The sequence below is a fragment of the Brachyistius frenatus genome, unplaced genomic scaffold (assembly GCF_029030835.1).
Source record: "Brachyistius frenatus isolate BFR_SWC_R1_liver_20210118 unplaced genomic scaffold, ASM2903083v1 Contig_12, whole genome shotgun sequence".
In the NCBI taxonomy this organism is placed as follows: Eukaryota; Metazoa; Chordata; class Actinopteri; family Embiotocidae; genus Brachyistius; species Brachyistius frenatus.
The window spans coordinates 6,403,412-6,517,043 of NW_027210611.1; the positions used below are offsets into that span (position 1 = coordinate 6,403,412).

Sequence of the window (113,632 nt, forward strand, 5' to 3'; positions counted from 1 at the left end):
AATTGGCCTTGAGAACTGTTTTTATGGCATTACTTGTCCAGGAGATGGCAGCGTGGAGCAGGCAACACTGGCAGCCACACATTATCAGCAAAAAGTCAACAGCAGTGAAGACTTCACTCTGTTTATACACTTCACCTTTAACCTCTACTTGTGTGCTCATAATCAGTCATGTCAGCACCGTTATTCCCCAAAAGTTGCATTTTATGAAAATGGGAAATAAATCAATTGTTTGATTTGTGAAATGAGCCGAAGAAAGACGTGATGTTTACACTGTGTCACTAATGATTCAGCCCTTCTACGTGTCAACAATAGATTGATATGTGGATGTAATTGGTGTGTAGGATTACATTTGCCCGTTTCTCCACCCCGCGTATGCATCATGATAGAATATTTTTTCAAATGATTTTTCTCGGTCTCCTCTGCGCTGATGTAACAATGTAATGAATAACACAATGAATAATTAAACGCTCTGCAATTGCCGATAAAAGATTAAGTGGTGTGCTTTTTCATGATCAGGATGACTCGCTGAATTGCAGGCAAACAACCCTCCAGCGAGTCCACATGCATCCGGGCAGTCTCACACACACACACACACACACACACACACACACACACACACACACACACACACACACACACACACACACGTGACACGAGTGCAGATTCACACACAGGTCAAAGGGTAGCTGAAGCAACTGGAGCACAACAGCCTGTTTCCATCTCCAGGGACTGGATTATTCTCTCTTCTCCCCGCCTTTATCTCTTTATCACCCACTCTCCCTCCTCTGCTCTTCCGCCAGAAACAAATGCACAAACTGGAAAGTAAATTTCTGGGAGAGCAGAGGTGGACAACCTCCTCAATTGCCCTCTTTTGACTTTCCATGTTTTAAGTGGCTGCAACAGAGAGGCCTGCAGGTGACACACACACACACACACACACACACACACACACACACACACACACACACACACACACACACACACACACACACACACACACACACACACACACACACACACACACACACACACACACACACACACACACACACACACACACACACACACACACACACACACACACACACACACACACACACACACACACACACACACACACAAAATGTAAATTAGCCCGGGCGTGATCTGAATTTGGCCCATTCTCAAAATAAGTCATGCTCAGCCAGGGATTTCTCAAATTTAAAAGCTTGTAATCATCCCGTCGTCCCCGTGACTTTATTTATTTTTTTTTTTTTGGAGAATGATGTAGCAGCTGACTTCCAATAATTCCGCGTATTTGCTTTCGGTCCCGGCTCCTGCACATCGAGCGTTTTCCAAGGGGGAGCGAGCGATCAATCAGTGGACCGGCTCAACATACAAAAAGCACCCCTGTCGAGCTCTCACGTCTGAGCCAAATCCATACCTCATATTCCCTCCATTTTCATGCAGATGGAGGGGGGGGACACAGGAGAGAGTAAGATGTCTCTGCTCTCCCGACATTGTTTCTATTCCCCTGACAGTTTGATGTGATTGCATTGTCAGCCCTCCGAGTCTGCTGGTGTATGTGGTATTCTCGGTTAGAGGCTGGATGTGCGAAGGCTGGAGGAACGATGTTCCCGGGCACAGACGTGGCATACATATTTCAGTAGTTTGAGGCTACATATTTTAGAAGTTGCAAGCTTAGTGTCAACCCACAAGTGGATAGCCTAGTTTGGTGTATGGCTGGCTCATTGCGTCAATTTTTTTTGTGACGTTTTCTTGTGGGTCCAACAAGCAAAATGTATGCACAGACACACACACACACACACACACACACACACATACATGCTGACGTTGGAACATCAGTCTCCATCATGTCAAAAATCTTCAAGATGCAAACCAATATTGGGCAGTCTGCCCGAGGTCAAGTCCTCATCAAAGTCAATCTAATTTCCTGCAACTCAGAGGGAAACTGACGACTTGGCCCCCATGTTGCCGTGGCAGCCAACAGCCCCCCCTTCTGCATATGATCAGTCTGTTGCCATAGCAGCCCCGTGGAGCTTTCCTGCCAGTCAGCCTAGCAGGGAAGACGAGTGAACCGCCGGTGCCCCCGTCCAGAGCGGCCTGCATGTCTTCATCTGTTGCCATGGCACCGTAATAGCGTTCTGGATAGATTTGGCATGGCAGGGAGTCAGTTCCTTTATCTTCCAACACATTATATTGAGCCGAGCTAGCCCGCGTTCACTGCTCGCAACATGGTGAACAGACAAAAGGAAGCCGAGGGGGAAAGAAGGTAGATCTCAAGATAGTTTATCTATATTGAGATCTGGAGCGGCGCTGCGCTTAGATGTGCCGTGTGCTCATCGCGTGCTAATGAGGAGGTACATAGAGGTGGTGGATGTTCAAGAGACAAGCCTGACAAGGTAACCTGGAGTGGACTCTCCAGCTGACTCGCTTTGTATTAAAATGAGTCGATGTGTGGAGTCAAATCTGATGCAGTCACAGTGAGGATGTAGAGTGCAGCGAGGGAGCCGGGCATTTTTTAAAAAAAAAATCCACTTTAAAGCTGCTGTAATGAATGTTTCAATGAAAACATTGTATGAAATGACAATGTGAAAACAGTCTTGACAGTGTGGAGCGGGTTGTTTGTGGTAATGAACGTACATCACAAATGAATGATAATGCTGCTCCATGACTGCTGGATGTGTAATTAAGCAACTGCTTCCTAACAAACTCAACATATCAGCTTAAAAAAAAAAAAATGGGGATGATATGTCAATGTCAGATTCACAGTTTGTTTCTGCTGCTGCCAAGTGGCCAAAATTCAGGTATTGCAGGTTTAAAACAGAAAAACAAAAAAAGATATTAAAGTCTCTCTCCTGGCATCCTTAATACCCCTAAAAACTCATCTTTGTTTCCAATTTAAAAATCCCCTAATGTCTTAAAGTGGCTTATATATAACTCTATACCTTTGCCTTCGTGTATGTGCAGATCTATGAATATGGAAATAGCCCCCACCTCTTTCTCCACCCACCCCTCCGCTGCTCACCTGCCGGTCCGATGGTATGGAAAGCACAACCCTCCATATTGACAGAATTGGTTCCTTAGATATGCGATGTATAAAATTGGTCACCCTTGTATCATATTAAAAAGTGTAACTCACGGGAGTCCACTTCAGCTTATCAATGCCTCGCCAAGGCGTGAAAAACGACGTGGTTAGGTTAAGATTTCTTTAAAGAAATCAAATGTCCTCCTTGTGGACTTGAATCCTGGTCTCTCCCCTTATGGACGATACCAATTTTTTTACTTTGTCAAATGACCTCCTTCTTCGACCCTCATCATACGAGCTGCACTTCTTTCATTTTTTTTTTTATACCGATCTGCATTGATACACTACAGCTGCAAAGTGGAAATGCCATGACAACGACGGCTTATTTTGTCACGATACGTCTTGTCGCATATAAAAGAAACACCGCATGGACATGTTAACAACGGTAAACACAGTATTCTCATTAGTAAGGGTCTTTAAAATTTCAGTTCACCCTAAAAAAAATATGAAAAGTTTTCATTTGGGATACTTTTTACTGAAACAGAAATGATGACATGCTGATGACATTATCCAGAGTAACTAGAGCACTGTTTTTGGAAAGAATTGTAGGTGTTTCATTTTTCATGTCATTTTTCATAGCTTTGAGCACTACAAAGAAAAGTCTAAACTGATTAATTGTACTGGACTGGATGCAGAAATCCAAGAGAGAAATATCTCAAAGCCCTGGATGAATAGAACCAAAACTACCAGCATGGAAATCTCTTATAAGTAAGAAGAAAAAGTGCAGAGTCGAGCCAGTTTATTTATATGGCACATTTAAACACAATCAAAGTGCTTCTAGACATCAAATACAACTAACAAATTAGATGGACTTCAACAATTAAGCTTCAAAAAGCAAATTAAAATCAAAGTAATGGTTGATACCCAAATCAAGAAAAAACCAAAAGGTGAAAATAAAACAAAAAATAAGCCACAAAACCAAAATACAGCATCTTCCCCACCATTTTTCTCTCTGTGGTTGCGGACAGACACTTTAAGGATTTTTTGTTGTTGTTGTTGTTTTAATGAGTGATGTCCAAAGTGTTCAAGGTACATGACATAACTCTTCACCTTCAGATGGACGGTGTTGTGTTTCGTAAGCCTTGTTATTTACGTCCTCATCCCCTCGCACTCAAAGCAGGTGCTCAGCCAACCTCACCGAGACCGTTCCCGTAGAAAACGGTCGCGGTAACACTATCGCGTCGGTCACCTTTCTTCAGCTGGTACTACACGGCCGAGAATGACTGTCGGCTGCCCGTTCTGGTTGTTCTGTGGTCGGGATCCTCGCTGGTCCTGCCTCATGTCGCCACCAGGCTTTTTCTTGTGGTAAGAAGATACCAGTGGTGGGACAACATCCATCGTCGTCCCCCCCACCGCCACCCCGCTGTGCGGTAACCTAATGAGCATGGTGACTCTTGTTTGGCACCCGGTGCTGCTGCTGGTGCTTGACTTGTCCATTCATCAGAGGAAGGTGAGCCAAGGAAGCGTGTTGCTGAGCACAACTGGGCGGCGTGGAGGTGTCGTGTTGTCGAAGGACGGCTTAATGCCTCGTTGTTGTGATTGTGTGCCAATCCTCTGACGGATATCTAGTTGTGGAAATCTAGGAAATGTTCATCATCTTGAGATTCACCAGTGTGGAGAGTGTGAAGTGTCGTGTCGGGGTTCCTGTCTGCAGCCTTAGCCGGCATGGAGTGGGACGCCTTACACTTTCACTGAGGCATTCCTCCACTCGGGGCCTGTTTCTGCTCAGACCAAGGCTCAGGAATAGTTTGACTTATTGAGAAAGACGCTTTCTTGCCAAGAGTAAAATCAAAAAATGAATACCTTTCTCATGTGGGTTCTTTAAATAATAAGACTTGAAATGGGGAAACAACAAGCGTGGCTCTGATCAAAGGTCATCAAATCTGCCTTCCTACACCTCTCTGATGCACTAATGTGTGTGTAAATGTAAAAATGTGCTGCTACGGGGGATTATGTACTGATCTTTGTGGAGCCCAGAATCTGTTTTAATGAAAAAAAAAAAACCTTTCTCCCAACCGAAGAGTTTCTCCTGTTACATGCACGAAGCAACGCACTGTGTCAGGTCTTTCCACAGTTGACGTCTGACATGGAAATCAAAACTCAGCAAGATACAGCCCCTGAACAGATTCTCCAGAGAAGAAAAAATGGCCGACAATGCATGTTTCAGCATATATGCATGTCTTGGGGTTTAATTTTTTTCGACATGCTCTCCATGTGATCTCCTCGTGCTCATCCATCCATCTTTAGGACCTGCAGGGCTGAAACGGACACATTCTGCCATCACATACATGTGTCAGTAATCTATTCTTCTTCATGTCACGCTTGGCAGGGAGGTTGGTTCTTAGGCCACGATGTCTTGAAGCATTTCTGTCCAGATGTTGGGGGGTGGGGGGGATCTACATCTGGTGTCACAGTCCTTTGCACCGTAGTGGGAATTGTCTTGAGGAACTCCTCCTTATTAGAGAAGTCATTGAAGCGCTTCAGGCAGCTCTGTAACCAGTGGACGGACTGCAGCAGCTGGACTCAGCGTCTCCTTCAGCTGGAAACAAGCACTGGGTTCACTGACCGGCAACGATGAACAGCTCAGTGGAAACTGTTTGACCGGTTTGATGAATTGCAATTCAAGTCACAAAATGCTGATGTCAGAGTCACAATTTGCTGTTGCCAGTATGAGCCGATTAATCTGTACCGCCTTGTGTCAAAGGTGACTGTCAAACGATGCTGCTGTGAAGCTTTTTCACCCTCTGGGTTCCTTTCTATGTGTGCAGCTTTTCAAAACCTGCTTGTTGACTGAGTGTGCTCCTTCATTAATGGACCGAGGAACATGACGGTGACTAAATTTCTGTCTCGCCTCAGCTCAGAGCATCCTTGATATTAGGTGTAATAGCGAACGCGCTCAGTGCATAAATTTGCAGCTGAAAAAGCTACAGGAGGCGAATGATGCAGCCGCGTCAAGCTGGACTAAGATCCCAGAGGGACATTTCTATCAGCATATCTGAAACAGTTCCAGCTGTTTTGAATGATTGAGTGTCTGAAGTTCCCCATGAAACCTTGAGCGCTGTTGTGACAGTGCTGCGGGAACAATAATACTTTATATAGTTAGGATATATACTTTATGTATTTTGTATATAAAGTATGTTAGTATTATAGTTTATATATAGGCTATATGGCCAAATAAATATGAAGGCAATACAGTTCATATTGTAGAGCCTATGCAGGGACTGAACCTTCGTCGTCATGGCAACAAAACACGTTGTTAACATCATAGGCACCAGGAATACTCAAGTTAGAAAAGGTCGTGTTTTGTGTTCAAGTACAATAGTGACATTGCACACGTGACGTAACATAAATAGGCTACGTGACGTGTTACGAACGTGATGTAAAATTAAAACTGCAAGCAGTGATTTGCGGGCCCTCGCACGCTGCACGTCGGGGATCCAGCGGGTCGGGGCCGCTGGCTCCCCGACGTGTAGCACGTCAAGGTCCGCATAGTCCCGCTGGCGTTCCTTGTTCTTCTTTAAAAAAAAAAAAAAAAAAAAAAAAAAGGCTTTTTTGGTGGCTTTAACACCTTCAAAATCTCCTGAAATTTGGTGCCTGACCCAAGTTTCATGAGGTTTGGAGCATCGTTTGACCTTAAACATCAACTTCCTGTGTCACGGCGAAACATCAAACTTAGCCGCATTGCCCTGGCTGTACTATATACTATGTACTCTATACTCTATACTATATACTATATACTTTATACAAAAATGAATTTTGGGTCACTTTTTGGATGACATGACAAGTGTGACTTTTTTTGGAATATTTCAGACAACAAAGTATGACTTTTTTTTTTGTCATATTTTGGACAACATACTTTGGATATTTTGGATGACTTTTTTTTTTTGTATCACAGTATGACCTTTTTCTGAACTGACAAGTTGCTTCTCACTGCGAGGAATAAAAAAAAAAAAAAAGGTCACTTTTGGACTTTATTTTTTGTTTGAGTTTTATATTGCTGTTGACCTTTGGTTTGACACAATTTTTGGGGCTTACCCTTAGAGGGACTCCTTAGTAGGTCTCGCGCCGCGTGAACCACGTGGCTTACCCTTACAGGTAACTCTGTGAGTCTATGAACTGTGTGGCTTATGAAGAGGGCTCGCTCTCCATAAACCATGTGTGATACCTGACCGGGGCTCGAACCCGTGTCTTCGAAGATTCTACTTCACCAAGGTTGCTATTAATGGTTCAGATTCCACCTTGGCCTGTTGATGATGATTCAACTTTTAGTGAAGTTGAAATGTTTGGAGAAATTGAAAAAGTTTTGCATACACTACACATTAAAGGGACACATTTAATATCACTGCAGACCCCCTTGAAAACATGTATAGCTACCATCCAAAGAATGTCTGCGGCAATTTTGGTCGCATTTGAAAGAATATTTGGGGAAGGTGAAGTTATAGCTTGCAGTGAGACAAAGATTTGTCACAATGCAAACCTTTCCTAAGGCGATAGTTGGTGCGGTGGTTACCAAGGTTATCCTTCAGCAACGAGGTTCGACTCGACCCTGTGTCATGACTTTAAAAAAGATCATACCATTTTTTTGCCGGGAAGAGACGTGTGTACCAACTTTCATGAGTTTTTGAATATGATAAAGCCGCCAAAAATGCAACTGTTTACGGAGAATAATAATAATAATAATCGCTTGAACAACAATAAGTCTATATGCAGTCAATGTTTCCGGACACTGTATTCCTATTATAAATGATGTTGTTGGATTAATACAATAGTCCAAGTCCAGTGTTGACACTCTTCTAGCTCCTCTTGGTCTGACTGCTATTTCTCTTCTAAAGGCTCCTTCATCTTCACCAGCTAGTTGCTTACTGTTGTTTGGTGCTGAGTGCAGCATGTTTGTTAAAGGTTGAAAATGATGCTATAAGAATGTCCTGAGTTGCAGATGAGCTGAAACTTGCTCCACAGCTGCAGAGCGGAGTATTGGGTGATAATTCTTTAAGGCTTTATCAGTGTTCTCTTCCATGACGTCGCAGACATTTTTTTTTTTACATTGTCATTTAACACACCGCTATTGTAAAATTATTATTATGATTGCTTTCATTTAAAAGCAATCTTTCTATAGATCCTAATCATTGATTTTTCTAAACAGAAGATCCATTGTTATGATGAGCGCTGACGGTGCGCAAACCTAAAGCAAATGTCAGATTATATCAGTAACTGTTAAGCTCTGCCCTGCCTGTGTCGATGAGGCAGTTAAAACAAAAGAGGCGATCCGTCTTTATCCTGCCTCACTCCACTGCTCCAAGTGTGTTTCAGAGACAGAGGAAAGTGATGAATCGGCGCTCTCACTGGCCCGATTGGTCTTGAGCCAATGTACAGGCTGCTTTGTTGTGCTGTGTTTGCCTCCCTTTTTTCTGCTTTCCCATCTCCCACTCCCCCCCGGCAGCAAAAGGTGATAATGGCAGAGTGAACAGTATGTCTGAGTGGCTTAACACAAAATGTTCTGCTGCCTGGGCTCATAATGTTAGGAGTCTTTTTGGCAGAGGGGATTGTTTATCATAATGACCAGTGCTGTGACAAAATGTTCTTTCCCACTCGGTTGTTGGTTTTTTTCAGGCTGTATTTTCAGGAAGGCTAATAACAAGGTTTACCGCAGAGGTCAGACACCTGGGTGTTATTGTTAACGGTGACCAACAAAATTAAAACCGACTTTTATCGTCGAAAACAAGAGCGCGATGGCGCGCTGTACGTTCTGTGAGGCCGAACTGAGACACGGTGGTGCTTTGAATGAGTGTTATAATGCTGACAATGATCACGCTAGCATGCTGATGTGTAGCATATAAAGGCCTTTACACATCAGAGGTGTAATAAATAAGTGACACAAAAATGCTAAATACTCGCCGGCAAATATTTTGCATCAAAACTATTCACATCGGCAGTGAAGCTGATTAAAGACAGTTAATACAGTTGTTCAAAATATGGTTTGAATAGATTAGCAACAGCCCATTCTTCAGAAAATACAATGCATTCAAAAAGGCCAAAATATTGTCATAAACATGTGCATAAACAACGGTTTAAAAAAATATAGTGACGTGCGACGTGACGTTACGTTACTTTTCTGTAATGTGAGTTTTTTCCTTTAAAGGAGGAGATGGATAGAATGACTGGATACAACAGTGGGACAGGTTTTTTTTTTTGTTTTTTTTTAAACCACGTTTACTGTTGCCATGATGACAAAAGTATAATCACTTTAATTAAATAGTAACTTCAGCGCACAACATGATGCAATCACCCAAACCATTATCTTTCCCTCACCTTAACCAAGCGATTTCTGCCTGAATCTAACTAAATCAGATGTAAAATTTTGACTTGGATGATTGTGCAAAATGAAAGATCAAAGGATCACCCAACATTACAGTCCATCCTGAATCTACACGATGGACAGACAGATGGGGAGAGAGATGGATGGAAGGATGGAGGGATACTGGAGATGGGAAACATTGATAGATATTTCAGTCAGAACCAAAGTGGTGGACAATCGACAGGCTGACATCCATTGAGTCATGCTGCTGGTATGGCTAAAAATATATTTGAAGTTAAAAGCTTCTTGCTTCTTGTTGGTGGTGCTACTAAAACACACTCTTTACTCATCTGCCTGCTGTAACAATAGAGAGGTGGGCTAAGTACAGTTAATTCCAAATTCAGCTGCCAGAGTCGCCTAACATAAAATTAAAAAAAAAAAAAAAGAAGCAATTTTCATCTCCTCACACCTGTTCTCAGATCTCTGCTCAGACTCCTGGTTAATATTAAAATGTAACTCCTTCTTTATAATGCCCTGTATGGCTCCATAGTACCTCTCCATTTCTACTCAAATGACTGTGTGTGTGTGTGTGTGTGTGTGTGTGTGTGTGTGTGTGTGTGTGTGTGTGTGTGTGTGTGTGTGTGTGTGTGTGTGTGTGTGTGTGTGTGTGTGTGTGTGTGTGTGTGTGTGTGTGTGTGTGTGTGTGTGAGAGAGAGAGAGAGAGAGAGAAACGGGTAGTTCGTAGTAACACAAAGCTCTGATAAATGTGGTTTTCTCTCAACCAGACAACAAGGATGAAGATGGTTCACCTTTAAGCAGCTAAAGAAACACTTATTTCCCTCAGGAGTCGGTTCACTGCAAACCAATAAGTGCGGACAGTGACTATCGGACTTACCGTCATCAGGCAGCCAGAAACACAACTCCAAATAGAAGCTAATGGTGCTCGATGTCTGCTGGCTATGAAAAGAGGGAACAGTTTGCTAAACCAGTCACCATATCAACTTTATGAAGCGGATTGTATGTGTTGCGTCGACAGCTTATTGTGTTGTCCTAATTGGCCATAAAATCAATTCACGTGGGCTCAACATTGTTCACAAGCAGATAGTAACATTCCTACAATGTTTCTATTGTGTCTCTACTGGAATGAAATCTCCTTGAGAAGTCGCCTTCCTCTTTCCTTTTTGCTTCTTGTCTTTCTACATTTTTATCTTTTCATGTCACGTTTTCATAAGAAAAATCAATGGCAGTACAGCTTGTGCTTTTCTAAACCTCGCAGATAAGAGGATAATACATAATCAGTATTTATTAGGACTACATGGAGCCGCCAGTGTGTCAAAATAAGGTCTGAATCCCCTTTATGATCATTTTGTTTCATTATTTTGCCCATTTTTATGGTCTACGATGAAAGCTGCAGGTCAGTCAGGTCGGTCTATTTCATAGTTGTGGCTGAAAAATGAATAGCTCGTCCAAAGGCACCCCTAATAATATAACGTTACTCAAGTCATTCATGCGGTCGGCAGATGGAAAATTGACATCTTCTGAGTACACTTGGGGGTTTTTCAACTGTCTTTGCAGCAGTAAAGGTTAATTTGCCTGATAACACAAATGAGCCTGAGCCCTGCGACGGCTTAATTCAGGAGGAAATGTTGATTAAAGGCATTAGCATATGAAAAGATGAATGACCTCAAAGATGCTCGGGATAAAAGCAGTCAAAAGTGGTTGTGTTAGGTCGACCACCGAGATGAAACCCTTTTGATTGGAAATACAGTTTCAGCCAGTTGCTACACAACTGGCAATGTTGTGATGGAGATAGGTGATGAATGTGCTAAACATGTGCATTGAAAAATACTGTAGTGGAGCTTCAACAAGGAAAATCCGTTTTGGAGGCAGTGCATGTTGTCAAATTTACAGCACATTTGACTCTCCAAATTAAAAAATAACACAATGGGGTCCTTTATCCCAGCAGTCACATCTATCTATCATCTACTGTTGTTTGTGTCACTCACCCTGGTGACTCACTGGAGCCTTTTAAAGTGATTAAAGAGCTTATTTAAAGAATAAAACACTTGGGAGTTTGCGTGTTGGTCTCCCACTGCACCACCGAGTCTCCAAAATCACCTGACACAAGTTGAAGCAACACCGTATGTGTCACATAATAGAAAATATAAATAGAGAGCGGAGCTGTGAAAAAGACAAACCGGCCACATTAGCCTGAAATCCATTTATAGGATTGTGTTGAAGTGATGAACGGTTTATTTTGCTTATAGCCGACATGTTTTTAAGACACTGTGTTCTTGTTTGTTTTTTCAAGACACACTGTTCTTGTTTTCTACCCAGCTCGTTTTGAGGGAACAATGGCAATTATTCTGTTTTGTTTCCCTCCGTGAACCAAACTGTTTGCTATTTAACGTCCAGAAAAATGCAAAATGTCAGTCTGTCTGCAGCTTCTGAATGTTGTGAGGGGCGGTGACGTAACCGAAGGTCACAGCGCCTCGTGCAGCCGGTGCCACGACCACCGCATTCCTTTCACTCGGTTTACCTGCTCAGGTAATACCGTGTGACGGCTGCCGTATCCATAGCAATGAACCCCTGCAGATGCCCTCGACCCGGCCTCCTCCGACGGCCTGATTAACATGCATGGATTGAGGCCGGAGCTCTTCCCTGATTGGTCCTGTCAGCTCCTGGCATGGGTTCTGGCTTCACCCCTGCAGAAGACCCAGCTGGCTGTGTGCTCCCCTCCCATCAAGCTCACGCCTGCTGTATTCCACATGACCGGATTCGTCCTCCAGAACCCGGAGAACATGCTCCCGTACAGTGAATGTCAGCGCCAGCATGTCTGACTGAATCACACGAAACCACGTTTTGCCTTTCTATGTATTTGACGTACAGTAAATCTGTCATGTTCTTATGGCGTCATATATTTTTCTGGTGTCTCTCTGTGCGAGCTCTTTGCACTATTTCCCCCTCTATCCATTTCCTTTTTGCAAGTCACCCCTTTTGAGGGGCGACTTTCAAAGATGTCAGCTGAAAAAAAAATAACACAGCCGGTGTACAGCCCATCAGATGTCACTTTTGCCCTCTCATTTGATTCCGCGCTGCCTCTGTCCCAGCACTCCAGCCCAGATAAAAAGGAACCTCTTCTAAGGTGTTTCGCGAGGCATTATAAAACGGTTGCCATGGATACCGAGTCTGAACAGGCTCCACATACAGGCTGCAGAATAGGAAATGACAGATGCAATATTTCACATTTCAGAAATTCCTTTTAATCTCGTCAGCACTGAGGCTGATGGACCGTTGTGTTAAAAATGCCAAAGATCAAGACCCTAAAAATAGGTCTGCGAGGCTATTTGTTTCAGTCCGCGTTTGAGGGGCTATTTGCTTCTTGCTCCACAGAGGTGGGTTGAATGGTATTTTCCGCCTCATTTGGTCTTTGTTGTTTCTCCCAGAAGAGATGACCTATATTATCTAGGATGGGAGATCAAAGAAGACTCTTTCACTGATCTCATGAAGCTCGCATCTTACAAGCCCCAAGAATTAGTCCTGATTGCGCAACCGCCTCGCTGCACTGCAAAATGTGACCGTGAAGCTAAACAGTGGAAAGAACTGCTTCTTTTGTAGCTGCTCAGCCTACGGGATTCATGATCCTGCAGTTTAGGAGGTGATGCACACTCTGCTCCTTGCTGTTTTATCATCCGTCTCATATGCATATTCAGAGAACGTGGTGAAAAACTAAGACTCCGTTTTTACATTTTCTTTTGGCACAACTTTAACTTAAAAGAGTTGTCCGAGTTTGTTCTCTGGGGCTACTTTCCCTTACCTGAACATATTGCCTCCATATTTTACCCATGAATTCCCATTAGTGTTACAAGCTGATAATATGTGGGCTACTGCTGGCCTCTATTTGTGTTCTGGTCCTCGGCCACCTATTTATCAGCCATTTATACTGTGGCGATGAAACAAGGTCACCATTGGGAACCGGCTACCTGCTGGGAGCAAGTGTCCACCTGCTGCTCTCTGCTCATCCTCCACGCGCCTGCCCCCTCCTGATCCTCTCTCCTTGGTAATCTAACCAACTCTTCCTTTCTGCAACCGGGTGTTTCGTTCCATTTTCAGCGCTGTGTTCAATGTCAGAGACGCACGGCCGCCCGACATAGAAACGGACGGGCCACAAAAGCCCATATGTCTCCATGACCTGTATCAGTCGCAGTGCCGTCGCGCATCTCATTAAGCCACAAGCTGCAGATGAACCCTGATGTTCATTCATCACAAGAAGGTGTTCTCCCTGCAGTACCTGAGCAGACAATGGTGCAGGAGATGGTTACTGTGGTGAAGCCGCGGTGTGATTTATGAGGATTCCAATTTGTGAGATACCATTGTGCAAGATAATAAACAGAAGTGTAGCCTCGATCTGGGTCGACAGATTAATGTGTTTGGATTCAATAGACATTAATTGCGCTGTGGTTTGGCGAGGAAGAATATTTTGCCTTTTAAATCCTATTATTTGTTTTTGACCCCGTTTGTGTGCTTTTAGCATCTGTTTTGATTTACACGTCAGGATTTGATGAATTCATTGAGTTCCAACAGTTAAAGAGTAAATCTGGTGAGCCATATTCTTTTCTTACCGTCAAAAATCACCATGAAAAGATGAAAAGCAGCCAATAGGTTAGGTTAGGTTAACCTGATGCTACTAACAAACATTGTCCATATAGCCTTGGTCTAGTCAAGCTTATTCATCTGTGACAAAGAGCTCCATTATTGTACAAAAACCCTTACAGAAAAACCACAGCAATTTTACATGTGCAAATTCTCGTGACCACATATGAAACATGTATTCAGCCCATGGGAAATGTGGTTTTTGAACATTTTCATGGTGTAATGTAGCCCATGTAGGTTCCCATGTGAAAACTTTTCCCCATATTTTCCCCATGTTATCATATGTTGCAACATGTACTAAACATGTGTCTTACATGTGTCATACATGTAGAAACCATGGGAAACTGTTGTGTTTTGTTCTGTAGGGGAAGGCACGCAGTTACTCTGGGTGTCCCTTTGTTATAATGAATATGGGCACTCTAGTTTATTTTCCACCACACATGCCATTCTGCTGCCGTAAATACCACAGAGAATCAATTGCGTCCCAAACAAACACGCAGTTTATTTCTGTTTGAGTAACATTTGAAAATCCAGAGTCCGGCTGTTTTATGAAAATAATTAGCCCGTTTTATAAAATTTAACTCCATATCTTTTTAAAAAGACTTAACATTTGAAGCTGCAGTGGGCTTGAATAGGGAAGAGAGATCAACATATTGGTCTTTTTTGTCTTTATTTTTGTTTTGTAGTTAGAAAAATATCAGTCTAACAGATTGAATAATGTCAGCCTTCTCCTTCAAGCACTGGTTGTACATGTCAGCAAACATCAGGCCGATTCTTCACTCCGCAACAACTCAGACCAGAGCGGTTTTCAGCTTAATTAATGACCCATCATGTCCTTTAGCTGTTTCTGTGTCCTCAGATCACAGAGGGGGGAGTGTGGCTTTTATCTTTCCAACTGTGAAGACCTCTGACTTCTGCAGAAACAACTTGGGCATTAATGATGACAACGCCTCCCGGAGGAAGTTGATCTCTCGCTGAGTCCGTATTCCAAGTTTCCGCATTCCCAATTAGTTGGTAGAGTCCAAAGCTCAAGAAACTAAATGAACCCCCGCAGATCCTGAAGTTTAATTGGAGGGATCTTTCAGCTGCTAACCAGCATACTGCACAGCAGAAAGAGTGTCGGACGAGGAAAGGAAGCTCGAGGACGAAGTGAATGTCTGTGCAGATACAGTAACAAAGCCGGTTAGATTTCAGCGGGAGAGTCACTGGAATTATTTTTGACACTACAGTATATGTGAGCCTCACTGTGGTACACTGTCTCCCGAGATGCCCGCGTGTCTGAGGGACGATCTATTTTTTGATAAGCACCAGAAAATGGTATAGGAGCAGATCCGATGGGGCTCGACAAAAACTGCGTATAGGAGACACATTTTTCACAGCGGACAGGACGGCAGAGTGGTGTCTTAAATAACCGTGACAGACATGATATGATCACTAAGGAATAAATTGAATTATTGAATTGTTGCTGCAATGTGGTTGGGAATGTCCCTCCCAAGGATGAAAGACCCAGTATTGGAAGACTGTGGCATAAGGAAAAATCTGTCTTTGATTCCATTTATTTGACCTTTTTCTTCCTTGATGACAGTGAAAACCTACTAATTCATCACTCTGCTCTAGAGAGTATAATTACCAGGGGATGTCTTGATAATAAATGATTAAGTATGTGAGAGTAAAGTCATTAGAGAAAGTTAGAAAGTCTGCAGAAATAATGTTGGTTTTTGGGGTTTTTTTTGGTGCAGTTTCTGCAGGTGCCTGCAGTCTACTCCGTCACCAGTAGGTCATGCACACTTTGCTTCACATAACTGTCGGATAGCCGATAACCTGAATATTTCCCCAAAGCCCTACATTGTGTGAAGACTAATGCATTTAAGATATTGAATTAATTAAACAGAACATGTGCTGCCAAGTCTTTGGAGCTGAGCACATTAGCCACTGTCAACAAGGACCCATTTGAGGGAGCTTATGTTGAGTACCAGACCTTGTTTTGTGGGAAGCAAGGTAAAAACCAAACTTTGGTCCAATCCCAGTTCCTCCCCTTGGCCCTACCCCTCTGTTTTGCGTGTGCCCGTCTTAGGGATCGAGGGGTAGTGTTCATCTAGCCCTCCAAATGGAGTGCTTTAAGATGCAGACTCCAGATGGATGGGCAGAAGATAAACTGAAGCAGCATAACATGAAAAATGGTCCATTAAATTAAAAAAATATTTTTTTTTTTTCAAGGATATTTTTGTATTTTGAAAGTGCAGTTTTGGGATAACAAAGTTTTCCATGTTTCAACAGATTTAATGAAGTCTTGTTTGTGAGCATTAATAGCGGATTCCCTGAGATACACTGTTTTGTCATCATCCTGTATATTTCCATAAATTTGACAATCAAATTCTTGAGACTTACCAATTTACTAATAAAATAATTTAGGAGAATTTGGGATACTGTGGATGCAACGAGTGGTGTCTAATTTCCTTAGTTTAAGATTTTAAGCCCTCTATCTGAAGAACCACTACCCAGTAGTATACTAGGGGTAGGGCCACGGGATGGGAAATGAGATTGGGCCTTGGCTTCGCCAGACATTTGCTGCATATCTTCCCCTACATTCCTGTCTATTTCCACTGCACTTTCAAATAATAAAAGGCAAAAAGTTCCCCAAAGAATAATATAAACAGTGACAGGAAGAAATGCACCAGGATAAACTTGTAAATCTACAAGTGTGTTCTTAAACTGATTGCTGATTGGAATCAAGAGTTGTCGAGGGGAAAAAGTAATCACTTGAACATGAGATGGGACTGACGAGCAGATAATGATGTGAGTAAAAGTGTTGGCTGCTGCATTCTGCAGCTAAAAATCATACATATATAAACAGTATGCTACTCGAAGTGAGCGAGAGAGGGCGTAAAGAGAGTTGGAGAGGCTGATGAGGCCTCCACCTGCACTTATAGATCGCGGTAATTCACCAACCACTGGGCCTGTGTTCAGTTAAGTATCTACCATGGATTTACTTGTATCACTAAATTCTGTTAAGACACAGTTCATGTCCAAAAATATAATTTGTTGAGGGACCTCGGTCACGTGATCCCGCGTCACGTGACATTTACGGTCTTGTAAGTTTCACGCTTTCGAAACGTGTAACTGTTACGCCTAGACAGGCCAAAGCGTGGCTATTTCATGCTTTGCTGTCGTGGACCGGCGCGTCTATTACACGCTTCTCTGTGATACTGGGTTGATTTTGGAACATTTATTAAGAAGTTGTACGTCTCTGTCAGGAGCTCGGAAACATCTGTTGTGTGTCACTGTATCTTCCTATATTACACAAGCTCAGAGCCATACTGAAAGCTGCTCCAGACCTCCAGACCTACACTGCACCACGGATTAAAGACAGCTCTTTAACCTCCCCCCTCCCCCCCGGATTATTTCCCATGTCCGTGTATACGTTGACTCTGACTGCGGCATGCACACTGGAGTTTTCTCTGTTCCTTCCACTAATTTATGCTGTAAACAAAACACATTTCTGGGTCATAAATTCACAGTCAACTCTCTTGAGCATCAGCACTGAGTTTTGTTATATGCATGCTTGCTCTGCCCAGTGTATAAAATGCTGCCTGTGTCTCCAGTCTCGCATCAGCGAAACACATCTGGACTCTGTCATATTTAATTTTGTTAAACACGAGGACGCAACATACAAGCAATTACAGCAATGTAATCCAAGGGGGAGAAGCGAGGGGGAGGAAGACACGACGTAAGAGATGATGAATTGGATGTAGTAGAATTTGCCTTTCTCTGACTTCGGTGGGCAATTTGAAACCCATCACACAGTAATTTAATCATGCATTGTGCTTTTCCCCTATTTATTTGAGATGTGCCCATGCAAATAGTGGCCTGATTTTGTCATAAAAATTCCCAAACGATTGTGCAGAGTGGCAAAACGCAACTGGCATAGTCCATAATGTTTCTGTAAATGGGTAAGAAATCTTGGGGGAAAAAAAAACAAAAAACTGGAAGTGTTTGGAGGAGAACATGCAGTATGATAAATGTGCTGAGCAGACCTCGTTTTTCACGTTGCCCAATAATCACCACCAATGGAAATGCGGTTGGCCCGCCCCTGCCGGTCGATTGTGAATCCGCGTTCAACTGGAAGCCACTCTTCCAGCCTTGGCACCAAAGTGGCGCACCACGACAGGCACCGCTGAACGAGGAGTGCGCCTTTGAAGATGTTTGATCGTCAAGCCACTATTTCTGGTAAGAGACACGCTGTTTTATGATCTTTATTATTATTACTATTTTTTTTAATAACCAACAGTTATTTGCTGCGCCTTTTCCTCCAGCTGAACACTCCGTGCTTCTCTCGTGTTTTATTGTCGAATCTGGTTCCATTGTATCGATGTAGAACGAGGTTTGGGAAGTCTTTGACACACGGGTTTAGTTTGAGAGTATTTTTGGTCCTGAATAAATCGACGGGGAAGAGTTTTGATGTCAGGAAGGCGTTGGACTTGGAGCACTGCGCACTTCTGTCCGTTTACTTTTATTCGAGATTGAAATGGTGATTTTTGTCGTGTTTTGATGAAGATATTTCGATTTTTTTTTTTTTTTTTTTTTTTGGTACATATAGGATGCCTCATTTTTCAAATGTGGGATAGACACAGAGAAAAATATAGAGAATAGCAATATTTTAAAGGCTAATGTCTTTATTTGGTTAAACTTTTTTTTTACGGTCGTGATGTGATCCATTTCTCATAAGTTGGTAAACCAAAGCAGTGGAGACATTAATGGTTTACTCAGGGGTGTAATTATTACCACACGGCTCTGAGTTGTAGTGTTGGTAATGAAAGCATGGGCTTCGTCAGGCCGTGGAAGAGGTATGGATGTTTGTCATCTTGCCAGCACCTTGCGAGACCCAAAAATACCGTGTTTGGCTTTGTGCTGGCGCGAGACGCGTCGCCGTGGCTCTGGACATTTTCAGGGCACCTCCAGCTCCACAGCAGCTCGTATTATCTTCACGGGATTTTTCCAACAGAAGGGAAACAGATGCGCCGTAATGTCAACAGTCGATTACTCATGCAACATTGCGCGAAAATATGCGCCCCCGCAGCCCGGACGGACTAAGCGTTCAGACCACCCTCCTCTCTCTCCGTGCCGCCAGACGAGCAGCTTTTTTTTGGGAGACAACCCGAAGGAGTTGGCAGCTTCCTGTTCAGCACCGCAGACAGAGACACAATCGGACTTGTCCACACCCACTTCTGGTCCACGTTACCGCTGCCCTTCTCTCCCCAAACATGGAGAGAGGTCCGCCTACGCTTTATCTGTTTTAGTGCAGGTTGACTTGCTCTCGCCCAGGAGGCATTTGAGTGGTTATTGGATGTGATATCCAGAGAAAGTCGCTATAAACAGCAGCTGAGTACCGGCGTGGTGTTTGCTGAAACTCAGGTGCAGAGCTCCGTGTTCCACTTTCCGTGGGAACTGCCTGTAATAACTTGAATTATAAAAGGATGTCGAGGGCCTTGATTATATCATTATTTTGCCCGCGTGTTTTAGTCAGAGCAACACCCGGAGTAACGTTTGAAAACGTCTTATTAATTGCTGCTCTGAAATGAATTTGTTGTGTAAGTTATTCATGAACCTGAGCACTAAAACATACACAATTAGGCGTCATTAGTCAAATTGAATATCAGTCTAATTAATCATCCTCCGATTTTTAGTCACCATATGTGGCTGAAACTCATCAGATGTCTGATGGCTTCTTTGCCCCCTTTGGGACACAGTTTCTACTATTATATGTACTGCATAATCATAAAAAAAACAACCAAAAAAACGAAACCCAAAATGCAAACATCCCACATGGCAGAGATTGTGTTGGTGTATAAACAAGGAGCTAATAGCTGGTGTCTGCCTTTGTGATGAGCTGCATGTGAAGGACGCTGTCATCTTGACGCACAGCTGCATTGGTTGATGGTGAGATGGATTTGGGTGGAAAGCAGGAAGGAGCTGTTGGTAGGAGAGAGGAGAAGCCGAGTGAGGTGGAGAAAACATGCCTGCTGGCCTGCTGTCTGGACACATTACATTTTCACGGGCTGATATCGCACCAGTACAGCTGAATGGGGACAAATAGCTCTTCTTGTTCTCCGCTGTCGACTTGGCTAGTTGTCTCTGTTTTGCTTACATCATCGTATTTTCAGATTCAGCAGCAGCTGATGGATGTTCGCTATCGCTTGGTTCAGTCTCCACCTAATGGCCAATATTGCATTTGCTTTTTGCTGGATTAGTGCAGTGTACCTGTTGGATAATCTCTAATGCAGGGCTGGATTAAACCTCTGGGAGATCTGTGGGCCGATATGAGCAATGGGCCCCATTAACCCCCGTTCTCCCTTTTCTTGTACCAATTTTTTCCCCCAAAATCGAACTAGTATTTCTACAATCAAATATAAGAGATTTTAAAATAACATTTTTACACCTTTAAAGGATTTTTTTGCAGAGAGTTTTGTAACAAAATGCCATTCTTGTGTCTGAATAGTATATATATACCTGGAGCTGAATGGCTTAGCTAAGCACAATTACTGGAAAGGGAGAAGCAGGTAACCTTCCCGTATTCAAAGGTAACAAAATGAAACTACTTGAACCTCTAAAACTCAATAAATAGCATGTTATGCCTCGTGTTTTTTGTAAAAATCACAAGTGTCAAAACGAGAATTCATTGTTTTTGGGGGTGTTATGGACCAGACGAGTTGCCAGGCAACCGGAGGATGTTACTGGCCCCGGCCAAGAAACAGCCGAGCACACAACCCTCTGTAAAATAGTAAATTATTGCTCCTAAACTTTACTTTCTTTGGATTTTGGATTATAGAAATGAGACATTCTGGTTTCATTTGTAAGCTTTAGAGTTACTGGTCGGCAGAGTTTCTTATCTCTGGACGAAGGCACGCTACCTTTTCCCTTGTTTCCGGTCTTTCTGGTAAACTAAGATAACTTTTTTTTACATTGTGTTTTAGGGTGCATGAGGCCTATTATTAGTCAGATATCCAACTAAATCAATGACAACATGTTTGCTGTGTGGCATCTGGTTGTTTGTACATAGTGAACATCTTTCTGTCTCTGTTTTGTGTTCTCGCAGACTGAGTGACAAGCCTGCTGTCCAGTTGCCACCATGATAGCCACAGGTGGCCTGCTGCGCATGAACAGGCGCCAGGATTCGCTCCGATCCAAAAACCGAGCGGAGAACAAACGGAAGCGGAAATCGAAGAAAAAGAAGAAGAACGACGTGGTGGTGGTGAAGGGCAAGCTCAACCTCTGCTCCCCGGCCGGTTTGGTGGCCGGTGTTGGAGTTATAGTTCTCATGGTTGGGATTTCCATGGCTGTACTGGGCTACTGGCCCAGCCAGAACCAGCAGCAGTACCAGGAGCGCCGCAGAACTGGAGCGTACCACGCCAACAGGATAAGCTTTTCCAAAAGTCCGCCTGTTTCCTCTAACTTGACCCGAGACAAGCCTCCCTCTGGCCAAAAAAATCGATTCAACCAGAGCCATTCGAACAGCAGCGTCCCCGACCCCTCCCCTAACTGTGGCTTCCTCTGTGACTTCCTGGATAATTACCTGTACTCAGACAATCTCAAAGTCTTCGGACCGCTGGTGATGGGAATCGGCATTTTTCTCTTCATCTGTGCCAACGCAGTCCTCCATGAGAACCGAGACAAGAAAACTAAAATCATTAACCTGAGAGATATCTACTCCACAGTGATAGATCTGCACAGCATCCGGTCGAAAGAGTACTCGCCTCTGAACGGCCTGGTGAACTACACTCAGGCGAGGAGCGCCGAGGGCCCGTCGGGTTCGTTCCCTGCGAGCGGGATGCTCACTCGCAGCTCCTGGCCCTCCACCGGGATCCACAGTTTCCAGGGCGAGTTGGATGGCGATGAGGTATTCCGACGCTCCTCGTTGGCCAGCAGGCCGCGCAGCTGGTCCAGAGATGTCCAGACCTTCACGGACACTGTCTACAGCATCTACAAAGACTACAGCAATAGCAGCGAGCAGGCGCCACAGCCCCGACAGTGGGAGACCACCTCCATCGTCACGTCCTCTGTGAACGCTTTCACCCTCCCTGTGATCAAACTGAACAACTGTGAGGTGGAGGAGTCGGAGAGAGCGGAGGCAGAGGGGCGCACGGAGGAAGAGGTGGTTATCGAGGCCGTGGCCGAAAACATTAGTGAGGAAGGACAGGCCGGCAGCAGCCAGACCGACGAGACGGACGGCAAGCCGAAGGAGGCGTCGGTGATGGACTCCCCGCCGCCCCATCAGAGCCACGAGAACATATCCGCAGACACGGCTAAGGAACAGGGGGCGCCGCAGGCCCTGCCGCAACCACAGTGGACCCAGCTGTCCCCTCCTTCCCCTGTTGCCAGGGCAATGGGGTCACGGATGTCGCTCAACTCCCTCACGGATCAGCCTAGGTCCGCGCGCCGCTGCAGCCTGTCTGTGTCTGCGTGTCGTCAAGGCGACAGAGCCAGGCGCTTCAGCTGCCCCCGTCTGGAGCGCTCCAACAGCAAGGGCTACATCAAACTGACTGACCTGGTGGGCGAATCCTTCGAAGCCCCCGACACAGACACTTCTTTAGTGGCCACCGAACAGGAAGTAGCAACGGACGCAGCAGCAGCAGCGTCGGCAGCGGAGGGAGAAGCTCAGGGAGAGGACAATCTGGTGACACCCAGCACCTCGGCAGAGTCCTAGATTTTTCTTCTTTTTCTTTTTTTTTTTTGCTGATGAGCCTCTTAAAAAAAGACTCTTTGATGTCTTGTTCTTTGCTTCATACCTTCTTCTGCTGATGTGAAGCCGGCCGTCACAGAGGAACGGAAACATGGAGAGTGAGCAGCTAAGGACTATTGAAACATAGCCATGAACACTCAAGAGCAAGGCTCTTTATAAATAAACCACACCCACAGCTCAACGGCTCAATATTCAGATGTAATTTTTCTATTTTTTCAATGTAGCAAGAGCAATACTAAAGACTTGTAAGGAGTTTTAGTAAAGATTTGTAAAAAAAAAAAAAAAAAAAAAAACGACATAAAAAAGAAAGAAAAGTAAATCTAATCTGATGAGTTTGAACTTTTCTTTTTGTATAAGAGTAGGGCAAACATTGTAGCTTGTAGAATTGCCAAAACTGTCACTGAGATCTGCCGTCCAACATGTTGTACTGTAGCATCAACATATGCCACAGAAACCTAAATAGTCTAGATTTGTTCCTCTGCATTGTTCTGTGAATACCACGTGAATAGGTGAACTGAATTGAATCTCAGGTAGACGTTTGGTTTAGGATCGGGACCTTAAGGACGAGGTCTTCCCCTACGTGCACACTTGTTTATATGACGCATACATGGTTGAATAAATTTGACTGTAACACCTCCGTCGTCGGGTCTAATAGGTGTCCTCGTGTGATGTTAAATAAAATGCAGCGAATGCTCAATAGTTTGTTTGCTCCGAATAGTTTTACTTGCATCAAGAAAAATTAAAAAGATTAAAAAGTGAAAGAAGTTTGGAGTGCGAGTGATTTAGTGTGTGGCGAACCTACAGATTGTATGGATTTTGTTGTCCTGTACTTCTCATTACTGGGAAGCACTGCAACGGTATTGATGTTGCATTATCTGTGCTTACTGAAGTGGGACCGGTGAGCTACACGTGCCCTTCACAACAGTCTTCCTAATAACTGTCTTCAGTACTAAAAGGGGAAGTTAGCAGAGTCTTGATTTAAATGGGAAACAAATTAAATGGGGAAAAAAAGTGCCTCGGTAAATCATTTGGCCAACAAAGGTACAGAAGGGCAGTGTCGAACACAAACTACAATTTTGCTGTTTAGCTTGGTTGTGTGAAAATCATTTTCATACTCCGCAAAACCTCCAGCGACACCTTGTATAGAAGTATCTGTATTTATTTTTTTCCATGTTTCTTCACCCACTTTTTGTGCAGATCTTCCCACAAATTTGTCACCCGTCTTTGTGTGTTTTAACCACATATGAAGCTACTTTGGTACATCCTGTAGTGGAAATACATCCCACATAGTCGTCTACCTTAAAAAGTGTTTATCTAAATCTACAAGGATCATTGAGAAGCTTTTAGTTTGAAAAAGCTGAAGTAGTAGATTTATTCAAGCACTGTAGCAGATACTTCAGTACTTTTGTTTTGTGCTACTTCATACATCTCATTTATTTTAACATTTACATCCATTTTTATCATACTGTTTTGCATTTAAGAGGAAAATATTGCACTTTTTACTCCACTACATGTATTTGACAGTTATAGTTACTCTTTTACATGAAAAATATATGATAGTTTTACAAAATTAAATTAATAGAAGGAACAATATTTAAAATGAGCTCCACGTAGACCAACTGCAACACTAAAATGCTTTTTAAATATAAATAAAAACAATCCAACAATATAATACAGTATAGTATGTAAAGATATAACAGAAAAAGGGCCCTTCTGCTTCACCACTTTTCATTCATTTAAGTTTATTTTACTCATAATTCTTTCATTTTACCGAACATGAATGCAGACCTTGTACTTGTATTGGTGTGAATGCAAATTGAAATATTGTATAAAAGGATATAAATACTCGTCCCACCGCTGATTATGAATACAGAATACAGTGCATGCTGTTCGACACTACCTCCAACTTATCTTTCCTGAACATTGACCTTGGTTTGCAGACTCATCACAGGAGGATCCAGTGCAGCTCACCACAACGTGGCCATCTAGTGGTCATGTGACATCATGTGATCAGTCACATCCCCTCTTACTGCAAGCTGCCAACAGGGGGAGCTGGCTCTATGCTGCAAGGAGTCGTTGTCGTGGGCGGGCCTCGTTTTAGTAGTACCGTGGGGGCCGGAGTTGTTTTTTTTTTAGGCAGGAGGGGCGGGGCTACCTCGGTCCGTCTCTGGGAAGGTTTGGCAAAGCAGGCGCTTACAGGTGTCTGGTCCTTTGCACCCGGACGAGCCCCAAAGTCGGGATTTCTGGTCTCCGTACACGCACCCACGTCACAGCTGCTGTTTTGGGGGAGTTTGTGTCTCCTCTCTAAAGACTCAGGTAAAGTGCTCACATGTATTTAATGTGTTATTTCAGTTTGTGAGGCGTTCAGAGCCGAGAAATTTACAAGCAAGAGATAGTGAATTAAGACGCTTTGCATACTTTGCGCAGCATTAAACTGCTGTTTGGCGTTTCTAACATCTGGAAAGCGTAATTCCCAGCGTATGATCAAAGATTTATCGTCACACTATTGTTCTGTTTCATGTTTTTGTGTTCGTGTTTCTGTTGCAACCACCGGGCTTTTCCACCACGACGTCAACCTGCTGCTTTCCCGGTGACACGGACTGTGAAATGGTGAGTACAAGTGTTCATTCACAAAAGCGGGAAGCGTGACACACAAAAAGAGAAAGTCCACATACGGTAGTTAAGGACACGATAAGTACAGTCAAAACTTTGGTGTCTGAACGGAAAATATCTAAAGGAGCTGCCACATTTGCTTTTCTAAGGGGTCAAACACGAAGCACATTCATTTTAAGTGTTAATAAGATGAATTATTACTTTGCTCTGCTTTATTTTGAAAATCTTAACATTACTGAGAACGGCAAATGTTGAATTAGCAGCTGTTGAAAATGAAACCACGTCAAAACTTCTTTTACTTCCCTGAATTTAAAAATACAACAACAAAACCAGTTGAATTTGCATAGGACACTTTGATTGACGAATCTTTAAATGTCCTTATTGTGTTCTGTCATGTTGACTTGTCTATAAACTATCAGCATTTTTTCTGAAAAGGTTCCTGAGCTCATTCCTTCTCACAACTGCTGAGAAAGCATAAACTTGTTTTTCTTGACACACACACACACACACACACACACACACACACACACACACACACACACACACACACACACACACACACACACACACACACACCTGATCAAACGTTTGCTGGGCACAGGCACTCAGTTCGGAAATGGGAAGTTGTCACAGCATGTGTTTCCGTTCAGATTCTCCCTAAAATAGAAATGGGAATGAATCAAAGAAGGAAGAGCTCTTTGTTCTAATCTTCTCTTTTATCGACTTTGAATGGCACATTCATCTCCTGATATCCTAGAGGTCTATATGGCTGGAATGAATTCTTATTTAATCTCTTAGATATATAAATTTAATGGGCTGGTGCATTTTATAGTGGCCGTTTTTACGGTTCAGTAGTTTTATCAGCTTTATGAATGATGAAGGTGAATGTGCAGGACCAGGGAGATAAGGCCGGGCAAAGTCCGTGGGATGCATCATGTTCGTTGGATGGTGACGGCGTGTAGAGCCCGACACGTTTCTATGGATGATCGGTTGAATTTGCTGAGGTCAGAGATTTATTGTCATCGTGACCTGTCTTTAAGAAGACCCAGTGTGCAAAATATATTTCTTATATGTCATAACACAAGCATAGAGAAGGTAGTGTTGTGTCATTATTCCATTTGTGTCTTGGATAAATTACAATTGTTTGTGCGGAGAGCTGAAGCCAAAGGATTCCCAGAAAGAAAAATGTTTGATGGCTCTTCAAAATTGTTCTCCAGAGTAGTCGAAACTCTCTCACTAAGCCATGAACTAAAACTCATACTGCGTTGTAAAAAAAATATATCAAATTCAAAAATGTTTAACTTCCCCAACTATGTAACTGAAAAGCCCCTGAAACCTTAAAATAAAAAAAATTATAAAACTGCGATAACCGTTTTTTTTTGGCCATTTGGGGACCTACTAGATATAACAAGGACATAGTAATCACCTTTTCAACTATTTACATATCCAACAGTTATAGTGGCTCATTTGGAGTCATACGTCAGACCACCCAGCCAATAAGCCCAATATCCTCTCTCTTTTTGCTCTGTTTTTGGTCTCTACCAGCTCCTGAAGGAAACGTCTGGCTCTGTGTTCATCAGCTAGTCGCTAAATTTGTCTGTTTACTTTTTAGTGCTGAGCAGGTAGTTTCTAGTGGGTATTTTACAGCTTTTTTCTACTGAGAAAAGCTGCCTATTGCAGTATATAATGATGTTATACAAGCCTTGAGAGTGAATACGCCTGACAGCTAGACATTTAACCGACTATAAAGCTCCATAAAGCCACAGGGAGCTTCAGGGGATAATTATCTCGAGGTTCTTCACTACAAGCATCACTTTCACATTGTCACATTGTCTTCATATGGTCACTTGATACATTGTTGCTATAACAACATCAACGAGAGGTAATTTAAATGCTAAAATCAGGTAAAGAGGGCTGTTAATTAGCAAATGTTAACCCTCAAAATCTCATCTAATTTGTCTCTTCATCAGGACTGTGTATATTTGTTTTGAGCAGATTTGATTGATAGTCAGCAAACAATCCTTTTAATGTCATCAGACTTTGATTTAAACCTGATTAGCACATAGTTTAGTGGCGACATCTTTTTTCGAACTGAAAGAAATCCTGACAACTCCCATTTTAAACAACCAATCTGTTCTAACTTTGGCAGAAAAAAAGAAGTTTTCATGCAGAACCATGCCAGAGTAAGAAAACTATTGAAATGCAAAGTTTTCAGGGCCTTTATGGTGGAAATGCATTATTTCCACACAAGAGCTTTCCAAGATCCTCTTTTCTTACACCATGTGGTTTGGCAGCAAAAATTCCAACTGGGAAAGCTGCACTTAAAGACTATCCTGTAAACATTGTCATAAATACTGTAAAAATGATGAGACACCAGCTGTAGCATGGAAAGGAGTATTTACATTTTGTGGATGACCATGTTTCTGGCCTGGTTTTTCCAAGCTGGACTGCGGAAACACACGAAGGTTGTAATTACGGGCAAGCAGCCGGGAATTTCCACATTTTGACTTGAACTGGAATGCAGCATATGTCCCAAAACTGTATGTCATCAGGTATTAAGTCTGACAATGTCGTTAAGATGTTATGATTGAATGTTCCCATCAGAGATCATCATGTGACCTCAATGTCCTTCAATCAGAATCAGGAGAGGTGATTGCCTTTAAATGTTATGCAATTTCTTACTTTCTCTTCGGCACTTCTGCACCTCACACAGGATGACATAACAAGATTAAATTGAATTTCCGCAGCTCAAAGAATGAGTCATTCATGTCATACAGGAGAGATTTCCTGCAGTTGTTTTGATGTAATGTTGCTGGTGATGAAGACTATCTCTGACTATTCATCTTGGGAATTTAAATCAATCCTTCTGTCAGTTCGGTTCATGATCAATAGCGCTTGCATTGTGCTGCAGGAGCAGACGTTGTTTTACCTGCTGCTCTTTGATGCTGTGACTCATTACGCCGTGTGTGACGAAATAAAGGCCAGGGGGGCCATGTGTGTGACTCAGGAAAAAAGGGTTAAAGGTTAAAAGTAACAGTGCGTAAATCTCCGCCATTATCATGATTTAGCGATAAGAATCGTAAAGGTTGGTATAAAGTAATATGTGCGCACTTTCTTTGTATTAAATGTGCTGAGCCAAGCAATTTGTGACGTTACACCCACGACTTCTCCGGATGCACATACAGCCCTGCATGAGAGAGATGGGCGAGCCTTTATTAATCAAAATAGAATTGAAATTGAATTATAAATGTAGGTCATTTTACAATCTTACCTCTTAAAAGCATTTGTAAACATTACATTTTTTGACAACGTAAATAAAATGTTCTAACCAGAATCACATTACATTCACTTATTAGAAAGCAATGTACTATTTTGATTACTGTTGTACTATTATACTATTAGGAAAACAAAAATTTTCCAAATAAAACCACCTATATGAATAAATTTGACAATTTAAAAAAAAAGAATTTCATTAATTGTATCATTAGAAAAAGTGACATTAGCATATTCAAAAGTGTTGTTTTTATCTGAACAAAAGATCAGACCCCCCCCCCCGCCTCCCTCCTCCTCCTCCCCAAATCACCATGTTTGCATCCAAATTTCATCATCTGCTTTTCTTTGCCATACATCACTATAAATGGGATATCTTTGTTTTTTGGTCTGTCGATCAAACAAAACAAGCAATTTGAAGACATCACCTTTAGCCCTAAAAAAACAACGTAATTACATTTTTTTTTTGCCATTTTGTTTCCTATTTCCTTGAAACTACTTTAAGTAAAATCTATATGTGCAGTCCAACAAAGTCTTTTTCAAATTTCATTTGACCAATTTATAGTAGAAAACAACTGTTTTATTGCGAGTCTAAATGTGGTGAAAAGTCGTCGTAGATTAGACCATCATGTGTTTGAAAGCTCACTGTTTAAATTACATCAACAAATTCGCTGACTTGACTATCAGACTGAAGAGTAAGATGAAAAATGAGGCCGTTCAACACAGATTTCTTGCTCTCAGGTGTTCCTTTAATTCACATTCAATGGAAGTGAGCCGACAACGACACGTGTTGTTATCTCCCAGCGCTGTTGTTTCGGTGGACCGGAAAAGATAACATTTATGATTCAATCTTGTTGAGTTGAGCGATAAGCTTGTTTGGGAGTATTGTTATCTCCCAGCGCTGCCTGATCAGTGGAGAGCAGTACCGGACCGTCTTTGCCTCTTAAAGCTGCGGCCTCCAGGACAGCACCTTGACTGTCACAGCTTATTTATAGTGGAGCAAAGAGGTTAGTCTTTCAACTCCTCCTCAAATGGGATATCGAGCAGGAACTTTAGTTTCTGACCAAAAAAATCTAGAGTTTTTCTAAGAACAAGCATGAGCGTTGTTTGAAATATAGCTTGACCACATTTTACCCATTGTCAGTTTTTCATCAACGAAACACAGAAAACACTTTACATTCAGTACATTTAAAATCATAGTCCAACATTTTTGGTAAATTGTCTTATTCATGTTCTTGCAGTGATAGACAAGACCATAAAGTTTTGCCCCCATCTGCTTAGCGTAGCTTAGCACAAAGACTGGAAGCAGTGGGGAACAGCTAGCCTGGCTTTGTCCGAAGGTAAACTGTTACTACCAGCAGCCCTGAAAACAAATGTCTCGTCCTTAAGAATCCACTTCTTTCTTGGCCATCTCAACAATAAAAATTTGAGGAAATAGTCGAGCACAAACCAAATGGTTTTTGAACCATTTACACAAGATACAGTATAATGTCTTAATTTGGGTGCTTTAGAGATGTTGGTCAAAGTATTTTTTACTTTTGGTCTTTTGGTCAAGCTAGCTGTTTTACCCTCTTTCCCATCTTTGTGCTATATTAAACTAAGCTACCCGGCTGCTGGCAGCTTCTTTATAAATTAACCTACATGGGAGTAACATTAATCTTCTCATCTAACTCTCAGAAAACAGGCAAATACACTTGTTTCCCAAAGTTTTACAATATTCCTTTAAGGAATCTGGAAGTGATATTTAATTTTTTTTTTTATATATATATATATATATATATATATATATATACTTATGTTTGTGAATTTGGGTTTACAGCTAAATATTTTCATGGATATAGATTAAAAAACTGCACATAGTGATAGCAAGAATTAGAAAAAACGCACGATTAATGAGCACATCATGTACTGTTGGTTTGGACTATGTTGTCAAGATAAAAATTGTTCCATCTTATCACTACCTGTTCTGCACAGGACACTTTGCTATTCAGATCGTTCTCCTCTGATACTGATCTGAAGAAAGCTCTAAAAGGGAACTGTGATTTTAAATACTGCTGCAGTTTTCTTTTTCTTTTTTTTCCTGCCATCACATGCGACACGCTGTCTCATCCACAATCACTCAAATCATTAGCCTGCAGCTTTCCAAAGGTTAGAAGTGCACACCACTTTTATGATTTCTCAAGATAAGATGTGCTTCCTACAAGCAGGAAACAAGGAGGGAGTGCTCCTCACCATCTTAGTAATAACTTGTTTTCATATTAATCCACAGTGTGGCCCCTTGGCTTTACATGAAATAGTGTCAGACTTGAAACGTTTTCTAATCGGAGGTGTGATGTGATGAGGTGTAGTATGCTCAAGGTAGGGGGTTGTTCTGGGAGCTTTGGCCCAGGTTTGGGGTGTCAAAATCCAACTGTAATTTGGCATGTAAGCTCGCTGACCTGCAGCCCTCTGGGAGTGAAGGCATTTACAGCTGAGTAGAGCCGGACAACGGGGGGAGAGTGGCTTTGGCTGGCTGGAGGTGAAGTTCAAAGCTGAGTTGGCGCTAATTCACGTTGAGTTCATTCAGTTCAGAGTGTAATTTCCTGCGGCAATCAACACAGTAGGCATAAAGTCTCAGTTGTTGATAATTCATCCATAAATCAAACAACGGAATGTATTCAGACTGAAACAACGGCCTGTGGATGCTCAAATTGGCAATGACTTTATATAAGGAGGACATAAATGCAGTGTACATAATCTGATGTGAATCTCTGATCAGTGTGTGAAAACCCAAAGGACAAAATCAAAGTGTGATTCTGTGTTTGGGCAGATATCCTTTTAGAGTAGCAATTATCCCCCCCCCCACCCCCCCCCCACCCCCACCCACCGAGACCCCGGGGATGGCCGGGAATGCTAGCCTGGACTTCTTTTTTTTTTTGTCTTTTAATTGGATCAAATGGCGGATTTGCCATGTATAGTGAAGGGATCTGCTTCAATATGATTATGTATTGATGAAGTGCCAACTTGCTTGTTCTGACTGCAGCACTGGAAATTAAATTGCTGTAATGAGGTTCATAAGGTTACTGATTTTAGAGACTGAGCATATACACATATTCATACACACCAGGATTTGCTGGTTAAAATTTGAGGAGAATGCTTGTAGAGTTGTAGAATTACCTTTAAATGAACACTGATTTGAAATTAACAAATTTTATATACTGATGCTGAATTAAACTTGAATCAGTGCCAAACTGCTGTGTAAGCATATAAAGTTTCAAATTAAGTGAAATAAAAGAGTCAGTGGCAGAATTGCTTGTTACTTTTGTATGATAGTAAAACACTTATTGTTTAAATGTGCTAATGCTCGTAAGGATTCTGAGAAAAGAGCAGGTTTGGAGGTTAACTGAGTACAAGGTTACGGTTCGCAGCAGATGGTCTGCACAGGAACTTCATGTCTGTACGCAGCAGAAAAAAAGTGAAGAGTTAAGCAGCCATACAAGCTAAGTAGAGTCCAGAGATCACATGTTGTCTGACTTATGTGGTATTAATCATTCTGCTGACCAAGGGCTGTTGTGGTAGCTCAGAGGAGTCATAGCTGTACACTTCTCTCTGAGACACTATACATACAGAGAGGAGAACCACAGCTACAGAAATCTGTGTAGAAGTTTAGAGGCGGATACTTTAGGACTGCAAATATTTGAAAGCCAACAGTTTAATCTACTATTAGCTAATTTCTTTGTACTTAGGACATAAAAAAAAACCACCCAAGAAATGCCACCAAGCGAAAGAAATTGTAGTTTTCTGACTTTTAGGACTTTTGGTACTTTTATAGGACTTTAGGGAGATTTATGAGGTGGACAATAACAGCTCCAAGGGGAGACCCATGTTGGTCTTTGTAAGCAGCTGTTTTGCTAACACAATAGCCTTAGAAACCCAAAGGGGTAAAAGCTCATAATGCTTTTTCAATTTACGACTTTAATAATGGCCACCATTATGAGTGATTTCATTTTTTTTTAATCTGCTGTAAAAAATAGTCTTATCTCCTGAAAGTTTATATCTAGATCTTGCTGCCCCCCTAGTGGCCAAAAAAATACTTTGTTCACCTTTAAAGGAACACTGTTTAGGATTTAGTGGCCTCTAGCGGTGACGTTGTAGATTGCAACCAACTGACCACCCTCCTCTTCCAAGCATGTAAGGGAATCTATGCTGGCCATGAAACTCGTGAAAGGCTCTCTGGAGAACCAGCGTTTGGTTTGTCTCTTCTGAACTACTGTAAAAACAGCTCAGTGGAAGAGGACCTGCTCCCAACGTAGATATTAAGGACTCATTGTAAGGGACCCAAAACACAACAATTCTTAATTTCAGGAGACTATACACTAGTGAAAATGTATTATGTATATTATATTCCACTCCTGTACATAGATTTCTCTGAATCCTACATGCTGAACCTTTAAGGGGAAAAGCCACCAATAGCATTTTGATCAAGTTATTGTAGAACATAACATCCACTTCTTCACAGAACTGTCCAAAATATATCTCGAGAGTTTCCTCTTGTAAGAAGGAGAGAAGAGGAAGAACAGTGATTGTGTAAATTCTGCTGAACTCAGTTACCCTATTATTAGTAATATTTCTTCCTACTACATGTGGCCTTGAGTGTCGTACCTTTTATTTTATTTTCTGTGATACATCATCATATCTGGCTTTCATTCCTGGGAATCAGGTGCAGTCTGTCTTTGTACCTTGAAACATGCTTTTAAGATTAAACTGTCCTGACTTGATATTTGCAGAGGTCATAGAAATAGATTGCCAAACTTGCCTGCATTGCATTTTTTAACAATACCAAAGCGAGAACTGATGTTTCCCGCTGAGACGAGCCAGTACACATCCCTTCATTTCCATTTTAAGATTGTTTACTACATCGCAGTCACCACCCACGGGCCAGACAGGCTCTGATGAGCAATGTCTGCTACGATCGGTCGGGTCATGACAATGCTGTGCCAGTGCTCTCATTGTAGATAAGTATTATTTGGCTGGACAGAAAAAAAAAAAAAAAAAAGAAAGACATTGTCGTGTCTGATGTACAGCATGTCTTCTCAGAGAGGCTCTTTGTGATCGCGTACGTGACAGTTTGTTCTGGGACTGCAAGCGGTGTTTATCATTCAAATAATGTCTGTGGAGGGGGGAAGTGAAAGAATCCCACTGTGGAGAAATGAAAGAAATACCATTTTCGAAAAAAAAAATAGCTTCAATGACTGGAATAAGGATGTGTGCAAACGATATCCTTAGACCTTTTACGGTTATTGATGTATCACATTAAGGCTCAGTCATTTATTTTATGGTCTGAGATCATTTTGACAAACTTCCCTCAGTTAGAAACCCAGGGGTATTTTGTTACATCTCTGTTACATCCTGCAGCTCGAAACGTCACCCTTCTTATTGGTACTTGCCCTTTAAGTTGTTATTTCAGGAATTTAAAAATTGCATGTACTGTAGCTAAATCACTGTATGTGTAACAATTATTGTTGTTGTCGTCATCGAGCTTGTTTTACAAACTGTTCCGCAATTAGCCAGAGATTGAATGAGGAGCCAGCTGTTTGGCCGCTGCACGTAGGAGTTGCAGTGTGTGTGTGTGTGTTATGGCATTTAACCTCTTACTGTCTGCAAAGCACGCCTCCTGTGTTGCTCTGTTGAATTCATGTTCGACTGCAGCAGAAAAATTCTCTTAAGCCTTTATGTTCATGACCGTGTGTTTATGTTTGCATAGTGTACTTGCCAGTACGTGTATGCCGTATGCTACTTAAACATGAAAGCAATTAGATGAAATAAAAGTGAAACGGGTGACAGAGTTGGGTCAAGTTCCCACTGGAAGGCGGGAGGCTAAAAAGCCACAAATCCCTGGGGGGAATAACCCAGACTCTAATTAAAAAGCTGCTTTTATGTCTGCGTTTGTGAACGCACACAAACCGACATATGGGCCGAGGGGAGGGCAGCAGATGTGTGTCTGATGTTGTGCTCATGCGCTCACGATTGGCTGGTATTAATATGTCTTGGATTATGTTTTTTAGTTAAGAGATCAAGTGCACCAGACTGCATAGAAGTCTGCATCGGATTCAGTAGCAACTGTTCCGAGTGTTTTGTGCTTTTCCATGATTGAAGTAGTACTCAGATCCTGTGCTTATACCACAAAGTAAATGTCCTACACCGTTCGGAAGTATTTATAGCAAAACGTGCTATAAATATCAAAAATCAAAATGCTCATCGTGCAGCATCGTAGTTCCCGTTAGTGTTACAATATTATATATTAATGGATCATTGGTACTGATGCAGTAACTTGCAAAAAGCTTTTGTGTGTTGCTGGCGGGTCATTTTCAATACTTTATATGGGGCCGAGTCTATAGCAGCTACAGATGAGTCCCATTTTCCTTTGTGTTTTATACGTTTAAGGACAAAGACGAGACAAAAGCGTACACACAGATGTTGACTTAAAACTATGTTAAAAATGTGGAAATGATCTGTCAGGAAAGATTGACTATTTGTTTTGTATTTATTCTAATATTTCCAGATTTATGAATTGTGTTGCCGACAGGGACTCTCAGATAAACTGATTAATTATTTTGACAATCTTTTCTTTTTTGGGGGGGGGCTTTTATTGACATAGTATTGCCAGGCTTATATGACTTTGTGCTGTTCATGAGGTTGCCACGACTGATCCACTGTCTGAAGTTTCGGCTATAAAATGGGAGAAAACACAGATGTCACTTGCATGTTTTGAGCATCCAGCGGTCGGAAACGTATGCAGTTACGGTCACGTTAGGCAAAAATTCTTACAACCGAGTTGTTGGAATTGGAGAATACTTGTCTTTTTTTTGCTTGAAAAAAAATAACTTTAAGAATGAATGGATCATTAAAAAAAAAAAAAAATAGTTGCCAATTAGTTATGGTCTGTCACCTAACGTGTTCAATAGACTCGGGGTGAGGATTTGTTAAGCGGGCTGGACATTTAGCGGCTGCTCGGATGACACAGCAATTAGCCCCCCCCCCCCCCCCCCTCGAACAAAAAAAAACCAAAACAAACCTCGTGCCATGAATTGCCCTGCTCTGCGCGTGCACGCACGCACGCGGACATGTGTGTGTGTGTGTGTGTGTGTGTGTGTGTGTGTGTGTGTGTGTGTGTGTGTGTGTGTATTCGTGGGGTGGGGTGGGTGTGTGTGTGTGTGTGGGGTGGGGTGTGCTTCTAAAATAATACCCCGGCTGTCCTGGTATCCCACAATACTCAGCTTTGCACAGTGGAGTTTGATAGGCCGGTGGAGAAGGGAACTGCAGCAGAGCAGCAACCGCTGTCAGGAAACAGAAGCCCACCAGTACGAATGCAACTCGCATAACCAGCTCAACGAGGACGGTCTTGTCTGGTAATAAAAAACCCTTTTTTTTTTTTTCTTCTTCTTCTTCCCCCCCCCTCCCACCACACCCCCACACCCCTCGCTGTTCTTCTCTAAATCCCACACCGAGGCTTTCTTAGGAGACGCGCACGCTTCCCGGTTTGTACAATTCTTTGTATTATTCCTCCTCTTTGCCTTATTTTGGGTCGCGTGACCACAACAGACCGCGGACAGATAATTACCATTAAAATACACTTTTGACTGTATTGACTCAGGCGGAAAAAAAAAAAAGAAAAAAAAAAAAAAAAGAAGAAGAAAAAAAAAAAAAAAAAAAGAAGAAGTCGTCGTGGCGAAGAAACACGGGTTTTTATTATATGATTCCGCTGTTGTTGTTGTTGTGTTGTTGTTGTTGTTGTTTTTTTAGCACCGTAGCCCCTCGGCGCGTAACGTTGTGGCCGTTTCTTGTTTTGCTGCTGAATGGGGGGAGGAGGATGGTGGGGGGGGGGGTGGCTTCTTACAGCGGTGCTTGTTTCGTAGCTCCAAGCCGAGGAGGCTTTGGACGGAGCATTTCAAAGAAACGCACCGCTGAAGGTGAAGCGGTCGAACCGACGTGCTCCAGTTTGGAGGCAGAAAGCGGGGGGGGGGAGAGAGAAAATGGGTGAAAACAACGCGATACAGATGCGTTTCCGACCTTTAATCCTCCTCTTCCCCCTCCCCACCACCACCCCCTTTCTCTCCACGTTTTTGTGTGTGTGTGTGTGTGTTTTTTTTTGTTTTTTTTTCTACATCCGTGAAGGACAGCGCTGAGTCACCGGCAGACACGGTTTTCATTCGTAGATCACGAATGGATTAAAAGTGTGAAAACGTTATCGGAGGTTTTGGGACGACATAGTTTGGGGTGTTTTTGATCTGCAGTGCGGTAGGCGTGGTTAGGGGCAGGATGACACAGTCCCGGATCCTCTTCTTTTTTTTTTTTTTTTTTTTTTTTTAAGCATCCTTACATCCTCGTAGGCACGGCGGGCGATGGCCGGAGTCTTGACTTGACCATTTAATTAAGATGCACAGTAAGCTGCTGTTGCAGTAGCGTGGAGGCGCAGAAACACGGTGGGCCTCGTCAGCTGGCTTTCATAGTCCATTCTCTGAGAGTACACCTCTGGTTTTTTTTTTTAGCTTTGGTTTGCGTTGTGCTGGTTTATAGAGTTTGTTGTCTTTTATTTAATCCCACATTACTTAAAAAAAAAAAACAACAACAACCAATAATAATAATAACCTGCTGACATGCATTTATATTTGCTAGGAAGACTGAGATATATGGTAGCACATAAAATCTGGAGAAATGCCGTAGGTTTACACGGTTAAATCGAGAAGTCGGGTCAGGTTTTATACCCCCCCCCCCCCCAAATCATAAAAATGTCTCCTACAATATTCACAGTATGCTGCTCCCGTGATTCAGATGAGGAAACACCCCGGTTACGTGTAACTGAAAATTTGATGTTGAGCGCGGTTGATTGTTTTCTAGATTCATTGATTAGCTGGTTGGTCTTTAAAGGTGCCCCCTAACGTGTCTTATTTTGTCCCCAGCCATCAGTCCAATACTCAATTTATTGTCATGGAAGACTAAAGGAACCAGAAAATATTCACGTTTAAAAAGCTGGAATCAGAGAAATTTAGCATTTTGTTCATATACAACAATTACTCAAAATGATTATTGGTTATTAAAACAGTCGGCATTACATTTTCTGTCAATCAACTAATGGATTAATGGAATTGGTTGATTCATGTTTTGTGGATTTCCTTATTAACTGTGATGTATATATTTAATATATACAATATGAATATGTCCGGACACACGGGCAACTTAATTTGAGATTTAGGATATTGTAACATGGATGTTTGACTTGCATAATTTACACACCATACAATTATTTGAAGAAATATTAAACGCATTATTTAATAACGTGTTATAATAAGTATTTTAGGGATTGATTGATTTGAATCATCAATTGTAAACGCAGCCCTGTTTTGGTAGTATAAATACTTTTAAGGTAAGAGTCCGGGTGAAGGCCGGAGCATTTCCCGGTGAGCATGAAAATAATCTAAAAGAATACAATAACGAGGAGGTTGCTGTGTACTAGCCCCAGATGAGGTAAACAAGCCGAAAGGTTCATTTTAACAGTTCATTATTCTCGCCTGCAGACATTATTGGTAATCAAATCACATCTGAATTACTGATTACCTGTAGCTAATCTCGTCAAATGCTTAATCCCTTTTTGGCCGGTTTTAGCCGCTGTATAAGAAGTTATTATCAATATACAAAGATTTAGTGACTGATCTTTTATCAACAGGGGATTTTTGCCCTTTTTGTCAAAGGAGCAGTACGACTCAATTGACGGCCGTTAACTCTAACAAGCTAATCCTGTCGGGCACATGGGTAATGTTTGTGGGATGCCTTTACGGCAACCAACCACGGCGTGGAGTAACCGCGCGTCAACAGCCGCGCGTTCATCGTGTCCCATAACAAAGTGCGCAGTGAAGTTGCGGTAACAATAAGTTAGCCGAGCTCTCTGTTGAGTCCCTGAATGCATCGCTGCTACAGACAGTAATGCTAAGAATGTAAACGCAGCAAGCCGACAGGATTTATGGCCTCCTCAGCAAAAAAAAAAAAAAAAAAAAAAAAAAGCTCTCTGCGCCGGAGTCACCTTCATGTGACCAGACTACCTTCTCCAAATTCGGCCGCGGCGCTATCGAGTCTGTTCAGTCTGTGAGACTTCAACCAAAAGGTCTTCGTAACATTGACGCGAGGGTTGATGTCAAGCATCTGAACCCGCAGCTGAAATTCATAATTACACGTGCAAATGCCTTTTCGTGTCGAGCTGTCAGGAGACTGTCTTCGTGGAAGTGCATAGTGCATTTCTTACAAATTTACGAGAGACTCATGAAGCATCAGTCGTAAGATGTTTTGCTGAGTCACTGATGTCACAATTTCACACAGTTTTACTTTGGTATGGTTCTTTTGCAGATGCTTATTTTAAAGATCTTTTTTTTTTTTTTTTACTGGCTCTAAATGAAAAGGGAGGGTCTGTTTTGACAGAACTGACTTTATGCTTAGTTTTTTTTTTTTTTGCCCCCAGAGCAGAAGCCTGTTTTGTCTCAACCCACCGTGGCAGAAAACAGATCTGAGTTATGTAAACTTCTTGAGTTGTTACAGGCAGCAGTAAAGCTGCGAGATGTGAAATGTGATGAAGGGACGTGTTACGCCTGCTCTTTGTCCAACATTTGTAAAAAAAAAGAAGCCTTTTATTAGTTCGTCGCTTGTTAGCAAAGTTGGTCACATGTCATTATTATCTACTGAAAAAGGAAAGTTGAGCGATATAGCCCTGAAATAGTATCAACGTGCTTAAGGTTTTCTGCGATAATGATATTCTGTACAAAGTTTAATGCTATTTAACAAAACAAGAACATTGATTGCAACAAAATAAGTGTTACAGTTTTATATGTCGTCATAAGCGAACCAGTTTGCCTGCAGATATTCAGTAAAACTGAAACAAAAGTCATCTGTAAATTCTTAAGTTTGGATACAACTCAGGGTGAGATTCAGATTCTGTATAAAACATAGCTGCTTTCAGCCATTGTTTGTTCTACAGACACGTAATTTATGCACGTGTCGTACTTATAGCTTCATAATGTTTTAATTTTATTACGTCATCTCAATTACATCAGTATAATTGTTTGTTTTTTATCATATTAAACTGATATTATCGTGAACAATACACATTACATTGCATTTAGCTGACGTTTCTATCCAAAGCGACTTACAACACGCCGATGGTACACCCATCGGGAGCAAAAACAATTTTTTTTTTTAGGGTTCAGTGTCTCGCTCAAGGACACTTAGGCATGTGGACAGGAGGAGTTGGGGATTGAACCGCCGACCATCCGATTAGTGTGCAAAACACTCGACCGACTGAGCCGCGTTGTTGTTACCTCTTCTGATGTCCTACACAGCTGCATTTAGCTCCGCCCATTTCTTCTTTTAGCTGGTAGACTCTTCGGGATGCTGCTGCCGAGCTTATTTGGCAAAATTGTTACAGGTTCAGAAAATTCTTGATTCATCTGGTGATTATTTTCTTTATTGTTTACGTTAGAATCAGCTATTTGCCTCAACATTTCTCCTTCAGATGTCTTGTTTTGTTCGACCGAGACGTGGAAAAGCAGCAAATCCTCACAAAGATGGAACCCTGAAAATGACCTTTTTAAAAGGACGAGCAGTAATTCACCGATCAAAACTGCTGATTACTCGATTGTCGCAGATCTAAAAAAAAAAAAAAAAATGCATTTCCTTTAACAAAGTATAGAATGGTGTCTCGTCAAAGTCTTCCATATGCCAGAATATCACATTAATGACAAAACATATCAATAATTTGGCTGTTTGGGAGTCGGGACGGTTAAAAACCCTTCGGGGACCTGTGACCCCCTCGGCGGAGGTGTCTCCTTTGCGTGGCCGGACCAGCTACGTGGTATCCCGTTACAGTAGACGTGTTTGTGTGTGACAGCTGTCAGCCCCTGCAGCCATGCAGAGGGGTCGCAATCATGTACGGCAGGCCTGCTCGGGATGGGCCTTAACGTGTCAAAAAACGCCAGCTATCCCGTCCACGTAACCCCCATAATTCCCCCCCCGGAGGGGGTGGGGGGGGTTAGGTTATGGGTGCAAGGGGCAGGGGGCGGAAGGGATGGGCCCAGCTGTGGTGTACTCCGGCTAATAGCACTCAGCACAGATGGCCGTCCCTCATCCTCCCAGTGTGTGTGTGCGTGTGTGTGTGTGTGTGTGTGTGTGTGTGTGTGTGTGTGTGTGTGTGTGCGTGGGTGCGCGCCTGCACGGAAAGAGCAGCGTGCATTACAAATCACAAATGGACCTTAAAATGGAGGTTTGCATGCATGGACAGCACACAGTATTTAGTGTCAGTAATCAATTACGTAATGTCGCCACACGATAAGCGTGTGCGCGGACATAAACATCCACTGCGATGTGTTGACTCGCCAGTACGTCTACATAGGAGACGATCGGTTTGTTGAGTGGCAAGACGGCAGGAGTGACGAACCGTGGGCCACTTTAGAGCCACAGAAGGATACAAAAACGTTTTGTTTTTGTTTTTAAAAAGAAGAGGGAAGTTGTAATAGCACAGATTTGCCCTGCTCAGGAGAGGTTGTACCTGCAAAGGGGTGGATGGTTTCCGCTCGTCCGTCTTCGGAAGTCAGGGAACATCAGCTTTTGTCTTCAGGTGTGACCGAGGAGAATATATACCTGCTTCCCATCAGGTGACATTTGAGTGAAAAGCTGTTAATCCGAGAGATAAATTTGATGACACCTTTGACATCTGAGGAGCTCATTGTTGTGTTTTGCTGCCGAGCGCCACTGACGCGACAAACACGTGTAAAACTTCCTGTCCTGTCCGGGATAACAATAGCCGGTTCTTTTTTAGACCTTTGTTAAGCTATGAAGCTGACAAATCTCCTATCGAACCATTTCTGCTGACTCATTTCTATCAGCTAAGAGCAGTGATAAAGCAAGAGCAGCTTCTCACTTGGTTGGAGGCCCTTGTGTTTGAGTTGTTTAAATCTGATCAAATGCCGTTTTAGCGGCATCTCTTTCTGTCTGTGAGCTCGAGGTTTGTCCCGGTAAAAAAAACAACAACAACAACAAAAAAAAACAACTTGCCAAACACATATGATTAGATGTAAAGTTCTTTTGTCTTTAGCCAAATCTCAATATGATACGGCCGCGTTGGCACGATCGTCAGCTACTGGCAGTAAAATGAGTTGTGAATACAGCTTTCTGAATGCATAATGTATGTGGCGGTCCACGGCGAGGGCCACACACAAGGCCACTGTGTGTGCCGTTGTGTGGCCCTGTGAAGCGTGCCTGTCACCAGTGACTGAACGTATTCTTCCTCCATTTCTATGGTGCTAAGATGTCCCTTTCCTCCCCTCCTACCATAGTTCCTGTTTCATAAGGGGCGGGAAGGGGGGGCGGGGGGGAGGGGTTACGGGATGCAAAGGTTAGCAACGCAGCCATCTTCTGTCAGCTGATCACCGAGCCGCTCCCCAACTCCTCCACACGACAGAATAAAAAAAAAATTAAAATTAAAATTTAAAAAAACAGCACAGAGGTTTTGACTGGATTTCTGCTTGAATTCATCTTAATGGTCTTCTTTCTTTTTTTCTTTTTTTTTGATTACTTCACGTGGAAAACATTATTTATTTTATTTTTTTAAAGGGTTGGAATTTGGATCCTGTGACTTCTTCCTTGTTTCATTTAAATCTCTGCTGGTTGGGATTGTAATCTCGATTTATTAATCTTTATAGTCTTTTTTTTTTTTTATCACACCTGAAGTCACTAAAGTTGAAAAGAGTTTGATCAGCATGTTGCATTCAGTGACCCTTGGAGCTTCAAACCTATGCAATCGACTTGTTGGAGAGAAAGTTTCTGAGTCCAGATTTACTGCGGCTTTGAGTCAACATCACTCTGATCCATTTAAAAACCAACAACTTGCTTTTCTGAAGCTTTTTTGTGATTTGGCAAAGCTTGATTCTGCATTATAATGTAATCCGATTTCCAGTAATTCCATCAGGATACAGACCCACTGCTCATTAGCAAAGACTAATTATCCTTTGGTGTTCAAAGGATAAAAATCGCATCATTGGGCATTAGAATAAGTGGTAATACCTGATTATACCGAATCTAGAGGTTCTTTTTGTTTGCAGAGTTTACATAAAAACAATCACACCTTTGGGGTTTTATCTGAGACAAAAAAAAAACAACAACCAATCAGCTCTTTTCAGCTCCAAGTATTTGGAAGTTATCTGTCACAGTGTAAGATGAACAAAACAACACGGAGGCATGATGAGGTCATGTACTCCATCTGTTAATAATCCAGCAATGTGCCCGCCAGTCCTGTTCACAGCAGGACACACGGAGTTCGACATGTGGGCCAAATTTAGCCTTTGAGAAAGCCTTTGTGAATTTTTTAAAAAGTTTTCTAAGACGGGTTTCGTATTACTTGTGAAATATCTTGACCCCCAAAAAAGCCTGAAGCACTTTAATATAGCCGATCATACCCCGTGAGGTTTTTCTTGTTTTGCTGTGGTTCTTGGAGCCGCGACTCTCCCTCGTAAATGTAGCCGGGTTTTTTTTTTTTTTTTTAAGTCGGCATGTCAGCACTTTCGGGGATCACCTCAGCCCCGCAGGGTTGGCCGTGTTGATCCGGAGGCTGCTGTCCCCGTTCGGCCACGGCTGGGAGTCGGAGATCCTCCCCCGAATCCTCCCACCTCGCAGTAAACACCGCCCTATAAATAGAGCGCGGGCCAGCAGCAGAATGACAGGCATCCGTACTACAAACCCCAGACTTTCTGCCGCAGAGTGTTACTCTCTCTCTCACACACACACACACACACACACACACACACACACACACACACACACACACACACACACACACACACACACACTCCAAAACACCACATCCCAGTGTCGAGGCGTGTGGTGGGTACAGCCAGCACAGGGGCCCCGAGCGCGATTCGTCCTATATGTCATGTTTGTTTGTCAAAACTGGCCATGAAATGTTTCCCTTCATTACCCAGTTTTTGGCCCTCGAGACGGTGTCTGTCGCTGGTATGCTGCTATTCAGGGACGGAGAAGGTCACGGTGTGAAAGACGTGTGCCGGTGCTGCTCAGATACTTTAGATTCCTGCGTGTAAATACTCTGCAGAGGAATGGAGGGAGCACGAGAGAAAGTGCAACACTGGCTGATGATCTTTTTTTTTTTTTTTTTTTTTTTTAATTGATGAGGTGATTGTAAAGATGCTGAATGCTCTCTGGTTGCTTCTTCAATGGGAGGATTTGCTGCCTTTCAAGTTTGTCTCCCTCGTAAACTGAATATGAATTAGTTTGGCGCCATCACACAAAGCAAGACTCTTCTTATAATATCTAATAATCATTCAATAATTAAAATGACTAGTTGCAGAACTAAATTATTTAGTCTATAAAATGTAGAGGAATATATACCTTCAACAACAGGTCAAAAACAAAGTAATGGTGTTTTAACTGTGGGGAAATCTGCAGAGCTTCGCATTGGATGTTTGGCATCTTCATTTGATTAATTACTTAAAATCAATAATCAATTAGTACATTTTGTCAGTTAATTTTCTCCTAATGTGCAAATTAGTCTTAACCAATGAGTAAATTAATGAGCTAATTGCCTCAGCGGTGGTATAAAAAAAAAAAAAAAAAATTCCCGTATGTAGATGATATACAGACACTTTTTCAAGAAGGTGAGAGTACAATTGCAACCAATGAGTTAATTATCAGAAAAATAAGTAGCAGATATTTTCGTAATTGATCAGCTGTTCCGGTCGTTTTCCAAGCAAAAACATTCGCTACTTCCACCCTCTGTAGTGTGATTCACAGATTTTGTTTCTTCTATGTTTATGTACGTGTAAAATAAATATATTTCATTCACATTTTTGAAAAACCAAAACATCTCCTTGGACTTGCACTCATTTTCACTATTTACTGACAGTTTAGAAACAAAATGATTAATCTGTGAGAATAATTTGTTGCAGCCGTAGATGTTCAGATTCATTTTAACCTTCCCAGAGTACGTGAAAACACATATATTTAGAGTTTGTGGATGTCATAGCAACAGCAGCCTAAGCACTCACCATTATCAGCTGCTGACGCCACTGACAATACTCAAAAGGGGACCTGAGTGCACCGAAAGCCGCTTGCATCAATTTTTATTCTGCTGTCAAACAATATCCACATCTCTGCATTTCCATCAGAGGGGAGACTCTCACTCCACAGGCCTGAAAAAGCAGCAGTGCATCAATTGAAGTCAGCTGACTCACCTAGTTTTCCCTCTTTACCCTCCTTTTTTTTTTTTTTTTTTTTTTTTTTCCCTCCACTCCAGTGTGATTTACCATGACAACTGAATCAGGCGCCGACTCGGAGGCCAAGCAGCCGCAGGACAACAAGGAGACGGAGAAGGGGAAAGCCAAAGCTGCGTCCCAACCCAGCCAGGCGGCAGACGAACCCACCTCACCTCAGAACCAGCTGGAGCAGCTTCCAGCCGCCGTCGGACACAGCACCCCGGCCAGGAAAGAGCAGGTCAGCCTCTAAAAGACCACACGCACCCACTGCTGTCCCTTCTGAGAGACATGGACACATGAACGGAAGATCCATGAAATCTCATCCATCATATTTGGACGTTTAGCATGCTGTCAAGAAACGGTTTGTCTCGCCGTGTAAACACTACAGATCCCTTTGAATGGGAGAAAACATTACACACCATTCATCTCTCTCCTGACTGAATTGTGTCTTTGTGTGAAAAATGGGAATGAAAAAAAAAAAAAAAAAAAAGGTGACGACATGACCCTAGTGTCCTCCACGGTGGTTACAACCCTGCGTCAGATGCATTCATCTGCTACTAAACTTGGCTTTCATTCACCGCTCCGTGCTTTTATTTTGAAAACGGGGAAGAATGGCGATTGGAAAAAAAAAAACGTTCAACAAAGTGCGCATGCTATTATTTCCAGCATTACGTCAGCTGATCGCACTGATGAACGCGGCTGCACACGGCTGCGGGAGTGATGAGTAAACCGAGTTAGTGAAGTCGTTGGTTGGAAAGTAAAACCTCGTGGCTTTTAGTGGTTGATGGTTTAATTGGTCTGGTAATGCTTGGGAAGGCTGACTGAACTGCGATGAAGACTTTCTGTTTAATGTGTTTAAAAGAAAAGGTTTTGCCGAAGGTTACGACTGCTTTGCCACATAAAAAGCCGTGATTTCATGATTATTTTCACGTTATTAGCACGTTGAGAGGATCATCCAGACTTTTGAGATTTGACAAACCTGCTGGAATTGTGGGAAACCAAAATTAGTTAGTGATCTGTCATGAAGAATAGTGTAACCCTGCAGCTCGTCCATTTCTCTGTCTCAGGAAGCCCAAGTATCCACTGATGTTATCTGAACACTTAAGTGCTGGTCTGCAGATTTTTCGCCCAAACAGCCTGCTGGACTCACAATCTAATCGATCTGCAGATTGAATTTCCAGAGCTTCCAAACTACAGAGTGACCGTCTCAGGCAGATTCCTTCTTGCTCCCTTATTCACCACTTGAAAGGAAAACATTTTCACCAGCTGTTACGGATTTGGTCTCCAGTATGTGCGACATTGGCAGCTCCAAAAGATTGTTACTGATTCACTTCGAGGCACAGTTTCATCCCAAACAAACACTTTGACTTCAGACAGCCGCATCTTTCTGTGCACAAGTTGGTCGTCACGGCAGTTTAGTTGCTGGATGTGTTCACTCATTCTGCAAGGTAGAAAAAAAAAAATATCCATTAACATATTTTCTCTCTTCCTTGTCAGGCCAAAATTGGTCTGTTGATGGATGTAACGTTGTGAGTGGAAAATGATTTAACAATCTGAATGAAAAATAAAAGGCTGTGAAAGGGTTGACTGATGTTTGATGTATGAGGACTCTCAGAGCGCATTAGAGAGGGTTTTTGGCTCTGAGCTGTCCCGTCTCATTATTTGGGCTTAGCAGGATTGTCGCCGATGGTCCTGCAACACTGAATTATGCCTAAAGTTGTGGATTTCGGTCGTTCACGACACACCGATATGAAGTCAGAAGGTCAAAGTCACTGCAGCCAAATGTGGAAAAAGCAGAAACAGTTTTGCCTTCTGATGACGTGTCTTGTGTTTGAGCGTGTGACTGTAGTTTGACGACCCGGCTGGCTGTTTATCACGGCGTGGAAAAATGAAGTTTCGAAACGGAGTGGTCGATGAAGAGAAGAAATAAGAGCACGAGCTCACACGTGTGTCGTTGTGGGCCGTAATGAGAGAGCAGCAGAAGCAGGGCGACGTGATGGATAGATCCATTATGTCTTCGGCGGCAATGTGGCAAAATAGTCGTTAAAAAAAAATAAAAAAAATAGAGTGTTTTAATGTTAATTAACAAAGCGGTACTTGTATGAGATTTTGGCCACGCTGAGGTAACTATACAGGCACAACTACGACAGTATGTGATTTACAGGATTGTTGTTTTGTTTTTTTGCATGAATGTGAGATCAAACTCACTTCGTCTGTCCATTGATTATTGATCAGCGGCTGCATCGTCTGCTCGGTGCTTCAGTCTAATGACAGAGCTGTGTTGGACTCGCGCGCTCGCTCTACCTGCACCTCGTCTTCATTTATGTTTTGAAGGAGTTCCACGCGCGACTTTCTGACGGCCGTCGTCGTCGTCTTTGCATGTTTCTGCCGTTTGCTCCGTGTCGTCTAATCTCACGGCGCCACGCAGTTTTACCTGGAAGCGACGTCTTCTTCTTCTCCTCCTTACGTTGTTTAATGGCGGCTGGCTTGACAGCTTTCAGATGCGTTACCGCCACCCGCTGACGGGAGTAACGTATTACAGCCATGGCGCCGGGGAAAAACAGGGGAAATAAGGAAGAACGATAGTCGCATATTAATAGATTTAAAAAATATATATATATTTGAATGACTATTTGAAAATCATGTCCCATCCCTAACCTTCATATGTCAGATATTTAGCCAAAAATCGACATCCATGTCTTTTTTGTTTGTTTTTACATTCACATTACATATCATTTATCACTGCCTACTCTCATGCATGACTGTAGTTCGGTAGCCAAAGTAGTCTGATTAAGCTGATCCACACCAGCGTTCCTTAAGGTGCACTTATTTACATGAACCAGCCCGTCTAGTGCCACAAATGAGGATGATGGATGATGCACCCGTCATTGTCGGAGCCGTGCGAACTGGCAGCAACAAGAGTGAGAAAAATCACAGCAGTCTGACACAACACTGTCAGTGTGTCCGGTGAGACGCATGCTCCAGCAGAGGGAACATACGAACCAAGGCTGTCCGCTGTGATTTCATACGTGTCTGACCCTTGTTCTCGTCAGTCATAAATCAACTGTAAATCCTCGAAATACATCAACCGGTGTTTCTTGGAAATTCCAACTTAATCAAATCTAGATGATAGAGTCACTGGAATTCCTGTGTTCTCTCAAAGTAATTTTCTTCTGTGTTTGAACTCTTCGTCTGAATGAGTCCACAGGGGAGAATTGGTCACATAGGTTACAGTAGATATTGTAGGAACAATGTGATGGATGTAGCCCCGAAGAGCGAGATAAGAAATGTTCTTCAGCTGAATGAAAGGAGGAGGGGGACATTAAATCCACTTTGTGAGTAAGAAGGGGAAAATGTCTCAGAGCCAAAAGCTTCTTTTTTAGTATAAAGTCAGTCAGGAAAGGCTTTGTTTTCAGCCAAGTGGAAAATTGGATTTTCTCTCTTCAAGACAAAATGGCGGCATACCTCCAGCTCCTCTCAGTGGGACCTGATTACATTCAGTCAGGGTGCTGGCTCTATTTTTAGGTTTCGCAAATGTGACAAATCTGGAGGCTTTGTCAAAGATAACTACATTAAGCATCTGACATTTTGGGGCAGTTGGAGGCTTTTAGGGAAGGAAATGTGTGTAGAAGGTATTTTTCATCTCTGGTCTGTGGACACTTTCAATCTAACAGCATTAACTTCTCAATAAAGGAGCCATTCAGGGGGATAAAGGCAGAGACGTCTCACTGGTTTACTGTCCCACTTTATAACAAAGAAGTCCAGCTCTAAAAATACATCATACTTGTGGAAAACTGTAATTATTCTGGATGTAAATACATTTTTGGTGTTCCAAGTTCGTTACTGTTCAGTGACACTTGTTCCCTTTTTTTGTTGTTGTCAGGAGCAGCAGGAAGAGGATCAGTCGTCCCACAGATCATCCACCAGTCGTCTGTCCAGGTCTCCTTTGAGAGGAGTCAAGAAGGTGAAGATCATGCAGTGTAAGATCACCCTGCTGGACGGCTCCGACTACACGCTCAACGTGGAGGTGAGTCTCTGGAGGTGGCGCTGATTGTTTTTGTTTCAGTTTGACACAGAGGAGTTGTGTTATTTAAATTTTCGGCATCTTCATCTGCACTTCCATCAGCTTCCTCACAACTTCAGTCTGAAGGAGATGGGACCCACGTGGTAACAGTTCAGGACCAGAAAAGAAAAGACCTTAACTTTGAGATCGTTAGGAAAAAAAAAAAATATTCTTATTTAATATTATTATTGTTATTTCAATTAATATATATGTACTTTATCTCTTTTCAAAAGGCTTAGTGTGTGCAATGCAGTAGCAGTTATATTTGAATAAGTCTACAGTATAAAACAATTATATCAAAGCTGAAATATATTTCAAACAAATTTTATTATATGACAAAGAAATTAAGACATCTTTTGGCTTTCTGGGACAACACTGGACCTATATGTTTTTATTTGCGGGATGCTGTGAAGGATAAATGCAGCATATTTGATGCATGGTTATATGTAGTTGTTTAACTGCAGTCCCTGTCCTTGGTTATGCTTTAAAATTTCAAGCTAAAACTGTTTTTATGCTTACATGTAGCACACAACTTAATTAAATTAAGCTCCATACAGAAAAAAACAACAGTTTTTCTCATTTCAGATGCACTTTATTTTACTTAATCTGAAATCTGAAGTCATATTTATGTTTCCACAACATTAAAATGATGGTTGATTGATATATTCATGAATATATGAAAACTGAGATGTGCCCGTCAGGATATAATCATAAGGAGTGGAATGACTGGATGGTTTGTGAAATTATCCTTCTGCTGCACCCATAATGTCTGTGCGAGTTAGAATTATGATACTTGGCCTGTTCTGTTAATGAAGAATTAATCTGCGCTACTTTGACAACCCGTTTTAGAAACAGGGATTTCATGGATTCACTGCAGTTTCACAGTTGAATTATCAAAACTACTTAATGGGATTTTGTTCCTCTTCGAAAGCTTCTTTCGAGAGAGAAAAAATATGAATGCGACGCTTCTTAAATGTTTAGTTCTGACTTCAAGGCTCATCTGCTCTCCAGAAATAAACTCTACGAGGAAAGAAGAGCCAACAATTAGTGGAAAACATGTGTCTTTGTGTTGTAAATGTGACGCTCGCACAGCAGCGTGGCTTTTATCATAATGTGGAGACATTAAATGTGGACATGGGATGTTTTTGGAAGAGAAGAAATGGAGCATGAGTCGGTTGTTAATCATAATGGGCAGAAATGAGAGAGGAGGGTGAGGTTTTAGATGGATTTATTACTTTCTGGGTCAAAAAATGTATCAAAGAAATTAAATGCTTGTTTGATATATTGCTGTGCAATTAATTTTTTTTATTAGTCTGTGCCATATGTCTTGTAAGGTTTTGGTGCATTTCTCTGCTCTCGTACTTTTGTATTGTGTCAAACCGCTTTGTAAAGATAGTTTGTCCTCCAAGCAGCACTGTTTACTTTCTGATTAGAACACTTACCATGGTAATCTATAGTTGTTCAGGAGCCAGCGTTCAGAAATAACCCCCAGTGATTCAAGCAGAGCCCACAAAGAAAATGCCTTTTCGTTGTAACTGACTGTTCCACAACATAATAGCTGCTTTCTGCCTTCAAACAGTCTCTCTTTCTGTTCAAGCGTCATTAATTCAGGAATAAATCTGACTCGTGAACTTATTTGACATTTCTCTCTCTCTCATATTTCCTCCCTAAGAAAACAACGTTTTTTGCAAGATTCCCCAAATGTGTTCAGGCTGAACCGGAGAAGCAGACCTTCCTCTGCAAATCTCCTTTAAGCAGATTCCTCCCCACCAGGGGTTTGGGTAGAGGGATTAGCCGACTGTTTGCGGTGATGGTGAAGTGATGGGTTCTGACCGTGAAATGGGACCATTTGTTGGAGGGAATCAGTGTCATTGACTCAGTGTGTTGGCATGACTACTTGATGTCCCACTGCGGCACTGGAAGGGGTTAGGGTCGGTCTGGACTTCTTTCCCCTGAGATAGGCTCAGAGAAGGTTCTGCATTGTTGCCATTTTATAGGCCTGTCTGAAATATTAGCACACTTAGATTTGAACAAAATATCGTCAATGTTCACTTAAATGAAGTAAAATGTCCTCAAAGCTGTTATGATTCATTGGAATGTAAAATAAACATATTGTCTAACACCCCCCCAAAAAAAATTCAAACCTGAAAATGCCATGTAATAATTATTCAAGCGTGGCTTTCTATTAAGATATGAGATCTTCAAGCCAAAGCTTGGATAACCTTTCTCAACAGGGGTTGTTTTTGTTGCTTTACTAAGCTCCCTCAGATCCACAGAAGACATTGTTGATGTTTTAACAAGCTGAGGAGTTTTCCTTATGTCAAGTAAACTGATCTCTCCGTGTCTAATTGGTGGACTGCCCCTTTAATAGATGGGATAACACCGGACAGCAGCTAAATCTGACTTCATGGTGTTCTCACAGGTCTGTATTGTCAAGTCTGCTCAGTTTAAAAGCACACAAAAAAATGCTTATTTATCGCGTAAAATTTTTTTTTTATTATTATTATCTAAATGGATATACTGCAAATTGGTATGAACAGAAAATCAATAATTGGCCTTTTGAATGGAGCATAAATTCCCCAGGAAAGAAAAGTCGATGAATTATCCTGCAGATATGGAGGGTAAACAAGATTATGTTGTAATACATTACGCATGACAAACTTGTGCTTTTATTCACAACAAACTTCCTAAATATTAGTTCATGTTTAGGGTCCTCCTTAAAAACATGTCAAGGATTTTATTTGACAATAAATTAGACTAATCTGGGGATTTGACTTCTTACTTAAACACCCTAAAAGAAATGTAAACCTCATTCTTTGTGTGTAATTGCAGTTATTAGCCAATGTAGCACTGAACCATCTGTTTACGCTGCTGTAATCTGCCCGTCCTGCCCTCCTGCTAGGACAGCCTGACTCGAGGCTTCTCTTGGCACGAGTCTCACCCCACTGCACTGTGTCACAACACTGACACCTCCTCTAAGAGGAATACTCAGAGCTGACCTTGGATTAAAGTGCATTAGAAGGGACGTGAGCAGAAGGAACCTGTAGACTGAGAAAGAAAGGAAATGCAGGAAAAACTGGAACGATTGTGTTGTCTGTCCTGAAAACCTGAAAAGTCTGAAACGGTTTGCTCTAAAAAACAACAACAACAACAACTTGGAGCTGCACATGAGCCTCCGAACTGTTCATAAAGCATCTCCATTTATTTGACCTACTAAGCTATTGTGTGCAGCTCATTGTCCTTTTGGTACCAAAACATGAAGCTAATCATCAGAAAATCAGTTGAAAAAAAAACAAAAAACATTTTGAGTCACTAATCAAGCAAAAATTCAAAATATTGTCTTATGGATATCAAGACTGCAAATAAGACACCTGAAAAGTGTCAAATATGGGACCTTTAAAGAGTTATGCTGTGCTAACTGATGCAGTAGGTATTAGTCGCACCTGGCGCTGCTTGCAGCCTGACAACACCTGTAATCACATTAACAGCGTCGCCATGGTAATAGTTTTTATAATAGCGCCCTGATGAAAAGGTGTCATTATACAAACATTGCGATCACGACAATAAAAACCAAGAGATAAAAAAAAAAAAAAAAAAAAAAGGGCTGATTAGTTTCCTGCTTACCAAAAGAGTTGTCATAGCAACCAATAAGGCACAATCATAGCTAGGCAGATTTGTTTTTCCTAGAACCGAAAATAAAACCTCTGTTGTATGACGCGGCCTCACAGCTGAGGGTGACACACAGCCGACATAAACTCAGTCATCTTCTGGTGTTTGACAGTAATACAGTTGAGGTCAGTGGACCCTCAGATAATTGCCAGGGAGTCTTCTTCCTCCTCACAGTCCCATTTTAAACCCCTCCAGAATGACAAGATTTGACGTTTTTATCCCGCTGACCTTGTAGTTTTCCAGCTCAACTCAATTTCCTCCTGCGGGAAAAATGTCTGCGCTAATCGTTTCCTATCATTTTCTGTGACACAGAACGGCCGAACCTCCTCCCCCTCACTTCAGAGGGTGTTCGTTCCCAGTGGACGAGGAGGAGGAGGAAAGAAAATCCCCCATTCTCTGGTCTTATCGTTTTCAGTCAGAGGTTGTTGGTTTTCTTTTTAAAGCCCTTTTAAGTTCAGATGTACATCTTTATCCTTCCTCTAAAGCACATGACAGCTACTAGCTTTATCCCTCACTTAATAAAGAGCTGAAACAATTCGTTTTTTTTTATCAGAAAAATGTATTTGCAACTATTTTCATCATCACGTAATTGTAATTTTATAAGAATAATTGGGCTCTTTTTCTCACAAAGTGCTTCACGGAGAGAAAATAACATCGCAATACCAATATGGCATACGTGAGGGGGGGAAAAAATAAAAGATTATCAACAGAAATTAAAACCCGGTAAGATAAACAGGCAGCTCAAATAAAATCAGGATATGCTTTTGGATGTGGTAAGTTTTCAGAGGAGACTTAAAGGAATCCTCTTTTATACGACTGGAAACGGACCAAAATGATGTTTAAGGAAGTCAACAAAGACAGTCAAGAAAATGAAGCTGCAGCTGTTAGTTGCACTCATACTTGTAATCCAGGATTAGTTCCATTTCTTTCATATAATCAATGTGAATCTTCAAACTCAGTGTAGCTGCTGCTGTTATTAACTCTAATTGAACTAAATTCAGACGGTTGTATCCTGAAATTACTCAATATTGATGTTTCTCTTCCAATTTGAGATCAGCTTACGTCTCAAGTTTCCTGCTGTTTTCCTCCTAAACAACCCCGAGTGAAGGTAGAGTTCGTGCCAGATCAGTCAGCTGCTACCGTTACCCTCTGAACCTATTTACTCCGGTTATGACCGTATCTGTTTGACAGCTATTTGACTGATCCTAAACAGGTTTGTATTTCACAACCTTGTTTGTGTGTCTTGTCAGTGAAGCCGGCTTTAAATGCGGCGTTGAGAAGCCACTGCCGCAGCCAGGAAGCAATCGTCTTGACATGACTGTGCTAATTCCCTCTTAGATGTTCTGGTAGGATTAACTCTCTGCCACAGACAGATTTATGGCTTCGTTAAAATCACACACACACACACACACACACACACACTCACTCAAGAGTTTGCCTCATTTAAAGAGTTGGGTGTATTCTCTGTGTGCGCGTGGATGCTCGTACAACTGTAACTTGTGTGTAGAAGACCGTGTTGCTGCGTCATACTGCCAGGTTTGTGTGTTCACATCCTCGAGGGGGCTTCATTCGAGCACCACTCTGCCTGCATGCGACAGATAGACAGGCGCATTGTGACTGCTGCTGGAATAAGCTATGGCAGTTCTCAGGCTATCCAGACGTGCATTAGGAGCTGGCTTTGGCTCGTGGCGACTCGGGGCCTTAAAATATCCCTCGTGAGCTGGCCAAATTGAGTGCACGAAGTCCAGCCCTGCTCGGGTGCGGGGGGGGGGGGACGACAGAGCCGCCGACGGCATCCGGAAACTCGGGACGCGCAATCGATCGGTGGGAAGCGTGCACGTTGCAGATGTTCACCTTGAGCACAGAAATTCTAATGTGTATTCATACTAACATGCTTTATATAGAAGGAATCAATCCAGCGAGGCCCAGCCGGTCGATTGTGGCTCCAATATCTTTGAGGGTGAGCCCGTGCAGAGAAGGCCCTGTCACGCAGCAGTGCAATTTAATGTGCTGCATCGTTGCGCTGGTTTTGTAAATACAAAATTAAGTTAATTTGGTTGTTTTGCAAAAACGAGGTTTGAGTTCATTTTTTATTTGATTATGCCAATTTGAGAAGAGCGGGACAATGAAGGGAATGCAATCTCTTGAAATCTTTAAAGTTGCACAGCAAACGGCAACAGTGATCGCTCATAGTGCTTCCTTGTTTGCTCTGTTTATTTAATTTGGTGTTTTTTAATTGTCAGGAAATCCAAGTTGAAATAATCAGAATGAAATCATCTTTGATCCTGACAAAAAAAAAAACAGATAAAGAAGTGCAGAGAAGATCTGGAAAACGTGGAATAAACCGGACCAATCTAGCTAAATTTTGGTGGAATAATGGTTTTGAATGATAGTTTCTGGATTACAGATGGTCAAATGATGCACATGTACTCGTGTACCTATTAAGTGACTGCATTAAATATATATTTTGTTTTTTCTTCTCACAGAAACGAGCTAAGGGCCAAATGCTCTTTGAGAAAGTGCGTGATCACCTCAACCTACTGGAGAAGGACTACTTCGGCATCACGTACAGAGATGTAGAGAATCAGAAGGTAATCTTAAAAAAATGCATATTATATTAATTGGTATATTATTTTTTTTATGTTGTGGCAAAGTGGTTCACTCACAGCAGGAAATACGTTCAAATGGACTAAAATAAAAGTATTTTTCAAAAGACATTTATTAGATGACTTGGCTAAACATGCTGAACCTCCTTCGAAGATAATGTTTCATTAATTTATTGTCACTTGTGTTTTCAGACATGAAGATTTATAACTTTAAAAACTTTGTTTTTTTTCGTAATTTTCTCACAAATTGCTGATTAATGCTTTTTGTTGTTTTTGTTTGTCCTTTTGCAGAATTGGTTGGACCCGTCGAAGGAGCTGAAGAAGCAGATCAGGAGTAAGTGCAGTAATCCAGTGAACCCACTTACAGTAACTGTTTCGGTCTAACTAGCACAGTGAGGTGTATGCAGCTGTAAAACTATGATTTCAATCATTTCATATTCTCTCTACTTCTCAGCTGGTCCCTGGAACTTCGCTTTCAACGTGAAGTTTTACCCTCCAGACCCCTCCCAGCTGACCGAGGATATCACACGGTGAGTCAGCATTTGTTTGTTCTGTGCTCGTTGGCATGAATAATGTCTTCTCCCGTAAGTGGACGTTAAATTTCATTTTTATCGCCTCGGATGCCTTAAATTGTTGTTTAATTAGAAAAACTTAACAAATCATGTGAATGAAATGTAATTAAACATTTCAGTGGGCTCACAAAATATAAATCCAGACTGATTCGACAACAACAACAACAACAACAACAACAAAAAATGACTCGACTGTTCTGTATTCTCTCTTCTCTTTCTCACAGGTACTACCTGTGCCTGCAGCTGAGAGATGACGTCGTTTCAGGTCGCCTTCCCTGCTCCTTTGCCACCCACACAGTGCTGGGCTCGTACACGGTGCAGTCGGAGCTCGGAGACTACGACCCCGAGGAACAGGGCAGCGACTACATCAGCGAGCTGCGCTTCGCACCCAACCAGACCAAAGAGCTGGAGGAGAAGGTCATGGAGCTGCACAAGACCTACAAGTCAGTGTCCGCACCGTTGCGTCATAGTTTTTTATAAAGTCGTCGACATTATAAACAAGAATTTACAGTTCAGTTATAGCTACAGATGCCTGCAGGAAAAGAATAAGTAATCGAAGATCTGTCAAATTTATCGGTGTCGGGAAGGAGTAACTGAAGGTGTTTTATCGACCCGGAGCTTCTCTCATTTATATTTTGATGTTTGGGCAAAAGGACGACAAAAAAATAATTAAAAAATCCAAATGAAAGTATAAAAGTACGATTTTTGGTTTTCCTGATGCATCTGTGCACGAGACAAAATTGATCAGCCTGATTTCACCACGTCATATGGTGTCTGCAATTTTTTCCAACGCATACAGCTTTTTTACAGAACTGTATTAATGGACTAATTGTAGTTTGGGTTCATATTTTCTAACTTTAAATATAGAATGAATTCCTGAGATTCAACCAAATTGCTGAAAACATCACAATTCTTGCCATTGACGACATTTTTCAAAAAGAAATGTTAACTTGTGCCGCTTTTGTAGTTTTTGTGTCCCAGATGTGCAGTTCTTCCATAAAACCTTGAATACAACAGCTTTAAAAGTCAGTAAATCTACCCGAGTGACGTTTTACAACCTGGAATAATAATCTGTTCTGAAATGCAGCATATCTGCAGACACTGAATTTATGTTTTCCTGTAAACGGATCTTGCTCTCTGTCTTCTGTCTGCGCCCCCATTCTCCCCGTATTGCAATCATTTGTGTGTAATTTGAGGCGGTCCTGTCTAGTCCAGTGGGCTGAGCGAGGCAACGACAGTACCAGGATTAGGGTCTCTCTAAAAATGGATGTACTCATGGCCCTCTGTGGACTTCCACCTACAAGCATCCATAAAAATAACCATTTCCCAAAGTTTTGTTTTTTTCCAATAAACTTTGAATTATCCCTGTATACATGACAATTCTCCCTTTTAAGTTTTGCAATACAAACACCGGTTTGGAAGCATAAAATGTGTCTTTGGTTTCCCTGTTGGTGTCTGATTGTTGTGTCCTGTCCAATCAGGGGGATGACACCAGCTGAAGCAGAGATGCACTTCCTGGAAAATGCCAAGAAGCTGTCCATGTACGGTGTGGACCTCCACCACGCCAAGGTAACAAGTCGGGACAAGTTGTAAACTCATATTTATAGAATTTTTGCCTTTGTTTTATCGCCTCTTACAAGTCAGACATAGTATATAAGTGATTATCAATAATTTATCAGTATCTAACTGGTGAAACTGAATTTGGGTACAACTTTTTAAGTTGGTAATGGTAAATGGTAAATGTCCCAAAGATGCATATGAAATGTTAAATATGATTTTTTTTTTTTTTTTTTTTTTTACTGTCTAAAAAGGAATAGTTTGACAATTTGGGAAAAATATAATTTCCTTTTTTGCTGAGTTGAATAAGAAGATTTATATTATTCTCATATCCTTAATGTAAGTTTAATGCGACAGCCAGAAATCAGTTAGCTTAGCTGAGCGCAAAGGCTAACAACATTTGTCTCGGCACCGTCAGACGTTCACCTAACAGCAACTTAACATCTCACTCATTTGTACAACTATAAAGAGATTAAAATATTTAGTCTACATTTTTGACTGTTGCATGTAAACTTGCCTTTACATAACTTAACACGTGTGCCTGCCCGTGTGCTTGCGCATTACATGTGTTTTCCAGTACTTAAACAAATAGCGCTACACTCCTGGTGCTAAACTAACCAGCTACTGGCTGAAACCTCCTTTTTTTCATGCACACATAAAGACAGGTGAGCATTTTTCCCAAAATGTAGAACTATTCCTTTAATAGTAGTTTTATAAATGATCAGTATATTAAAAAAATATCCTCCAGTAACGATGGATGTCTCCGAGATGAATTAAGAATCATGGAAAGTTATGAAGTGAACATTTACCGTTTCTGTATCTGAGATCTTAAACCAACATACTTCACTCATGCAGTCAGTAGTAACGCTTGCCACCACAACACCGCTGCTTCAAAAACATCATGGCTGCCTCAGTGATGCCGCGGTTTAACATGCCACTGCTGCTCTGCTGATTGACTGACATTATATCAGTGCTGCCTCTCTGGGTTTGGGGGAGGGAGGGAGGGATGGATTGATGTGGGTGTTAGATGAAGGGTTCTGGAGCCCAGCTTGACTCGGGATGATTCTCTTGCCGTTTCATGTCCCACCGGCCAGATGGGATCAAACGCGTCATTAGAACACAGTCGGTAAAGAGAGAGCCGCGGTCCGACGGCCAGACCGCAGTCGTCGTGAAGGAAAATTACAATCATCAGTCTTCTCGATGTTAATCGGTTATCTAAAATGCTTCGAAAGCCCCAAAAGATGCGAGCGACGGGGAGGATATTACCTTCGCACCGATTTCGATCAGAGTGGAAGAGATGACAGACTTGAGGAAGCGGCCGTTATCGGACCGAGCAGACGTCGGGGCTCGGTGTTGCTTCTGTGAGTCGCAGTTTTTGATACACAAGAAAAAAATGTGTACAAATCAGAACAGCACCCCTCTTTTGTCTTCTCTCCTCTCTCATTAAATGCAAAGTTGGTAGGGAGTCTCTATGAATGCTTGGCTCCAGCTGAGGGAGAGGTAAGAGGCTGCTTTCCATGTGCTTAAATGAGTGTGTGTGTGTGTGTGTGTGTGTGTGTGTGCGTGTGCGTGCGCGTGTGTGTGGTTTCCACTTGTGCATGGTTTCATACAGAGATGTCATTTCCAACGTCCCCAATAATCACTTAAGACTGGTTGCTCCTGCTTTGGATCGGCGCTTCCCTCTCAAAAACATCACCATTGGTTTCACCTGCTCATCTCACGCTTTGTGCAGTGAAGAGCATCATTCTGTGCTTCATCCACCATTTTCCTTTCCCAACAGATTTCACTGTTGCTTTTGCCAGTCAGTGCTCCTCCTTCAGCCTTTATTCAACTTCACCGCAGCTGCGTATAGGAGATTAGAGCACCACATGCCTGATTCCACTCTCCACCTGCCTGCTTTTCAGCCCCATTTTTATCACAAACTTCTCTTAAATATCTTCTTTGTCCTGCTGTGCTCTGACGCTTGAACACCTCCTGTAGAGTTTAATGGAAGTTTGTTTTGTTGCAGACCATAAAAAAGAAGAGCGATGTTGTAGTCAGGGACTTCCTCTCCGTGACACAATCACGAAGAAGTTTCTTTAAACTAATTATATTTTTTACTTTCCGTTTTCCGTCATTTCTTTGCGCGTGCGTTGTTTCCCAGGACTCCGAGGGCGTGGAGATCATGCTGGGAGTTTGTGCAAGTGGCCTCCTCATCTACAGAGACAGGTTGCGGATCAACAGATTCGCCTGGCCCAAAATCCTCAAGATCTCCTACAAGAGGAACAACTTTTACATCAAAATCCGGCCCGGCGAGGTAAAGACCAGAACAATTATGTAGATGGAAAAAACATTGATCTATTTATTTGTAGGGATGTCCATTACATTTTTTTTAATAATTGGTGTTATCTGCGAAAGACCTTTTAATTTGTACCCGTGTTGCTCCCATGTGCGCTACGCATGCATGATGCCTAAAAGTGGTTGAAAACTTAATGTGAATTTAAAATTTTTTTTTGTTCAAATTAGGAATTGGAATTGGGAGATTATTAAATGACTCGTATTGAGATCCGTGGCAAAAATGTTGAGGCACTATGTATATATTGGCCAAAGTAAAGCAGTTACTTTAAAACTGATATAAACAACAACTCAACACACATGAATAGAATTAAGGGTTTAAAAAAAAAAAAAAAAAGATGATTAAATATCAACTTTGCCTACATAGTCAATCTGAGCTCGGGATGTTGTCTGTGTTGCAGTTTGAGCAGTTTGAAAGCACAATTGGTTTCAAGCTTCCAAATCACCGCGCTGCCAAAAGGCTGTGGAAGGTCTGCGTGGAGCACCACACCTTCTTCAGGTAAGAAATACCCGAGGCCCTTTTATTTGGACAGGAAACAGCTCGTCATGCAGCGGTAGGTCGGTTTGATCACGAAAGAGTTGTTCAACTTGTCAGAAACTGTCTGGTTCTTTTGTGGACGTTTTCACGTTGCCCCGTTTCCAGAATATAATTGCGGTGCCCCATATGTGATCACTGTACTCACAGCTCTCTGGTATCCTTTGGTTTTGAGTGATAGAAAACATGAGTTTACTGATAGTCACTGTACTTGATTTTTTTTTTTTTTTTTTTTTTCTGTAGTGAAGCAGAGGCAGCGCTCAGACTCTCAGTAGTTGTTGCCATTTGGACAACATGCAAAGCTGGTTTATGCTGCTTTAAGCAGAAACTCGATCTCCTGGGTCGCTTCGAGCAGCGAGCCCAGCCTGAGTACTGTCCGGATGAGCTTGAATGTTTCACAGTGTTTGCCTTAAATCTGTGTTTTTATTTTTGGTTTGATTAACGCGGGCGTTTGTTACCGTGTGACAGGCTCGTGTCCCCCGAGGCGCCGCCGAAGAAGTTCATGAGCCTCGGCTCGAAGTTTCGCTACAGCGGCAGAACGCAGGCTCAGACCCGCAGGGCCAGCTCTCAGATCATGAGACCTGCCCCGTTATTCGAGCGCTCCTCCAGCAAACGCTACAACATGTCCCGCAGCTTAGATGGAGGTGAGGAGCAGTTTGGGGTGTTGGTTAAGCGTATATCGACTATTTATGCAGGTTATTTTCAGCCCTTTTGTGTCACATGCACCAATTTTTCATTGTAGACATTTCTAACTGTAAATGCGTTGGTGAAAAACCTTCTGTCACTAAAAGATGCTGCTGGTGCTGTTTTGTACGAGGAACTTGTGACAACTTCCCTTGTTAAAAGTACAAATTATTCTATTGTTCCTCCTTTTTTTTTTCTTTTTTTTTATTCCCTTTTTAAAAGGAAGAAAAATGCACCTGAAAGCTGACAAAGCAAAAAAAATTCTGGCACAATTTAGCAGCGCTGTGTCAAAACCACAATAGGTACAACAGCGCAGACAAATCAAACCTATTTTTTTTTTCTCTCCAATTCAGAACCATGCGTTGGTGTCCAAAAAAAAAAACTGTCACTGATTCAAGTCCGTCACATCCAACTCTCTGTCCTCTGGCGTTTCAGCTCCCATCATGGAGAACCACGAGACTCTGATGAAGGACAACGCCTCTGACGGGGCAGCCAAAGTCATTGCCAAGGGCGACATTATCACCACGGTAACAACGGAGAAGAAGGCCGAGGAGGAGAAGGCGGAGCAGGAGGACGCTCAGAAAGATGCCACGGAGACACCAGAACCCACTGCCACAACGCCGCTCAGACAAGACGCAAAGGTAAACCGCTGTTCAGGTTCAGTGCAGCCAGAGCTGCATTTAATCTGGACGAAAACAACCTTTCAGACGCTTTTTGTATCGGCTTCATTGAGGTGCCACATAATTGTCCAAAGCAGATGATGTTTCGTAAAAAGACTGGGGTTTTTTTTCAAACCTTTTTTTTGTTTTTTTAATTTAATTTAATTTTGTTTTCTTTCTTAATAGATTTCTTAATGGCTGATGATAATTTCCCAGTTGCTTTGAGCTTAACCCTCTGCACTAGACTTGGCCTAAATGCTTCTCATCTTGTGTGCGCTTGACTAATTAGCTTTTCTTTTCTTGTCCTTCCTTTGACCCCCACACTACACTCGTGTGTGCTCATGCGTATTCGCCCCCCCTTCCCCTTTCGCTTCCCTCCATTTGCACACACGTCATCGCTTCCGTTGACATTTCCCTCCCATCAGTGCTCCCCTCATGTATACACAACCGACCCCCTCCGCTCCGAGCTCTCCCTCCCCTCGTCTCCCGTTTCATCAACTAAAGTGCGGCGGAGGCGCAGGGAGAACGCTCGTAAGCGGGCCTCGTCGGTCAGTCCGGCCAAGAGCGGCAACGGGTGCCGCCGCCGGCAGGCCCGCGCTGACCGCAGAGCCGCCCTGCTGGAGGAGCAGGCGCTGCTGCTGTCGGCTCGCAAGCAGAGGCTGGAGCAGGGCAAGAGCCGCGGCGGCACGCTCTTCTCCTTCTCCCTGCACCTGCCCGACCTGTCCTCCATCCTGGACGAGGACGGCTACATCACCTTCCCCGATCTGACCGAGATGCGCTTCCTCCCCGAGTGCGCGCAGAACTTCCTCCCCATTAAGTCCCCGTCCCTCATCCCCTGCTTCCTCTTCATCTTCTTCTTCCTGCTCTCCACCTCTTTCTCCGTCCCCTACGCCCTCACCCTTTCTTTCCCACTGGCGCTGTGCCTCTGCTACCTGGAGCCCAAGGCAGCCTCCCTGACCGCCTCCATAGCCCAGGGCTACCATGACCATGACAGTTCAGAGGAAGAGGAGGTGTGTGTGCGTACGCCTATATGTTTCAGTACCCGCCTCTGGCTTAGAATGAAAGGTTAACCTCCTTCATCCCGTCCCGTATCTCGCTCTGCTGTTTCGCCAGTTCAGAGCCGACCTGGAGACTGCGCGTGTCCCAGTGTCTTGTCAGTCTCCTACTTTCAGAACCTCATCTCTGCCCGGTCACTCTCATCCTGTAGACCCCAATCCTCATCAGCATCACAAGTACGCAGAGATGAACCTGCAAGTCGCATCACTTCATATCTGATTGGCTCGTATTTTACTTAACGAGAGGGTTAGACACAAACAGTCAGCGCCATCAGGTACGTTTTTTTTCTCATCTGGCCCTGAGATTTAATTTCTTAGCAGCATGACCGGCAAATTACCATGAAACATCACTGAAGTGTGAAACAATTCATCGTGCAAATATTTAGATATCTGACTGAGCATGTTTATGAGAGATTATGAGGATTTGAAGAAGTCACCTATCTTCATTTAGTCACTAATCCTTCACTAAGCCCCATATTTAAAAAAAAAAAAAAACATAGCTTCGTGCCCTCACCCATCTCAATGTTTTCATTTACATTCAGCGCTTTACGGAGTAGCACGTGATCAACACCAGCTGCATGGGAACACTTCCATATTTATCTATGCACTCAGTCCCTCTGCATCGCAAAGCAGCACAATTTAAAATGAATAATTGAAATTGAACTTGTGCTGAAAAGATCTCTTTAGTGTTTCTGGGAAGAGACTTCCAGTGTCGAGTCATCCAAGATGTGACACTTTTCCCTCGAGCAAGATCCTTTTGGAAATCACAAGGGATCAGTGTAGTGTAATACATGCTGCGATGCAGAGAGACTGTGGCAGCTAAATGCATCCGGATCACCCCCAGTGTCAACATGCATGGAGGAGGAGGAGGAGGAGGAAGGGGAGGGGCCTGAAAGTCAGGTTACTATCTGGCAACCAAATCCTCACGTCAAATCTAGATAATCAGATGTTGTTTGTTTGTCCGATGACAACGCGGCAAACGTCATGGATGTATTTCAGTGAATATATGTACATGATACATGATGTAGCTTTTCCACATCCGAAACAGATTTGATAACAGTGCCCTTAAATGTCAACGTGACCGACCGAAGGTTTCAACTTCCTCTGAGCCTGTTGTTGTTTTTTTGTTTTTTTTTGCTTGCTTACTTACTTTTCATTTGCTTTTTATCTTTTGGTTTGTTCTTCTCTTGCAGATCTTGTCTGTAGTGTTGTCCGATAATGTGTGTAGCTTTCAGAACCAACAACCTGTGCATTTCCATTCGTCCCATTTTGTGGTTGTAAAGAATCTCTTGTAGACTTAGATAAGCGCACGTTCGTACATTTTACAAGTTGGGTTCTTCTCGTTTTTCTTGCTCGCCACTCTGGACGGTCTGGGTCTGTTTGTGAAAGCAGACCGACAGCGAACAAACTGACTTTGCCTTTGATGAAGAGATGACTGCCACAGAGGTTTGTACATCGAGGAAAGACGTCAGGCTTAAGGCATGAAAGAACCGTAGAAGGAGAAGGGAACTAAAGTCCGGCATGTTGATGCACGCTCATCATGTTGTTATGCCCATTTTGTACTTGTTTTATCAGGGTTTTTATGTATTTTAAACATATTTAACCATTGTTGAAATTTCCCCTTTGTCAATATGTCTTGCCTCCCATTACTATTGACTGGTGGCTAAGCCCCGCCCCTTACTTAACTGTCGCTACACACCCGTTACATTTTTCCAGGTTTTTTTTTTTGTTTGATTACAACAAGCACTTTACAGGCAATATTAAGTACATGTGCCATGCAGGCAAACAACGTTACATGTATGAAATTGTGTTTTACATATAAACATATTTACCTAACGTAGTTAGCTTAGCAGCTTGGCGTAATTTCAAAGTTAGTTTTTTACTTTAAAAGAGTCAACGTCAAAGAGTTTTAGGAGGTTATTTTCTCCAAGTAACATTACAATAAAGAGGAGAACAGAGCTGCTAAACGTTTGATAGCGTCAGAACCATCTGCAGTAAAGAAACACAGACAGATATTAGTGCTGAGCAGGGCTCTCCTCTTTTAACAAACCCGCTAAACCTGCAAACTAATGTAGTTAATAGTGTTTTCGTTTGCTATAGAAATAAATACTCATTTACTGCTGTATGTACTAAGCTTGGTAGCTTGAGATAGTGACTACTGCAGTTTATTCTGGAGCAGAAAATAACAATTTTGCTTTTGGATAAATCTAAACTTTACAAATGCAGACTCGTACTACGACTATAACCACATGTGCACCACTTAAACATGTAGGAGATGCAAAGCTTTTCACGCCTGCGGTTACTGGTAACAGTTGCTAAGGCTATGATTGGACCAATGCTTTTCAGTTAAGAGGATAAGCAAATGGTCAAGTTTCCGTTCGTTACTTCTTCTTTTTTTTTTTTTTTGTAATGCCACCCTAAAGAGAGGGACTCTTATCTGTCTGCTTGCTGCTACTTGTTGTCCACTTCTTTCCCTTCACCTGATTTTCTGTCTTCTCTTTGATGGTTCCTTGTGGCCTTGTCTCACTGTCTCTGTGCTCTCCTCTTCACCCGCTGTCAGTCGGAAGCCGATGAGGACTCTGAGATGCGAACGCAGGTACACTGGGCTCGCTTCACGGCCCTGCTCAGTGCATCACACCGCCATCAGATGCACTGAGCCGCACAGAAATCAGCCATCAGTCACTTTGTGCCGTCCCTCCGCCTTGGCTTGCCTGCTGCTGCTGCTGCTGCTGCTGTTGTTGACACACTCTCACTATCACACCACACCAGACTGACCATTCACTCTTGCCTGAATTCACTTCACAGAGTGCTTCTTGCAGAGCTGTCGCTGCTTCCAAACACGCCAGTCCACCTCATTTCTCAATTGCTGATGTTTGTGAGGGTGGAGTCGTGGTCATATTTCTTTCCCTGCCGCTACACCTGAGAGTCAGATTTCACAGTTTTTTTTAATTTTTTTTTTACCTCCAACGCTTTTACGGTGACTTTTCAGTGAGTTGAATTTTGCCATCATGTCATCTGCAATTTACAGTTGTACTGTTGAAGATAAAGCTCCCATTTTCTCCTAATAAGAGCTGGAATTTAATATGGCAGAGCACCTAAATACCTTATTTACAATCCCTCTCCCCTTCTGTTTCTTTGCAGTATAGTTTCATAAGACGAGTTAAGGGGGAAACCGTTTTTATCAGGCATAGTAATCTGATGCTAGAGGTTGGTAAGAACACAACGCATGACTGGAATATGCATGCAGTTGTTTTTGATATGAAGAATCCGAACTGATCAAAGGACTGATAACAAATATATATATATAATATTATCGCTACCTGCCAGTATTTGATACGACTTTCTGGATCTCCTGTGTGGATTAATTCTTGCTGTGAGCATCTGACTTTATTATTTATTTATTTATTTAAATAAAACAGCTCAAACTTGAATAAGACAGCATTAACCTCGTATGAGATTTGGGAGTGTTGTGCTTAACTAAACCTATGAAACTAAATCTGTGAAACTGCATGAAACCATTTATTTTCATTGAATTAAGCTGGTCTTAAATGCTCCTTTAGCATTTAAGCATAAGCTGCTACTCTCTGAGATAACAGCTGTCATGTGGGTGGATTATTTTTCTTTTTTGCTGTTATTTGGCAGTTTATGCAAAGATGCTGCACAGGTAGCCTCCTAAACAGGCATGTGAGCGATAAAATGTGAAAAATAAGGAAGCGCATAATGCAACTGATTCAGGTCTGCGGAAGTTTTGGGTCCAGACCTTTTCAGGGCCGCATTCATGCTGTCCAACATGTATGTTTGGCAATTCATTGGACATGCAAGCTACCGCTGCGTACATGAAGCATGGCCATCGTCCCCCTCCGCGCTGCCTCCGCCCTCACCTCCCTGTTATCACGGTTGATCGGCTTACTGTAGGACAGCGAGCCGCCGACGGAGATGGTCAAGCACCAGACCAACATCAGCGAACTGAAGCGCTCCTTCCTGGAGACCGCCGGCGGCACGACGGGTCTGACAGAATGGGAGAAGAGACTCTCCTCGTCCCCTTTGCGCTCGCCCAGGGCGGACGAAGCGCCCATGATAGAGCCGCTGGAGCCGCAGGATGTAAGCCGCAGTCCACAGCTGCCTCAATGCCGGCATGCGTGTGTGTGAAGCATGACATCACCGGGGCGATTTTTTTATTTTTTTATTTTTTTTTATGTGAACAGAGGCATCAGTCTCAGGATTAACAGCGCTACGAGTCAGTGGGCATTAAAGTCAATATTTATAACGGGGCTGGAGCAATATTTATTACATCGAAATGAGTCAGGAGGAGTACATTTTATATTTAAAATGGCTTTCGTGCGTATTAAAGGAGAGGATGGGTACCTGGATAGAGGAAATTGATCTGTAAAGTCTTTCTGAGTTAGTGCGCGAATAAAGTTTAATGCACGTTTTATGCAGTGGGTGTGTTTCTATTCGTCACTCCCATCTCTTCACTATATCTCATCAGCAACTGATTATCATTAATTTGTCTAGATAATGGATTTTGAAGTCATCGTTCATAATTTGTTGTGCTCAGTGTCTTCTTTTCTTGCGATGCGCAGCATAATCTGACGGACGAATGAGCGCCACTAAAGTCTCTGAAGACGAATCACGACTCTGTCTTAAAATGAGGAGAAGCTGATTCTCTGGAGAAACTTTTAAGGATCCAGAACTGCTGTGTTTGAACACGTAGTTTCACCGGACGTGCCCGTGCTCGCGTCTGTCTGAGTGGATGTGACCTTTTTTTTTTTTCTTTATTTACTTTCCTCTGCAGACTAATGACGAGCAGCCGGCAGGAGATGAGACGAAAGAGGCGGCAGAAACTAAAGTCACTGAGGTAAACTCCTTCCTGTTAGTTTGTCATGTTTGAACATGTGTGTTTCGTGGGAATCAGTGGTTGTTTTTGCCCTTTATATATCTTTCCAGCTCCAAAAGTATGTGGACACTGCACGGTGTTTGGCTCTCACTACTTCACATGCACAGTAAAAGCACCAAGTTTCTGACATTTAAATTGTTTTTTCACCACTCTGATATAAAAATATTCTTTGTTTTCCACTGCTTGAAGACTAATTCTAAAAACTGTAGCGTTTTTTGGAATTAGGATCCAATGTTATCAAGTGCGGATCTAAATTCAATCACTACCATTTACTTTCATAATGCTTTAAGAGATAAATCTGCAAGAAACTTAAGATTACCAACAAGACTACATCCAAACAGAGCACCTGGATCCATGTACCTGTGGAGCTCAGCCTGTGTGTGTCATTTCTACCTCAACTGTCTCTTGAACGTTTTTCCGCCGCGTGTCAACTGTGTGATCTGTCTAATAACTTGCATGACCCGTTTCCAATGAGCCAAGTGTCTCCCCAGGCGGCACGCTATCTGGTGAAATACGTGGCGGAAAGTATCATAACAGATGGGGCCACCTCCTCGGGGCCTCACGGCATTAGTCTGTCGACGACCATGGACGACGACGTCTTCATGGACGGCACCCTGAGGGAGGTGGAGGAGAAAACCCCCGACTCCCAGGAGGAGGTGTCGGAGAAGTCGATGCTGAAGGTCAGCCCCGGAGCCGTGAGGCAGGAAGTGTCCCAGGCCATCAGCGACAAGAAAGGCACGCTCATTATCTTGAAGGAGGCGGAGGATCAAGCGGACACCGAGGACAAAGAGACGAGCGCTTCGGTTGAAAATGAGGAGCCTGTCGTCCCCGGAGAGCTTGAAGCTGACGAGAACGAAACGACGTCTGCCTCTAAAGAGAAAGAAACTCTTCAAGAAGACCCTTCTGCTGTTATAGAAGCCCAAACTACACCAGTCAAGACGCTGAGTCCGAAGGTGGAGATAAAAACTGATGACATGACTCAGATTAAAGGTATTGACTCTCCTAAGAAGGCCATGGCGTCATGGATTTCCGAGGAGGTGAAGACGGAGGCGTCGGAGGTCATCAGCGTGTCAGCAAAGGAAGTCGAAGAGACGGAGACTCGTGACGGGCTGAAAGAAGAAATCTTCGCCGTCGAAGAAGTCCAGTCTGAGCAGTCAAAGTCCGGCCTGACTCAGATTACACTTTCTGAATCTTCGACTACATCCTTAGCAGTGGTACCGTATGAAAACTAAAAGCAACAATTCAGTTTTGGCTTCCTCCCTTCATATCTCCACCACCACCACCACCACCACCTGCCGCCTACCCTCCATTGCCTTTCCTCCAGCAGCAATCGAACCAGTCTAACAACAGTGTAATCGAGCCCTCTGCATGGCTAACGATCCCTTAACACCTAGCGTTTTACTCTCACACCTGCCAAACCGCCGGTTTTATGTTGCAATCAAACCTGCTGCTTGTTTTTGAACACACCTGTGTTGGGTTTGTGTTTTTTTTTAATTTTTTTTATTTTGTTGACAGCTCCAACAACTTGCCTTGCCCTCACTCCCGCAGCTGATAAAGGAAAAGAAATGTAGGCTGTGGCTGGCTCCTGTTTGTGTTCCAGCGTTTTCTGCTACGCTCCACCATTCCTTTCTTTGGGCTCCGTTATCAGTTCCCTGAAAGCGGTGACTTCACAGCCCCGTGGCTCAGTGCCAGCGCTGCAGCTTTCCCCGCCTCATCCTCTGAAATCCCCTCTGCCTCAGAAACAAGGCAGGGGGGAGGGGGGAAATTGTATGGATCAACCTGAAAAGATATTTCACTGTTCTTAAGGAACAGTTTTCAAAAGCCGATTAGCGGGAAATTTTGCTCATGGTGGATTCAGCGATCCTAAAACCGGTTTTCCGTTTGAAGTTTGGGGATTTTGTTCAACTTGTCGCAGAAGTTGGCACATTCAATAAGCTGCAGAATGGTGTTCCATACAATCATTACTACATTGTTATCTTTTCAGACCTTTCATTTTTCCCTCCCTCTTTGCTCTTCGTTTGGTGTTCACTGTGACTTTTGACTGTCCTCTCTTTACCGTTCTCTTTGTTCGTGTGCCCATCCATCCTTCTGTCCCATCAGTCTACGCTGGGATGGGTTTCCTCCTCTCAAAAGGTGACCACTGCTCTCTGGTCCTTATAAAACGTCTTCCAATATTATTGTATGTAATTCCCGTCAGGTTGTATACACTCAAATTGTCAAAATGCATAACCAACATCACGGTTTTTCTCTCTGTTGTCAGGTGTGATATTAAACTCCCCTGTACTGGATTTTGTTCTTTCACAGTGATACAAAATCATCACCTAATGGTACAATTATCATTCGCAGGCATCAGCTGATCAGGAGGAGAAGGTTGCCACGGAGACGGAGGCAGCGCCAGCCAAGTCGACAGGGCCAACGGTGAATATCCAGACCACAGAGGCTGCACAGGCCGAACCAGTGCACCCTACAGCGGAGCTCACGGTTACAACAGTGTCAGCAGAGCCAGCACAGGCGCAGCTAGACTGTGTCCTGGTGTCACATTTAGAAATAGGTGGCGACAGTTCAGGAGATCCAGCTGAAAAATCTGTCAACCCTGGCCCCGCGCCACCCGCGCCGTTAGAAGCAGAAACGCAGCCGGTAGCAACAAGTTTGGGGTTCGACGAGAGCGCTTTGCCGAAGTCTGCAGAAGCGAACTTAGCTGCAGAATCTGCGGAAAAAGAGGATGCGGGTGTGGTAGGGGAGGCGTTGGTGTCGAGAGATAGAAACTATGGTTTCAGATTCACTGTTGCTCCCGTTCGCAGCAGAGATTGCACAAAAGATGAACAGCGGCCTTCGGCACAGCCGGAACGCGACGAAGAGGACGCAAAAGTGTCTTTAGAAGAGGAACTGGCAGCTTTAAACGACGCAGGGGAGGGAAAGCAGACCGAAGTCAACGGCAAGAGAGTCCAGTTCTCGGATGAGGTGCAGGTTTTTAAGGAAAAAGAGTTCCCCGCAGAGTTCGAAGAGAGTATCGAGGAAGTGGATGAAGAGGCGGAGGAGTGCTCGCCGTCGGAGGATGAGGACGAGCCAAAGCGCTTTGCAGAGATCTCAAACGGTTCGACCTTTGCTGAAGAGAAATACCACTATGCACAGATGGAGGGCTCGGAAGACGAAATAGACGAGGTGAAGGATGCCAAGGAGGGGGAGGAGGCGGAGCGCGGCAAGGCAGAAGAGGATTTGCGAGGAGAGGAAGACCGTGTTCGGGGAAAGGAGTCAGAAGGGAGAGAAGACGTTACGGCAGCGGAGGAAAAAACAGGAGCTGAAGTAGTGAAAAACGAAGAGGTGGAGCAAGAAGAGCCGGAGTCCGGCCCACGTGAAGCGACTCGGACCGAACCGCTCGCGTCAGACGGCCCTCCCGCCCGTTCACCTGCCGCCGTGCCCCAGTCGGAGGTAACCTGCATCAGCTCCGGCGGCTCTGTAACCTCACCACCACCACCACCACCACCACCACCACCACCCCTCCCTCCTGTTGACACGATCCGCCACCAGTAATCAATGACAAACCTCGACCAAAAGCATGGACGTGCGACTCCACTTCCCAATTTCACAGCTTGTTGCTGCGCAGATCAGGGGACCTTTAATGTGATGTGGTGCACACACTTGATCGAAACCTTGTGATTTACATTCTTCAGTATCTCCTCCTTCACCGGATTAGGGACACTAATGCATGACTGCATGCTCGTTTAGAGATTTAAGCCCTTCAATTACCGTCTTTTGGTTTAGCGTGTTGGCATGCGGTGCTCATTTTTGTCAGTTTGATTTCAATTAAAACAGCGTGGCGTTGTTTTTAAAGAGGTGATTTGGTTTCTTTGAAGTGGGGTTGAAAGACGTACCTTTCCAAAGTCGCGTCCTCAGTTTGGAGAAGCAGGCAGCTGCACCGGCACGGAAACCAACCGATGTGCCGATGTGGACGGAGACAGCAACGCGACATGTTTTAGCCATTTCAGCGAATGCCATATTTATGTTATTTTCACCGCTTTCCCTTGCCGTCAGACATCCCCGTGCAATCTGGAACTGAAGCCGTTCTATCCATCTGCGGTGTCCTCGAAGCCGCCAGACTCGATTGACAGAAACGGCTATTTTGTGAGTTGCTGGTCTGCTGCCGCCTCGGTGCGTTGGCTTGTTTGCGTTATTGTGTGACGGCGGTAGTGCCTTACACGCCAGCTCAAGAGTCGGACTAACACCAAAGTCACACAAGAACACAAACTGACTCGAGGCTGCGGCGGAACAGGAACTCCGGAGTTCTGCGAGGTAAAATTGCTGCTTTTGCCAAAAGAGTCTGGCGGAGAGCGATGTAAGCGCTTCAGTTTCCGAAAAGTTGCTGCCTCCATCCGCAGCTGTCGCGCTGCTGCCTGCTACTCCAAGCCGGAGACGTGATGACCTTTATCCACTGCGGGCGAACTGGCTGTGGATATGCCATGCAACCCTTCATTCATACAAACTTAAACGATATCTTTTAAGTACAAAAACACGGTTAAAAGACATGACATCGAACTAAACCGGAGCGTCGACAGTTTTCAGTTCCGCTCGTCTCCCTCGGCCGTTATTTATTTGCTCCTGTTTTGTCTTTTCGTCCTCCAGAGTCCTGACGCCGTGGAGGTGGCTTCCAAAGACACGCCCGTGGTCCACACGGAGACAAAAACCATCACCTATGAGGCCGCAGAGGTACATGTGTTCATAAAGTAAATACTGTGCTGACAAACAAAACTCAGATAAGTAGTAATGGTGTCTGATGTGTTAATTGGCAACAGTTTGCTCGCGAATTATTTTAGCTTTTGCATTTGATGTTGAAGAATTCCTCTGACCCCTTGTTAAGAATAACAGATCAATCATAGATAAATTAATGAATTGAGCTTCAAGGCTACCACTGATTAATGCTGACTATATTTTAAAAAAAGAGCTTGATAAATCCGTTGTATTGTGTTCATCCGGAGTTTAAATACGGACCGTTTTGCTTTATCAACAGAACGACACTAACGGGGAGGCGGACCCGGGGGTGCTGCTGAGTGCTCAGACCATCACCTCGGAAACCAGCAGCACCACGACAACCACACACATCACAAAGGTCAGAGTGCACCCCATTGTCCTTTTGGCCTCTTTTGACACTTGAAGCCTCAAACATCTCCACAGCTTATGAATGTCTGAGCGTCTGAGGTGTAAACACAAACTTAAATGTGCTTCTCTCACAAATGGCAAACCTCTTTCTGTCCAGCATTTATACATCGTTTTATTTTGCAGTTAACAAGGGCAGACATTTTGACTTAAACAATCAGAAGGGCTGCAAGGTTATTGAATTAAATTATTAAGCTTTTAGTAGTCTGATTACTCTTTTAAATAAACAGCTAAAAAAAAAAGGGGGGGGGGAAGATCAGAGTCCAAATTGGACATGCCTGTTTTTCTAGCACTGTTTGTTGGACTCTTGGGTTTATATTTACATAATCAATTAATCAACACATTGGTTTTTCCCGTTAATCAGTTATTTTGACCAAAAAATGTCAGCAGATTGTGAACAAAGTCCAGAATAAATGAGATCCTGGTGATATCGTGACGAATCGCAAGCACGTTCCGATTTTTATCAAACAGAATTACGAAAAACTAGAAGATATTTTTGTTTAAGAAGCTACAATTTGTGAATATAAGGTAAAAAAAAAAAAAAAATTATGAATTACCTAAAATGGACTAATGGAGTGGATTTCAGATGTATATTCAAGCAGCCCTGGGAAGACTGCTTTTACAATAATATATATATATATGAAAATAGTGCGTTATAAAACCTGAGAAATGTTTCTTTAGCCGTGTGTTCGGATTGGGATGTTGCCGTATGTTTTGCGTGCGCTGTGATTTTAAATGTGTGTTTCCTGTCGTTCAGATGGTGAAAGGAGGCGTATCAGAGACGAGAATCGAGAAGAGGATCGTCATCACAGGAGACGCAGACATCGACCATGACGAGGTCTTTTAGAGTTTTTCATTCTGTTTCTCATTTTGTTCTCTGCTATCTTCATTATTTAATTTCTTGAAGTCAGTAATTTGATTTGCACAGCAACGGTAAATAAGTGGTGACCTCCGTGATCCCCAGAGCTTTAAACTTGCACTTTGTAAAGAGTCACACGACATGGAGCGGCCTAGCATGTGACATTTACAAAACAAAACAAAAACATTACAAAACAATGCTTAACTCATGATGTGGCTTAACAAATACTGGAAGTGTGACAATATGTGACTAAAAGTGACTTCCCTGTTGGCATACTGACTTACAATTCAACATCCCCGCTCCCTCTCCGCCCCTTTCCCCGTTCTCTGTCTCCCCCTGGTGATCCCTCCTGGCACTGCACTCCCTTACATAGGCTCTGGCTCAGGCCATAAAGGAGGCTAAAGAACAGCATCCTGACATGTCAGTGACCAAAGTAGTGGTACATAAAGAGACAGAGATCACGCCAGAGGAGGGTGAGGACTGACCCAGGTAAGACAATGAGAGCCCAGTCCTGGTCCCGGCCCTGTCCGGTTTTAGTCTGGTCTGATGTTTTAATTTGGTCGGACTTGGCTTTTTTTTTTTTTTTTTTTATTTTTTTTAGCTGGTCTCCATTCTCGGGCATGCTGCTTTCCCATCAGCACTTCCTCTCGCTGGTACAGATAGCCCTGCTTCTGTAGCACTTGCAGCTTAATGCATCATGCTGTTGTCATTCCAGCTCCACTTCGCCCTGAAGGGGAACGGACTGCTGGTGCGAGTGTGCACACAGAGCAGATATTATAGCCTCAGCTCGTAATGACAAGGCTTAAAAACCTTTACAGTAATGCTGCCGGCCCTCTCACGCAATGTCTTGTAATCTGGCTGCAACACTCCCCCCTGCTGGAAAGAAACACAGTCCATTTTTATTAGAGAGCTGAAGTGTTTTGCGGCAAATTAAACACAGACTTTGTTCCTTTAAAAAGTTCGCAATACCGATCTTTACAATTTTTCTAAATAAGAAAAGTTTTTTTTTTTTTTTTTTTTTTCTAAACATTTCTTAAGTAAATAAGCAGAAAAAAAGCTTTGAAAGGGTGACCTCATTTGGTGCAGGATTCTGTAAAAAGAAAAAAAAAGTCCTACATTGTTGTGTCCGCTTTGTGGAGCCTCACAGAGGGAGACTTACATTGATGAGCGATTAAATACCGGCTGAACCGGCTTCTGCTTCTCAGCTCTAAGCCTGCGACTGCAAACGCACCCGCGTGGACTGAAATCTGATCTTGATTGCACACAGACGTGCTTCAGCCCGTGTTCAAGTCCGTTCTTACTAGAAAACGTATCCGCATTTACCGAAGAACTCCTTTTGTTTTCACTTATAGCACTTGCAAGCAAAAATACATTTAAAAAAAAAAATCAACTTGTGCTGTTTTGCGTGAATAAAAACCTGATTAAAATAAGTCTGCAGCACTGAGCAATGTGCATAAAAAAATAATACCCGATTGCCCACACATGTGTAAGGAATTGCAAAAGTGTCAAACTTTCCTTCCTAATGTAACACAGCAACAACAACAACAACAACAACAACAAACGTCGAAAGTTGCCGTTCATCCCCGAGACGTAAAAAAAAAAAAAACTGTGTTTCTGGGACACTTGCCACGAGTAGTGACATACTTCTCCTTTCTGAGTGGGGGAGAAAAAAAAAACAAAAAACAACAACAAACAGCTCCTCGTGTTTCCTCAAAACTTCACAAACGCAGCCATTTGTGTCTCAACTTGTGCGCTGTCAGTATCGTGAGGGTTTTGTCAGGTGTGGAGCTGCATGAGGGAACTTCTCATTCCATTCTGTCGCAGCATGTCGTTAGAACTTCTTCCTCTTCAGCCTTTTTTTTTCTTCTTCTTCTTCTTCTTCTTCTTCTTCTTCTTCTTCTTCTTCTCCTTTTCTTTTCTCCCCCCCTCCTTCCCCTCTCTCCCACCGTCTCTGGAAACCGGTGTACTTTACTGTAATTTCACCTTCTGGCTCCGGGGCTTGTTATTTCATTGGCTTCTCGCTGAAACGATCCCAAGGCGCAGGGTTTGGGATGAGCGAGCGTGCATGCGTGTACTTGCGTGACTCACCAGATGGGAATGCTCGGCTTTGTTTCTGCGGCCTTGCCCTCTGTCCCTCTCTCTCTCTCTCTCTCTCTCTGTGTGTGTGTGTGTGTGTGTGTGTGTGTGTGTGCGCGCGCGCCTCTAATATCTGTGTCATAGAGCGGCTGTGTTTGAATAGCACTGTCAACACAATACTAAAGCTTTTTTTTTTTCTCCGGCGTCGCGAGTGCTCGTCTCTCTGCCGCTCGCGGGTGCTCTCGGCGTCCTCGTTGCCAGAAAGCCCGTTTGAAGCGATCCATTCCTTCCTCCGACAACGCACGGGGCGCCGGCCCGTCGGCCGAAGCCTCTTTTTGAAATGAGAATGCGTCTCCCCCTTACGGAGTCGTCTCCCGTTTCGCCGTCCTTTAATTCGACGGACGTTTCCGGCGACTGTGCCGTCGTCCCGCCGGCGTCTCGGGGTCGTTTTCTCAGTTTCCCGATGTGCCGTTTTCAGTCGTGTCGTGAACGATGAGTCTCCGCACCGCCGGCGTTTTTTTCTTAGAAATTCGATTTAGAAATGGCCATTTCTCTTTGTTTTGAAATATAAAAAAAGACATAAATATCTTTTCAGGATATTTTGTGTTAAATACAATCTTTCATTTTAACTTAAGAATCGGGGGACGTTTATATCATTCTTTCAATATTACCACGACAAAATATACAACCAATTCTTTTATCCTCTTTGTATCCTTAAATCATATTGTTCTGACTCAAAACACAGTATAAACAAGTCCTTCCCTTGACTTGAATAGCTTTAGCTAGTTTGTGTTTGACGTTTTACACTTTCATCCATTAACGCAACTTCCAGTTTATTATTTATAATCTTTGAGTGCTGCAGAGTGGCTTTAATTCCTCATTGAGACCCAAAGTACCCCATTTAGAAATCCGTATCGCCATCTTCTCGCAGAGCAGATTTTTTCCAAATCTTCTGCTGTCCGCGAAGGAAATGCCGCCGGAAACTTTTGCTGAATAAAGTTTGACGTGCCGGAGAAGAGTCCTTCGATTCCGTCTCGTTTTGATGGACTAAAATGACCTCCGGGAGTCTCTAGTTGGACTGTAGCTGGGATAGATTCTGGGGACGGCACTATTTGAAAAAAAAAAAAAAAAGTCTTTCGCCCGGCGTGCATCCGCGTTTGCGTTTTCGTAGCTCAGCAGTCCGCCTCGTGTTTTTCTGCGACCTCGCCCGTACTCGGGCTCATTTCCGGTCTTTTGCACTGTGAGCTTCAGGACGTCCTAACTTCTGACCCCTCTGCTCCTCCAGGACTAACACTGAGGGCTGTTTTCTGTTCAACCTCCCAGAATCCAACATCCACAACTCCACACGCGACGTCGGGACTCTCAGAAGACTAGAAAGGCTCCTACTCTCCAAATGCCGCAGCTTTGCCGCTAGTCGCTACCATCACCTGCAAAATTAATAAAAAGCATTTTGCATGAGAAGGACGCAATGTTGCATTGTCCAAACCAATGGCAAGATTATACTGAAAACCGAATGATTTTCACAACTGGTTCTTAATCCATCTGCACGCCGAATCCCCGTGTGCAGCAAGCAAACCTTTTTGCTTTCACTGCCTTATGACATTGATGCATTTTTATGATTATTGAGAATAATTATTGTAGCAACGTTTTATTTATGAAATAAAGCCATCACTCCAGAAACTTAAAATCGCTGTAGGCTGTGTATGTTAGAGAGCATAGACTATTTAACCTTGCAGTAGAAGTGCCGACCTCATTTGCAAGCAAGCGTTGCCTGATTCCCTCAAACAACACAATGATTATGATTATTTTGATTTGTTTTTGCCATCAGGTATGCCACTTCAGAAATCACTGCAGCTCAGTACTGTACATATCGAAAGCTTTCCTAGGAAAATAGCAAATTATCTTTCACGGTTGAATTTTGTCACGTCTACTTGAATTGCATTTTCCTTTTTTTATTCTAATTTCAGTGTGTTTTTTTTTTTTTTTATTGTTTCCCCATCGTTCGATCGCACCTCTGCAACATTTTCGAGGTCTGTTCCGGCAAAAAAGCCCAAGGAATCAAGATTTCTGTGAAAAGAACTCGACTTTTACGTGCCTGCGCAGGCTTTGAATGTTTTCCGGGGTAGAAGATCGGCCGCAGCACAAGTCCCAGGTTTATGTGACTGTGAGGCGAAGGGCTCAGACTGCCGAGCGCTGCCCAAACTAAATGCAAAGCCCTCCCCCCAAAACACACACACACACACACACACACGCACACACACACACACCATCTTGAACATTTCAGCTGTATGTCTCCCATATCCGTTCAAATGTATCTGAATAAGTGAGTATTGTTCGTGTACAGCCATGTTTTCCTCAAAACGGTGAAATAAAAGTGGCGAACGCATTTCCTTTTTAATTTGCTGTTTTCTTCTAAAATAATAAAAAATGACCACAGTACTGAAACTTGAGTCGACAGTGGACCCAGTGATTTTTTTTTTTTTAAATTTTATTTATTTATTTTTTTCTTACTTAAAAACAAAGATTTCCAAATATCAAACAGTGTAATTACTCAATGATAACTGAAGGGTGTGGCTCATTTAGAAAGATACCACGTGAAGCTTTTAAATGGAGATTAGCAGCAAATACCATCAAATTGTTTCACGCGTTACACTCTAAAATTCATTCGGGCTTATGATTTATTTTTATTTTGTTTTTCTAAATGAAATCTGATAGATTTGAGTTTAAAATTTTAAAATTAGAAATACATTTTTATTTTATTTTTATTTATTTATTTAAATCTGTCCATTATTTATGAAAGGAAAAGCTCTAAACAGTTAATTGACCTGTTAAAGGAAAAACCCGCGGTCCAATTCAGACACGGATTTTTATAGCCAGGAGTAATTATGCTGATGAACAGACGGAGGCTTCCGAAGCCCCGCCCCGCTGGATTCGCGCGAAGAGTGACAGAAAAGTGAGAGGTCTCACTCTGTCTCTGTTACTGGACGTCATCCAGCCAACACGGAAAGAGCAGAGTAGTTTGCAAGAAAAACTTCACAAGTCATTTCTGTATTTGTTTATGTCATTACTGCCCAGTTTTTGATCTAAAAAAAAAAAAAAAAAAAGTAAAACTACATTTGTGCAATTTGTGCAATTTTACACTGTGTGCGCCATAAATGTAATTCCAATGATTAAAAAAAAAATAATGACAATATAGAAAACCTATGATCTCGTTCGGCCGCATGTTTAAGTAGTTTTAGCTGAAGCTGAAGGGAAGCAATCATTTCTCATGTAATCCAATTAAAGTGAAAATAATCTTTTCTGAAGAGCCTTAAAAATTCTAAAAAAAATCTGTTCAATTTGATTTATACAATTTTGATCTAAAAGTCTTATTTGTGATTATGTAAATTCCGGGATGATGCTTGTTGGAAAACTTGTATGCGGTACTGACACTTGTGTAGTTAAATGTAACCTCTGTAGTTTTTCAGTAAAAAGTGGAAAAAAAAAAAAAAAAGTTATATGCGGGTTCTTTAAATGCTCAACTCTTTCCACCCTTATTTGTTTTTCCAAGTGTGTTTGATTTATGGAGCTGAAGTTTGTTCGCTTTGACTTGTTGAACTGTTTCAGATTGAATTTTTGGATGTTTTTTTTTCAAGTGAAAAAAAATGTGCAAGCAGTTAACAGGCCATTCCTTATAATCATTGATTTTTTTTAAAAAAATAAAAAAAAATTAAATCTATAATCATATATGTTTCCCTGGACACGCAGTTTAGCTCGGGAAATGCATCTGTATTGATACTGCAAATAATGTGTAACATACAACCGAGCCCTGATTGTGTGAGGTGAAATACGTTGTCTTAATTTCCTTCTTAACTTTGACGACAAAATGTGTCCAGATACCTTGATTTATTTATTTATTTATTTATTTAAAACAAATTCAAGAAAACTCCCAACTTTCTAACCAGAACCTCGAGGAAGAGAAACGGCAGCTCCAAAAAAAAAAAAAAAAAAAAAAAACCCACGGAGTGACTCCTCCCGCTCGTGAACAGACGATCTCGTCCGGAGTACCCGCTCCGGTGCTGTAGGTGGCGGCCGAGCGGTGCCGCATTTCCTGTGGAGCCGCACAGTCACAACAAGAGGAGGAAGAGGAAAAACGACAGCTCTGGATCGTCGTCGACTGCCTTGCGTGACAACACAGGGATCGCGTTCAGGCTTCGGGTATTAACATTTTTCTGTTTTTTTGAATTCTCTCTTCCGTCTCGTCGGACGGCGTCGGGAAGGTCGCGCGGTGTGTGCGTGTTTTTTTGGGGGGGGGGGGGGGGGGGGGAGAGAGAGGGAGTGGGAGTGTGGGGAAGGGGGGTTTCTCTCGCCGCGCGTCTTCGCCTGCTTCCCCGCCGTCTTCCCCCCGCGGTGCGTGAACTGAGTTTTAAGACACCAGAAAACATGCCCGTGGAGGCTTTGCTGACCAAAATGGCTGGGCGCAGTGAAATGTGAAATTTTTCTTCCTGAGGTTATCCTTCCTGCACGCCGCGCGACCGTCACGCGAACGCTGCGGCGAAATCGCGTCGCTGCAGCAAAGAAAAGTGCGTCAGTTAGTTTGTGTTGCTGGTTGTATTTATTTATTTTTTGGTAGTTTTGCTGCTGCTGCTGCTGCTGCTTGCATCGCTTGGTCGGGCCTGTTGGGAGAGGTGGGGGGGGGGGGGTTGCTTTTTTTTTTTTCCCCCTTCAGGATTTCTTTGCATGATTGATTTGGCCACTTGTTTTTCACTCCGACGTGTCGTTTACTTAAGAAACGCGCTTTTTTTTTTTTGGTCGCAACTTTCTCCCGTTAATTGTTTGTAAAAAAAAAAAATAATAATAATAATTTTAAAAGTGTGTTGCATACTCCGCGTGTATTTATTCTTTTGCAAGAAGCGTGCAAATAGAGCTCCACCCCTCAGCTGTGCAGCCGCGTTTTGTTGTGGAAGCTGACAGTTTGCTGTTTGTTTGTTTTTTGTCCCCCCCCCTCCTCCCCACACCCTCCACATCCTCCCTCCTCCTCCTCCCCTCTCTCTCAGGTTGCTCCTATTTGACCTGCAGCATGTCTGATTTACTGAGATATATCGACTATGACCACAAAGCCACCTTTCTGAAGATGCTCAACCAGCAGAGGATGGAAGGTGAGCACTGTGACGTGGTGGTGGTGGTGGAAAACATCGAGTTCAGGGCTCACCGCTGCGTCCTGGCGGCCTGCAGCAACTACTTCAAAAAGCTCTTTAAGAAGCAGAGCGACGAGGACAACTCCATCGTGGAGTTGGACTTCATCCGCTCCGATATCTTTGAGGAGGTGTTGAATTACATGTACACGGCCAGGCTGGCGGTGAGGAAGAAGGACATCAACATGATGATGTCGTCGGGTCAAATCCTGGGCATCAACTTCCTGGATAACCTGTGCACTCAGAAACGCGAGCTGACCAACATGAAGACCCGGGAAAACCAGGCGCCGGGGGACCACGGGATGAGGGCCCAGGACGCCATCTTGAAGGAGCTGGCCATGGAGGAGGTGAGGAAGAACAGCTTCTACGACCAGGGGATGGACAGCATGGGGCCCGGCGGCTCCCACGTCTCCCAGCCGCACAACTACAACACCAACATGAGCAAGGACCCTCACGGCCACAGCTGGGGCTCCTCCTCGTCCAGCGACATGAAGCTGGAGTACCTGCTGTACGGCCACCGCGACCACGGCTCCTGCCAGAGCGCGGGGGCCAAGCCCATGGACCACAACGCCAAAAAGGAGCGGCTGCTCACCGCCAACCGCCCCTACGGCTGCGAGCACTGCCCCAAAGCCTTCACCACCGCCGCCCACCTCAAGGAGCACCTGAAGATCCACTCCGGCTTCAAGCCGCACCGCTGCGTGGTGTGCGGCAAGGCCTTCATCAGGGGCCCCGACCTGAAGCGGCACGAGAGGGTCCACAGCAACGAGAGGCCCTTCGCGTGCCAAATGTGCGAAAAGGCCTTCAAGCACAAGTCCCACCTGAAAGACCACGAGCGGCAGCACCGGGGCGAGCGGCCCTTCAACTGCGGCTCGTGCGACAAAGCCTTCATCAAAGCGTCGGATCTGAAGCGCCACTGGAACACCATGCACAGCGGCAACCCCCGCAGACAGATGTCCCTGTCCCCCGCCGCGTCCCAGCACGGCCAGGCAGAGGCCGCCGACCAGAGAGACTGGAAAATGGAGACCGGGCCACATTCGCACAACTCTGGGGACTGTTGAGCCTACAAACACACACACACACACACACACTCTCAAACACACACACACACACACACGTACGTACTGACACACACACACACACTCTAAAACATGCATACACACTTGACACAACCACAACCCTGTGACAGACATCACACGGACAGAGAGCGGAGTGAGTAACGAGAGATCATAGCATGTTCATAAGACTGTGGGGATGTATTATTATTCTAAAGAGTTATGTCAAAACGATGTTTCCTTTCCACCTGTAAAATCATGTAAATGTTTAGTTCACTCTACTATACATATATTTTTCACAAAAGCATCGTTGCTATCTAGACCGAGGGTTCTCATAACATTATTCTCTTTTACTTTAATGGGATATGTAACATTTAAATGTTTGTTTAACATTTCAGTCCCTCCAGCAATTCACCGAGGTTGTTTTTTTTTCTCCACCTTTTTTTTTTTTTTTTTCTTTTGGTAATTGTAGCGTTTAATAAAACAAACAACAACAAAAAACACGTTATTGTGCTGTAGCGTTCCTCCAAAAGTACGATGGAAATTGCAGACCCGAATAAAAAAAATAAAGTCAGGAATTGGCAAAAATTTCCAAGACGTGCAAAAAAAAAACCAAACAAATTGCCTTTTGTTTTTTTGTTTTTTACTACTAAGTAAAAAAAGAAAGAATCCTATGTAATCCCTCTCTGTGATAATAAGCATACAGCTGGAAAAACTTTAGTTATCATTTTCTTTTCTTTTTTTTTCTCAACCATCACGGGCTTGAAAAGTACAAATATAATTCAAATTGACCAAACAAACTGTCACTGAAATTGTAAAAAAAAAAAAAACATAAGCTCCATCTTCTGTAAAAAAAAAAAAAAAAAAGTCCTTTTTAAGGTTTTTATTAATACAAATTCAACACACGATGTTTATGCCTTCAGCAGACTTTCTACTGAATACTTTTAGTGCAAAAAAAAAAAAAGAAATTGCGTGAATTTAGTAAAGATTTCAAGCTACTGCCCAAATGGCGGGAGATCGGCCGACCTTGCGTAACTATGTTGTGATTTCCTGGAGGGACTGACGTTTTATTACTGGATTTTATGGATATAAAAGAGAGAAGCAGAGTTTGGGGGTGGGGGGGGGGGGGCGAGGGTAGGCGAGGGACGGGAGGAGGTGGGGGCGGGGGGGGGGTGGTGTGGGGCGGGAGGGGGAGAAAAAGATATTTCTGCATAACATTTGTTGAATTGAGTATATTCATGTGGATGTTTTTAATGGATGTGTTTAGTTGTATTGATTGATATTACACTGTAAGAGTAAGAGTCACCATTTTGCATTTGACGCAGATGATACCAAAGTCTTGGACGTTCGACGGATGGTCTGCCGAGGCCGTCCTGCCCAAGCAACCGGCCAACTAGATTTACTGTTATACAGTATAACTGTCATCCAGCTATCAACAGTTAATGATAGATGTCTGTATATACTGTAGCTTAGTTTGTTGCACAATTAGAGTACACAATAATGAATTATGCACATATAACATTGTCCTACTCCTACACTTTGACAATAAACACCATTTGCTGTGTTTTATTTATTTTTCTAAAGTTTGTTTTTTGAGGAACGGGACTGAGCATGCTCAGAATTTTTTTTTTTAATTTTTTAATTTTTTTTTGTTTTTGATCCGTGATGGTTGCCGTGCAAAACTCGGGTCTGAAACATTAGATACGAGCGACGTCCAACGTTTGTAACGGGATGTTATAGGCAGTCAAGAGATGTAAGTACCGGCCTCCGTCGCTGTCCAGTGGTGATGATTTTGGTTTCTTATGGCCGCAGGTTTAAAAAACTGTCCAAACTCCCAATTTTCCACCTTTTAAACTCAAAACTATCCACATGTGACGTTTGTAAGCGCGGTAGTAATATTCTAGAAATACTGAATCGCAAAAGAGGAAAGTTCTAAATACACTGTTTAGCAAAAGATTTTGTCCCATTCAAAGCAAAAAAAAAATAAATAAAATAACTCGTTCCTTCGGCGTTTTAGCGTGTTGAGTCCAAATGTGTTTTCAGAATCTGTGTCCGTGTTGGCCGACTGTTGCTGGACAGAAAGAGGGACGTACCCGAGGACAAATGTCGGTCAAAATCACACGCGAGTACATTCTGGAAGTGAGTTTGTAAGTATTTTTAATGTAACAGCCTCGTGTATGAATAAGTCATTTACACTCTGTCCCTTAAAAAAATGTGCCAGATGGAAAAACAAATTATAAAATACAAAAAAAAAAAAAAAAAAAAAGGATTTGAATTTCACCATTAAAAGTATTTTATTTTGTAAGACCAAAAAAAGGTAAAAAAAAAAAAAAAAAAACTGCTACCAAGAGTCACTGGATGGTAAATATTCAATTGTAAGCTATTGAAAGTCAAAACGATGAGAGAGGGAGGGGTATGGGGGGGGGGGGGGGCAACACGGTGACATTAAAATGTCTGAAAATGTAATTGCAGCTTGCTGTCATATTTTGGTTGTGCTTTTGCTCTTGTTAACGACCAACATCACAACCAAGAACTTACCTGACGAGAAAATGACCTCCGTCACGTTTTGACTCGTCACAGGAGGGAAAGCGGAATTGATGACGTCTCCACGTGTCCCAGCTGACAGCTGGAGTTTCCTGAACGAGGCCAGATACATTTTCAATAAAGCAGATCCACCTCAAGAATTTACCATTTTTATTTTTATTTTTATTTATTTTTTTTTTAAGCATTTTCTAACATTTTATTGGTAAAATAATAAAAAAAAAAAAAATGACTTGCAAAATAAGACATCACATTGTTGGATCATAAAAGCCACCATTGGCTGCAGCTGAAATTAAGAAAAATTAAAAAAATCTTCAGCTGGAGTTGAAAGTTTTGATGACGGAGCAGCGCCTCGGGCATCGGGCCTGTTTTGTAATCCTATGCAAACAATCGCATCTGCTGCTCGGGCCTCCCCGCGCCGGCACCTTTCCGTCCTCCCCCCCCCCCCCCCCATCGGCTCTTGTCTGCAGGCTCTGGCGGGTCGGCCGGAGGGACGTCACCCACACGCGCGGCAGGTCCTCCTTTTTTTTATTTTTTTTTTTTCCTTCAGGAGGGAGAACTTTTTCCAGCTCTCCCATACTCCGCATGCGACACTAGATGGTGCCCTGTTCACAGCGATTGACCTGTTGCTGCCACCGATGTTGACCTGCTGGTCTTCGACCTCCACTCCCCCCTCCCCCTTCCCGGTCTTGCAAGAACCGCTGAAGACACTGAGACTACGTTTGTTTTGTTTTTTTATTTATTTTTTTGTTGTTGTTTGTATTAGAGCAGGCTCGGTTAAGAAAGAAAGAAAGAAAGAAAGAAAGAAAAAGAAAAAGCCCATATGGTGGCTGTGTGAAATGTATGCGCCCTCACACCTCGGTGTTTTCCATATATTTCCATACATTGGGAGTCCGGAGGCCTGAGGGAGGCCTCTGCGGTATCGCTGCTCCGTCCGCGCGGACGAGCAGACGGGAGAGAGTCTGTACCTATTTGTGACGGTCTGTCGGGGAGGGAGGAGGGGGGAGGGAGGGAGGGAGAACATCCTCAGCTGTCGTCCTGTTTGCTGCCTCAGATTGATGTTTTCTCTTGAAGAAGAATAGTTTGATTCGCCTGTAATTTTTTTTTTTTTTTGTGGTGGTTGAAGCAATTTTGTGGAAAACTGACGTCAGCGTCTTATGGAAAAGGCGGGCCTTTGCCTCACTGATGCCCGAGATCTGTTTTCTGCATTTCCTGGCCCAGTTGTACTGTGCTGTGTGTGTGTGTGTGTGTGTGGGGGGGGGGGGGGGGTATTAAAGCCAGTGAATGATGCAGGATATGGGTTTGTATCACATTGTTAGGCTGATTGGGGCTGGGTGTGTTGTGTGTGTGTGTGTGTGTGTGTGTGTGTGTGTGTGTGTGTGTGTGTGTGTGTGTGTGTGTGTGCGTGTGTGTGTGAGCGTGTGTTTGCGCCTTTGTGTCGTGACTGGCTGCATGTCTGAGTGTGTATATTTGTGAGGACGGTTGAAGTATAATGTGTGCGTGCCAGGGGATTTGAGTGATGAGGGCTTGTGTGTGTGTGTGTGTGTGTGTGCGCGCGCGCGCGCGCCTAAGTGCATTCATATGTGTGCGCGCGCGTGTGTGCGTGTGTTTGCATGCGTGATGACTGGGGGAGGAGGGAGGCGTGAACGCGAAGTCATGCGTGTGTGCGTGCCCGCGTCGGGGAGAGGTTATACGTTTGTGTGCACTGTTATGCATCCGTAATGAGCTCTGTGTGTGCGCACGCACATTCCTCCGTGAGTGACAGGCAGTGAGTGAGTGTGCATTCACGCGTGTGCCTCCCTGCCTGTACTCATCCGTGCCTGTGTGTGTGTGTGTGTGTGTGTGTGTGTGTGTGTGTGTGTGTGTGTGTGTGTGTGTGTGTGTGTGTGTGTGTGTGTGTGTGTGTGTCCGTGCTCATTTGTTTTTACGTATGCATGAGCTTGCATGCGTGTGTGTGCATGCAGATGCACACATCATCGCTATTTAGGGAATTCACGTTTCAGCAGACTGACTTCTATAATGCAGGTAGTCACACGAATGAATATATGTATTTCAGTGTGTGTGTGTGTGTGTGTGTGCGTGCGCGTGCGCGCGGCATACATTAGCACTCGTGGGGGCTGTGCGTTCACGTTCATGTCTGTACGACTTTATGTGGCTTTCCTGTATGTGTGGTGCATATTCTCTTTTCAGCTTTTGGTTTATGTGTGCGTGTCCGCGCAACGCGTCTTGAGAGAGAGTGTGTGTGTGTGTGTGTGTGTGTTTGTACGCGTGTGTGTATAATGTGTACAGTGAACACCCGGTTTCCATTACCCCGGCCGGCGTGGTTCCCTCCGCCAGACCTCAAACCTCCTGTCTCCACTCTGGCTCCACCCAGCGCTGCCACAAGGCTTCCCAGAAAAGAACAGCGTCTAATTAAAAAAAAAAAAACTTTAATTACATTCATGTCATCTCTCTCTCTCTCTCTCTCTCTCTCTCTCTCTCTCTCTCTCTCTCTCACACACACACAGACAGACTTGGGGGGAGAATAAAACAACTGTATACAAACAATTCCATGTGATAAATGGGCATGAAAGGCGAAGCCAGCAGTTTTTTGTTTTTTTGTTGTTGTTTTTTTTCTCCCTCTTGAGCGGAACGGCTTTTAATCAGAGCTGCTGTCATTCACGAGCCGTGGAGTCTCCTGTGATGTCCTCCTCCACTTGAGCACCATCTGGAATTTCTTCAGCTTTTTAAGGGACTTCGCGATGGTGGTGGTGGTGGTGGGTGATGATGGTGGTGGTGGTGGTGGTGTTGTCTCCGTCCCCCCGCCGTCTTTTCCTGAGACGTTTCGTTCTCTTGATCTGATCTCGAAGGCGTCTTAAACGTCACGGGGATGCGTATAAATCCACTCACGGACTGCGCGTCGTCTCCAGTCGCTGCACAAAACCGCACACACACACGCGCGCGCGCACGCACACACACACACACACACACACACTCTCGGGCTGTTCAACTGATTTGTGGGGCAGCACTTAAGAGGACGACACGACGGTTAAATAACACTCGATTAACGGCTCATCTTTAGAGTCAATGTCACATTCAATAGGAGGAGGGTCTCTGGAGGAATGTTCCCGAGGGGTGTAAGGGGGAGCGTGGGGGGGGGGGAGGAGGAGGGGTTCACTCATCACCTTGAACACAGGAGCTCCTCTCTGACCCCCTTCCCCCCCTTCCCCCCCTCCCCAAATCAGGCCACATCGAAAGCGGGTTTATTAACTGTGACCCCCGTGCGTCCACACACAAGGTAGGTCTTTGTTGACCCTGCGGAGTCAGACGGTGGGGTTGGGTGGGGTGTGTGTGTGTGTGTGGGGGGGGGGGGTGTTATCGGGCCCATCTTTAAAAAGGAGGACTGGGAGAGCCGGGTTGGGGATCGCCGGGGTCTGCCTGCAGGAGGCATTGTTCGGGGCCCCCGGACCAGATGTTCCGGCTGAGAGATTACCATCATGTCACTCCTCAAGTGGGGAGTCCAGGTGCTCCGTCACTGTCCCTCCATCACTGTCCCTCTCGTCTCCCATCTTCTCCACCTGTCCTGTTTCCACCTGTCCCTTCCTTCTTCTTCGTCTGTCCCCCTTTCATCAGTCCTCTCCTATTCCTCCTCCTCTCAGTCCTTGTCTTCCTTTCCTGTTCTTCCTTCCTTCCTTCCTTCCTTCCTTCCTTCCTTCCTTCCTTCCTTCCTTCCTTCCTTCCTTCCTTCCTTCCTTCCTTCCTTCCTTCCTTCCTTCCTTCTCCTATCTCCTCCTGTACCGTCCTTCTTCCCGCTCCCCACTTGTTTCGCTCCTCTCCCGTTTCTGTTTTCGAACTTCCTTCATCTCTCCGACCTCCACTTCTCTCTCTGTCTCCTCCTCCTTTCCTCACCTCTCCTCTTTCCTAATTTGACCCTACTTTCTCGATTCAACACTCTCCTTTGTTCCTCCTTCTTTCCTCCTCTTTTCCACCCTTTTTTTTTATGTCCTCTCTTTTCCTCTTATTCCTCCTCTCCTCTTCTTAATCCTTTCTTTCTCCCTCTTTTCCTTGTTCTTCCATGGCCTGTACTTTTCCTTCCTTCCATCCTCTCCTCTCCTCTCCTCTCCTCTCCTCTCCTCTCCTCTCCTCTCCTCTCCTCTCCTCTCCTCTCCTCTCCTCTCCTCTCCTCTCCTCTCCTCTCCTCTCCTCTCCTCTCCCCCTTACCTCTCCCCTCATCTCTTCTTGTCTGATCTGACAGAGCTTTCTATCTCCTCTCCTTTCCCCTCCTTGTCATTTTTCTCTCCTCCGCTATTTACCCTCCCCTCTCTCCTCCACCCTCCAGCCGAGATAACAACTGAGGGGCTGACTTTGGTCAAACACAGCACGCGCTGTTCTCCTCCCTCCACCTCCTGTTATCAGTCTCTGCCACGGAGGTCTCACTCTAATGAAATTCCCCTGTTGATCACAGAGACGGATCTAAAGGCAACGTTTGTTTGGAGACCACATCTGGGGAGAGGCTGAGGGCATGAAAAGGAAAAGCAGCTGTAATCTGATTATGAAAAAAAAAAAAAATGTTAACCTGGAATCTGTTACTTGGCAAAAACATTTAAAGGAATAGACAAAGATGTTTTGTGAATTTTAGTACCAGAAAATATTTTCATGACCTTATTATTTCTAAAAAAAATTAAAAATCCTGTTTAGAGCTGTCTGTTTGATCTTATGTTAAAAACTGCTATAAGAGCGTGGCAGTCAATCATTACAGTGGAAGTGGCCTAAATCTAAATATGTCTTTTCTGTCTTGCGGAGAGGACAGTGCAGTCTCATTGTGCTCATTGATTACAGACACTATTCATCCATCTATACTGTATATACACGTATATAGAAAACGTCACGTTCAAGCAGGTATCGACTTAAATCTCAACAACTTTTAATGGATTTCAATTCTAAATGGAAATGAAATGTTTCTTTCGACATTTTTTTTTTGTGTGCATGTTGTCAGCGGCAATCTGAAAAATAGTAATACATCTTTGCTTTAATTTGTGTCATTTTAGCACGAACTGTCTTTGTGACATGATCATCCAATGCAGCCAACGCCAGCCGTAAACTACCCCAGCGTTTGTCTGCACCCTTCCACACGACTGCAGCAGATAATGAGATTGTGCTGTCACATCCTGTGGATTCGTGTTTTAAAACAGGGTTGAACTTTCACGTCAACATTTGTGTCATTTCACATCCAGTTTAATTCAAACGACAAAACTCGATATCTATGTCAATCCATTCTCGAAAGAATGCAGCTTTTCACTGTAAATTAATATGAGTCTAAAAAAAAAAAACACCCTTAAACTTCCAATTCCACCTTAGAATAGAACTACCATAAAAAAAAAATTATGCCAACAAAAAATATTTAAAATACAACTAATAAAGAATCAAAAATCAATCTCCAGCGCAGCATTTAGCCCACACATAAACAGAATTTAATTTATAATAAGACTTGGAACGATTTCCCCGTCGACCTCACACTGTGGTCGGTTGCAATAGATTTGCGTGCTTTGTGTAGACATCCCTGATTTATCTGCATGACGTGATAAATCATACAAATTGCATTTCACTTAAAAGCGTTTTAGAAGAATCAGATCTATTTCCAAATCAGCTGCAATCGTCTCCAGACGTAAAGGCGGCCCACTTTCTCGTCTTCCTCCTGTTTAGCTCGCAGCGAGGGAGCAACAAGCCGATTGGTAGAAGCAGAGCGGGCTGGGATGTAAGGTTGGACCATGTCCTGGATGTCCACTGGACCCGATCTGTTCGTAGCGTGTTTGCGTTACTTTGCGTTACTCGTACCAATGTTTTGTTACTTTGTTGCTACGTTACTTTAAGGAAGTACTTTAAGTAGTAATAGATGTTTCCTCAGCAAACAGATCAAATCAGATGGGAAACAGCTTGTCCTCCATTTTCCAAGGGATTAGTGTGTCACAGAAATATATTTACACAACTGCAACATGAATGAAACAATAAAAGGGGCACATCAGGTACAAACATTGTTTTTCCAAATTAAGAGCACGGGATGTAAAGGAACACAGGAAGTCAGTTAAAATCCCTCCTGTAATGCTGCGGGTAGATTTTCAGGTGGATTATGGGTCATCGACGAGTCAGCACCAGAGGTCACAGTTCAAACTAAGGTGTATAAAACCAGGAGTGTGATGAGCTCTCGGTGTACAAATATAAATCGTGATATTCAGCTTTAAAACACACCTGCGCAGGTAGCACAAGGAAACGTCCGAGCTTTGTTTTTTTTGTTTGTTTTTAAACGCAGGAACTTCTGAGCGCCGTCCTCACGTTACTTCGCGTTACGTCTCGTTACTTTATTACTTTGCGTTACTCGTTACTTCGCGTTACTTTGCGTTACTCGCACCACGGGGCATTCACAAGGCTACGGGGAGTCCCTGAAAATGTTGACTCGTCGCTGGAGCCGCGCTTCTGTGGAACTTGATATGAAAACACGTTTTACGTGCATATGTCTCTGTTTTTTTTTTTTTTTTTAAAGATTTAATTTATAGAATATATAAATGGAGAGAGTTTTAAAGGTGATGGTGGGCGTGCCGTGCTGGTTTAGATGTTTACTGTGTTTTCCTTCTCTAACGTCTACAGAACGATTGAAGGTTGGCGGTGATCAACTCGGACCTGAATCTGCAAAAAGTAAGTATTTCCCAGTTTGTCTAACTGTTTCTTTACCACACTTCCGTCTGTGCTAAATTTAATGTCACGGAAGATGGGCATGTCAACGGCCAAAATATCCCTCAAATGTTCCTTTTGTTAGCACTAATTCTACTACTGTTGTGGCCCCGATACTGCTCACAGCTGTTCAATTTGGATACCTAAACCTAAAAAGCGGCAACCAGCAGTGGCGTCACCCATCGGTTTGTGAACGGACGTTATGAAGCTTCAAGTTCGGGTTTTGATCGGCGCCATCTTGCTGGTTCGGAGCGGTTTGGAGCAGGAAGTGACCATATTTGGGCGATCCGGGGGAGGAGCGATTTTTTTTTTTTTTTTTTTTTTTTGCAGCTAAAAGCTCCACGCTTAATATCTGCTGTTTAATGCATGGTTGCTTGCTTTAGTAATCAGAGTTTTGCATCCTGATCAGAGGTTTGCAGGCAGGGAAAAAAAAACAACATTATTATTTATCCGCTCTCAAACTTTCCTGTTTCACATTTTTTCAATCAGTTTCTTTTGCCACCCTCTTCCTGTATACATCAAAACATGTAACTTTCACAGGAAATGAAGTCACCGACAGATGATCCCCAGTAATTGCGTGGCAAAACAAAACGCCGCAGCAGTGACCGCTTTGCAACACAGATGTCACCAACATCTCAGCAACATGAGTCCGGAGATTACCACTTTAACCCGTCTGCTTTCATCGGCTCACACATGACTCAAATCAGCTCTGAGCCGACGTTATCAGCTGCTGCACCGTCCTCCGTCTGCTCCCTGAACAGTGACGGCCTTGTCTCAAAACCATCACAACTGGTCCACAGCACCGCAAACCGAAAGGTTTTTGAACTCGGTGTCTGGCAACAAGCGGCCGACATCATGTAATGTGGTGGCTGAGCAAAAGAGTTTGAGCGGTCATTCAATTGAAACCAATGTTGTGGCTGACGTTTTCAAAGGAAACCTCTTCATTTTCCAGGTAGTGCCTGCCAGCCCGCTAAGTGATTGAAATAGAACAAAGTGAGTAATGGAAAGATACGAGTAGTTTGTTACGCGCGCTTACTTCCTGGGAAATCTTCTGAGGTTGCGTTTTATCAGCGTCAAACCAGAAGTCCCTTTGAGTCCTCAACACTTAAAAGACTCAAACGGAGATGAAAAGTGGACATTTCTTTTGCCATATTCCCACAAGCTAAGATTTCAAACCAAGGCTTAGCCGTGGACGGGGCTCCGGCCGAGAAATGAAAGGACTGTTTCGAGTGTGGGATCACTCGCGTAGCTCAAGGGCCTAAAAATTCAACCTGTTGCCATAAACACCTCGCAGGGAGAAAGGTCGGCGGGCTGCTGTCGGGGTGGTGAAGGAGTGTGTGGGGGGGTTTCAATCCCCTCCTGCCCAGCAGTTGCCGTTTCAGCTCAAAGAGGGCGCACTGTGCAGGGAACAGGTGGAGGGACGATGACGCCGCCGTTGCAGGAGGCTAAAACGGGGTGTCGCGCACTCAAGAGCCGGCGACCTATTTCCTCCACGGGCTAGAAGAAAAAAACGCTGCTTCGGAGGAACAAAAGCGAGGAGCGAGGGAACAATAGCTCGACTCATTCCCGACTACAAAACCGGTAACAGCTTATGGGAGCGGGGCGTGTGAATGTAAACAGGATACGGCGCTGGCTCCAGTTCTGTACACACTCACTTAGTGCATGCCTTTCCCCGCAGTGTACACACACCTATGACACAGCTCTGTTGGCTGTCGGGCCACCTTTCCTGAAAGGCTAAAGAAACTCGGGTGATTAAACGGCTCCCGAGGTGAATAATTCACCAGCTCCATGAAGTCGATGCGAGTCGAGGCCCTCGAGACTCGGGGCGAGCGGTGAAAGAAAGTAGACAAACTTTGAATGTGCACTTCCTGCTCAGCCGTCACCACCACCACACACACACACACACACGCACACACACACACACAGACACAAATACACACTCGGGGTTAAACATCTGCATAGGCGCTGGGCTACGGATCTGATATCTGAGTCACTTCAAACATCAACATGCGATCTGGTGTTTCCCATCCATCGTGTCAGCGACGCAGATGGATGAAGAGCGTTGGAGGAAGGGATGTGATTAACTGAAAGTCTATTGTTTCTTCCTGAGGTAAAGGCCAATGAAGCGGAGGATACATCTTTTTTTTTTTTTTTTACTTTGACAAATTTCCTGTCTCGAGGAAATGCTAGCCATTTTAACGAAGAAAATCTAACGACGGACAACAGTTTAATTGTTATTTTACAGATTCCTTTATTGAGTCATCTCCTCCATCACAGTCCATTAGCTGTTTTCTGTTATAAGTAGGCCCAGTTGGTTTCAAACAATTTTTTGCCGCTAATAGCAACCGCTAACAGTTTAACTGACATTGTTACAGCCTCCATTTGTCAAATCTTTGACCAAACAAATACACCAAAGTTTGAAAATGACCTGTTAGTAGTTTTTGATTTATGACTTGTGAATGAGGTCTTTCTGTGATCAGTTTATTGCTAACCAAGCTCGGCTTTGTGCTGGCTGTTTGAGGTTAATGTGTAATTTACTGCTGGGTTAACTAATATGTATTTTACTTTTTTTTTTCTGTTATGTATGTTTAATAGACTATAGATTGTATCTAAAGATGGACACATAGCATCTTCCCAAATGTGAAGCCATTTTGATCGCCCCCCTGGTGGCTGTTTGCAGTATAACCTGCCCACAAATATTTTTTTTTACCGGTAAGTTCACCTCAAACTAATTTTTCAGTATTTTATATCACGTTGTGTGTGTGTGTGTGTATTTATTTATTTTTTGATTTGTTTCTGATTAGCTATTAGATGCTATGAAAAGCCTGCATGTACAAAGTAATGCACGATGTCGGAGCGGCGTTCCCGTCCTCGACTGAGATTTATCATTGTCTGTTTCAAAACACAAAAACAGCTGCTCTGCAATAACTGATATTCTGAGGGATTTGAGGAACAGCAAAACTTCGGGAAATTAAGTTTGTGTTTTGAAGGCTAACTTAATTAGTAAGTTCATGCTGGTGTTACAGCTTGCAAAGTAAGAGCTCAACCAATCCGGAGGGGAAATAATCGATACGCAGCTGGCTAGTTAGACAACCAGCAGAAACAATTTTCTATCTAGAAAATGATTTGGTAAAAATGTGAATTCCTCTTAGCACTGGTTGTAACCTCGATACCACGTCTCCTCTGCACCTCCCGGTAAGCAGCCTACCGGACAGAAGTGGTAACGTGTCCTTCCTCAACTGTTTTTTTACTCAACTAATTGCAGTGTTTTTCCTTAAAGTTGGGACTTGGTGATCTTTAATTGGTGATAATTTTCCTTCAGGCGTGGAGCAAGTTATAAATAATTTGATAGCTGCTCGTTGCTTTTGTAGTACCAATTTTGTAGAACTAATTTCTTTGTTTTTATAGTACCGTGAACCTTCCTCTGACCTTTCTTAAATGATCCATCTTGCCTTTTATGTGGTGCATCTTGTTTTCATGTAGGCAAAACTACTTTCGAACAAAAGTGTTCGCAGCGGGTCGTCCAGCGCAGCATCCCAAGGAGTGACGTCCATGTTGGATGCCTCCTCACTTCAGGATTTGTGTCCATTGCCAGTTTTCAGTTTCAGTGCGGAAGGAAATATCCTCCATATGTACTGTAGTTATGCAGGAAGTAAAGGTGACCACCATCGTCTCAAACCTTAGCCAGGGTTTTAGTTGCCTAAACCTGACTATATGTTGGTAATCTACGCATTAAATTAATTGATTTCATTCATGTGAAACTTGCCCTGACTGTACATCAATAAAGTATGTGATTTAAACCCTGCAACATGTCCTGTTACATTCATACTGAACATTCAGACACCGTGTTTGACCCCCCCCCCCCCCCCCCGCCCGCTTAATGTTTCTGCAGCGGCTTCAAACAGCAAACGCCCACTCCAATCTGCATCTGTGGATTCCTGGTTCACATTGAGGCGGTCGTCTAATGAGAAGCATTCCTTCCTGAGAGAGAGGAAAAGATGGCCGTTCTGTAAGTCCTTTAATTTCCCAAGATTTGTACCTTTGATTTTGGCTTCCCCTCAATTGCCCCACTCCAACGACACCATGTTGCCTGTGTGTGTGTGTGTGTGTGTGTGTGTGTCTAAGTGTGTTGCCTCTGAGGGGGTGGGGGATTCACACATGTGGTTTTGGGTAGTCTTCAAGGGCAGCCACATGTTGCTGGAGTTGCTATCTGCTTGGCAAAGGTGGATGAAATGTGATAGGCTGTGTTTTTTTTTCTGCCTCGGTCCCACAGCGAGGAATGCAGACAGTTGGGTCGGGGTCTGTCATTACTCCCAAAGAGACTGAAACCTAACGTTGCCATTATTGATGTCAGTGATGTCTGGCTCCTGTGTGTCACGTGGCAAACATGTCTATCCAGTCGAGCGGATGAACATCTTGTGGCATTAAAATGCCTTTTCTGAGCCTATAAACTTCAGTGGTTGACCGGAGTCAGAAAAAGATCATATAAGGGACCTCTTAGTCAAAATGATTAGAAACTTTTTTTCCTATTTTTTAAGTTTGACCTCCTGATCCTCAATGCTCCCCTTATAACCTCACTTAAGTAGAGCTACAAAAAAAAAAAAAATCAGCCAGTCATCAATCAGTTCTTCATCTGTTTATGACTGCACCAGATTTCTCACACATGGATTTAGAGGAGCTGTTATACACAGCTCCTCTAAATCAGTCTGACATATGTGGTATCTCTGAGAACTGAGGCGTCTCCACTAGTATTTAGGTTTAACTTCTGGGAGGTTGAATAATGCCTGGCCGCATATCATCAAGGGTTCAAGAGGTTACATCTGAAGTTTAAAGGTGCAATATGTGAGAATTTTAGTTGAAAACCTTCAAACAACTAAAACCATCACCAAAATGTGAAGAAATTACTATTTTGACGCTATGTCAAGGACGAATTGTGTTGCACAGATATCTACCAAAAGTTAGCACGCTCTAGAACTTTTGTATGTGACTTGCTTAATCAGCTTCTCATCCAGCTATCTAACGAACTCAGGCGATTTTATGCTTTCTGACCTTGTTTGAACAATTCAAAACAATGTTTAGTGCAGCTAATGACAACGCAAATTACAATAAACCCTCATGCTGAACTGCTTGCTTAAAAAGTGAAAATATCAGGAGTCACAAACTGGCATTGTATATTTATTCAGTTAGTGTACTTTCATCGCAGTACCTATACGAGTCTACCTGCCTCGTAGTATACGGAAACAAGTGGGCTCGCTTGTGTAGCATCTGTCTAAAAAGAGAGCAGTGTCAGGACAGATTTCATCACTCCTGGACGCTGACCCACATCTGGAAGATTTGGCAGCCAAAATGATTATTTGCGGCCTGGCTTCGTGCTGACTTTTCACTCTTTGTCTTGTTTTGTTTACCAAGATTAGGGTGTTAGAAATTTAGCTAGTTCAGTCATGGACTTGTTTCAAACTTTGTGTGGGTTTCCTTGAACAAAGGCACTGGAACTTGTCACCTGCCATTTTGACTTTGTAAAATTAACTTGTGTGGAGATGTGTGTGGAAATACGATATTACAATTCAAATCATTTCAAAATATAATAATGTATGGTATGTGTGTGGTTTTTAAGACATAGAGGTCACTTAAATTCAGTTTGGAGTACGGCCCTGATGAATGGTAGGGTTGATTTACAATGACTTTAATAACTGACTTTATTTGCAAAAAATCCAATGTTCCTCTGGGTTAAAATTAAACTCTCCACTGAGGTCGGGACATTAACTTGATAACAGTGTCATAAAATCAGATTTTTTTTTTGGAGGGAACATCAGCCCTCACAGCCTCTGAATGACAGTTTATCTCACCATGTGGCTTTGTCAACAACATTAACTCCAGCGTCCAAACACCGAGAAGTCATAATTTTAACGGCCTTCGGGTTAGTGTGTGGTGCTCGCTGCGCGGCGAGGCAGCCGGCAGAGCGAGACTCCTGCAGGTCACAAGCCTCAGAGCTGTGCAACAGATGCACACGATTAACTCAGGCTACTTCAGATTAGTCGCCTTTTGAAGTTCAAGTTCCTTTTTTGTGACATTTTCCTTTGGAGACCAGTGATGCCTTGTAACCCGAGACAGAGGGGTGGGTTGGGTGATGTGGGGGTCTTTTTGGGTGGTCTGCCCAGAATGAGGAATGCTGGAAGTTTGCCTTTGAGATTGCTCCGTCACTCAGTATCTTATTTGGCTGTCTAAACCCAGACCTCTCCACCTGTAAACATGCTTGTTGGACCTTTAAGCTGCACAAAAATGCATTGGTGTATCAAACGGTTAATGCCACATGATTTAATGTTAAGCCTATAATGCGGTAGCCTGGATCTGTCAGAATATTCCTCACGGCTTCATTTTCTTTCTCAGTGATTGTAGTCTGGAATACCCCGTTCGTATTAGTGTTTTGTTTTTTTCTAAATGTAGTTGCAGCGGTGGTAGAGTTTTGGCACTTATGGTGGTCAATACCGATTGGTCAGAGGCTGTTACAGTAGTTTCAAAATCAACCTGAGGTCTACGGCGATTAGGATGCAACGACTGCAAACAATACCCGATGAAGGGTCGCCAGACCCGTAGATTCACACAGGATATTTGGGTCTGGGAACACTCGGCTAACAGAATTTTACATTTCAATTAACGTACGTTACCTTCAAGCCCTTCGCCAAATGAGTTCACCCAATGCTGATTAAACCGATCAGATAAATCTCTCTGTATTTCACAATATGAAGAGTTTTTATATCTGCTCTCTGGTAAGACTTTCCCTCTCTGGCTGGATGAATGCTAACTGTCCATGCTCTATGGGGGCAGCATAGCCCCTGTCCATGCTCTATGGGGGCAGCCCCTGATTGAGCCGACTAACCTCCGGTTTCGCCCTGCGGTAATTTGATTGGTAATGAAATAATTCAATCACAAGTCTTTTTTACAATTTCAAATTGTTATCAGATCGAATGGATCAAATTCTGCCTGTGAAACAAGTCAGTTTGCGGGGTTGTGACAGCTTTTATTTAATCTATCCACCGGTTTACACCTGTGACAGAGTGGATGCACACATGGTGTACTGTCTGACTGGCATTATTCTTGTTGTTATTTTGGAATTTTGGCAACTGCCGGTAAATTTCTGGTCTTGTACTTTGGTTTGATTACCTATCACACAACATTTGAGTCAAATAATTTACTCAAATGATATTAACATTTTTGTGGGGAGAAAAAGGTCCATTCTAGATATATTTACTCAGGATTTATGCATAGAAATCCATTTTACTGTTCTGTTTGTAATAAACTTAACCTCTCAAGAGTACTATGTCCTTGGTGGATCCAAAACTCTTTACACTAAATAAATCTTTTATTTGCCACTTCTTTTATTGTACCAGAGAAATTGACATATATTGATGGCAAACACTCCCGAAATACAATATGATGACAGGTTTAGTGCCGGTCCGACTTCTGTTCGGTATGTTAACCCCTGAAGCAGTCAGGCTGAGTTTCCACAGACCTCAGTGGCTGCAGGCAGTACAAGACAGAGAGGCCTTCAGTACATCCTTCCATTTCCTCCCAAGCCTGCAAGAAGTATTTTGTTATTTGACCTTTATTTTTACATCTGAGACTTAAGAAATAATAATTTAATCATTTCTAAGTTTCTAACTTAAAAACGACGTCATGTCAACCTTTCAAAAACAAATTTTCATTTAAACTTCATCTAGTGGTTTGACAAAGTTGTCAGTGTGATAGATAAGAGGAATTCATGTTATTGTCCAAATAGTTTGTACCGAAGCATCAGCTTTTATTTAATGCCCCTTTTCCGCTGCTGGTACTACTCTACTTGACTCTAAACACTTTTTGTAACCGGGTACTTTTCTAGATTTCGTTGTCCACTGCAGATAGTAACCCCTAAATACGGTATCATTACTATTGCGATGCTGCACAAAACTGACATTGCGTCAACGTCAGTGCGAAACACACACTCGCCAAATCCTTTCATCGGCAACCCAACACGGGTATGTCGGCATCTCCTCAACTGACCATGGCCTATTTCTGCGGGAAGCCATTAATCGAATTAGTCCAGTGATTTAAACAAATGGTTTTCATTGTAGTAGCTTTGCGAGTTCCATAACTTTTGCCAAAGAAAACCAACAATAAGCAAGCAGAGTGGAGTCAAGCCATACTAATGCTAGCAGTGGAAAAAGGGCTTTATTTGTGTCCTCAAAATAATGTACCTGTAACCAATATTTTAAACCCTAAAATGTTTTACAAGTGAATTCACAGGAAAATATGCAACATTTGGAACCAATATTACTTTGCAATCTTATTATATGAAGGATGCATGCAACAAAAGCAGCCTGACATGGAAAAACAGTCAGTCGACAAAGCTCAGGGACTCTGTTCTCTTCTAAATTAATCTGATATACATTTGAAAAATGGAAACCAAATGTATTATAAATGCCAAATTACTTGGCCTTGTCTACAAGCACACGTGTCACAGATAAATGCATTCCTTCTCCTGCTTTGAGCGACAAACTGCATGCAACAAAGAGAAAACAGAACGAAGCACTAAACAGTTATGTCTTTATCTGAGAGGTCCTGGATAACATTCATGAATTACAGGCCAAAAAAAGTGAAGGATAATGATGGAAAGCCACATGAAGATAATAACATTTTGCTTTAAAAAAACAGCTCTATAAAAACACGACTGTATCCATCCGAAGCAGCCAAGAGGAATTTTCCGCTGCTGCCCAGTAGTTTTGATGAGTCCTCTTATAAATTTGCTGTAAATAGAAAAATTGAGAGACGATTGTTATTACTTCACGCTAATGAGCGTGTGGGTTTAGAGGACTTAAATAGTATTAATCTGAATTTTCTTATTCATTTTAAATCAGAATACATTTTGTTTTCCTCCCAAGGACTAGATGACATCATTTATAAGAGTGACGCGAAACAACAAAAAGTACTGAGCTGAACATTTAGATTTTTTTGTTGTTGTTGTTGATATATTTGGTAACATTAGTAATTCGAAGTAACAGTTTACTCAAATCTGCAGCTAAACAGTTGATTTCTCTGTAGATTGCACACGGCGGGCACCGTGACAGATTATGAGACAAGTGTTCGAGATAGTTTATGTATCGTCCAGCCTTTTTCCTCAGTCACTCCTCCCATCTGTTTCCAACCTGCTGGTGGGACCAGACAAAATGGCCCCGCCAAGAGAGTCCGTGATGTGTTTGAAAATCCATTCCCTCGCAACTCATCAGTAATGAAGTGTTTGAAACAGTGCAGGCTGGAGAGGAGGGGAGGAATGAGACAGTTTTAGGCTCTGTGACAAATCCTCGGCAGGTTTTTAATGGTTGAAAGAGTCATGCAACACTTTGGCCCGATCATTAATAATCCCAAAGGCCCTAATCAGCTTTTTTAATCAATATCTTTCAAAGTGACAGTTAGCCTTTACTCAGTGTTTCACTCTCGGTGGTGATGGTGAGGGAAACACATCTGGACAATGTTAAGTTCCTCAAATGAAGAAAAACACGATTGTGACATTCGTTTTCGTGTATTAGGGTTCATCTCACAACAACTCTCACTTTTTTTTGAATGACTAAACTGCGTTAACTGAGTTACAATAACCTGTTACTTTGGCACACGACTAGAAAATATCCGCTCCAGTTCTGGCTTCATTTAAGGTGACTGGGCGATAGACTGAACACTCGCAGAAGCATAAAGCGTGATCTCTAAAGCAACATCAACCATTTCTAAAGCCATTACTACCGACTTGTAAATCGTTTATAAAGTATGTGGTGCAGTTCATTATTTATCTACTCGCAGCAAATCAAAAACATCTTGTACCTAAAACAAAACCTCAAACAAGCCATTAAAAACCTGTTTGTGAATAAAGGCTGATCACAAGTGGGGCTTATCTTCGTCATCCACACACACACACACACACACACACACACACACACACACACACACACACACACACACACACACACACACACACACCTGCTTCTGCTTCATATTCAATGTTCAATAATGTGCAAAGCACCAGATACCCTACAGTAACACATAAAAGAATGTGGATTATCTTTTCAATTTACTCAGCCCTTGATGTTATGCAAACAAGATGGAGTGGAGAGGGAAAAAATTTGGTTGGTCAGACACCATGGAATCTATTTCTTTAACCCCGAGGAGCGAGATCTGTCAGGCTTTAAGTCCTAATGTGCTGCAGCTGATCCCCGCAGCTTTCACAGTCTCATTCCATCTTTCAATCATAGGATTATAACAGATTTCTAATAAGACACAGACTCCCCATTCCCAGAGACCGTAAAGGCCTACGGGCATCCAAATCATACTGTTCACGTTCAGCTTGAAACAATCTGAAGATGACAAAAAGTCTGCGACACACACATATACACACACTGTTCTCATCAGGCAGCGGCATGGAGGAGGCTGAGGTGATGATCTGCACTGTGAGCCTTCAGGAACTAAAAGAGTACCCCGAGGAAATTAAGTTCGAATTTTGGGAATGTCGGAGAATGTAACTGGGTTTCTTATCAAGTTTCATTTTGAATTTGTTTTATGTGTGTTGGTTAACAAGCTAAATGTAGTTCCAGAAAAATAGGATCTGTTTTCAATGGGCATTTCCTGCAGTTACAGTCTTTTCAGTGTGAAATTCCTCATTTGTGTTTCACTGGAAATCGCTTCCTTCCAGGCTGTCGTTCTATTTTGCCCGGGACAAAATACCCCCAAAATAAATGCCAGCTACCGGGATACGCAGATACAAAATGAATTGGACTAATCAAGACTTTTAGAGCCTCTAATTAGCTTCTGTTTGCAACCTTTTTACAAAAACGAGAACTGTGTGGCGTTTATCCCCCGTTGTAACCCTTACTGCGAAGTTACAGCGCAAAGGCATTCGCTCTGACGACGACGACAAAAACCGAGGTTTACAGCGGTTGCTAACCATCTCAATATGCGGCATGTGAGTATTGTTTTAAGACACTTTGAACATACTCTTTTAAAGTTCACCTCAAACAAAGTGCTCAAACAAACCCACTCTCCTCACACTTCAAAATTGAGGAATGTGGCTCCGTGGGTGACGTGAATGCAGTATTTGAACTTTGACCTCACGTATTTCAATCATTCGTTGGAGCGTACCACCCGGGACAGCGGGTGTGCGCCCACTGGACCGACACCCGGGTGGACGTGTTGATTCTTGCGCGTGGAAGAAAGTTAGTGTCGTAAAGATGTCGTTTTGTTAAATGGTGTAACTCACGCTTGAAGTTACCGTTGACATTTTCTCTATTTAATCACGACCGCAATTTTCAGTAACTGAGTGCGATAAGCGATAAATGTGGGCATTTAGAAAAAAAACCTTTTTGTCCTTAGGTCTGTTCAGACGATACTTTGCGCAAACTGAGCTTGAAGCGTACTAAGATACTAACTTGAACTAGACCATTTAAACAGGCGCGATTTTTGCTTTACTGATCTATAAGCTCCAATCGCACTCAATACTTATATATATATATATATATATATATAAATGTTGTGTGAAGTTTTGTGCAAGAAGTCCATCAGAGACGTAGCCGGCCCTTTCCAGAAGTACTATGTAAAAATGATGCGGTGACGCTTCGCCCCTTCTCTGCGACAGAGAGAAAAAAAAAGATTAGTCTCGGTTTCTAATCGTGTGTTGGGCAAACAAGGGAGGAGGAGAGGGGGGGGGGGGGGGCCCGCCGGCTCCACGGTGACCCCAGAGCTCGGCGTTTAAAGACGTTTTCTGGGTCACTGAAGCAGAACTCAACACTCTCTCACTCACATCACACGTTCGCACAGACACATAAACACCTGCGGATAGAAAGAACTGCGAGCAGGGATTGTGTTTAGCTCCAGAAACACCGGAGAAAAAAAAAAAAAAAAGGATTTCTCCAAACATGCCCTCGTGCATGTGCACAAACACACGAACACGGACGGATAATGAGAAAGGTTCCCGTGCTTTGTAGTGTCGAATTACGCACGATCGTGCGTGCACATACACTGTGACTTACGGGCGAGTCAGACACCGCTGAGTGGTTGCATTGTTGATGACAAGGGCCCGTGAAGGAAGGACAGGCTTCCTGTCTGTGATCTTGTTGTCGTGGAGACAGCGGGCCCCAGTCAAATAGATTAATCCGGGATCCTTTGATCTTGTAAGAAGGAAAGGAAAGAGGATCCTTAAGCTGCCACCATTTTTCCACATGAAACAAACCGCTGGCATAGTTTTGGAGTTTTTCTGTCAACGGCGTTCCTGGAAAAAGCTCCATTTTAAAACTCTTAAGCCGGCACTTTATAGGTTTAGTAACAACAATTTGTTTGAGGCGGGAGAGGGAGATGTCGGTGGGTGGAGTCAAACAGCCACTCATTATGTGGACATGTTGGTTACCTGGGAAAGGTGAAGAGCCAAGAGAAAGAGTCCAAACACGCACGGGGTTGACTTTTCATGACGTGTCTTTTCTTTGATTCTTGCGGGAAAAAAAAAATTCCCATTTTATTTCAAGCCCACCTCTTGACATTATTTGGGCCAACCAATCAGGTCGCTTGATGCGTAACACCATACGACACATTGCTGATGAAATGGGAGTTTTCTCTCTGAGATAGCCGGCAGCCCACACCAAGCTCAAAAGTGGGGCATTGTGCGGGCTGCCCAGCAGGGCCCCGTGGTTTGGGGCCCACATGTAACCCACATTGCACAACACATGTGCGCCCCATGTGGTCCCAAGCTTTGGGGGCTAACATCCTTCCTTGCTTAGGTCATTGGAGACACTCGTAATTCCAGCTTCAGTCAGGCACTGAGACTGGCACTTTTTTTTTTTTTTTTTACAAATACTCTTCAAATCAAAACCTATGTTACCATCCACTTGTTTTTAAATGATGCGCACACAATAGCCCTCAAAAAAATGTGATTAAAGTAGAGTGTCACTACGCCACAGAGTTAATGTATTTGATGAATTAGGAAACTCTTTCACGGATCTTGCATTTAATAAAGTTATTTCATGGAAACAAGAAGGCTTTAAGTCACATTTTACACAGAGATTCACAGAGATTTCAGAACATGTTTGAATGAAAACTACTATTTAGTCAGAAGTAGAGCTAATCTTAAAAAACAGTTGTTTTAAGAGGTTAAGACACATCATGCAATCACAACTTCCCAAAAGTACCTTTGGCCTTGTGACATGTCATCCCCCCTTTAATTGACAATCGACTGTCAATGAAATGAAAAATCATAAAAAACTAAATCGTTTTTTATTTAGTTTTTTTTTTTTTTTTAGCTTTGCTCAGTTAAATCTCAAACATTAAGATTATACCTTGAAGCTGCTTTGCCTCAAAGTACAACTTCTCTCGCATGACTTACGCTCTGCAGTTGGACTCCGTGTGATGTCATTTTGTCCTTGTAGCAGTCAGTCATTGTGTGTTTCTAAGATGTCAATACGCCTCTGCACCACTGTCAGCGAGACAAACTGTGCAAACTGTTTATTGTCACTGCGATTAAAGTGATTTTGATCCTGTAGCTCATTTAAAATGTCTTGAAAATCCCCCGACAGCGGGCTCAAACACTATCACTCACAAAATTGCTCTCGTGATTTGTCTTCATCTTTAATAAACAAAATCAGCTCGTAGTTGTTGTTTTTTTTCTGTTTATTCTCCGCCGGGTTCGATTGCCTTCCAATCAAAACAGCGGGGGATCGTTCCATTGTACTTAGCATCGAGCATCCATTACCCAGCCTTTGGTTTGCTGCATAAACAGTTATCTGACATGTGAGATAAACACTTTGTGTCATGTCTGCCGCACAGAGAGGAGAAGTGGATGAACAATGATGGAAAGACTGACTTTCCCTCCGCATCTGTTCCTTCTCTCCAAGCAGACAGAGATGAAAAAAATGTCATTTTAGGAGATCAGATTAATCTTGCTGTCTGTAGCTTTCATTTCTCCTCGTGTTTTCTCAGCTACGTTAATGTCCCTGTTGACCAGCCACTCAAGGGAAATTCTTAAAGTACGCCTTTATGTTTTTGTGGTCGTAGCCAAAGACGGAGCTGCGTAAGCTTCCGGCCAGACTCGGCTGTGTCACGAGGGCCATAAATCAAAACTATTATGAGGTTTGTTTAATGGTACAGTACGCGCAGCTATGGAGAGTCGCGGAGGAGACGGATTCGATTCAGCTTGTGTTCTGTCATGCTGTTGATGCTGGTGTGGTTGTTGGTGGCCTGGTGGTCAGACAGACTGTCCTTCAAACACAGGACCGGCATAGAAAACCCGCTGCGTCAGCAAATATTCTGCCCACTGAAGTGTCCTTAAAGGAAACATACACATGGAAAAATACCCGCTGGTGATGTACAATAAACTTCAAAGAGACCATTTTATTGTTTTGTATTGTATTTTTTTTTTCTAATTCTGGTTAAGACCATTAAGGCCACGTCATATTTCCATTGCAGCTAACAATGCTGAAATTATTACTCTTCACCTTCTTTCCAGAAATTTGTGGAAAAAGCAGCACGAATGAATGGTTTTTTTGTTTTTTTTTTCCATGAATTGTATTCTGTGCCAGTAATGGAAATGTTGATACGCCAATATTTCTATATTACTTTAAACTACCAATTTTCCAAATTTCTGTGATAAATATAGACTAACATTTGATATACAAAATACTGTGCGTAGATTAAAGGAGCAGTAAGCGCTAACAACATTTTGGCGAACTTCCTGTCTGTTTTTGTAGTTAGCATCCTTCCTTCCTCGCCCTGACGTCACCACACGAACGTTCACTTTTTGAATATTGGCAAAAATATTTTTATATTATACACTGTAATATACTCTGCCATGATAAAGGGGGCTATTCTGCTTAATAGATCCTTTTACCTCCAATACTTATACATTTGTCTGATATGCTTATAAAAAATGTATATGTTGGTTTCTATTTTGTAACTTTAATTTTACCCTGGAATACTTCTACTTTTACTTTTCACTTTTGGTGTACTTTTTCGAGCACTGATCTCCGTATACCACAACATAACAACAAGTTGTAGAAGTACAGCAGCAACAAATAAGAAACCATGTTGCAATTTGCGAAACAGTCATGACTTTTTTTTTTGTATCTTTTCTGACCAGAATAACTTTTGCTGTCTTTGTTTTTCCTGCAGCCATCACTCCCTCCACCTACACAGAAAAGCCACAGCCAAAAGGAACAAGCTCAGGCTTGTTCCCCGGGGGTGTCGTCACAAGTCCTTCTGGGAAATGTAGGAAGCCGCTATCTGAATTACACGAACGCGAGGCAAGTAAAGAGAAAAAGCAAGACGTATTCAAATTAACTTAAACCAAATCCTTCAAATCTTTAAACGACAGCGTATCATAATATTTTTGTGATTCTCAGATGGCGTTTTGTCACGATCTGGATTTTACCGTCCTCATTAAATCACCATCGAGGATATTGAATAGAACACTTTTCCTCAATAAAAATTCTTCTTCAGTCTGTGAGTCTGTCAAAATCTGCCTCATGACTCGCATTAATCCGATTCATGTGTTTTTTATAGTGAGAGACCCTATCTGCTTTTTATTGTTCACTCTTTAGTTTTATCCAGATAAAAATATCCAGATAAAATATCCAGGCTATTTTGTGAAATTTTCCACCTGAGAAAACATTCCCAGATTTAGTCTGTAACAGCTGCAAAACTGTAAGGCCAAAATGAATAACCCTGGGCTCTATGTAAAAGAGACATTTGGGATAGTTTTGAAATACAGTAAGTCCCTTTATCCTTATGCTGGAGCGAGATTTGAAAGATCCAGCAAAATATTTTATTTTTACTTCAGTCAAATCAAAAGTGTTAATTAGGAACGGTTATCAGCCGTTCTAAGACCCTTTCATGTAGCCCGTTGAGCCCGTTTTCCACAGCCGGTACCGGCTCTTCTCTACTCAACTCTGCTCACTTTTGGCACCAGTTACTTTTCCACTGCATACAGTGTCCCTTCAATGCAGCGTGGTTACATTAGCAATGATGTGTTAAACTACCGTGAAATACACACTCGGTGGATCTTTTAGTCGACGACCAGTCACCACCTCAACTGAGGTGCCATTAATTGACTAGTCCAGTGTTGCAGTGACACAGTGATTGTGACGATTCTCTTTGGCCAACGGTGGTCAGCGTTTCTAACGCTAATAAAAGTAAGAGGTAGCCTACCGGGTAATATCCACAACTTTTTGCACGATGGAAAACCAAAAAAAACGCAAGTGGAGAGTGGAGAGTGGAGCCGAGCCAATCTGGTACCGGTAGTGGAAAAGAGGCTTTATTAGAGCTGGATAGCATGTTACTAATGACGGACCGTTCGTTGCTCACGACGAGAAGGTCCATCAGGTCTCCGTGTCCTTTTTTTATTGATTTTCGATAACACAAGTAATAGTTTTATGTTTGTGATGGACAGCAACCTTTTTTTTTTTTTGCGCTGATAAATTCCTCTCCTGGGAATAAATAAAAAAAACTCAAACTTTGCTTTTTTTTAGCTGACCATCTTTTTCTTTTGCGGCGGTTTCGCATCGGAGGGGACGAGAGTAGCAACTATGCACAAGCCACCGCAAAGGCTGGTGCTGTAGTTGGAGGCTTGGACCTAAAATACAAATCTCCATGTATGCTAATGACTTGATGGGTTGTTTTTTTTTTCTTCTTCTATAAAACTCACAGACGATAGTCGCCGATGGTTGTCGTCTAAATAAGCTGTTACCGAGAGAACATTCTCCGGTCATCCCTCTGCCTTCATTCATCTCTGCTGTTTTCTGGTGACTGGCATGCTGCCAGGACATCCCCTCTCTGTCTGCTTTGGTGTGGTGGCTGTGCAGTAAACTTGGCTGGCATGGAGGCAGTCCCCACCCCCACCCCCCACCCCTCTCTCTCCTCCCTCCTCCCCCCTGCCCCCTCACCCTGCACCCATCTTCTCTCTCTCTTTGTGTATGCCTCTCCACCACAAGCCAGTCCAAAGAGCATCTGGTTCCTCTTGGGCCTGTGGTCACAACACTGAGAGAGTGCCACATCAAAGCTTCCCTCCATCCAGCCCGCAGAGAAGAGAGGAGAGCAAAGAGAGAGGAAGAAGAAGAAGAAGAAGAGAGAAAAATCTGGGACAAATTCCGTTTCACACACACACCGCAAATCTGTCTTTGCTCATGGAAAAAAAAAATCGCAGCGCGCACATCAGTGGTGTTGCGCTGAGAATCCATCAATCTCCGGGCTCTGACCGCTTCACTCGCACAGATAGTCTGAGTTTGGCTCCCACGCTCATCTTTTTTTAAAGCTTCAGAGACTCTGGCAAGAACATTTTAAGCTGTAAAGTTTGTTGTCAGTTTCTATTGTATTAGTGTTACATAATTTTAATATAATTATGTCTATAAAACTTTAATGGCGAGACCTCAACCCCTCTCTTCTGGGGTGTTTGTGCTCCAGAGAAACAAATCTGTGCTGTCAAAAACATAAAAGAAAGAAAAAAAGAGATCATCGCTGATCAAAAAAAAACCTCTTAATGCCTTTCCTGTCTTCAAGCTCGGGCACGTACACACACACACACACACACACACACACACACACACGGACTGAGAGAAGATCAAATGTTGAGGGCTGTTTTGAAATGTGACCCTCCGGCAATTTCCCCATCACTCAAAGGCACCAAAACCCAAACATGAGTGTACCTGCCGCTTCCTGCCGCTCTTTAGTGTCCGACAGCTGAGATCTCAGGGAACAGTTTCCTCTCTGCTCAGACATGTTTTGACAACTGATGTGAACGGTAATGAATTGCCATAAAATTACATTTAGTCTCTGCTCTAAGCCATTTAAATTAGTCGCAGATGGGGTCAGAAGCGTGGAGGGCTGGTTAGCGGGTGCTGCCTGGAGGTGGGGGGGGGGGTGAGGTTGCTGGTTCTAACCCTACCAGTAGTGTAGTGCAGCTGGGCAAGAACAACTACTGTACATCATTTTTGCTTTACCAGCAGATAATTTAACCCCTAACAAGCAGCGTATAAAGTACAGAGTTGATTTTAAAAATTTCTGACAGGTCTTTGGAGGTTTTTACAAAGTCGGACTTGCAATACTGAATCAGATTCCTTGTTGAATTTCGGAATAATGTGACTTCATGCTGTTGGAATAGTGCTTGCATTGCTGCAGGGCTTCAAAAAAACATTATAGGTCTAAAAGTGTTTTAATCAACAATCTGAGACTGCGCAATCCTTTAGTTCTACATCATCGAATCATTTTATGATTTGTCCCAAAATGCTGTTCAAAGAAAAGAAAACGTAGGAATTTCATGTAAAGATGTTATAAGCAATGACACCGAAACGTAACGTTATTAAAACAGCTCGTGTCTTGCAGCTGCAGCGTTGTGCTGTGAAATAAACAATCAGGCCCACACAACACCGGCGCAGAGCCAAACACTGTTGACCTCATCACTCTGAAAATCCAGGAAAGGGTCGAACTCCCTCCGGGCTCCGTCAGGCTCGCAAGAGCAACTGAGAGTGCAGAAGGTCAAATCCACCTGTCAGTCCCCGGAGGGAACTCTTAGGAACAACCTGATCGGCAGATGCTGGCACAGAAACCTTACTGAAAGTTATGGGTTGGTTATAAATGTTGCGAATACATTTGGATGCCTGAAAACCATTTCTGCAAAAGGATTAGACACAGTTTGTCACTTTACACCGCTAAACTGGTACTTTTGAGTTCCCTTGGAGGAAGACACGAAACCCTGGAGCTGCTTAAAGGGAGACTTATAGCTCTCACTCGACCTGCAGTTGATAATCACCACACGGCAACGACTATCAATACAAGTGTATATTTTCAGGAAAGCACAAAACTGACGACTTATTTGTTCCCTGAAAAATCCAGATCCTTTTTTTTTTTTTTTTTTTCATCACTCTTTAATTGTACAGTAATTGTTTAAATGACCTCAGTCTCAGATTTGTCCCTGTTAATTAAGATAGTAAGTCCGACCCAGTTATATAAAGTGTGTTTAGCTTCTGTCACAACTGGCAAGATTCGTGTCTTCACTTCAGCAGCAACTCTGGTGAGTATAAGATTGAAAGTTCACCCTTGACTTTAGCCCGTAGTTTAAAAAAGAAGTTTCACTTTCTAAGGCCAAAAACAAAACGTTGAGGTTGACACAGACGAGGAGTCCTTTAAAGTCTTTATTTGAACACCTATAATTCTCCAGGCAACTCCATCTAATCTGAAAGATTGTGTGATACTAAACAATGGAAGTCCACCATCACGTTTTATTCTTTTGATATTGTTGCTTTAAAACCACAGTGTTTTCCACGTGTTTTCTCGTCTTCTGTATGTTGTATTACTGATGGCTTCCTTAATTATAAAAAAATACATGTTTCCCAGGAAAAAGGGGCCCATTTATAGATGTTTTACAGCATGCAGATTTAATACTTTCTTAAGAAGCTCTAACTGTCAAAACAGGAATTTATTTCCGTGAAAAATTATTTTATTTATGTTAAACTTTAATCTCTGAATCCCGACAAGAACGCCATCAACGCGTGTGGTTAAACAGAAGATATAAAAGACGTTCTAGTGATTTAAAATAGATGTCAGGAACTTGATTCTCGGCTCCCTTTGAGTACTTCATCCCCTCGAGCGCCACCGCAGTCCTGCCGTTCCTTCTCGTCAGTAAGACGTCTGATTTGCGCGGCGGCTCTGCCGTCGTCTTCCTGCCACCTGCGAGCAGAACGTTCTGGATGGACCGGGAGCGTTTGGCAGCTTACTGTTCCTCGTCTGCAGGCTCCCGTCGGAGGCTTTGATGCCAACAGCTGCCAGTCACAGGAGAAAACCATGCAGACAGGAATAAGTTGAAATCTCTATATCTGGCTTGGCGGTGAACCTTTCAACAGAACTGTTATCGATTGTTGATTCATGTCTTGTTGACGAGTTGCCCTTTCAAAACATTAATAATATGCACAAAGTTTTTTTTTTTTATAGCAACTAAAAATAAGATGACACAAGTGGGGTTTTTTTTAACATAGAGATTCTTTTGTTTAAGTCAATTCAACTTCCAAGTTCAATTGTTGAACACAAAATCTGCATAAATCAGTTCAGAGAGCCCACGTGGATCCGTGTGCAGCAACTTTATGAGCAATCCAACAAATCGTCTTCATACAAATAAAAAATAACTAGAAGTTGTTTTTCTATAATAATCAATAGAAAGTTTGAAATACAATACAGAAAAAGTCGTTGCGCAGGTTTCCGTAAGTGAAAAATGTTACGTCTTTGGCTGATACCTCGTGCCTCAGGTAAGGCTAAGGTAAAAAAAAAATGATGCGATGTGAATATTTTTCACTGACCCTTTGTTTTTCATCCAGTCTTGACGACAACAAATCCAACAGGCTTGTTTTTGAATATCAGCTCGGGTTTTCTGTGATTTTCTGCAGTTGGAATTTGACCAATAGGTGGCGCAATGGCAAGAAGACTTTTATACCTGCAGTGCACAAGTTTTTCCCTTAAGCCAGTGACAGGAATTACAAAAACAATGCGGCAAGTGCTTACGCTATAGGCTCCGCCCCGCTTCTGTTGCAGACCTACGACGGTGAATAAATAGTGGATAAACTAGTTTTATCCATTTGATTCGTTAACATTTGGAAAGCCCGGAAGAGTTGGAACGACTGAATTATTTTATCCTCACTCCAGTTAGTTAAACCAGACTTTATCTGGCTCAGTCAGTGGAAGTCTTTGGTGCGCATGCTCTGCCTGTAGAGCCATTCAGCCAGCCGGCATGGGAATGTCTCACCAGAAAACAGATGTAAAAACTCCTTGAACTGTGGAAAACAAAGGCATTTGTTTAGTGGTGATAGGTTTAATCAACATTGTGTGAGCTCATTTGGCAAGCGCTTTGAATCTAACAGGCATTTATTAAGAATTTAAAAGTCCCATTGGTACTTGATACGGAGGTGTCAACTTGACGTCTGCTTGACATGTTTGCGTCAGTACCAGTAGTACCCCCTCAGGGGTATTTACTGAGCAATATATATGTTTTGGCTGATCAAATAAATCTCTATAAGCTGGTGACCAGCAGAGGCAATTTGCAGGCAGTTGTGCAGCAAATATTTGGGTCTTAGCCATGTTAGAAAAGAATTAGTCTGCGCGTGGTTTCACCTCACTGGTGGGCAGAAGAGCGCAGACCGGTGAAGCAGTGGGGCCATCGTAGACAGGCACGATGCAATAATTACTGGGGTGACATCACATTTTTAGTCTCTCTCTCCTTCTTGGAAGACTTTCATGGTGTTGCATTCGATGTGACGCATGAAAAGTGACAGGAATAGTTGTGTGGCAAGTGAAAAACAAATGCATGAGAGAGAAGTTAAAGCCCAGTGAGGTTTCTCACCTCCGCACAGCTGCTCCCTCGTGACATGAAGTGGGTGTGAATGTCGGTTTGTCGCTTACAGAAATGCACGTTTTTTTTTTTTGAACGTCCATCAAACACTTCCAATGAAATACACTAGGGCCTTTTGCTTTTTTTTAAATTTTTATTTTTTTATTTTTTTTTTATCTTGCATTCCTTTTTTTCTAACACTCAGAGCTGGTTTTATGGTCATTAAAAAAAAAAAACTAAAAAAAAACCTCATCATGTGTATTTATAGTCGTGCCTTTAACGTAAACCACTGCAGCGTCCACTGGCTGCAGAGCCCGTGCTTCCTCTGCCTCATGCAGAGCCGGACAGTGCCGAGTCAGCCTGTGTGCTGAAGCAGCTGGCACCGCGCAGGACAAACAGGAGGTCTGTCAGTGAAGGCCAGAGGCCCCTGGATGGGCCAGAGGCCGCAGAAACCACAAGAATCTCGACTCTGGCATGGCAGAGCAATAACTTGGGCCTCTTTTAGGTCAGTTTCGAAAAAGAATTGGTCATGCTGCATCATGGATGTCAGTGAATTTGAAAGATTTTTATCTCCTTGCGGTTTGCGCCGGTAATTAAGCTTCTTCCCTGCTTCTTTTTTTGGTATTTTTCCTCCTTTCAGACGGAGCCGTGCGCTGCAGCTCGTTCTTGTCCACCGTGAAAAACAACCCCGGCAGTCCTGAGAATCACCCGGGGTAAACAATCCATCACAGGAAACATGACGGCTCATGGGTTCTGTCAGTGTTTCAGTTTGATCATTATTCCTCTGCACCGAGCCGAGTGTTTTCATATCATTACGTTCCGCCCTGCTCGCTGTCAATCACCTCACACCCGCAGGAAGACCTTGAGGTCTCCTGGAGGAAGTAACTGCTCAAAAGCTTGTTGCCTCAGAAATGTAACTGGAACATTGGGGTCTTCCTGCGGGATGGCAGTTTATGTCAAGCTACCGGAGGCTCCACATGAAAGCCTTGATTTGTAAATGATCACGAAAAAAAAAAAAAAAAAAAAAAAATTGTTGATTGATTGACTGAGCGCAAACTAAAGACGACGACGGGAGAAGCTGTGTTTCTTCAGCGCTGGCACACTCTCCCACACTTATTGTGCTTTTATTTTCTCTGAGTT

The 113,632-nt window shown here is 42.9% G+C and overlaps 3 protein-coding genes across 14 annotated transcripts; all 3 read left to right on the plus strand.

Annotated features, from left to right (window-relative positions):
* The first annotated feature begins 18,171 nt into the window (after nucleotides 1–18,171).
* On the plus strand, nucleotides 18,172–23,092 carry LOC138617441 (transmembrane protein 200C-like). Its single transcript, XM_069692480.1, has 2 exons — nucleotides 18,172–18,263; nucleotides 21,130–23,092. Exon 2 carries the CDS (start codon nucleotides 21,163–21,165, stop codon nucleotides 22,735–22,737), a length of 1,575 nt encoding a protein of 524 aa, XP_069548581.1. The 5' UTR covers nucleotides 18,172–18,263; nucleotides 21,130–21,162; the 3' UTR covers nucleotides 22,738–23,092.
* A 1,879-nt stretch (nucleotides 23,093–24,971) lies between these two features.
* Nucleotides 24,972–78,106, plus strand: epb41l3b (erythrocyte membrane protein band 4.1-like 3b). 11 transcript variants are annotated; one of them, XM_069692506.1, is made up of 27 exons: nucleotides 24,972–25,089; nucleotides 45,008–45,177; nucleotides 48,823–48,966; nucleotides 55,158–55,262; nucleotides 55,569–55,611; nucleotides 55,732–55,807; nucleotides 56,074–56,292; nucleotides 57,331–57,418; nucleotides 58,862–58,906; nucleotides 59,550–59,702; nucleotides 60,142–60,239; nucleotides 60,744–60,919; nucleotides 61,395–61,600; nucleotides 62,044–62,628; nucleotides 64,063–64,119; nucleotides 65,234–65,269; nucleotides 65,815–65,880; nucleotides 66,589–66,774; nucleotides 67,469–67,531; nucleotides 68,062–68,784; nucleotides 69,671–69,703; nucleotides 69,917–69,988; nucleotides 72,191–72,274; nucleotides 72,576–72,674; nucleotides 73,479–73,559; nucleotides 73,954–74,069; nucleotides 76,942–78,106. In XM_069692506.1, the coding sequence occupies exons 3-26, from the start codon at nucleotides 48,913–48,915 to the stop codon at nucleotides 74,062–74,064; spliced, it is 3,459 nt and encodes a 1,152-aa protein (XP_069548607.1). In that variant the 5' UTR covers nucleotides 24,972–25,089; nucleotides 45,008–45,177; nucleotides 48,823–48,912; the 3' UTR covers nucleotides 74,065–74,069; nucleotides 76,942–78,106. The 11 variants fall into 11 exon arrangements, with proteins under 11 accessions (XP_069548607.1, XP_069548603.1, XP_069548604.1 ...); XM_069692502.1 differs by lacking the exons at nucleotides 24,972–25,089; nucleotides 65,815–65,880 and adding an exon at nucleotides 35,875–36,044 and having other exon boundaries at nucleotides 44,981–45,177; XM_069692503.1 differs by lacking the exons at nucleotides 24,972–25,089; nucleotides 65,815–65,880 and adding an exon at nucleotides 35,875–36,044 and having other exon boundaries at nucleotides 44,981–45,177; nucleotides 64,066–64,119.
* A 1,662-nt stretch (nucleotides 78,107–79,768) lies between these two features.
* On the plus strand, nucleotides 79,769–82,779 carry LOC138617442 (zinc finger and BTB domain-containing protein 14-like). Of its 2 annotated transcripts, none has more exons than XM_069692481.1 (2): nucleotides 79,769–79,853; nucleotides 80,693–82,779. In XM_069692481.1, the coding sequence occupies exon 2, from the start codon at nucleotides 80,716–80,718 to the stop codon at nucleotides 81,886–81,888; it is 1,173 nt and encodes a 390-aa protein (XP_069548582.1). In that variant the 5' UTR covers nucleotides 79,769–79,853; nucleotides 80,693–80,715; the 3' UTR covers nucleotides 81,889–82,779. The 2 variants fall into 2 exon arrangements, with proteins under 2 accessions (XP_069548582.1, XP_069548583.1); XM_069692482.1 differs by lacking the exon at nucleotides 79,769–79,853 and adding an exon at nucleotides 79,997–80,218.
* The last annotated feature ends 30,853 nt before the right edge of the window (nucleotides 82,780–113,632 follow it).

Bases quoted from the DNA above. Each gene is read 5' to 3' on its own strand.
- LOC138617441 (XM_069692480.1), top strand. From the start codon at position 21,163: ATGATAGCCACAGGTGGCCTGCTGCGCATGAACAGGCGCCAGGATTCG.
- epb41l3b (XM_069692502.1), top strand. From the start codon at position 44,992: ATGACAACTGAATCAGGCGCCGACTCGGAGGCCAAGCAGCCGCAGGAC. The intron at 45,178-48,822 runs GTCAGCCTCTAA...TGTTGTTGTCAG, and splicing joins CCCCGGCCAGGAAAGAGCAG to GAGCAGCAGGAAGAGGATCA. The intron at 69,704-69,916 runs GTGACCACTGCT...TATCATTCGCAG, and splicing joins GGGTTTCCTCCTCTCAAAAG to GCATCAGCTGATCAGGAGGA.
- LOC138617442 (XM_069692481.1), top strand. From the start codon at position 80,716: ATGTCTGATTTACTGAGATATATCGACTATGACCACAAAGCCACCTTT.